This window comes from Capricornis sumatraensis, chromosome 6 (genome assembly GCF_032405125.1).
Source record: "Capricornis sumatraensis isolate serow.1 chromosome 6, serow.2, whole genome shotgun sequence".
Classification (NCBI taxonomy): domain Eukaryota; kingdom Metazoa; phylum Chordata; class Mammalia; order Artiodactyla; family Bovidae; genus Capricornis; species Capricornis sumatraensis.
The window spans coordinates 99,278,772-99,422,950 of NC_091074.1; the positions used below are offsets into that span (position 1 = coordinate 99,278,772).

At 40.7% G+C, this 144,179-nt stretch overlaps 2 protein-coding genes across 2 annotated transcripts; both read left to right on the forward strand.

The window, feature by feature from the left end:
• Positions 1-1,228: 1,228 nt before the first annotated feature.
• On the forward strand, positions 1,229-99,532 carry TMEFF1 (transmembrane protein with EGF like and two follistatin like domains 1). The gene is made up of 10 exons (XM_068974269.1): positions 1,229-1,427; positions 28,979-29,088; positions 42,194-42,323; positions 47,192-47,218; positions 49,840-49,936; positions 69,346-69,494; positions 71,244-71,309; positions 85,175-85,298; positions 95,396-95,554; positions 99,448-99,532. Exons 1-10 carry the CDS (start codon positions 1,229-1,231, stop codon positions 99,530-99,532), a joined length of 1,146 nt encoding a protein of 381 aa, XP_068830370.1.
• Positions 99,533-101,076: 1,544 nt separating this feature from the next.
• CAVIN4 (caveolae associated protein 4) lies at positions 101,077-111,851 on the forward strand. The gene is made up of 2 exons (XM_068974716.1): positions 101,077-101,484; positions 111,174-111,851. The coding sequence occupies exons 1-2, from the start codon at positions 101,077-101,079 to the stop codon at positions 111,849-111,851; spliced, it is 1,086 nt and encodes a 361-aa protein (XP_068830817.1).
• The last annotated feature ends 32,328 nt before the right edge of the window (positions 111,852-144,179 follow it).

Consider the following 144,179-nt stretch of genomic DNA (forward strand, 5'->3'; position numbering starts at 1 on the left):
GAGGCAGCATAATAAAATGAAAAAAGTAGAGGAATTTCAAACAGTTCAGTCCATCGTCTTATTGCTGTGGCTGGGTCTCACTCATTTCGCACAGTGTGGTAGGAAGAGCACTGGGTTGGGAGGCGGATTACTTTTCCTCTTTGACTCTCAACTTCCTCCTCTGTAGAAGAGGGATGAGAGTGAAAACTCCTGTGTAGGGCCGTAAGAAAGAACTGGAGGGAATTTGTCCAGGTCTTGTATGTAGCAAATCCTATCTAAATATTAGCTATTCTTAGTGCGAGAGGGCAATACAGAATTTTAAAAACTATTTTAAATTCAGTTGGTGTTTGTGGGAACTGGGTAAGGGGTGAGGATCCCGGTAATTCAGCCATTTACCCCCATCTCTAAGAAGGACAAAGCTGGAGTCAGAACGTGAGTTCTAATTTTGGGGTCCTGGCCGTTTTCCTCGTAGGTGACCTTGGACAAGTCACCTTCACTTCTCCGCGGCTCAGTTTCTTCACCTAGGGAATAGCTGTATAATAGCCCACCTGCCCTTTTCCCGGCCAAACTGCTGGGTCAAGGAAACGCTTCAGAAACGCTCACAAAAGGGCGGCAAAAACGTCTGTCAGGGTCACGTCTTCGGAGCCTGCTCGGTGCCCGCCGGCCCCAGGTGGCTGGACCGAAGGGCGGCCGCGCCCCCCAGCCCCCGCCAGTGCTCCCGCCCCGCCGCAGGAACAATAGCTCCCCCGGAGGCGGCGCCGGCCGCGGGCGGGGGCGGGGCTGCGGGCGCGGGCGCCAGGGGTGTGCGCGGGGCGGGGTCGCAGCCACCCCTCCCGCCGGCGGCTCTGTCACGCGCCCCGCACCGGGCGGGCCGGGGTCTTTGTGACGCGGCGGCGAAGGCCGCGGACACAAAGGGAAGGCGAGGAGTCGAGCGCGGGGCTGGGCCTGCCCCTGCCCCGCGACCCCCGCCCGCCGCGCGCGCGCGCGCCCGCTCGTTCCCCGGCATCGGTCTCCCCGCGCGGGCTCGCCCGCTCGCGCGCACTCGCCCCGACCCTCCGACTCCGTCCCGAGCGCGGCCGGCCCGGGCCTGGCGGGCGCTGCGGGTGGGGCGGGGATGCTGAGGGGCCGCTCCCCGGCGCAGCGGCGCGGCTGCTAGGAGGCGCCGAGGCAGCGGCGGGGCTCCCGGCGCGCGGCTGGATGCCCCGGGCCTGCGGCTCCCTGCGCTTCCCGCCGTCCAGGGGCGCCAGCCATGGGCGCCGTGGCCGCTGAGGCGCCGCTCCGGCTGCCGGCCGCGCCTCCGCTCGCCTACTGCTGCTACACGTCGGTGCTTCTGCTCTTCGCCTTCTCTCTGCCCGGGAGCCGCGCGTCCAACCAGCCCCCGGGTGGCGGCGGCGGCGGCGGCGGCGGAGACTGTCCCGGCGGCAAAGGCAAGAGCATCAACTGCTCAGGTAGGACCGGCCGGAGCGCGCCTCTGCGGCCCCTCCTTCCTTCCGCCCCCGCGCCTCCTCCCGCCCGGTCCCCGCGACGCGACCCCGCAAGGCCGGGGCGTGCGGGTCCGGGAGCCGGGCCGTGCGGGTCCGGGAGCCGGGCCGAGGGTGAGCGAGGGCACCGGGCGGGGCGCGAGCGCGCGATGCGGGCTTGGGGACCCGCGTGGGGCCGGGGAGTGGCCGTGCGTGCGTCCGTGTGTGCCAAGTGGCTGGGCGCGGGCGGCCGGGCGTGTGGGGAAGGGATGAGGCCGGGTCGGCAAGTGGGAGGCAGCCGGCTGGGGCTCCCGGTGTGGTCGTGGGTGTGCACGCGGGAGCGCATGTTTGTGTTGTGAAGGCTCAGGGGAGGGAGGGGGGCGGCCCCAGGCAGGGCTTTTCTGTGTGCTTGTGTGACGATGAGGGGCCAGGGGAGTGACCGTGCGCTGGGGAGGTTCCTTCTTCGGGGGCACTGGGGTCTCTAAGGGGTCCTGTGGGAAAGAGGAGCGGCTGGCCCAGAGGTCGCAGATCGGCCATGGAGCGTGACTGTGTGTGTCTTTTGGGTTGAGAGGTGGGCGCTCCGGGCTCAGAGTGACCCCGGGTCTGTGGATAGGAGCAGGGAAAGCTCTGGGGCCATGGAAGTGACCCTCTGTTGTATGCGTTGTGCTGGGTGAAGCCAGGGGCTCAGGGATGTGCCGGGGTATACATTGAGGAGGAAGGAAGCGGGTCCTGGAGTAAACCCCGTGTGTGTGGATTCAGAGGGAGGTTAGCTAGGGAATCATCATGCTGTGTAGGATGTGGGTAACAGAAAGAGGTAACTGGGTCCCCGGGAGTACCTCTGTGTAGAAAGGTGTGCCCCGGGTTAAGGTGGTGTGTGAAGAGGGAACCGGTTCCGAGGGAATGGTCCTGTGCGTGCGTTGGGCTGTTGTGCAGGAGGGCTTGGAGATTGGCAGCCGCGGGAGCAAGGGAGTGACCTCTCCCCTCTCTCCAAGGCCGTCTGCCCCCCCACAGCTGTTGCAAACAAAGAGCTTGCTGGGGCTGTAATGGAAGAGACTGGGGAGGAGGGGATCCTGGCAGTAAAGTTCCCTCTTCCTTTCACGACGGGTCCCAGAGGAGCCCTGGGGCAAGGAGAGGCTTCCAGGTCTCATTTAGGGGTGCGTAGGTCCTCCTGAAACTGGCCTGGCAGATGCTGGTGATCATAAGCCACAGCCTGGCTAACTTGCCCTTCTATTAGTTCTCATTTTCCACTTGTTCTTTAAATCAAGGGTGGGAGAAGAGGCATGGAGGTCGGGGGTGGGGCTGAGGAGAGATTGGACATCAGGTCACAGAGAATCCTTTGGTTAGCCTGCCAGACAACCTTTGTACCCAAAGGTCTCTTGAAAGGGGCATTGTTCCTGGGGGAGTGAGGGAGCAACTGGGCCTCAGCACAGATGTTTATGCTACCCTAAATCAAAAAAACCTTTGGCTTGCTGTTTAGGTTTGAAGGTCTGAAGTCTTTTAGTAATTTTCATAATGGCATATTTTATGATGGGGGAGGGGTTATGAGCACAGTAAACAATAGCATGTCCATTAAAAGCTTTTCCATCCATGTAATAACTTTTTCTTTATTTTTCTAATGTTAAGTGGAATATGGGATAATGCTTTAATACATAAGCACACTTTAATGGTTAAGAATAAAAGTCATTAGTATGTTAGCATGCCCTTTTGTAACAAATATTGGCTATCAAACTTGTAAGTGATCACACCATGTCAGAATATTTTATGGGATAATGTGCTGTGGTTATTTGTTCTTGCTGAGCTAATTTGTCCTTAGCAAAATAAAGTGTGTATTGATGGATGTTTTCTGGGTATGCTTGCTAACTCTGGTGGATAGTACCAGTTTTAAAAAAAAGACATAGAGGGCTGAAAACCCACATGGTGTGGAAAAAAGGAACGATTTGGGGATTGTGGCCCTTGCTAGGCAACTATATGATTTGGAGCAAGTTACTTAATTTTCTTAATTTACTCTTGTTAAAGGGATTTGGATTTAATAGTATCTGAGCCTTATTTAAAGGGTATATTGATATTTTGATATGTATACCAGTAAATTAAGCTTATTAAATAAAATGTTTCTAATGCTAAGATATACTTGAATAACTCTGGGTCTAAAACTGAGAGTTCTAACTAAATGGTATTTGTAGATTCTTGTCCTAATTGTTCCTAGGATGAAGATCTGGGAGTAATTCATATGGAAAATAAATTTTTTAGAGTTGATTAATTAGAGAGCTGTAGTACTGCAGTTTGGACATTTGTTGTTGCCATTTAGTTGCTCAGTCTTGTCTCTTTTGCGACCCCATGGACTGTAGCCTGCCAGGCTCCTCAGTCCATGGGATTTCCCAGGCAAGAATACTGGAGTGGGTTGCTATTTCCTTCTCTACGGGATCTTCCTGACCCAGGGATCAAACCCGTGTCTCCTTCATTGGCAGGCGGATTTTTTTCCCACTGAACCACCAGGGAAGTCAAGTTTAGACATACAGTTCAGTTCAGTTGCTCAGTCGTGTTTGACTCTTTGCAGCTCTGGACTGCAGCACGCCGGACATCCCTGTCCATCACTAACTCCCAGAGTTTACTCAAACTCATGTCCCTTGAGTTGGTGATGCTATACAACCATCTCATCCTCTGTTGTCCCCTTGTCCTCCAGTCTTCAATCTTTTCCAGCATCAGGGTCTTTTCAAATGAGTCCCTTCTTCACATCAGGTGTCCAGAGTATTGGAGTTTCAGCTTCAGCATCAGTCCTTCCAATATTCAGGACCGATTTTCTTTAGGATGGACTGGTTGGATCTCCTTGCAGTTCAAGGGACTGTTAAGAGTCTTCTCCAACACCACAATTCAAAAGCATCAATTCTTTGGCACTCAACTTTCTTTATAATCCAACTCTCACATCCATACATGATTACTGAAAAAACCATAGCTTTGAAAAGATAGACCTTTGTTGGAAAAGTAATGTGTCTGTTTTTTAGCATTCTGTCTAGATTGGTCATAACTTTTCTTCCAAGGAGCAAGTATCTTTTAATTTCATGGCTGCAGTCACCTCTGCAGTGATTTTGGAGCCCCCCAAAATAAAGTCTGTCACTGTTATCACTCAAACTACTGCACAATTGCACTCATATCACACGCTAGCAAAGTAATGCTCAAAATTCTCCAAGCCAGGCTTCAATAGTATGTGAACCCTGAACTTCCAGATGTTCAAGCTGGATTTAGAAAAGGCAGAGGAATCAGAGACCAAATTTCCAGTATCCGTTGGATCATCGAAAAAGCAAGAGAGTTCCAGAAAAACATCTACGTCTGCTTTATTGTCTATGCCAAAGCCTTTGACTGTGTGGATCACAACAAACTGTGGAAAATTCTAAAAGAAGTGGGAATACCAGACCACCTGACCTGCCTCCCGAGAAATCTGTATGCAGGTCAAGAAGCAACAGTTAGAACTGGACATGGGAAAACAGACTGGTTCCAAATGGGAAAAGGAATACGTCAACGCTGTATATTGTCACTCTGCTTATTTAACTTCTGTGCAGAGTATATCATGAGAAATGCTGGACTGGATGAAGCACAAGCTGGAATCAAGATTACCAAGAGAAATATCAATAACCTCAGATAACAGATGACACCACCCTTATGGCAGAAAGTGAAAAAGAACTAAAGAGCCTCTTGATGAAAGTGAAAGAGGAAAGTGAAAAAGTTGGCTTAAAACTCAACATTCAGAAAACTAAGATCGTGGCATCTGGTCCCATCACTTCATGGCAAATAGATGGGGAAACAGTGGAAACAGAGACTTTATTTTTTTGGGCTCCAAAATCACTGCAGATGGTGACTGCAGCCATGAAATTAACAGGCACTTGCTCCTTGGAGGAAAAGTTATGACCAACCTAGACAACATGCTAAAAATTGGAAACATTACTTTACCTTTGTTGGTAAAGCTATGGCTTTTCCAGCAGTCATGTATGATGTGAGAGTTGGACTATAAAGAAAGCTGAGTGCTGAAGGGTTGATGCTTTTGAACTGTGGTGTTGGAGAAGATTCTTAAGAGCCCCTTGGATAGCAAGGAGATCCAACCAGTCCATTCTAAAGAAAATCAGTCCTGAATATTCATTGAAGGCCTGATGCTGAAGCTGAAACTCCAATACTTTGGCCACCTGATGTGAAGAAGGGACTAATTTGAAAAGACCCTGATGCTGGGAAAGATTGAAGGTGGGAGAAGAAGGGGACAACAGAGGATGAGATGGTTTTATGGCATCACTGACTCAGTGGACATGAGTTTGAGTAAACTCTGGGAGTTGATGATGGACAGGGAGGCCTCTCATGCTGCAGTCCATGGGGTTGCAAAGAGTTGGACACGACTAAGCGACTGAACTGAAGTGATGGGACCAGGTTCCATGATCTTAGTTTTCTGAATGTTGCGTTTTAAGCCAACATTTTCACTCTGGTTTTTCACTTTATCAAGGGGCTGTTTAGTTCTTCTTTGCTTTCTGCCATAAGGGTGGTGTCATCTGCATATCTGAGGTTATTGATATTTCTCCCAGCAATCTTGATTCCAGCTTGTGCTTCATCCAGTGCAGCATTTCTCATGATGTATGCATCTATTAATGCAGCTTGAGATTGTGTATTGATTTTTTTTTTTAGTAGCTTTATTACCCAGGCATTTCCCACATAAACTGGTTTACTCCTCTACATGTTTGAGTTTTAAAATCTAAATACTGGCCTTGACTATCTGTTAATTTTCATTTTGGGTTTTTGACCATTGTTTTAACCTATTCTGACCTTTCTGAAAACTGATTCTGTCAGGCTATGTGAGTTGGCTCACTCACAGCCCTGTGGCCCTTGTAAATGTGAGGAGAAAGTCTGCGGGTTCATTAAATTAATAGAAGTTGTTTAGATCATGGAAAAGTATGGAACTCTGTGATATTTTACTGTAGACTTCTTTCCAAATTGGTTGATGTTGATACATTAATCAGCCGGATGTTCAACCAGCTATGTATCTTCCTAGTTGTATATAACAGATTTTTGAGCTTCTGCTGTTAACATTTTCCCAATTTGTTCACCAGTCTATCATTTAAAAGATTCTGTCAGATTGTCTTGTTAGAATCAGTATATATATATATGTCTGTATCATCCCTTTTCCATTCTTAGTAGTCATATCAAAAAGCAAATGTCCTATAGTCTGCCTTAATCGAGAGCCCATGGTGGCTTTTTCTTTTCATTGTGTTAAAAAACTTATTGACCCATTCTAGAGTTTTTCGGTGGATATGTGGCAGCTTTACCTATGGATGTTTTTTCTGGGTTTGTTTTTTCTTTTTTGAAAATTGAGAATGCATTCTTTCCTTTCTGGTCTTCTGGCATCTTGTCAAGATAGCTTAGATAATCAGTAGTCAGATCTTAAAGTTTTTTTTAGCATTATGGAATGTGATTTGTTTGGATCAGAAGCAGATTCCTTTGAACTAGCTCTCTATTCCATTAATGTCTGCTTTCCATGTTGCTTCCCTTAGATGTTAGCTCCATTTTATCAGGGTCTGCCTTCCCAGTTTTTGGAGGTCCTGTTCTTTGGTGAAGATTACTAAAGCAGAGAAGAAACTGAAAGGGTCTGGATGTCCCTGTCGCCTCTTGATGTTACAACATCTTTGCTAAGCAATGAGCCCTTTGTTTATCTCTTGTTCAAAACAAGCCCTTTTTTTTTTTTAAAAAAAAAAGTTGTTCTCTTGTCTAAGTTTTCTACTTGTTCTAGACTTTATTCTTATTGATTGTTATCTTGTTGTTTGTGCTTGCTATTTTTTAATAATTTTATTTATTGTTTTTATTTTTGGCCGCACTGGGTCTTGGCTGCCGCGCAGGCTTGTCTCTAGCTGCGGTGAGCTGTGGTTGCTCGCTGTGGTACACGGGCTTCTTACTGTAGTGACTTCTCTTGTTGCAGAGCGTAGGCTCTAAGCTGTGCAGGCTTCAGTAGTTGCAGCCCCCTGGGTCTAGCACAAATGCAGTAGTTGTGCTGCACGGCTTACTTGCTCCACAGCGTGTGGGATCTTCCTGGATCAGGGATTGAACCTGAGTTTCCTGTGTTAGCAGGCAGATTCTTTACCACTGAGCCACCAGGGAAGCCCTGTACTTATTATTTTTAAAAATCTACCTTACCAGAGAGGTTTCATGTTCATCCAAAGATGAAAATGTTTGGAAATACATGATTTATGTGAAGAAAAATTAACCTTGAGCCCAGGAGACCAGGTGGCCTTAGCCATGCTGCTTTTTTTTTTCATTTGTAATGTGAAGATAATGATAACAGTGCTTTTTGGCTCTAAGGTGTTAGAGAAGAACAAATGAGGCTAAACATGTGAGACATTGCTATTTTAGGGAATGGGGTTAAAGAGAAAGCAAAACGTTTAAAGAGACCAGCAAGCTGCACTGGTGAGAGATGTAAGGTGGAGAATTTGAAATAGGTTTTTAAAATGTCACAGAAATCCAGATCCTCTGGATTGTGGTGTGGTTAAGAATGATATAAATGGATGATATAAACTTCATATTAAGAGAAATTTCTCATTGAGAAATTAAGGAAACAATCCCATTTACCATCACATCAAAAAGAATAAAAATATCTTGGAATAAATCTACCTAAGGAGATGAAAGACCTGTATTCCAAAAACTCTAAGATGCTAATGAAAGAAATTGAAGATGGCACAAAGGGAAAGATAGATGGTGTTCTTGGGTTGGAAGAATCAATATTGTTAAAATGACCATACTACCCAAGGCAATTTGCTGTCAAATTACCAATGGTATTTTTCACAGAAATGGAACAAAAATTAAAAAAATCTATATGCAAGGACTTCCCTCGTGGTCCAGTGGTTGGGACTCTGCCTGCCAATGCATGGGACACATGTTTGATCCCTGGTCTGGGAACTAAAATCTCACATGCCTCAGGGCAGCTGAGCCCCTTGCACCTTAGACCCTGTGCACCACAACAGGAGAACCACTGCGGTGAGTAGCTTGTGCTCGCCCCAGCTAGAGCAAGCCCGCACACAGCAGTGAAGAGCAGTGTTACAAGGACAACCCAGCATGGCCAAAAATAAATAAATAAATACGTAAATAAGTAGATGTTTAAACAAATCTGTATAGAAACATAAAAAGCTCCCAATAGCCAAAACAATGTTTAGAAAAAACGGGGGTGGGGGTGGGGCTGGGGCTGGGGCTGGGGCTGGGGCTGGGGCGGGGTGGGGAGAAAACCAGCTCCCTGACTTCAGACTGTACTACAAAGCTACAGTAATCAAAACTGTATGTTACTGGCACAAAAACAGACATACAGATCCATGGGATAGGATAGAAAGCCCAGAAATAAACCCATACACTTACGGTCAAATAATCTAGGACAAAGGAGGTGAGAATATACAGTGGAGAAAAGACAGTCATCCAGTAAGTGGTGCTGGGAAAACTGGACAGCTACATCTAAAAGAATGAAACTAGAGGGAATTTCCTGGTTTGTCCAGTGGTTAGGACTCAGCGCTTTAACTGCCAGGTCCTAGGTTTAATCCCAAGTCAGGGAACTAAGATCCTGCAAGCTACACAGTGCTGCAAAAAAAAAAAAATAATAATAAAAGAATGAAATTAGAACATTCTCTAATAACCATATACAAAAATAAACATGGATTAAAGACCTAAATATAAGAGCAGATACTTTGATACTTATAGAGGAAAACATTGGCAGAACACTCTTTGAGATAAATTGCAGCAGTATTTTTTTTGATTCATCCCCTAGAGTAATGGAAATAAAGCAAAAATAAACAAATAAGAAGTAAGTGCCTTGTTAGAGGCAATTCAGGATTTTGGGGAATAAAAGGTGAATTTTTTGTAATTGGTATAATATTTTGATCAGGACACTTCTAATTCCCTGGTATGTAATATGTGAGTGTTGAATCTTGATTGAGTACCTGCTTCAGTTCAGTTCAGTTCAGTCGCTCACTCGTGTCTGACTCTTTGCGACCCCATGAATTGCAGCACGCCAGGCCTCCCTGTCCATCACCAAATCCCGGAGTTTACCCAGACTCACATGCATCGAGTCGGTGATGCCATCCAGCCATCTCATCCTCTGTCGTCCCCTTCTCCTGCTGCCCCCAATCCCTCCCAGCATCAGGGTCTTCTCCAGTGAGTCAACACTTCGCGTGAGGTGGCCAAAATATTGGAGTTTCAGTTTCAGGATCAGTCCTTCCAATGAACACCCGGGACTGATCTCCTTTAGGATAGACTGGTTGGATCTCCTTGCAGTCCAAGATACTCTCAAGAGTCTTCTCCAACAGTTCAAAAGCATCAATTCTTCGGTGCTCAGCTTTCTTCACAGTCCAACTCTCACATCCATACATGACCACTGGAAAAACCATAGCCTTGACTAGACGGACCTTTGTTGGCAAAGTAACATCTCTGCTTTTTACTGTGCTGTCTAGGTTGGTTATAACTTTTCTTCCAAGGAGTAAGTGTCTTTTAATTTCATGGCTGCAGTCACCATCTGCAGTGATTTTGGAGCCCAGAAAAATAAAGTCAGCCGTTGTTTCCACTGTTTCCCCATCTATTTGCCATGAAGTGATGGGACCGGATGCCATGATCTTCGTTTTATGAATGTTGAGCTTTAAGCCAACTTTTTCAGTCTCCTCTTTCACTTTCATCAAGAGGCTTTTTTAGTTCCTCTTCACTTTCTGCCATAAGGGTGGTGTTATCTGCATATCTGAGATTATTGATATTTCTCCTGGCAATCTTGATTCCAGCTTGTGTTTCTTCCAGCCCAGCATTTCTCTTGATGTACTCTGCATATAAGTTAAATAAGCAGGAGCCTTGATGTACTCCTTTTCCTATTTGGAACCAGTCTGTTGTTCCATGTCCAGTTCTAACTGTTGCTTCCTGACCTGCATATAGGTTTCTCAAGATGCAGGTCAGGTGCTCTGGTATTCCCATCTCTTTCAGAATTTTCCACAGTTTATTGTGATCCACACAGTCAAAGGCTTTGGCATAGTCAGTAAAGCAGAAATAGACGTTTTTCTGGAACTCTCTTGCTTTTTCCATGATCCAGCAGATGTTGGCAATTTGATCTCTGGTTCCTCTGCCAGAGGAACCAGCTTGAACATTCTAAAACCAGCTTGAACATCTGGAAGTTCACGGTTCACGTATTGCTGAAGTCTTGGCTTGGAGAATTTTGAGCATTACTTTACTAGTGTGTGAGATGAGTGCAATTGTGTGTAGTTTGAGCATTCTCTGGCATTGCCTTTCTATGTTCTAATATACTAGCTATTAAGGGAAATATATTAGAGGTCATCCCTGCCTTCAAAGGCCTTATGTTCCAAAAGAAGTGGTTGGTTAACCTCTTAAAAATATATGCAGGAAATTTGTTTAGTACATCTGGGCTTTCTTCCCCTTTCCCCCACTCCCTCAATAATAAGCATTTATTGAATGCTGACAGCAGCAGCAGCAGCAGCAATGGAGTTTTTAAAAGGTGTACAGTTAAAGTGATTTTTAGTATAATTACAAAGTCATACAACCATCACCACTATCTAATTCCAGAACATTTCACTCCCCCCAAATCCTGTACTTATTAACAGTGATTCCATATTCCTCTTCACCCCGCCCCCTTCCCCCTTCCCCCCAGCCCTTAACAACTACTAATCTTTTTCTTGACGTTATGGATCTGCCTATTTCGAACATTGCATATAAAGGGCATCATATAGTATGTGGCCTTTTGTGATTGACTTCTTTCACTTAGCATGATTTTTTCAGGGGTCATCCATGTTATAGCATGTATCAGAACTTTATTCTGATACATGCTGAGTAATACTCTGTAGTATGGATATATGTGGCACCTTTTTGCTTTTCCATCAGCTAATGGACAGTGGGCTGTTGCCACATTTTGGCTGTTACGAATAATGCTGCTATGAACATACATGTACAAGTTTTTTTGTGGACCTGTGTTTTCAATTCTCGTTTAACGTTTTGAGAAACTGGCAAACTGGTTCCCAAAGCAGCTGCAACCAGTTTAGATTTTCGTCAGCAATGTACAAGGACACCAATTTCTCCACATCCTCTCCAGCACTTACTACTATCTTTCTTATTACAGTTGTTCTAGTTGGAGTCCTAACTGAAGTTGGGGATCAGTGAGGTTTTGATTTGTTTCCCTAATGGCATTGAGTACATTTTTGTGTGCTTAACGGCTATTTATATATTTTGTTTGGAGGAATTTCTCTTCAGATCCTTTGCTGGGCTTGATTTTATCCAAATCCTGCAGCATGCAGATGCTCCAGGGGTAAGTTTGCTCTGGTTTGTCTGTGTATTGTTTGATTTCTCTGCTTACCAAGAATCAGTTGTGTTTGTTCTCAAGTTTATTTATACCAGTGGTATAATAAATATTAATTAACAGGCACAGATGATACAGCAGTGAACAAAACAGACAAATAAATATTAATAAATATTACTCAAATAGATGAAATGTGAATGCAAAAAGCAGCTGTTTTTATGAATTGCTTTGGAAAGACTTGATAAAGGCATGAAGCTGAAAGAATTGCCTTTCAATGAATTAAATTGTGGTCAGTTCAGCCAAAACAGATTGGGGAAACCTTACAAATCTGGGAGGATTCTACTCCTAGAGAACTTTGCAGATATTTTAAAAGTCTTGTTCTACTGTGAAAGGGAGGAAAATGGACATTGTAGATAATGGATTATGATTGTGGTTTATCCAAGGAAGTGGAGAGCTGCATTTGGCAGACCCATACTCAAAGAAAAGGTCTTGATGCTATAATATATGGGGAAATGAATGTCCATTTATACATTTGAAGTTTAAAATGGTTGTAATATGTATGTGTCATTTAGAAAATGATTCCTTGCTCTACCTGACTTTTATGATTAATTGATCAGTGAAGGTTTCTGCTATATGAGGTGTGCCCTAAGGAAGATACTGATACAGTGTTAAGAGAATGAATAATTCCTATTTCTGGGAATCAAAAAATAATTCCTATTTTCCTGAATTAGTGGCTCTCGAACTGGGCTTTACGGGCAGAGTAGAATGTCACCCCAAAACTTTTGCCTGAGGCCTTTGTTGTTGACCTTCCTTTTGCCTGGAACCTTCTTGTCCCATTTATTTATCCCCTAGCTCCTTCTCATCTTCAACTTCACTTTCAAAATGATGCCTTAAAATTGCAACCTTTTCTGCCTCCCACCCCTTCTCCCCTACTCATACTCGAATCCTCATTTGTGTTTTTTTTTCTGTCTCCAAAGCACCTTTTTCTCTGTGACCTAATATGAAAAGTTGTGTTAGTCGCTCAATTGTGTCCCACTCATTGTGCGACCCCGTGGATTGTAGCCTACCAGGCTCCTCTCTTCATGGAATTCTCCAGGCAAGAATACTGGAATGGGTAGCCATTCCCTTCTGTAGGGGATCTTCCCAACCCAGGGATAGAACCCAGGTCTCCTGCATTGCAGGCAGATTCTGTCTGAGCCATGAGGGAAGTCTGTGACCTATTACACATGTTATTCTCTGACGACTCTGTGTAGATCCATGAGGGCAGGGAATTTTGTCTTTTTTTTTGTCCACTGCTGTATCATCTGTGCCTAGAACTATATCTGACACAAAATTAGGTGCCCATCCTATATTTATTTGTGGAGTTAATGACTGAAAGAATGTAGAAACTGAGGAGAGTTGGAAAGAGTGTTCTCTAGGCTGTTGGAATGGCGCTGGAATCCAGCTACAAAGATGGGGAGGCAAGGGGACTATTTGGGGATACTGGGCTGTGGGGATGAAGGCAAGAGATGAGTCTAATACAATTGCCACTGTATTAGAGGAAGGCCTGGAAGGCTGCACCGAAGGTTTGACACTTGCTCTGAAGAGAAAGGAAAGCTTTTAAAGTATTTGAGTCACATCGTGGTTTTAGAAAACAAAGTCTGGAATTGAAAGGGAGATGAGTCGAGACTGGGGGTGTGGTGAAAGATGGCAGTGGAAATGAGAACTCAGAGGATTTGTTTGGCTGCACTTTATGTTTAGAAATTGAATTGGTTGTTAACCATTTGAAAATCTTGCGGTGTCACTTAAAAATCTGGATTTTGGTCTGCCTTTTCTAAACTTATCAGGGCTTCCCTAGTGGCTCAGTTGGTAAAGAATCAACCTGGAATGCAGGAGATCCTGGTTTGATTCCTGGGTCGGGAAGCTCTGCTGGAGAAGGGACAGGCTACCCATTCCAGTATTCTTGGGCTAACCTTGTGGCTCAACTGGTAAAGAATCTGTGTGCAATGCAGGAGACCTGGGTTCGATCCCTGGATTGGGAAGATCCCCTGGAGAAGGGAAAGGCTACCCACTCCAGTGTTCTGGCCTGGAGAGTTCCATGAACTGTGTAGTCCATGGGGTTGCAAAGAGTCCCTACACAACTGAGCGGCTTTCACTTTCACTTTTTGAACTTGGAGGTATTGATAACATTAGGCTCTTTACACATGGCAAAAATTCTCCAGAGCTGTCTAATGGGGCATCAGCTCTTCAGCTAGTTAGGCCCTACCCAGCCATCCTTTTACTGACCTTTTTCTCCCTTAGCTTCTGGATCACCTCCTATAGGCGGCAGGATGAATTGTGATGCTCTTGATATGGGGTGGAGAACCTGTTTGGAGGAGGGTCAAATTGGTGTGTAATCCTTCCTTCATTGCTGTTGCTCACAACCAAGTTGAATGTAAATCCTTTTTTCTGCAGTTTCTGGCCCTTCCCATCTGAGCACCTCTCCTGCCCATAACTCCTTGCAACTTCTGCTTTATTCTGTCCTTTCCCTACTCAAATCTTGCCTTGAATCTGCCTCCTACTTCTTCCTATTTGAAAGCTACCCTGCTGTCATCTCTGACTGTATACCAATTTCCTTGAAATGTTCTCTAATGATATTTTTTAATCATATTTAGTTTTCCTTTATCAATTTTATATCTTAGTTTTGGTACTTCCCCTTTTTTAGCCTTCCTTTTTTTTCTCTTTCTAAATTCTTGAAGAAGAAACAGAACTTTGTTTCTATTTCCTTAAGACCACAGGAATTTATGATAAATTTCCTCTCGTTGTTGTTGTATAGCTTAGGAATTTAGATGTTACTGATAGATTGTTTTGTGGTTTTGCATTATGGCCTAAGAATGTGTTATATAATTCTAGGTTTTCATATAAGAACTAGGTGGGGAATTCCCTGGTGGTCCAGTGGTTAGGAGTCCATGCTTTCAGTGCTGAGAGCATGGTGTCAGTCCCTGAGAGCAAGGTCTGAGAGCAGGGTCTGAGAGCAAGGTCTTGCAAGCAGCACAGCGAGGCCAAAAAAACCAGCCAACCAAACTAGAAATTAGGTGTGTCTCTGCATTCTAGTATGAGAACACGTTTTGTGAAAGATGCTTATACCTCAGAAAAGAAAGTGTTATTTCCTTAGCTTCTTAGTCCCCTATTATGTGACTATTAATTTTATTTAAAGTTTAAAACATTTTCTGAATTTCAAACTTAGAAATAAATTGTAGTAGTATACCCAGATTTTCCAATTAAGGTTTCACCACATTTGCGGTATCATAGTCTCTTTATATATATAAATCTGTCTATATCTATATATTTCTATCTACTTACAGCTGTATCTATATTTCATCTGTGCTGTGTGTGCTGTGCTTAATCTCTCCGTCATGTCCGACTCTTTGCACCCCATGGACTGTGGCTTGCCAGGCTCCTCTGTCCAAGGGGGTTCTCCAGACAAGAATGAAGTAGGTTGTCATGCCTTCCTCCAGGGGATCTTCTCAACCCAGGGATCAAACCCAAGTCTCCCTCAATGTAAGCGGATTCTTTACCGTCTGAGCCACGAGGGAAGCCTGATATTTTATCTATATCTATCTAAATCTTTCTTTTCTGAACCTGACTCTGCCAAGTTGGCCCCTACTAAAGGAAATGGTTTAATTTATGCTTTATATCAGTTTTATTCTTTTAATACTTTGTGTTGTCATCTATTGTGAATGAAACATTGAAGCCTTCAATTATAATAAAAGTTTATTTTTGTATCATTTTTGTATATTTTTGTTATTCTATTTGGGACACATACATTGAATAGTTTTTGTTTCATTTTTCTGTTGTAATTTTTATTTTTGTGTAAGATAGATTTAAAGAATATCCTGAAGTAATAATATTGCCTATTCGGTTTTGGATTTGTGTGTGTCTTTTAAATGTTGGGATTCGTTTCACAGTGTAGATACAGACCATTCTGCTTTCATAGCCCATTTACATTAAGTGAAGTAATTATGATATTTGTGATAACCCTCTATTATTGTGATTAGCTATTAAGATGTAAAATCCAGTTGTTTTTAGTATAGCTGCAAAGTTGTGCAACTGTCACCATGATCAGTTTTGGAACATGTTTGTCCTTTCCAAAGAAACCTCATATTCCTTAGCAATCACTCCCCAAACCCCACTCCCGCAGCCCTAGGTAACCACTAATCTATCTTTTGCTGTAGATGTAACAGCTGTGGACATTGCATGTTAGTGGAATCACACAGTATGTGGCGCTTTGTGATTGGCCTCTTTCACTTAGCGGACTGTTTGCAAGATTCATGCGTGTTGTAGCATGGATCAGAATGTCATTGGTTTTTATGACCAAATACTATTCCATTGTATGGAGAAGACCATGTTTTGTTTATCCATTCATCAGCTGATGGACATTTGACTTGTTTCCACTTTCTAGCTATTACGAATAATGCTGCTGTAAACATTCATGTACAGGTTTTCCTGTGGACATATGTTTTCAGTTTTCTTGGGTATATACCTAGGAGTATTAATAGCATTACTGGGTCACATGGTAAGTCTGTGTTTAATATTTTGAGGAACTGCCAAGCTGTTTGGTAAAGTGCTGCATCATTTTACATTTTCAGCAGCAGTGTCTGAGGATTCAAATTTCTCCACATTCTGGCCAACACTTGTTTTTGTCTTTATTATAACCAACCATCTTTTAAGTTCATATGTATTATCCCTCATTTCCTTATGCATGTGATTTCTTTCAGTTCAGTTCAGTCTCTCAGTTGTATCTAACTCTTTATGACCCCATGGACTGCAGCAAGGCCTCCCTATCCATCGCCAATTTTGGAGTTTACTCAAACTCATGTCCGTTGAGTCGGTGATGCCATCCAACCATTTTGTCCTCTGTCGTCCCCTTCTCCTCCTGCCTGAAGTCTTTCCCAGCATCAGGGTCTTTTCAAATGAGTCAGTTCTTTGCATCAGGTGGCCAAAGTATTGGAGTTTCAGCCTCAGCATCAGTCCTTCCAATGAATATTCAGGACTTATTTCCTTCAGGATGGACTGATTGGATCTCCTTGCAGTCCAGGGGACTCTTAAGAGTCTTCTCCAACACCATAGTTCAAAAGCATCAATTCTTCAGCGATCAGCTTTCTTTATAGTCCAACTCTCACATCCATACATGACCACTGGAAAAACCATAGCTTTGACTGCTGCTGCTGCTGCTGCTAAGTCGCTTCAGTCGTGTCCGACTCTGTGTGACCCCATAGACGGCGGCCCACTAGGCTGCTCTTTCCCTGGGATTCTCCAGGCAAGAGTACTGGAGTGGGTTGCCATTGCCTTTTCCAGTGCATGGAAGTGAAAAGTGAAAGGGAAGTCACTCAGTCGTGCCCGACTCTTAGCGACCCGATGGACTGCAGCCAACCAGGCTCCTCCATCCATGGGATTTTCCAGGCAAGAGTATTGGAGTGGGTTGCCATTGCCTTCTCCATAGCTTTGACTAGACGGACCTTTGTTGGCAAAGTAATGTCTCTGCTTTTTACCATGCTGTCTAGGTTGCTCATAACTTTTCTTCCAAGGAGCAAGTATCTTTTAATTTCATGGCTGCAGTCACCTCTGCAGTGATTTTGGAGCCTCCCCACAAAATAAAGTCTCACTGTTTTCCCATCTATTTCCATGAAGTGATGGGACTTAGTTTTCTGAATGTTGAGCCTTAAGTGAACTTTTGCACTCTCCTCTTTCACTTTCATCAAGAGGCGCTTTAGTTCCTCTTCACTTTCTGCCATAATGGTGGTGTCATCTGCATATCTGAGGTTATTGATATTTCTCTTGGCAATCTTGATTCCAGCTTGTGCTTCTTCCAGCCCAGCGTTTCTCATGATGTACTCTGCATAAGTTAAATAAGCAGGGTGACAATATACAGCCTTGACGGACTCCTTTTCCTATTTGGAACCAGTTTGTTGTTCCATGTCCAGTTCTAACTGTTGCTTCCTGACCTGCATACAGATTTCTCAAGAGGCAGGTCAGGTGGTCTGGTATTCCCATCTCTCTCAGAATTGTCCACAGTTTATTGTGATCCACACAGTCAAAGGCTTTGGCATAGTCAATAAGGCAGAAGTAGATATTTTTTGGAATTCTCTTGCTTTTTTGATGATCCAACGGATGTTGGCAATTTGATCTCTGGTTCTTCTGCCTTTTGTAAAACCAGCTTGAACATCTGGAAGTTCATGGTTCCTGTACTGTTGAAGCCTGGTTTGGAGAATTTTGAGCGTTACTTTGCTAGCGTGTGAGATGAATGCAATTGTGCAGTAGTTTGAACATTATTTGGCATTGCCTTTCTTTGGGATTGGAATGAAAACTAACCTTTTCCAGTCCTGTGGCTACTGCTGAGTTTTCCAAATTTGCTGGCATACTGAGTGCAGCACTTTCACCATCAGCATCATCTTTAAGATTTGAAATAGCTCTACTGGAATTCCATCACCTCCACTAGCTTTGTTCGTAGTGATGCTTCCCTAGGCCCACTTGACTTCACATTCCAGGATATCTGGCTCTAGGTGAGTGATCACACCATCGTGATTATCTGAGTTGTGAAGATATTTTTTGTACAGTTCGTCTGTGTATTCTTGCCACCTCTTCTTAATATCTTCTGCTTCTGTTAGGTCCATACCATTTCTGTCCTTTATTGAGCCCATCTTTGCATGCAATGTTCCCTTGGTATCTCTAATTTTCTTGAAGAGATCTCTAGAGTTTCTTTCAGTTCAGTTCATTTCAGCTCAGTCGCTCAGTCGTGTCCGACTCTTTGCGACCCCATGAATCGCAGCACGCCAGGCCTCCCTGTCCATCACCAACTCCCGGAGTTCACTCAAGCTCACATCCATCGAGTCAGTGATGCCATCCAGCCATCTCATCCTCTGTCGTCCCCTTCTCCTCCTGCACCCAATCCCTCCCAGCATCAGAGTCTTTTCCAATGAGTCAGCTCTTTGCATGAGGTGGCCAAAGTACTGGAGTTTCAGCTTTAGCATCATTCCTTCCAAAGAAATCCCAGGGCTGATTTCCTTCAGAATGGTCTGGTTGGATCTCCTTGCAGTCCAAGGGACTCTCAAGAGTCTTCTCCAACACCACAGTTCAAAAGCATCAATTCTTCGTCACTCAGCTTTCTTCATAGTCCAACTCTCACATCCATACATGACCACAGGATAAGACTTTCTTTAGTAGTAGCATGTAAATTTCAGTTTTTTATAAAAGCCGGTTTGGGAGATAATGTCAACCCATTTACCTTCTCCTGCTCAGCCTCCCCTTTTTTTTGCATTGTTAGAAACATTGTTTTAACAGAACTGTTTTCATTATTCCTACTATTAGTTCCTTTATTAGCTTCTCTCATGGGAGAACTGAAACATTTAGCAGTTGGCATACTATTCTTCTTGTACGCTGTGAAATTCTATTTAAATTTAATCTTAAAGCTCTATTTACTTTTACTGTATTAGATGATTTACTGTTCACCTTTTGCTACTGTTTGCATCTATTCCTTGTTTACAAGTGTCATGTATTTTTCATGGCTCAGTAGTTTAATCATTTTTTGAAAAGTCATTTTCGGTTCTAAAGTTCTTCTGCCTTCAGAAACTTTGGCAGGTATTACATTTTCAACCATGCCTCCATTCCTCCTATTTTTTGTGCAGATATTCTCCGAGTCTTTTCCATGGTTAAAAAAAGGAAAAGGGAAAAACCCCACACCTTTTTTCTTTATTATAAAAGTAGTATTTGTTTGATGGAAGAAATTTGAGGAATATGAAAAATTGTACAGAGACATCTGTGATGATTGCCATTCTCCTCTTAATGTATCTTATAATGTTCGTGCTGAAATTATTTCATTTATACCAGAAAGTTTGAACTCTTTTATTTTTAAAATATTTATTTTTATTTCACTGCATAGGGTCCTGGTTGTGGCACTTGGGGTCTAGTTCCCTGACCAGGGATCGAACTCAAGCCCCCTGTATTGGAAGTGCAGTCTTAGCCACTGGACCACCAGGGAATTCCTTGAACTTTTTTCTTGATGTTAATGTTTGCTTTGGCATATTCTGTTTAACCTGGAGCCACTACTGTTCACAGATCAGATCTTCTGGAATTTTAAGTTCAGCTTATTTTTTGGTCAGCTTTTATATAATATTATTTTACAAGTGAACCTAAACTGCTGATATTTCTGTTTCAGTTCTGTTGTTCATAGCCTTGTCTTATATTTAGATACTCTGTTCACATGTCAGCTCAGTCTTTGTTTATTAATTTTTTTCATAGATGTTTTTTCCTCTATAAAGTGATTTGAGATGTTTCTTAGGTTGTGCAATTATATTTACTATTGTTTCCTTCAAGTTCAGACCATAAGTGCTTCCTGAGGGAGTGGAAGTCGTGTCCGGCTTCACTCAGTCATGTCCGACTCTTTGTGACTCTTTTCTCTAGGCCTGAATACTGGAGTGAGTAGCCTTTCCCTTCTCCTGGGGATCTTCCCAACCCAGGGATGGAACCCAGGTCTCCCACATAGCAGGTGGATTCTTTTACCAGCTGAGCCACAAGGGAAGTCCAAGAATACTGGAGTGGGTAGCCTATCCATTCTCTAGTGGATCTTCCTAACCCAGGAATTGAACCGGGGTCTCCTGCATTGCAGGCGGATTCTTTACCAACTGAGCTATGAGGGAAACAAGTGCTTCCTAATTACCATTTAATTAAACTTAGTTTTTTAAAAAAGATTATTCCCTGTTTTATAAAATGGGGTTTAAGGTTGGGGTTGTGTCATAGTTTTGGTTTTGATGGTTTTATCCAATGGGGAGAAGTATCCTTGATAGCTTCCGGTGGTCTTTTGTAAAGATGTCTTTTAATCTTTTTTATCCCTTGAGGGATTATTATACCCATTTTTACTCTAGGGAACTGGGGTTTCTCAGATTTAGTGCTTGACCAGTTTCCTGTAGTTACTTAATCAAATAGTTAAAACTCCAAATCTGGGACTCTTTCTATGAATAATAATGCCCCAGAGTTTGTGAAGTCCTTTTAAAATAGTTAACATCGGGCTCTTTAGTGATAACTTTCAAGTTCTTTTGTAGATTTTTGTCTCTGTGGGTGACATCTGGGTTCTGGCTACCTCCCATTCCATTTGGTATTGCAGACACTAAGCAATAGTGGTTAGAATTAGAACTAGAAATGGGAATTACTTGGTGGTCCTGTAGTTAAGACTCAGTGCTTTCACTGCTTTGGGCCCTCGTTTGATCTCTTGTAATGAAACTAAAATCCCGCAAGTTAGGTGGAGTAACAGAAAAAAAGAAATAGAAATAGAAGGGTGTTTTCTTGTGTATAGATTTATTTGTTGATATTTCAAAATTTTTAATATAGGAACTATACTGAATGTACTTTGAAAAGTTAAGAATACTTACATAAACATGTATATTTGCAAAATATAAATTGTGTTATAACTCTATGGTTTGTTTTTTAATTTTAGTTATTTTAAATTATGAAAGCATGATAACACATTTACAGGAGACTTGGAAAACACAGAACAAGGTTACATGTAGTTCTACTATTAATTATGTAGTTTTATAACCTGCTTTTTGCACTACACAGTGGATCTCAGTCCTTCCATATCAGTAGATGTATTTCTGTCACATACTTTCATGGCTGCATAGTATTTCATCAGTAATTTATGTAATTAATTGCCAACAGGTGGACCCTTAGGTTGTTTTCCACTTTGCTATTATATGAAAAAGCTGATGTTACCAGTCTTGCAGGTACACTTTTGTATGTTTTGTCTTCTATCCCTATCATAATTTCCTAGTAATAGAGTTGTGGGGTTAAGACATAGAGACAGTTTAAATTTCCATATATACTGCCACATTTTCCTCTCAGAGGTTCTGCCAGTTTATGCTCTTAAAGTTGGTTTGAATGCTCAATTTCCCCATCTTCTCCAGAGCTGGTATTTAAAAAAAAAACAGCAGCAAACACTTAACATAGCACTTCTGATGTGTCATGCACTGCTGAGTGCTTTCCCTATCTTTATTTAATCCTTCATCAGCATTATGAGATGGGTGCTGTTGTTTTCCCTATTTTGCAGATGAAGGAATGGAGGCTCAAAGTGGTAAATTACTAAGGTGTTATGTACTTGATAAGTGACAGAGGCAGCAGAGGCAGGATGCTGATCTGGGAGGTCTGATTCTAGAGTCTGCCTGTTAAACAGCAAATTATATTCCTTGTTCATCTTTTTCAAAATTTAGATGACATGATTATTTTCTCCTGTTTTTGAAGTTTTTTATTCTTTATTGAGATATAATCCACATAACATAAAGGTTACCATTTTAAAGTATACAACTCAGTGGTTTTTAATATATTTAGTGTGTTATGCAACCATCACTGCTACTTAAAATATAATTGCAAAGTGTTTCCGTCGCTCCCAAAATAATTTCCATACCTGTTAACAGCCCCAATACTCCTCTGTCCTTGTCCCCTGGCAGCTGTATAGAGGCTTCAGTTTGTGGATCTGTGAGAGGGAAGCACCCAGGTTTGCCAAGCTAGCCAAAAATAGGAGTAAGGGAGAGAGTGTCCAAATTTGAGATCTTTGGTAGGGCTAGAAAGACCCTGGGTACCATTAATACCCAGCTTGAGATCTAGGTATTTCTTTTTTATCCTGGAATAGATTGTCCTCCCCATCACCTTGCCTGAAGCATCCTGACATACAGGCGTTTAGAACTGAAATAGGCAGCAGGGAATGACTGTAGGTGTTTGATTGGAGGACTGACATGACCAGAATGGTGTTTAACAAAGGGTGGTTTTGGCAGTAGTGTGCAGAATCGGATGAAAAACATTGGAGTCAGATTAACTGTATAGCACATGTGAATTTCTTTTGTTTTATATAGCTTAGAGATCTTTTAGTCATCTCTTCTGTGAATGCTGTTTAATATTAATGTAAACTGCTTTTGGTTTTATATCGTGAACTATTGAGCAGTTTATTTTCCCCCAATATCTTTATAGCAGAAGATAACTCATGTAATATCGTTAATTTAGTAAACAAGTCGAAGAGAACTTAATTCCTAGTTCATCTCACTTGCTGAGACTGAAGTCAACATTAACTGGACAGGTCTGCTGTTTCAGTTTCCAATGACTTGTGTCATTACAGGTATCTCTAAGATCGGTCTGGGAAAGGAGAGGAAGTGAATCTTTGTTGTATACCTCTTGTTCTAGGCGCTGTTGCTTTTTAATGCATTATCTCATCTAACCATTACAGCATCTAGGGGAGGTGATGTTCCTCTAAAATACGAAGAACTAGCCTGTGCACCTGGCCTGTATTGGCCCTCAAACTCATGCTCTGTCCATTGTATGGCAGACTGTGTCTGGGCTTGTTTGAAATCACATCGACTCTTTTTCTCCTGTGCTCAATTGTGTCCAGCTCTTTGCAACCACATGGACTGTAGCCAGCCAGGCTCCTGTGTGCATGGAACTTTCCAGGCAAGAATATTGGAGTGGGTTGCCATTTCCTTTTCCAGGGAATCTTCCTGACCCAGGGATTGAACCTACATCTCTTGTGTCTCCTGCATTGGCAGGTGGATTCTTTACTAGCTGAGCCACCAGGGAAGCTCCCCCTTTAAATATAACTGGTATAAAAACTTGAAAAGAGAGAGAAAAAAAAAAATCCATGTTCCACTGGTGCAAACACAGTTGGATTTTCCTATATATGTTTTTTTATACATTATATTGGTATATGTATAGCTTTGTCTTCTACCTTACTTAACATTCATCAGCATATTTCCATATTGTTATATAATATACACAACCTTTTAAACAGCTGTGTAATATTCCATGGCTGTGTCACACTATTTCCTGGTGTGGGATATTTTAAATGTTTAAATATTCTTAATATTTCCACTGTTTTCAGTGTAGAGATTGTGGAACTGTCATGTAGGCAGTTGGACACAGTGTCAAGAACAAACAGGGCATCTTTTGGGAGTGAAACCGTCCAGCAGGGGTCATGTCAGGTTGGATTGGTGTGTAGGTTTTCCCAAATACTATTTTTTTTCTTTTCATTTTTTTCCAAATACTATTAACATCTAGGCAATGAGAATAAACCCTCTGAAATTTTCTTAAGAACATGGTACAAAGTTTGAACATGTCCTGAAAGAGAGTCAATAAGAAATCACCTAGAGATAAACTGAGTATTTCCACATGTTGTAAAGTACTTAAAGAATACTTATCATTAAATCCTATTTAAGTATTAATTTTTAGGACTTTGCTCAGCAGTGCTCTGAAGACTGGAAATAGCACTGGCAAAAGCAGATGAGAATGGCTTTAATAAGGTTGGGGAAAACCAGCTCTGAAGACTTGAGTCGTGGGAGTGGAAGAGTGCTGAAAGAAGTAAGATGAGATATTACAGTGGGATGGCCAAGGACAGAATATTTTTATACATAGTAGGAGCCCTCTTGTCTCAGTGCTGTAAGATTCTGGTAGTTGGTTAATCAAGAAAGTTTTTAAAGTCAGGAGTCACAAAATGATTTGTAAATGTATTTTAACTTAAAAATATATATTTATTAAACAATATTTTGAAAGAGAGCTCAGAGTTTTTCTTTGAGAATAACTAGAGTTTCCCCATTCTTGAATAAACCACATTCATAATGCATTGAGTACACATTCCAGTTTTAATGTCTTTAAAAAGGAATTTAAAGACTTGCAGATGCAAAAACCTAGATTTTTATCTTGCCTCCATCTAAGGCAACAGTTATTTTTAAAAAGGGACTCTTCCTAAGTCTTTCTGTAGCATCCAGTTTTATTTTCATAGAAAATTTATTTTCTTTCTTATGAAGAGTTGAAACCACATAATTACAGTAATGAATACAGTTGGTAATCAGACTGTGTAACATACATAACCAACTCTTGCAGCACAAGAGAAGCTCTCCTGATTGGAGCTCAGGTACTCATGAATGTTCTAGAGAGTGACCTAGTAGCTTTGAGGATTCACTGAGCCATGGGCATTGGTTGGCATGTTTTACAGACAAAAGCACACTTGGGTTAATCTGGAGTGTTGATTAAGTCGGGAATAAATTCTAAGAGTGACGTGGATTGAGCAGCAGCAGAAGGAAAAAGGAGTGACTGAGAAGTGGTCAGAGAGTTAGTTGGGGGAATAATTAAGATTACCAGGTTGGAGTGGGGGAGGCCAGGTGTGTCAGCTCCAGTAGACAGGTCAAGAAAAGAGCTGGAAGACTTAAGAAGAAAGGTGTGGGATCTTTAGAATAGAATGATTTTGACCTTTGATAGAATTTTGATATGAAAGGGGAAAGAAGCCAGGCTGATGAGATGTTAAAACATTCTTAAAGGAGGACACCCACTCTGAGCCTCCTGTTGCAATAAAAAATAACGGTAGTAATGTGCAGAGATTTTGCAGATTGCTGCTGTTTGACTCATTTTCTTTATAATGACTGTGTTGGAGAATTAAACATAAAGCCTTTTATTTCATCTTTTACAGTGGGTCTCGCCTGGTGGTGAGTTTGTTCCCTGGGGGATGTTTTGTAGTGTTGAGACATTTTTGGTTACAGCTGGTCCTACTGGCTTCTAGTGGGTGGAGGCCAGGGATGTTGCCGAGCATCCTGCAGTGAACAGGGTGGCCCCCTCCAACAAAGAACTATCTTACCCAAAATGTCAGTAGTGCTGAGATGGAGAAACCCACAATTCTGTCATAACATCTTGCAAAGTTAATTCACTTTTTGGCTCCCATAATTACTAGCTAACTCATAAGATCCCCCAGTTACCTTCTGTTTAATTGGAATGGTGGTAGGAAAGTCGCATCATTCTGGAATGCTAATGGATCTCATTTTGAGCTGCAGCCTGAACCTAGTTAGTGGTGCCAAAAGTTGGGGGTTCTGGCAGTTCACATTCATAGTAAATAGGATTTCTTCCCTTCTGGTATATTGTTCCCCAGCCTTGGAAAGTTGATGAAAATTGAGACAAGTTTTACATTTAGAGAATTATATGATGGGCACATTTACAACTAGAACTAAATATTTCTGTTTTGAATCCACTCTTCTGAGTGATTCTGTGTGTAAAATATTTCTGTTTGGAGAACTGATTTTTGGCCTTAGAAATGACTAATCCTTCTGAATTCCCACTTGGGGCTCAGGAAGGCAGGTGTGTTATCATCGTTATTATTGATAGGTAGTAGAGTGCCCTCCTGATGCCTGGTACTGAACAGAAGATGACCCCAATTCAGAATTCTTTCTGTACTGATTTTGCACTAAGGCCATAGGTTCTCAAATTTGTGAGGAGTCAGGGCACTGGAAAGTCATGATACTCTTGATAAACTAATTTTTATCAAACTATGATGTAGCACCCAATTATTTAAGACTTTGCCTGGACTTCTCCTGTCCAACCAAGACTTTGTTTATCAGGCTGAGCTTTTCTGTTTTACCTTGTGGTTTAGTTGCTAAGTCCTGTCCGACTCTTGTAACCCCATGGACTGTAGCCTGCCAGGCTGCTCTGTCAATGGGATTCTCCACTGACAATTCTCCATTGGCTAGAGTACTGGAGTGGGTTGCCATTTCCTTCTCCAGGGGATCTTCCCGACCCAGGAATCGAACCCAGGTCTCCTGCACTGTAGGTAGATTCTTTACCAACTGAGATACCAGGGAAGCTTCACCTTAGTATGAATGATTATTCTCCCAAGGTGTTGTTTGGTCTGTCATGCAAACAGGTGCGTGTGAACATCTTCATGGCAGGGAGGGTTTAGGCTCTTGATTGCGGTTCCATTGTGCTTTTAAAATACAACAGATGAAGTATTACAACTCAAAAGAATCTGAAGCCAAGATAGCAAGTCTTAAAGCGTGATCTTGACCCATGGACAAAATAAAAATTTTATTTATTGTTGTTTGATATGTTTGATTTCATTGGAACCCACTGTGAATCTTGAAGCTACAAAGAAGTAAGAGAAATACACTAAAATTTATTTCTCAAATCTTGCAATTCTTTTCATTTCTATGGTCCCTAAAATTGATTAAGCCTGTGGTTGAGCAGAGATGTCATGCTTTCTTATCTTCTTTTCTAGAGCAGTTCTTAATGAATATTTAGTTATGTTCCTTGGGTTTTAATGTGTACCTAAGACAGTAACTGGAACCTGGAGACCTTGTGCGAGTTCCCTGCAGGAATATAAGTAGACAGAAAAAAACAAACCCTCCACTTAGTATCGAGCCTCAGGAGGTAGTGTGAATGTTTAAGGGGGGAAAGAGAAGTGAATGTTTAAGGGGGGAAAGAGAAGAATGAGTGAAAATTGAAAGATGAGGAAAACCAAGAACATAAAGCCTCCAGAGCCAAGGTGAAAGGAATCGAAGGATGGTCACCTCTGCCTTGAATGCTATGTGAAACATTGAGAGCGGCAAAACAATGGCATTAGTTTCCTATAGTTTTTGTTTCTGCTGATCTTCTAAAAAAATTTTTTTTACACATATGCTTGAACTTTAGAGCAATCCAATTCTATGCACCTGAGATCCATTTAAGGAAAAGAAAAAAAAAATTTTTGTAACCTATAGTTACATAGACATGCTTGCTTTAGTGTAATGCTTGGTTCAGGGTGGTTACTCAAATAAGTACCCTGACTGTCCGCTCCTTGGGTGTTTAGGTACTAGACTATCCGTTCCTCAGAGGGTCAGCTGGGAGTGGGAGCCGTGAGACAAATGGCAGAGACATACTGCAGAGCCCTGAGGACAAATGGGGCCGAGAGCGGCAATGGTCAACCAGGGGCGCCTGTCCCTAGATAGAGAAATAGAACCTCCTCACGTCAGTCCACTGAGGCCTGCTTTGCCATCTAGAAGTAGAAAACAACCAGGGATGAGGGACTGCAGGAGAAATGCTCACTGAGATATGCTTGCCAAGACCTCATGTCCATCTAGAGCTGCAGGAAGGAGGTCTTGTGTTCTTCGCAGTGTCTCAGCTGTTGAGCCACAGAGTCAGGAGCTAACCTGGGCTTCTCTGCTTCCAGACTCATGAATTCGCCTCCTCATTGGGATGAGTTGTCTTTTTTTTTTTTTTTTTTAATAATGTTGCTTGTTTATTTTTTGGCTTTGTTGGATCTTTGTTGCTGCGTGGGCGTTTCTCTAGTGGTGGTGAACCAGGGCTGCTGTCTAGTGGTGGTGTGTAGGCTTCTCATTGCAGGGCTTCTCCTGTTGGGGAGCACAGGCTCTAGGGGGTGCAAGCTTCAGCAGCTGCAGCGCGCAGACTCAGTAGTTGTGGTTCTTGGGCTCTGGAGCACAGGCTCAGTAGTTGTGGCACGTGGGCTTAGTTGCTCTGCCGCACATGGGATCTTCCTAGATCAGGGATCGAACCTGCGTCTCCTGCATTGGCAGGGAGATTCTTCACCACTGAGCCACCAGGGAGGCCCTGGGATGAGTTTTTAAACAACCATTTGTTGATTGTTTATATAAGTGCATTTGTTGTTGTAGCTCTCATTCCCACTAGGGAGGATATGAAAATTGGCTTTGTAGTGGTTTTCACCCAGTTCCATGTGATTGGCAGCTTTTCTGTAACCTGGAAGCAATTTATTAGGTTTCCTAGAGAGATTATTTTGATCGTTCCAGAATAAGACTGACAGTCTTGGAATAAGCACAGAATGACTGCAGAATACTTGTATTGTTGATAGGCTCTGCTTCCTGTGGTAGTAAAATTATATCAATCATTTAAAAATTTTGAATCTATGAAGATTTTGAACCTCTTTCTTTGCATATAAATGCCCCATATATACTTACGGTGTGAACTACTGTATATATCTATTATGTGAAATTCAAGCTTACTTACTTTATCATTCTTTTGTAATTGAAACTGTTGATCTGTCTAGAGTGAATAATGATCACCCAAAACTTTTTCTGGGTGCCAAAAAAGTCAAGATTTTTTTTCAGTTATTCTTATTGGCTGCCCTTAAAAGTAACTCAGTCACTAGAAAAGTAAATTATTAAGATAGTAAGAAGACTGTCTTAAGCTCTTGGCAGGCAAAATAAAAAAATTCTATGGATTTCCCTTTTGAGAATTATGTGAAATCCTGACATTTTGAGCTTTATTTTGCTTTGCTTTATGTGATTTTAGGCACATTACTATGCACAACTTTTTTTGGGGAATCTTGAACATTTCGTGTCCCGTGGAACTTAATTTTTGTATGTTGTGACTTATTATACTTGTCGATGAGATATAAGGATTTTTTTTCTTTTATTTATATATGTACATTTGGATAAAAGGGACACACACACACACACACATATATGAAACAGTTTTTCCTCTTTTACAGAATTAAATGTGAGGGAATCTGATCTAAGAGTTTGTGATGAATCGTCATGTAAATATGGAGGAGTCTGTAAAGAAGATGGAGATGGTTTGAAATGTGCATGTCAGTTTCAGGTAAGAAAATCAAACCTTTTCTCAAAAGTTTTAACATTTGTCATATTTTGTAATTCTACATTTTTTAAAATTAAAAAGCTTATTAAAACACCTTGAACCCTTCAATAAATTTGGGTTCACAGCCCACCGATTCTTGTCAAATGAAACGCTACTGTTTGTACCTTCCATTCTTTTCTTGAATGATAAGGACAGACTGGATCTCATAGAATGTGAAAATGCCTTGAAAAAAATACTAAAAGTTTTGTTCAAATGTAAGGTATAATCGTCACTGAAAGGAAGTAAGGTACAGATTGCAGTAGAGTCACTTATTTAAAATGTTGGTCTTTTTATCCTCTTTCCTTCTCTTTCTTGTCTTTCGCTTTCCCTTATTTGCTGCTGTCTCACCCTAACCCTGGAGAAGGAAATGGCAACCCACTCCAGTATTCTTGCCTGGAGAATCCCATGGACAGAGGAGCTTGGTGGGCTACAGTCTACTGGTCGCAAAAAGTCGGACACGGCTGAGTGACTTCACTTTCACTTTCACTTTCATCTATTTTTGGCCAAAGAACATGACTGCCTCAGGGTAGATCCGAGTTAGAGATGGACTAGAAAGGGGGAATCTCAAACTAAGAGTGCGAATATCTTTATTTTTCAGATGCTGTTTTAGTTGTGAGTTTGTTGTCTAAAAACAACAAAAAGAATGGAAGTGAAAATGTGCTACATTTTTTTTTTTCTTTTGATTGTGTCACATGGCTTGTGGGATGTTAGTTCCCCTGACCAGGGACCATTGTTCACAAAGTGGTCACTTATTCAGAATTTGTGATGAAACAAAAAAGGGACTGGAATTTTAAAATTCATTATCTTATTCTAATTGTACCTACTATTTTGGATTTTAAAGGGAAGAAAGGGAAGAGAGATTAGGAATAAAAGCAAAGGATAGTCAGTATTTCTAGAAACCCTATACAGCTTCAGGCATAATTCTGTATGATCCATCTGAAAATAGATAGCATATTTCCCACCCTTTCTTAGGATATTGTAATGAGAATCAGAATCAGAAAGAGACCTTGATTATGAAGCCTTTTTGAAAACTGTTAACTATCAAGTTTATTTTCATTAAAAGAAGTAGGAAGTTTAAGTAAAGGAGGAAGCGGTGGGGAGTATACTGATGACCAGCAAAAAATGTTCCTTTTGGTCAAAAGGGACTTTATAATCCACTGTTTATTGACAGTAGCCACCTTTGAAGTGGCTTAGCTAACCTTGTGCCCACCCCTCCATGGTTCCTCATGTAACAGTAGTCAGGCCAGTGTAACTGCTGTATATAAAATAAGTAATCAGCATGGGCCCACTGTATAACACGGAACCCTACTCAATATTCTGTAATAACTTACATGGGAAAAGAGTCTTAAAAAGAATGGATATATGCATATATAACTGAATCACTTTGTTGTACACCTGAATTAACACAGCATTGTAAATCAACTATAATATAAAATAAAAATTAAATTTAAAAAATAGGCAGTGTTATGTCTGCCTGCCCTCTTGCTCCCTAAACCTTCTTAAGAAGGACAGTAACTAAAGTGGGCTTCTTTCCTTAAAAGAAGGTGTTGATGTACATGATATATACCAAGCCCTCATGTACTTTTATTTCTTCTTGTTCTTCATGTTAGATAAATTTTACTTACCTACATCAAGGTTCACTGATCCTTTTTTCTGTCATCACCATTCTGCCATTCAGTGAGTCTTTACTTTCAGATACTTTATTTTTAGAATTTATAGTTTCTGTTTGAGATTTCTTGTCTTTTCATTCCTTACAAGCTTATTTTCCTTGAGCATAGATATTGATGCTTAAAAAATCTTTGCCGGTTTCGACATCTGGGACATCTCAGGCATCATTTCTATTGATTGCGTTTTCATTTGAGAATGGATTGTGTTTTCTTTTTTTCCCTATTTATTCTGACTGTATCCTACACATTGTGAATGATGTGTTTTCTAATGTTTGAATTACATTCCTCTGAGTATTGTCATTTTTGAAACAGTTGAATTGACTGAAAAACAGCAGACTTTGTCCTTCCTGTTTGAGCAGCAACACAAATATCGTTTATTTCAGGCTTAGCTGGTCTGCTTGGAGTGTGCCCCATGAGTGGTTGGTTCAAAAGTCAGCCACAGAATCTGGGGCTCCCTGCTTTCTCTCTCCTTTCTGGGCCTTTCTCGCTCACTTCCCAGTGGCTTTGGTTGCTCTGAATTCTATCCTCTGGGTCTTCATGCAACAAAGATTGCAGGTTTTCGCTGGATATTTTAGCTGTCCTGGGTGAGGAAAACTGGGGCTATTCCCCTCTTCCAACTGGTTTTTATTTCTTTAGGTTAAAGTCCTTGATGTGGAGTTGTTGGGCCAATGGAATGCTCATGTACAGATTAGCATTCTCACCAAGAGCAGTGTTACCAGCCTGCTTGTTTCGTTTCAGCCTCTTGGTAGTGAATTTTGTCAGTCCTTTTAAATTATATAAATCTGAAAGGCAAAGAAACTTTTTGCATTTGATTACTGGAGAAATTGGAAATGTGCCATACATTTATTTACCATTTTTTTGAATTAATAGTTCATATTCTTTCTATTTTGGGGAGTATTTCCTTTTTCCCTGTGTTGATCTGTAAAGATACATGTGTATACTGTATCAATAAAATATAATGTACTGTTTGTGTTGTTCTTATGATATTGCTTACTGTGCTGAATATTTTATATCCATTAACTCCTAAATATTTTATATATATTTATATATAAAAATTAACATAACTTAAACTCTTATGAGAACCTATGATGTAGGTATCATTTTGATACATTTTTTAAAAGTGTGGTATTTGCCATAGTAAACAACTTGAACATTATATAAGGAAAAAATGTCTTCCTTCCACTCCAGACTACAGTTACTCTTCTCAGAGGCAACATCTGTTAATTCTTTCATTTCCTTTTAAAAATATTCTGTGTTTTACTAATACATAATTGTTTCAATTTCTTTTAAGTACTAAGTCACTTATGCATGCATGGTAAGTCACTTCAGTCTTTTCCAACTCTTTGCAGTCCTATGGACTGTATCCCACCAGGCTTCTCTGTCTATGGGATTCTCCAGGCAAGAATACTGGAGTGGGCTGCCATGCCCTCCTCCAGGGGATCTTCCCAACCCAGGGCTCAAACCCACATCTCTTATGTCTCCTGCATTGGCAGGCGGGTTCTTTATCGCTAGAGCCACCTGGGATATATGTAATCCATATAAACTAAAGTACCTTAGAGATGGTTACTTTTTAGTTTATATGGATTACAAAGAAAGCTTTATATATTTTAAAGAAGTTATCCTAGTGTTGTTTTCATTTCATGTTTTTTTATATAAGTTTTACATTTTCATATTTATCTTTGTCTTCATGATTCTGCTTTTCATTCTCAAAGTCTTTCTTTGCAACTCTAAGGTTATAAAGCCTTTTGATTTTTTTTAACTTACTTGAACAGCTAGAGAACCTTCTCATGATCTGTCTGAATCCCTTGCATTCTTATCTTGTGGCAAAGCAAGAAAGGAAAAGAAAAGTTAGGGGTTTAGATCACTAGACATTTACCCGGAGCTTACTTAGTGGTAGGTGCTGGGGATATAAAGATGTTTAAAGACAAATTACTTGCCTTGCAGGAGCAAACTGCCTAAGGGCTAACAGCGTGACTTGATCCTGCTGCTGAGTGAAACTTTGACTCGTCTTCTTTATAAGCTTTTACGTCTCTTCAACTTAGACTTCCGTTCTTGCTGGTTTAAGAACAATGACCTCATGTGCCCATTAAACACTTTTCTGTGGATGCTTTAGCAGTATCTTTCAATTCATTTAAAAACCTTGCTTATGATTCATCATGCTTTCAGTGTCATGCTTTTGGGGGGGCATAATTGAAACACATTTTAACAGATAATAATAGGATTTTAAATTCTACAATTGTTTTGTTTAGCCTGTTAATAGGAGCTATTACATCTTGCCACATACATAAACAAAATTGCTTTTATTAATTTTGAACAAAGAAAAATGATCAGTGTTGCATCTTTTCATTAAAACCTGAATAATATGTAAAGAGGAATGCCTGTGGCTTTTCCTGCTTTCTTTCTTCCCCTTTGTTCTTCTGACTGGAGTTCTCAGGCTGATATCTTTTTTTTCCTGAGTTTCATAGTATTTGTTCTAGCTAAGTACTCTGTCCTCTTATTAGACTTTTGTATTAGTCAGGATTCTCCTGAGAAACAGAGCCAACAAGGTATATAGAGAGAGAAGAGAGAAAGAAATTACAAGGAATGGGCTCACTCATTTATGGACACGAAGTGCCATGATCTGCAGCCTGCAGGTTGGGGGCCCAAAAAGGCTGGTAATGTGGTTCCAGTGTTGGTCTGACGGCCGGAGGATCAGAGGAACTGATATGTAAGTCTCAGTCTGAGTCCATAGGCCTGAGAACCAGGAGAAAACCAAGGTCCCAACTCAACCAAGGTCAGGAGCTCATTCTCCCTTCATTTGCCTTTTTCTGTTTAGGACCTCAATGGGTTGGATGATCCCACTCACATTGGAGAGGGTATTTATTCAGTTCACCAGTTTAAATGCCAATGCCATCGAGAAATACCCTCGACAGATACATCCAGAAATGTTTAATCTAGGCACCCTGGAGCCCAGTCAAGTTGATACTTAAAATTAACCATCACAACCTTGTTAATCTCATTGTATTCAGCACAGTTCCTGACACACAGTAGGTACATAATAAATGCTGGAATGGATGTGGCTGCAGAGTTGTACACCGCTGCATCTTTGTAAACTGCTTCAGATCCCTCTCCAGGTAAAGAGTAGGTATGGGGGAGAGTTCTTCCCCCTAGCAAGAGTGACAGCAAAGAGGAGGCAAACCTTAAGATAGACTCATGCCTGAGTCAGAAGTTGCGTGTTGTTAAAATTGCCCAAATCATTTAATTTTTCTATAGCATAATAATAAGCTCCTAAAAGTAACTTCTGGAAACCGACCGAGGACCTGCAGTCTGCTTTTCTATCATGCTCACTCCTTGGTATGTGCTTGTTAGGTTGCATTTCAAGGACGTTGCCTGTTTTAAGCTCCTTGCTCACTACCACCAAGTGACATAATAGTGAGATCCTGCTGAAAAACTGGAGCATGTAGTGGTTAGTGTTAGGAATTAGCTGTGACCCTAGACAATTACTTAAAATTCAGACATGATCGTATCTATAGCAGAACCAGTGAATGTATGTTGAAAATTTAGTATGGCCAAATATAAATGCTAAAGATGGATTTCTCTTATTTAATCCTCATAACAGTTTTGTTAGGTAGATACTATTATAATTACCATTTTACAGATGGGAAAAAAAAATGGCATTGGTGTAACCCATAGTTACATGAATAGTTGACCCAAGATTTGAACTCAGCATTTGACTTCAGAGCTCTGGCCCTAAGCACTAAGTAGAGTACTGGAGTGGGTTGCCATTTCCTTCTCCACATGTGCTTTGCAGAACTGTTACATTTAAGTTCGTTTAGGACATTTAAAGTTGCAGCCAATATTTACTAGATAGAAACTCTTCATTAAATGTTAGCTATTACCATATAGATTCTCAGCCCTATCAGATTTAATAACCCTTTTTTATAACCAATAATTTGTATTCCATTTCTTTTCTAAAATGAAATTTGTAGATAATGTAGTTTCCATAAACATGTAATTAAAGAAACCAATATAATGTATAATTGAAATGTAAAGGAGAAATAAAAGTAATTTATAATAAAATAAGTATTTCAAAATGTAAATGCTAGGACATGATTATATTAGAAGACAATGTAGGGGTCCATTGCTTATATCTACTTAAATGAATATTTGGATTTTTAAAAAGATCATCATCAGCACTTTCATACCAATAGTACTTGAAAATGAAAAGTAGAAGTATGGTGAATGCTAGAATAAAAACTATTAGGAGAAACTAGAACAGTCTTACGATCTTATGATCTTACCGTAGTTCCTACATGAATGGCTAGAGATGCACTCAGAAATTGTATGGTGTATATAAAAAAGAAATTGTATGGTATATGTAAAAAAAGAAATTGTATGGTATATAAACAAAAAGAAATTGTATGATATGTATGGAACCGCCCTTTCCTTTGTGGTACTTTGAGCACCCTTAGAATCCATCTGCTAAATGACAGTAATGTCCTCTTGTCATCAGTTCAGTTCAGTCCAGTCAGTCGGGTCCAGTTCTTTGTGACCCCATGGACTGCAGCACGCCAGGCCTCCCTGTCCAATGCCAACTCCTGGCGCTTACCCAAACTTACGTTCATTGAGTCGGTGATACCATCCAACTATCTCATTCTCTGTCATCCCCTTCTCCTCTGCCTTCAGTCTTCCCCAGCATCAGAGTCTTTTTGAAATGAGTCAGTTCTTCTTATCAGGTGGCCAAAGTATTGGAGTTTCAGCTTCAGTATCAGTCCTTCCAGTGAATATGCAGGACTGATTCCCTTTAGGATGGACTGGTTGGAGCTCCTTGCAGTCCAAGAGACTCTCAAGAGTCTTCTCCAACACCACAGTTCAAAAGCATCAATTCTTCAGTGCTAAGCTTTCTTCACAGTCAAACTCTCACATCCATACATGACTACTGGAAAAACCATAGCCTTGACTAGATGGACTTTTCTTGGCAAAGTAATATCTCTGCTTTTGAATATGCTGTCTAGGTTGGTCATAACTTTTCTTATAAGGAGCAAGCACCTTTTAATTTCATGGCTGCAGTCATTGATTTTGGAGCCCCCAAAATAAAGTCTCTCATTGTTTCCATTATTTCCCCATCTATTTGCCATGAACCAATGGGACCAGATGCCATGATCTTAGTTTTCTGAATGTTGAGTTTTAAGCCAACTTTTTCACTCTCCTCTTTCACTTTCATTTGTCATGGTGACAACCAAAAATGCCTCCATGGGGCACCCACCCCTAAGGGGCATGAGCACCTTTGTGAGCACTGTATTAGAAAGTTGTTAAGCATTGCTGAGTGAAGAGTTAGTTGGCTTGAAAAATCCATAGACTTGTATTTGACATCCTGGAGCTTATGGTCTTTTTTGTTGTGTTGTTGCTAATTATACATTGTATAATTATAGAGTAACATTGACTCCTGCAGACATCATGTAAGTTTTATTGTGTATATGTTGCTGCTGCTGCTAAGTCGCTTCAGTTCAGTTCAGTTCAGTTCAGTTGCTCAGTCGTATCCGAGTCTTTGCGACCCCATGAATCGCAGCACGCCAGGCCTCCCTGTCCATCACCAACTCCCGGAGTTCACTCAGACTCACGTCCATCGAGTCCGTGATGCCATCCAGCCATCTCATCCTCAGTCGTCCCCTTCTCCTCCAGCCCCCAATCCCTCCCAGCATCAGAGTCTTTTCCAATGAGTCAACTCTTCACATGAGGTGGCCAAAGTACTGGAGTTTCAGCTTTAGCATCATTCCTTCCTAAGAAATCCCAGGGCTGATCTCCTTCAGAATGGACTGGTTGGATCTCCTTGCAGTCCAAGGGACTCTCAAGAGTCTTCTCCAACACCACAGTTCAAAAGCATCAATTCTTTGATGCTCAGCCTTCTTCATAGTCCAACTCTCACATCCATACATGACCACTAGAAAAACCAAAGCCTTGACTAGACGGACCTTAGTTGGCAAAGTAACGTCTCTGCTTTTGAATATGCTATCTAGGTTGATCATAACTTTTCTTCCAAGGAGTAAGTGTCTTTTAATTTCGTGGCTGCAGTCACCATCTGCAGTGATTTTGGAGCCCCCCAAAATAAAGTCTGCTACTGTTTACACTGTTTCCCCATCTATTTTCCATGAAGTGATGGAACCGGATGCCATGATCTTCATTTTCTGAATGTTGAGCTTTAAGCCAACTTTTTCACTCTCCTCTTTCACTTTCATCAAGAGGCTTTTTAGTTCCTCTTCACTTTCTGCCATAACGGTGGTGTCATCTGCATATCTGAGGTTATTGATATTTCTCCCGGCAGTCTTGATTCCTGCTTGTGTTTCTTCCAGTCCAGCGTTTCTCATGATGTACTCTGCATCTAAGTTAAATAAGCAGAGTGACAGTATACAGCCTTGACTTACTCCTTTTACTATTTGGAACCAGTCTGTTCCATGTCCAGTTCTAACTATTGCTTCTTGATCTGTATACAGATTTCTCAAAGACAGGTCAGGTGGTCTGGTATTCCCATCTCTCTCAGAATTTTCCATAGTTTTTTGTGATCCACACAGTCAAAGGATTTGGCATAGTCAATAAAGCAGAAATAGATGTTTTTCTGGAACTTTCTTGCTTTTTCCATGATCCAGCGGATGTTAGCAATTTGATCTCTGGTTCCTCTGCCTTTTCTAAAACCGGCTTGAACATCAATCAGGAAGTTCACGGTTCAGGTATTGCTGAAGCCTGGCTTGGAGAATTTTAAGCATTACTTTACTAGCATGTAAGATGAGTGCAATTGTTCAGTAGTTTGAACATTCTTTGGCATTGCCTTTCTTTGGGATTGGAATGAAAACTGACCTTTTCCAGTCCTGTGGCCACTGCTGAGTTTTCCAAATTTGCTGGCATATTGAGTGCAGTACTTTCACAGCGTCATCTTTCAGGATTTGAAATAGCTCAACTGGAATTCCATCACCTCCCCTAGCTTTGTTCATATCGATGCTTTCTAAGGCCAACTTGACTTCACATTCCAGGATGTCTGGCTCTAGATGAGTGATCACACCATCGTGATTATCTGGGTCGTGAAGATGTTTTTTGTACAGTTCGTCTGTGTATTCTTGCCACCTCTTCTTAATATCTTCTGCTTCTGTTAGGTCCAGACCATTTCTGTCCTTTATCGAGGCCATCTTTGCATGAAATGTTCCCTTGGTATCTCTAATTTTCTTGAAGAGATCTTTAGTCTTTCCCATTCTATTGTTTTCCTCTATTTCTTTGCATTGATTGCTGAGGAAGGCTTTCTTATCTCTCCTTGCTATTCTTTGGAACTCTGCATTCAGATGCTTATATCTTTCCTTTTCTCCTTTGCTTTTCAGGTCTCTTCTTTTCACAGCTATTTGTAAGCCCTCCCCAGACAGCCGTTTTGCTTTTTTGCATTTCTTTTCCATGGGGATGGTCTTGATCCCTGTCTCCTGGACAATGTCACGAACCTCCGTCCATAGTTCATCAGGCACTCTATCTATCAGATCTAGACCCTTAAATCTATTTCTAACTTCCACTGTATAATCATAAGGGATTTGATTTAGGTCATACCTGAATGGTCTAGCGGTTTTCCCTACTTTCTTCAATTTAAGTCTGAACTTGGCAATAAGAAGTTCATGATCTGAGCCACAGTCAGCTCCCGGTCTTGTTTTTGTTGACTGTATTGAGCTTCTCTGTCTTTGGCTGCAAAGAATATAATCAATCTGATTTCGGTGTTGACCATCTGGTGATGTCCATGTGTAGAGTCTTCTCTTGTGTTGTTGCAAGAGGGTGTTTGCTATGACCAGTGCATTTTCTTGGCAAAACTCTATTAGTCTTTGCCCTGCTTCATTCTGCATTCCAAGGCCAAAGTTGCCTGTTACTCCAGGTGTTTCTTGGCTTTCTACTTTTGCATTCCAGTCCCCTACAATGAAAAGGACATCTTTTTTGGGTATTAGTTCTAAAAGGTTTTGTAGGTCTTCGTAGAACCGTTCAACTTCAGCTTCTTCAGTGTTACTGGTTGGGGCATAGACTTGTATTACCGTGATATTGAATAACTATACGAACAGAGATCATTCTGTCATTTTTGAGATTGCATCCAAGTACTGCATTTTGGACTCTCTTTTTGACCATGATGACTACTCCATTTCTACTGAGGGATTCCTGCCTGCAGTAGTGGATATAATTTAGGTCATCTGAGTTAAATTCACCCATTCCAGTCCATTTTAGTTCGCTGATTCCTAGAATGTCAGCATTCACTCTTGCCATCTCTTGTTTGACCACTTCTAATTTGCCTTGATTCATGGACCTAACATTCCCGGTTCCTATGCAATATTGCTCTTTATAGCATTGGACCTTGCTTCTATCACCAGTCACATCCGCAGCTGGGTATTGTTTTTGCTTTGGCTCCATCCCTTCATTCTTTCTGGAGTTATTTCTCCACTGATCTCCAGTAGCATATTGGGCACCTACTGACCTGGGGAGTTCCTCTTTCAGTATCCTATCATTTTGCCTTTTCATACTGTTCATGGGGTTCTCAAGGCAAGAATACTGAAGTGGTTTGCCATTCCCTTCTCCAGTGGACCACATTCTATCAGATCTCTCCACCATGACCCACCCGTCTTGAGTTACACCACAGGCATGGCTTAGTTTCATTGAGTTAGACAAGGCTGTGGTCCTAGTGCGATTCGATTGACTAGTTTTCTGTGAGTATGGTTTCAGTGTGTCTGCCCTCTGATGCCCTCTTGCAACACCTACCATCTTACTTGGGTTTTTCTTACCTTGGCCGTGGGGTATCTCTTCACGGCTGCTCCAGCAAAGTGCAGCCGCTGCTCCTTACCTGGATGAGGGTTATCTCCTCATCGCTGCCCTTCCTGACCTTCAACGTGGGATGGCTCCTCTAGGCCTTCCTGCGCCATCGCAGCCACCGCTCCTTGGACGTGGGGTTGCTCCTCCCGGCTGCTGCCGCTGGCCTCGAGTGTGGGTTTGCTCCTCCTGGTTGCTGCCCTGGCCTCGGGCGTGGGCTTGCTCCTCTTGGCCGGTGCCCCTGACCTCGCCGCGGGGTAGCCCCTCTCGGCTGCCGTCCCTGGCCTCGGACACGGGGTAGCTCCTCTCGGCCGTTCCTGCACCGTCGCAGCCTGGCACTCTAGGCTGCTGCCCCTGACCGTCCAACTCTGTGCGACCCCATAGCCGGCAGCCCACCAGGCTCCGCTGTCCCTGGGATTCTCCAGGCAAGAACACTAGAGTGGGTTGCCATTTCCTTCTCCTATGTATGAAAGTGAAAAGTGAAAGTGAAGTCGCTCAGTCGTGTCCAACTCTTCACGACCCCATGGACTGCAGCCTACCAGGCTCCTCTGTACATGGGATTTTCCAGGCAAGAGTACTGGAGAATGTTAAGGGAAGAGAATAAAGGAATGTGATCCTTGGAAGAACTGGAGGAATATAGGAAGGCATCCTAAAGTAAAATTTGAGTTTTAACTAAAGTTGATGTAGGAGTCTGGTGATAGTGTATAGCAAGTCAACTTGGTTATAAAATATTTTATTAAAAATGGTTTTTACCAGTGCTTTACCTGAGGTAGTGTGCCAAATTCATGGTTCATAAAATAAGTTGACCACTTTTTAAAAAGTAGATGAATGATGAAAGTAAGCCTTGCTCATTGCAGAAAGATTGAGAAAAACAAAATCATTAACATGGAAATAAAAAAATATGGTGATGAGTAATGTGAAAAATTTATTGATATTTTCCTCTAGGATTTATTCTCTGAATATTTATTTTTATAAATAATTCAGATATATGTATAATTTATCTTCTTGCTGCATTTTTGTTTTTTTTTTCTTTTTTTTTTATTAAATTTTAAAATCTTTAATTCTTACATGTGTTCCCAAACATGAAACCCCCTCCCACCTCCCCATTTTTGTTTTATATTATCATATTATTTAAGAAATTTGCATTCAGTTTTGTGGACTAGATAATGCATTTAAAAATGGCACAAAATTCTCGGAAGTTATATACATGGTATTATCACCTGCTTTTCATCTAACATCATGTTTTTATGTCACACAATATTCTTATAAAGGGTAATGCTCAATGACTCTTTGAATATATATAGCGTGCTTCAAAATGAACATTACCTTATTGGATACTTAGATGTTTTTCCTGTATGTTTTTCTTATGAATACATTTCTATTTGAAATGACTGTAATAACTTTTCATCTATCGTAGTTTTCTTCAGATAGATCCTTAAATGTGTAATTCTAGATCAAAAGCCTCAGTGCTTTTTTAGAACTCTTAAAATGTGTTATTAAATTGCATTCTTAAAAGATTGAGCCAGTTTAAATTACAGCAGCGCTATTGGTATGCAACTAAATTGAATTTTTTGTTTGTCTAATAGCCAGTTTTATAAGGCTAAAGTAGCATCTTATTTTTGTGTACAACTCTGATTATTAGTAAAGGCCAGCAATTTTAATATATTAATTGACCATTTATCTTTCTCTAAATTTGTCTTTTGTCCATTTTGTATTAATTAGTACTGTCTCTGTTTTAATGATGATAACTTGTATCATGTTATACTATTTTCTACTACTAGTTTCTTTAAAACTTTAGTCCTGTATATTTTTGAAATATAGAAGTTTTAAAGTTTTTTAAACATACCAATTCAGTGTCATTTCTCAAACCTGTATCATCTTTTTTCTTTTCATCTACCAATTCTTCAAGGTCCAGTTCACGTTTCACTTTCTCTGAGGAGGCTTTCTTAAATACCTTATGTCTTACAGTAATAGGTGTTAGATATTATACTTATTATCTGTACTTTTGATTTAGTTCAGTTCAGTTGCTCAGTCGTGTCCGACTCTTTGCGACCCCGTGAATCGCAGCACGCCAGGACTCCCTGTCCATCACCAACTCCCGGAGTTCACCCAAACTCATTGAGTTGGTGATTACATGATCGTATATATACACACACATATATATTTCCTCTTTATATGGCTCTCCAATAAGATTGTAAAGTCTCAGAGAACAGAGCTCATGTGTCTTCTATAGCATTTACCTTGAAGCCTTTTACACTAGAGGTGTTGAATAAGTGAATTTTGATAGTTTACATCATTAGTGCTTATTCCAAACATTGGAAAGAATCTCCCCTTGTATTATCTCCTTGGATCGCTAGCAAATGATGTAGATAGGATAGAGATTTTCGTTCTCATTTTTATGGATAGTTGATAGTTAAAATATTTTCATTATAAATGTGAAAAAAGGTATGAGAAAGTAGCACAGCTCTTCTTTTTAAAAACCAAATAAAAGAACAAACTTCTGTAGTAGAAGTGTGTTGCAATACTATAGCATTGCTTTCGTGAATATGAAACAAACTGTTAAATAATTCATGTGTCGTTCTGAGAATTTATTTTTGTTTCTTTTGCAGTGCCATACGAATTACATTCCTGTCTGTGGATCAAATGGGGACACATATCAAAATGAATGCTTTCTCAGAAGGGCTGCTTGTAAGCACCAGAAAGAGATAACAGTAGTAGCAAGAGGACCGTGCTACTCTGGTATGGGTGATACTCTTCTGAAGAAACGTTAGAAGTGGTTCTGCGTACTAAGATGAAGTTTCCAGTCAGACGTTTATTCCCAAGAGTGCTGTGTGGATTGGGATGATAATGTGGGAAGTGGGCGGGGGGTTCTTTTTGCCCCCATTTCATGTTGCTTTTTAACTCCGGGTGGTTTCCCTTATTACCTCTTCTGTGGTACTTCTCAGGACGTTTTTAATGTTTAATACTGTTTTTGGTGGAGACTTTGCATATCAGTTTTGCCTTATGGTTTGAACATTAGGCAGAATAAGATTTGGGAGGGTAAATGCTATGAGATCCATTTTGTTAATTTTTATTTTGGTGCGAGGTGGAGTGGGGAATATTGTGGAAATTCAGTGGCATCCCAGAAAGTGTTTGTCCAAGCTCTTCTCTTTGTATCTTTTCTGTTTGCCAGCCTTTGTTACCAACTTCCTCCCAGTTTTTGTGTTTACTTCTCTTTTCCTTCCTGAATTAGTTGTTGTTGTTGTTACTTAGTTGTGTCTGACTTTTGTGACACCAAGAACTGCTGCATGCCAGGCTTCCTTGTGCTTCACTGTCTCCCGGAGTTTGCTCAAATTCATGTCCATTGAGTCAGTAATGCTATCTAACCATCTCATCCTCTGTTATCCCCTTCTCCTTCTGCCTTCAATCTTTCCAGCATCAGGGTCTTTTCTAGCGAGTCAGCTCTTTGCATCAGGTGGCCAAAGTATTGGAGCTTCAGCTTCAGCATCAGTCCTTCCTATAAATATTTAGGGTTGATTTTGTTTAGGATTGACTGATTAGATCTCCTTTCTGTCAAGGGATTCTTAAGAGTCTTCTACAGCATCACAGTTCAAAAGCATCAATTCTCCAATGCTCAGCCTTCTTTATGTCTTCCTAAATTGGTAGTGGTTAATTTTGGGAGGCATTACTGTAAGAAACCAGCAGTAATGCCTTGGTTTCTTACTTGTGTTTGTATTTGGGAGCAGGGATGCTGGTGAGATATTATACTAGAATTATTGTATGAAGGTTAGCAGTAAATATGAAGGCTGTTCTTTATATGACTACTACATTTCCTTTCTTTTCCTGTATACTACAGTGCCTGTGTTGAGAGTTTTTATTGGGGCTCCATTACATAAGCGTGACTGATTAGTTGTCCATGTGGTTGATCTCAAACTTGGTCTATTAACACCACATGACTCAAAGCCTCTACTCTGAACTATGTGGTTGATCTTTCTGGTGTGAGCCAGCCCCTACCCTAATAATATTGAGTGTGGCCAGCCCCACCCTAAGATCTGATGTGGTCAGCTTCCTTGCTAAACATCAGTTGCCTTCTAGAAGCTGCGGGCCAAGGCCAGATCTCTCTTTGGGAAAGGCCAAATTCTTTTCCATACACTAAATAATTAGGTTCCTTTAGGCCAGTAGACTGTCATTTGGTATGGTTCTCACATACTTTTCTAGGTACATTATATTTCAGACTTGATTTAGAAACTAAAAAGGAATATGGAGTTCTTTATAATCCCAAATTAATTATGCATCATTTATGAGGAGTTTAAGATGCCAACTGCTTTGATAAACAATGAATGTTAAACATGGGGAGGCAGAGTGTTAGGCTGGAAAGAGCACTGCACTAGGCTTAGAAAGTCTAACTTAAATTAACTCCATCTCTGGTTTGCTGAATGACCTTGCACAAGTCACTTAGCTGCTCTGAGCCCCAGTTACATACCTGTATGGTTAGATAGTTATCGTTTCCTGCAGTTAAGTGAGGGTTGAATGAGCTAAGCTATAAGGTGCTACTTTGATCTTGTTATCTGCTAGGTGGCATCTGTGTTCTGTCATTTAGTCTGGTATAGGTCGTGTTTGCTGTGTTAGAAATAACATTCTCCTTTGCTTATTTGAGAACTCCTTTTTTTAATGCTTTAATATTGAGCTTAAATCTTTTCTCCTCTCTGAAATCTTTCTTCTTTGGCATCTCCTGGCAGTTTGTTCATGCTTTGTGCATATGTCTGTGTATATCTCATACTTCATTTATCCAACACAGATGAATGTGTTTATCCTTTAGCCAAATCCTGTTTCTGAACAGGAAAGTACTATGTCTTCCCTAGAGAGGATGTCATAATTCCAGGGTTGGAGTCGGGGAAAGTGTGTGTCTAGTGAAAATCTAATCTACAGAAAGAGCTCAACCTCATTATCAGAGTAGTCACAATATATTTATTTCAAAATTTTAAATGACCCTTATGGGAGGCAGTAAGATATTATATTTATTAAAATTGGACATTGGTTGAAAAAAAGGTTGGTAGTGAGTATCTCCTGCACTGTGTCTATCTTATTTATCAATTTGTACCTATTCCTTTTACTACGTTGTCTAACACATAATATGTACCTGCTGCTGCTAAGTCGCTTCAGTTCTGTCCGACTCTGTGCGACCCCATAGATGGCAGCCCACCAGGCTCCCCCATCCCTGGGATTCTCTAGGCAAGAATACTGGAGTGGGTTGCCATTTCCTTCTCCAGTGCATGAAAGTGAAAAGTCAAAGTGAAGTCGCTCAGTCGTATCCAACTCTTCATGACCCCATGGGCTGCAGCCTACCAGGCTCCTCCGTCTGTGGGATTTTCCAGGCAAGAGTACTGGAGTGGGGTGCCATACCTAGTCAATGTATATGGAATAGAAGGGAAAAAGAGAGTTTTCCTAAGAAAAATTTGGTAATAAAAATAAGTTCCCGTCTTGTCTTTATTCCTGCTCTTTCATCCTTTCTTTTTCTCTGCATAGAGAAGATATTTTTCATGGTTGATCAGTCAGTGAATACACTATAAGACTTTGTATAAAATCCCATGAAGTGTTGAAGTTCAGTTCAGTTCAGCCGCTCAGTTGTGTCCAACTCTTTGTGACCCCATGAACTGCAGCACGCCAGTCCTCCCTGTCCGTCACCAACTCCTGGAGTTTACCCAGACTTAATGTCCATTGAGTCAGTGGTCCCATCCAACCTTCTCATCCTCTGTCATCCCCTTCTCCTCCTGCCCTCAATTTTTCCCAGCATCAGGGTCTTTTCAAATGAGTCAGCTCTTTGCATCAGGTGGCCATAGTATTGGAGTTTCAGCTTCAACATCAGTCCTTCCAGTGAACACTCAGGACTGATCTCCCTTAGGATGGACTTTTTTGGATTTCCTTGAAGTCCAAGGGACTCTCAAGAGTCTTCTCCAACATCACAGTTCAAAAGCATCAATTCTTCGGCCCCCAGCCTTCTTTATAACTCTCACATCCATACATGACCACTGGAAGAACCATAGCCTTGACTAGACAGACCTTTGTTGGGAAAGTAACATCTCTGCTTTTTAATATGCTGTCTAGGTTGGTCATAACTTTCCTTCCAAGGAGTAAGCATCTTGTAATTTCATGGCTGCAATCACCATCTGTAGTGATTTTGGAGCCCCCAAAAATAAAGTCTGCCACTGTTTCCCCATCTATTTCCCATGAAGTGATGGGACCAGATGCCATGATCTTCGTTTTCTGAATGTTGAGTTTTAAGCCAACTTTTTCACTCTCCTCTTTTACTTTCATCAAGAGGCTCTTTAGTTCCTCTTCACTTACTGCCACAAGGGTGGTGTCATCTGCATATCTGAGGTTATTGATATTTCTCCCGGCAATCTTGATTCCAGCTTGTGTTTCTTCCAGCCCAGCATTTCTCATGACGTACTCTGCTTATAAGTTAAATAAGCAGGGTGACAATATACAGCCTTGACGCACTCCTTTTCCTATTTGGAACCAGTCTGTTGTTCTATGTCCAGTTCTAACTGTTGCTTCCTGACCTGCATACAGATTTCTCAAGAGGCAAGTCAGGTGGTCTGGTATTCCCATCTCTTTCAGACTTTTCCACAGTTTTTTGTGATCCACACAGTCAAAGGCTTTGGCATAGTTAATAAAGCAGAAATAGTGTTGAAATGGCTGATAACTAAAAGGTGTATTTTTTCCAATCCCTCTTGTTTCTACCATGATTGGGACTTTGATTATTGTCTTCGAGAGATTGAGGGTGAGGGGGCAAGGGAGAGATATTGTGAAGGATGCCCCCTGTTCTCGAGAGCTATCTGACAGACTGGAATGCATTTTCATGTAAATTCTCCCTAGAAAGGGCTGGATAGAGTGTCAAGTTCATCACTTGCTATCTAGGCTCCAGGCTGATGATGCTACAGTCTTGCCCTCTTTTCAACATGCTCTGTGCCATATATTGGTTCTTTCAGGATTTTAAAATACATATTTTAAATTAATTGCATTTTACACTGGTTTCTTGCTGGTAACTTTGAGGGAGGCTCTTTAATTTCATTAGTAACAAGTCTGGTAAGGTTTCCTGGAGGAAGTTAATTTCATCAGTATTAAGAAAGCCTCAACCCTGAGGTTCTTTCCTTCTAAACCTTAGGTTTATTCATATCTTTTGGCCTTTATCCACAGATTTAATTAAGATTTTTGGCGCAAAGCTTTTCCTCCCTTTGTATTAAAAGCAGTTTACTTATTATTCCTTTAAAGCTTTAGCAAAGTTAAACATTTCTTCTACATTTTAAGTGAGTTCATTAAAATTATTTTTATTTAGCCATTTACTTTATAATATTTATTGATTTTTACTCTGTACAAAGCACCTGGGTATTTTCTGAATGAGCTGCAAAGATTATGAGGTATAGATTATGTATCCAAGGAATTTACATTTGGAGAAAGGTACAAAATAAGTATATAAGAATAAATTGTTGGATATCGACAAAAATGAGAAAAGGGACTATCTGAGAATGGATATCACAGTTTGATTTTTGATAAGAAATTTTACTATTTGGTAAGATGAGATTCTGGGAAAAGTGTTGATACACATTCTTTATTTTTCTTCTTAGATAATGGCTCTGGATCTGGAGAAGGAGGTAAGTTTCAAATACCCCTTCAAAGGCCTTTTCTTCTTTTGCATTTTAAAAATGGCTTTACTGAGATAAAATTCACATACCATACAATTTGCCCCTCAAACATGTATAATTCAGTGGCTTTTAGTGTATTCACAGAGTTGTACATTAATCACCACAGCCAACTTTAGAACATTTTCATTACCCCAGAAAGAAACCCAGTACCACTCAGTCATCATCCCAACCCCTCAAGTTCCCCTTAGCCCTAAGCATTCCTTTTTCTCCTGCATTTATTTTTCATTTTAGATTTGTTGTCAGACAAAGGGGAAACGTTGCTTCAGTTAAATTGAAGTTACACCAAAGGGCCCTCTCTGTAGGATCATCCCCAGGTGATTTTAGCTCGGATCAGGGTATTTGTGACTCTCTTCCGTTGCTTGCTTACACGTTTTTTGCTCATAAGGAATTTTCAAGGCACGAAATTAAAAAAAAACTAATACTTGGTAATAGAATATAACAGAGTTTACTCTGAATTATTAGAATTGATTAGAACAGATAGCATACTTGGTCTCAGCCATAAAGCCGAGAAATGATGAATTATTAGAATTGAGAATGACTAAACTATCTCATAACCTAATGAGACTGTAATTCTTAATGAGTATCCACTGAATGCAAAATAATGTTTCAGGTGCTCTGTGGATCCACTAAAAGAAAAAACATCTCTGGTAAAATTCACATGTATGCAAATGAAAACCACGGTTATGATCCTTCTAGCACTATCTGAAACCTTACTCCATTCCCCTATGTTTCATAGAACCCTAAAACTGTAGAGTTGGAAGGGACTTTAAAGGTCACCTAGAGAGTAGAAGTTCAGAATGGACTGGTTGGATCTCCTTGCAGTCCAAGGGTCTTGAGTCCCTTGGACTGGAAGGAGATCCAGCCAGTCCATTCTGAAGATCAGCCCTGGGATTTCTTTGGAAGGAATGATGCTAAAGCTGAAGCTCCAGTACTTTGACCACCTCATGCGAAGAATTGACTCATTGGAAGAGACCCTGATGCTGGGAGGGATTGGGGGCAGGAGGAGAAGGGGACGACAGAGGATGAGATGGCTGGATGGCATCATGGACTCGATGAACGTGAGTCTGAGTGAACTCTGGGAGATGGTGATGGACAGGGAGGCCTGGAGTGCTGCGATCCATGGGGTCGCAGAGTCAGACGCGACTGAGCGACTGAACTGAACTGAGAGAGTAGAAGAACTGTCCTGAGGAAGAAGTTCAGGGATGATGGTTTTAGCTTTAAAAAAAAAAAGATTAGAAGCTGTCTAAAAATAGATTTTAAGTGGACATAGTCAAGCAGAAATTTTGTGATCATGTGTGAAGGATGAGTTCATAAATTGTAGATCTTAGAACTGGAAAGGACTTTAAAGGACCATGTAGTCTAGCCCCTGTGGTCAGATATTCAGTTAGGAAATTGTCATTGTTACTATATGAAAGAAATGGAAGTTGGTCTACATATTTGCTTTTATGGTACAAATATTGGATGTCTTGTCCTGAAAATGTTGGTTGTTGGTAATTTTTTTTTTTTAGGGAGTATGAGTTAGAAAGGCTAAGTGGTTTGCTCAGATTAATACACAAATTCTAGTGAGCTCATGGTGGCTGTGTGAATTTTAGATCTCATGGTATTTCTGAGGCTTAGAAATAGTTAAGATTATGCTCCCTGGAATTGTTTGGGAGTATGCATGAGAGTTTGGGTAAAGTGTATGTAGGTATCCAAAATGGCAAGTTTAGAAATAGTACCAAACAGGCACTTAGGTCTGTGTGCTTTCCTTATAACACCTTCTCTGCTGATAGGCACCCCCTCAATAAGGTATGCTCTCCCAAACCACTCTGGGACATCCTCTAAGTAAACCATAATCTGTAAATTGGCTTCAGAACTCATCTCCCTGACCAGTTTGAGATGATCATAATAGGATCCACTGTAGCTGAGACCCACAGAAATGAGGTTCCCTAACTGTGAAATATGAGCTGATTTGGGGGCTGGTGGTATGCACTAATCTTGTGCTGGATCATAGGAGACCCGTACACTTCAACATTCTTGTTATTATTGACAGGGCTAGGTGGCAAAGTAGGAAAGGGTAAGTACTTTGTAAATAGACTCCTTTCCTTTTTAAAATTTGGAGACAGTTTTTAAGGCAGGTGTGAAACTGCTGTGAGGACAAGGCATTGGTTAGACTCTGCTGTGTTGAGTAACTTGTTTGTTGAATCACTTACTGCTAATAGGATTGCACAGGCTGTTTCAGTAGGGTAATCACTGGACTGAATTTGTTGCTCATGTTTATTTCCCCTCTCTTATTTCATGTTATGGTAATTCTTTTTAAGAATTAATGAGACCTAGCTTATTGTTCCATGGTACTTAGGCTAAGGGATTATTTTTCTGGCCCCAATACTTGTTTTTTTCCACAGTATATGTTATACTCTGTATTGACAGCATTTTTGGACTCAAGCATCAATAGCTTTTTGGAACTGATTGTTTTCAAGTGCCTTGCATACATTTTCCCCAGAAATAGGATAATGGCTGCTGAATACATGAAGCGGGTCTGGAAAGGATCCCAGCTTTTGGTTGAAAATTTAATTTTTCTTTTTAAACAGAAGAGGAAGGGTCAGGGGCAGAAATTCACAGAAAACACTCCAAGTGTGGACCCTGCAAATATAAAGCTGAGTGTGATGAAGATGCAGAAAATGTTGGGTGAGTTGATTGAGGGAAAGGGATAAACTTATTTGCAGGTTAATTGTCAGCATTATTGTGTTATAGAAAGCTTATCTTTTAACCTGCTTTGGTGTATATTGTGTGTGCCTTCTTTATTTTTTGTTCACTGTTAATGACTTTTAAGTTGATATGATACTATAGTTAATTAAGTCAGTTTAAGTGTTGTAGAGTGGAAATCCACTTGTAACTATTTTCATCTTACCACTCCCTTTCTTTACTGATAGTTTTATGCTATTATAAAACTGATATATTTTATACCAAGTGCTCATTTTATTCATCAGAATTACTCTTACTTGAATTACCTTCTATATCTTCAACTAGAATCATGATAAACAGTTTTTCTTGCATTTTTATGCACAAACTTTTAATGCATTAAGAAAACTCCAAAACTTTCAAAATTTTAAAGACAGTAAGTAAATATAATAAGTAAAAATGATTTCTGGAAATCTCACCTGGACAGACTGACATTTTGTTTTGTTTTCTCACTCATGTTCAGCTTTCACCAAGGTAGGCTTTGTAAGCTGACCTGTATTGTCCATCCAGTTTCCCGTGCACTTCCCCTGAAAAGGTGCAGAGTAGTAACGATACAGACCTCACCAACTCAGCCATGTTTGTTCCTTTCATCAGGTTCCTGTTTGTTTATCCCCAGGCTCAACCTTCCTTCATTTCCCTGTGGTGCTTGCTTTCTGCATAGTTGGTTCTAAAAGCTTTAATACTGTCTTTAGGGCCTTAGGTAGCACAAATGGACCCTCTTCACTTCCTCAATTTCCCCTTAGTGCGTATTTTGAAACACTTATAGAGATTTGCACTTTCTTTCTTACTCATATGTATTTTCAATGTGCATTTCTATGTTTTATTCAGTCCATAAATGCATATTTGAGCCTTTTACTGATCAATGGTAATATGGTTTAATTAGCATTTATGCCTGGAGTGACTTTTACAAATCAGGGTCACTGTGTTTTCAGTTTTTTGATACAGAATCAGCTATTTGTCTGGCACTTGGTAAAATTAAATGTCTGATAATTTACTTGATATGTATTTCAAAGTAGGTGAGAATTGGCAAAAGACGAATTCAATAAAAAGTTGAACAGTTCAGCAAACCCTGTGTTTGCTCTGTTTCTGCATGTGAGTCACTTGTTGACATGTCCATCTGTTTCAATCAGAGTGGATTGATTTGTGAGAAGATGTTTCCCAAAGTAGATTTTGGCCTGTAGAACATGAGAGAAATGATAGCAATGTGGACTTGCAGAGAGGACAGGTAATAGATACTATGTTCTTTTTTTCTCTTTTTGTACCAAAGATATGGTATGATGAAACACCTGTGTGTATATGCGTGCCTGTGTGTGTATTTTTGCAAATATTTAGTTCTTTTCTGTGTTTTTCCTCAGAACTGTTCTAAAATTGTGTTCAGAGTCAAAATAGCTGTCAGTGATCGATCGACGTGGCCTGTGGATCTTTTTTACCCCATTTCAGTGCCTCTCTTCAGTCCTCTTTTACGCATTTCTCTGCTATCATTTTTCATCCCTTAATTGAAAGAGAGAGAGATCTTTTGCTTGGAAGTAGAACTGATTCTGTGTAATCTCAGAGGTAGCCTTTTAAGTATGACATCTGTATAAAATACGCATCATTCTATGTGCACCTCCTCTTGATATGATATGTAGTCTATCCTCAGTCAGAGCATGTCTGTTGTACAGAAACACACTAAATTCATTTTGTGTGTGTCTATTTGAGAACTTGTAACTGCTGTCCTTGCCGGTACATGCTCTAAGGAAAAGAAAGTGAGTATAGACAAGGGGAGGGCTTACCAATAAAAGGAGCAGGCAGGCTGAGGAGCCTCCTCAGGAGCCCATGGATAGATTGGGACAGGCAGCCAAGACCAGGCCAGGAAATTGATGCAATAATAGAAGAACATTAAGGAAGTAGTTTGTGCCTCTACCTAGAAAGCAAGTTACATACATACATAGTAATAACAGATATTAAGTGAAACAAAATCCTATAATACTTAACCTTTACTAAAAATAATGTACTCCTCTATTTCCTATAGTGATTATGACTTAGAGTTTAAAAAATATTGCTCTATAATGTAACTATAATAGATACTTTATTTCATGTTACATTTTTAGGTATGGGTATTCACTGAAAAAATATTTTGAGGGCTTCCCGGGTGACTCAGTTGTAAGGAGTCTGCCTGCCAATGCAGAAGACATGGGTTTGATCCCTGATCTGGGAAGATCCCACATGCTTAGGAGAAACTAAGCTTGTTCACCCCAACCATTGGGCCTGTACTCTAGAGCCTGGGAGCCAAAACGGCTGAGCTTGTGCGCCACAACTCCGGAAGCCCTCGAGCCCATGCTCCGCAACAAGAGAAGCCCCTGCAGTGAGACGCCTGCATGCCACAACTGGAGAGCACCCCCTGCTCTCCGCAACTGGAGGAAAGCCCACGCAGCAGTGAAGACCCAGCACAGCCAAAAATAAAAAATAGATCAAAAATTATTTTTAAAATAAATAAAAAAAATTTTTTAATCTTCTGTCATTGTGAAATATCTTTCCTGTCAAATGAAATGCTACATATCAATATAATCTTATCTGGTTTTCAAAGGGCAGCTAATCTTTTTTTTTTCGCTTTTGTACGTGGCTAATTTATTCTTGTTTTTAAAATTTCTTTTTTTATTGAAGTATGGTTGATTTACAGTGTTGTGTTAGTTTCAGGTGTACAGCAGAGTGATTCAGTTATACATATAGATATTCTTTTTCAGATGCTAAAACCTTTCTCTCGCTTTAAAAGCTCTTTTTTCGTTTGCGAAAAGGGAAAGAAACGACCATTTGTGGGAGAGGATAAATGGTACCATGTTAAGTTAATTTTCTTCTGTTAAGAGAGGTGCTAGTGTTTTATTCAGCCATTTAAATGAAAATTGATTTAAATAGATTGTCTTCTTAAACAGACTATACAGAACATAGTCTAACTATTCTTAAAGTCATATATTGTATAATGTGTTACAGTTTTCAAACATGGTTACCTAAATAATTTTTTCAGCTCTTTATGGCAGTATGTCTGGTTGGTAGGGCGAGGATTTATTACTCTGATTTTACAGGTGGAGGTGAGTGCGGAGGAGCGTGAGTGGCTTGTGATTAAGAACAGAACCAGAACACAGGTCTCATGACAAGGGATTTATCTACCATGTTGTGATGCATGTGTAATACCATGGTGTTCTCAGAGGCCCTTGATGTTCTTAATGCTACTTGTTCCACCCCTACTTAAGGGTCTGTTCTGCCTTGTTTTTTGGGTTCTACATCTGTTTATAAAAATGATTTTTCTTCTCCCAGGTCAGGTTGTTCCCTTGCTTCTGGGTGCTGTCAGTATGCCTAGTCAGTGATTCTGATTGTAGATGGCTCCAACTTATTAATTGCTTCTCTGCTTCCCCGAAATAGGAAACCATGTGCTTATAGGAACGGTATCTAATGTAGGAATAAATTCTAAATGTAAAATCAGAGTAAATAGGTTCTTAGTGAGGTGCATGAACTTCATATATTGTATGACTGTTTTCTCTCTTATCTGCTCAGTGGCTATTTTAATTATAATTGAAATGAGTTTTGCTTGTGGGAGGCTTTTTTCTTCTTTCTTCCTGAAGCACAGTGTGACTCTCTAATGGCATTGGAGCTTTTGCATGGGTTTGTGATATTTGTCTTCATTGCTGTTTGCCCTTTGAATTTATACCTAGACCTAGATAGTTGAGGTTCCAATAAATTTGATGCCCACATGGAGAGGTTTCAGTATTTCATTGTGACTGTTTTGAAATATAGTGGCTAGATTTTCTCAGTCTTAAAACTTGGGAACAGTATCTGCTTTACAGAAAATTAGATTTCTCCATATTCTTAGCAACTGCACTCCCTCTTCATCTAAACAGTATCTCTTAAAAAAAAAAAAAAACAACCCAGTATCTCTCATCTGTCCAAGGCTGAGGTTATTGCTCTAAGATAGTCCTCAACTATTTGTCTGTATAGTGGGACCAGATAATCATAGAACTCCTTCAGCCAGGTAGACCTCTTATGTACCTGACTTAAATCCCTGCCATGAACGATTTGAGGAGTTTGTAGAATCATCTGGCATAATGTCAGTACAGGTGAGCCATGAGAATCCTGCAATTACTCCTTTGAACTTTGTCTGCCATGTGCTTTATGGAAATGGTCCCTGCTCTTCTGCCTTTTTGATGTCAGTCACTTTGGAGATGGTGTTTTCCTTTTCCCCTGAGGGACATAAGCTCTCAGAGTTGCTCAGAGAAAGAATCGTGTAGGTGTGCAGTGTGACAGACAATTTGAGAAGCAGGTATTAGTAATTCACCTGATAGACGTCTTTTTGTTATACCATCATTTTCTGTTTGGAGAGTTGGTGGCCATAGTCACAGGCTGATGAGTCTCTCCCTCAGAATGTGCAATGAAATTTTCCCCCTCATTTAAACAGAAAGAATAATGTTCTATATCTGTGTTCTCCATCAGTCCTGCTTTCTAGAAACAGCACATAATTTTTTTTTTTTAAAACAACCAAAGAAGTATTTTCCTACTGTTATCTTTTCCTCACCTCTGATTTCCTCCTAATCAGAGATGACAGTAATTTTTGTCATTTCACATGGCCTGACTATGGATATTTAGAATAGTAGACTTTTAAAGCTATTTAGGTTTAGTAAATTTCTACCATAGCCCCTTAGACTTTAATGGAAAAATAATTGTATGTTGTCTGTTTTCCTCTGGTAATGGGAAATAAACACTATTAAACATTATTCTGTGCTGAGTATAACCCAGATGTTAGCAATGACAAACTCCTTTATCCAAAAATATCTTCCTGTATTTCTGCACAGCTGCCAGTAATGGTTTCTTCTGAGAGGTTAGATTTTAAAATGTAGAACACGGTATTCTCCGTGGCCGCCTGCAGTTTTCTGAACGCTCTGTTGCTCTTTGATAATTTGCCTCTGTTATTCTCTCTGCCTAAAGTCCCACCCCTGTATGTCTATTTGTTTAATTCCTGCTCTTCCTTTCAGCTTGGATATAAGCATGACTTCAGCACCTCTTCCTAGCAGCATGCCTTGCTCTTTCTGCAGTCCCTATGAGATAGATGACTAATGCTTGTGTTCAGACAGCCTCCGCATAACACTTAAATTGTTGGGACTGCTAACAGATTGTGGATTCCCTGAGGACAGGGACTTTGTCTTGCTGGTTTCTACAATGGATGAACTTGCCATGAGGTTGGGTATCTTAGGTTCCCTCTGTAGGTCTTTGAACTGGCAGTTCACACAGGGCTTTCTTATTCACTTGGAGCTGCATAAGGGGTCATAGTGATGGTTTAACATGTGTGAGAAGGATTAGTAATATTGTGAGGAACTTGGAGCAGGTGAATTTGTTGTAGGCTTTGTTAGGTGTTTGTGAAATCTACATAACATCACGTAATTTACTTTAAAATGCCAGTGATCATAAAACTTAACCATATCTCGAAGGAATGACACTTTCTATGTACAGTAAGTAGAAAGAAAGAGACAGGATAGATATTTTTCAATAATACCTTTCAGATGTACATAGTATTTGATGATTTCAAAGGGCTTTTTACAGAAGCTTATTTGATTCTGTCACCAGTGTTTGAGGTATTATCCCCATTATTAAAGACTCAGAGTTGTGATTTGCCAAAATCCTCAAGCTAAATCAGAGAAGTCATTGAATGTATTCATTTATTTATGTATGTATGTCTGCATTCATGCCTTTGAAATTCAGTGTTAGAAATTCAAAAGCTTTGCAAGGCTTTACAGGTACAGGTCTGTTTTCCATCCCAGTCCTCAGCTACCCAGTTGTCTTCACTAGAGGCAGTCACTGTGATCAGTTTCTTAATCTCCCAGAGGTATTTTTCCCATGTACAAACAAGTAAGCACACGTATTCTTTCTTTACTTTTTATAAAGTAATGGCAGCCACTACACATTCTGCTCTTCAGTTCAGCCGCTCAGTCACGTCTGACTTTGCGAGCCCATGAACTGCACCACGCCAGGCCTCCCTGGAGTTGGTCCATCACCAACTCGCGGAGTTTACCCAGACTCATGTCCATTGAGTTGGTGATGCCATCCAACGATCTCATCCTCTGTTGTTCCCTCCTCCTGCCCTCAATTTTCCCAGCATCAGGGTCTTTTCAAATGAATCAGTTCTTCGCATCAGGTGGCCAAAGTATTGGAGTTTCAGCTTTAGCAACTGTTCTTCCAATGAACACCCAGGATGATCTCCTTTAGAATGGACTAGTTGGATCTCCTTGTAGTCCAAGGGACTCCCAAGAGTCTTTTCCAACACCACAGTTCAAAAACGTCAATTCTTCGTCACTCAGCTTTCTTTACAGTCCAACTATCACATCCATACAAGACTACTGGAAAAACCAAAGGTTTGACTAGATGGACCATTGTTGGCAAAGTAATGTCTCTACTTTTCAATATGCTGTCTAGGTTGGTCATAACTTTTCTTCCAAGGAGCAAGTGTCTTTTAATTTCATGGCTGCAATCACCATCTGTAGTGATTTTGAGCCCCCCAAAATAAAGTCTCCCACTCTTTCCACTGATTCTCCATCTATTTGCCATGAAGCAGTGGGACCAGATGCCATGATCTTTGTTTTCTGAATGTTGAGCTTTAAGCCCACTTTTTCACTCTCCTCTTTCATTTTCATCAAGAGTGTCTTTAGTTCTTCTTCACTTTCTGCCATAAGGGTGGTGTCATCTGCATATCTGAGGTTATTGATATTTCTCCCGGGATCTTGACTCAAGCTTGTGCTTCCCACAGCCCAGCGTTTCTCATGATGTACTCTGCATATAAGTGAAATAAGCGGGGTGACAATATACAACGTTGACGTACTCCTTTTCCTGTTTGGAACCAGTATGTTGTTCCATATCCAGTTCTAACTGTTGCTTCTTGACCTGAATACAGACTTCTCAGGAGGCAAATCAGGTGGTCTGCTATTCCCATCTCTTTCAGAATTTTCCAGAGTTTGTTGTGGTCCACACAGTCAAAGGCTTTGGTATAGGCAATAAAGCAGATATAGATGTTTTTCTGGAACTCTCTTGCTCTTTAGATGATCCAGTGGATGTTGGCAATTCAGTCTCTGGTTCCTCTGCCTTTTCTAAAACCAGCTTGAACATCTGGAATTTCATGGTTCACGTACTGTTGAAGCCTGGCTTGGAGAATTTTGAGCATTACTCTACTGGTGTGTGAGAAGAGTGCAGTTGTGCAGTGGTTTGAGCATTCTTTGGCATTGCCTTTCTTTGGGATTGGAATGAAAACTGACCTTTTCCAGTCCTGTGGCCACTGCTGAGTTTTCCAAATTCGCTGGCATATTGAGTGCAGCACTTGCACAGCATCTTCTTTTAGAATTTGAAATAGCTCCACTGGAATTCCATCACTTCCACTAGCTTTGTTGGTAGTGATGCTTCGTAAGGCTCACTTGACTTCACATTCCAGGATGTCTGGCTCTAGGTAAGTGATCACATCATCATGATTATCTGGGTCATGAAGATCATTTTTGTACAGTTCTTCTGTGCATTCTTGCCACCTCTTCTTAACATCTTCTGCTTCTGTTAGGATCATACCATTTCTGTCCTTTATTGAGCCCATCTTTACATGAAATGTTCCCTTGGTATCTAGAATTTTCTTGAAGAGATCTCTAGTCTTTCCCATTCTATTGTTTTCCTCTATTTCTTTGCACTGATCACTGAGGAAGGCTTTCTTATCTCTCATTGCTATTCTTCGGAACTCTGCATTCAAATGGGTGTATCTTTCCTTTTCTCCTTTGCTTTTCGCTTCTCTTCTTTTCTCAGGAGGTAAGGCCTCCTCAGACAACCATTTTGGTTTTTTGTATTTCTTTTTCTTGGGGATGGTCTTGATTCCTGTCTCCTATACAGTGTCACATACCTCCATCCATAGTTCATCAGGCACTCTATCTATCAGATCTAGTACCTTAAATCTATCTCTCACTTCCACTGTATAATCATAAGGGATTTTATTTAGGTCATACCTGCATGGTCTAGTGGTTTTCCCTACTTTCTTCAATTTCAGTCTGAATTTGCCAATAAGAAGTTCATGATCTGAGCCACAGTCAGCTCCCCGTCTTGTTTTGCTGACTGTATAGAGCTTCTCCATCTTTGGCTGCAAAGAATACAATCTGTCTGATTTCGGTGTTGACCATCTGGTGATGTCCTTGTGTAGAGTCTTTTTTTGTATTGTTGGAAGAGGATGTTTGCTACGATCAGTGCGTTCTCTTGGCAAAACTCTATTAGCCTTTGCCCTGCTTCATTCTGTACTCCAAGGCCAAATTTGCCTGTTCCTCCAGGTGTTTCTTGACTTCCTACTTTTGCCTTCTAGTCCCCTATAATGAAGCATACTGTTCTACTCTTTATTTAAAACTTTTTTTTTTTTTGGTGAAAAGTACATTTTGCATACAGATGTGTTTAAAATATAAACATGCAGTTTAGAGAATACTTCACATAAGTACCTAACACCTCGGGTCCAAAATAGAGTATTGCCAAATTCGTAGTACCGTGCATTGACTTAGCTGGCACTGTTAGATGAAGGCTTACCGAAAAAGACACGTTGAACAGTCTCTGTCAGAGTCTGGCTTTTGGCTTCCTGGTTTATAAGATTCCCTTCTGGGGAAGTCGGTGGGCAAGACCCTGAGAAAGTCATCAGGAATGTCACAGGACTCGTGGTTGAGACGTCTGGCAGGATTCTAGCGTCACCAAGTGTGGATGATTGGCAGCAATGTCGTCTCAGTGGGCTGCTCTGTGTTTTCTGCTTCCTCACTGTAGCTGACCCACATTCTCAGGAGCATGTCAGTTAGATGAGTGTGCTTGTGTGGTTCAGGCAGTTGCAGGAACTTCATCACGGCAAGTACAGATAAGAATCTGAGCCAGGCCTACTGGGCATTCTGTCCTCTGGCCAAAAAGAGGGCAGTAGGCATCCTGGTAATGGCAGCCAGCAACATGACTGTGCACAGAGTGAAACTGTTTCAGTGTGAACTGGTTGCCCTCTTAATATAGCTGTCATCTTGCAATCTCCCTTCAGTGTTGTGTCTTTTCCCACCACAGTCGATTCTCCAGTTTTCCTGCACTAGCTGAGTGTCTTACAGTTCAGTTCTCTTATTCTTTACTTGGAGTCAGCACAGACCCCACAGGTCTTAGACCTGCAAATTGCCCCCTTTTTAGGACACCAGCTGCAAATGAGGTAGGTCCCTTGCACTTCTGCCCAGGATACTAGTAATCTGGATGTTCCTACGACCTTCTTTAAGGTTCCATAGTTTGCTAAAATGACTTTGAATTAAGGAAGGAGCTGAGTCATCTCATTAGCACACAAAAGATGGTTGTCTCTCAAAGTTACAAGGGTTTTAGGAGCTCTGCCAGAAACAGATCTAATAATATTTTTTGTTAAACTAGATGCATCATCCTAGAAATTCCTTTACCTCCTCTGCAGCGTGTTGTTTTTTTTCTTTTTTTTAATTTTGCCTTCTCCCATTTTAGTATATCTTTTAGTAGCTTCTTGAGAAAGGGTACAAAGTGAGACCGTACTTTTTATTTTTGATAATTTATTTTATTTCCTTTTGGTTGCACTGGGTCTTCGTTGCTGTGTGCGGACTCTCTAGTCGTGGTGACGGTGGTCTCCTCTGCTTGCGGTGCGTGGGCTTCTCACTGCGGTGGCTTCTCTTGTTGTGGAGCACAGTCTCAGGGCATAGGCTCAGTAGTTGCACACGCAGTCTCAGTAGTTACGGTGTACTGGCTGAGTCTCACTGCGGCATGTGGAATCTTCCCGGATCAGGAATCAACCCATGTCCCCTGCATTAGCAGGCAGATTCATATCCACTGGACCACCAGCGAAGTCTGAGACCTTACGTTTAAGGTCTATTTATCCTACACCGAATACTTGACTTAAAACTTGGTGAGTGCATACTTCTAAGTGTGAGATAATTTTCCCTCAGAATTGTGAAATCATTGCTATATTGTCTTCTAGCTTCCAGTTGAAGTCAGAAGCCACTCTGATTTCTGGTCCCTTGTATACTGTTTTCTCTCTCTCGAAGCCTGTAGAATCTCCTATTGGTACTCAGTATAATGAAATTTCACAGTTCCCAGAAACTTACTGACTTCTGATTTGAGAAATTTTCTTCAGTTATTTCCTTGATGACTTCTTTTCCTCTCTCTTCTAATTTTGCTAGTTCTGTCCTTTGGATGTTGGGCATTCTGCACTAGTCCTTTAATTTTCTTGTCTCTCTTAGGTTCTGTTAATTTTTTTTTTTTTTGCTGTCCTTTCTGAGATTTCTTGAACTTTTATTTTCCAGTCCTTTTTTGAGTTCTTCGTTTCTCGTATACTTTTTATGTTGCTCTTTTTAACAAAAATTATAACATTCTGTTTTTGTTTATGACTATAATACTTTTTTCTGCCGGTTTATTACTGGGATTCTGTCTGCTGTAAGGATGAGATTTTTCTCTTATTCATTTTTATTCATTGAGTTTTAATCTTTTATTTTTTGCAGTTATATGGCCTTATAAAATGAATTAGAGAATGTTCTTTCTGTTCTCTGGATGATTTTGTGTAAGAATAGAATTACCTGTTTATTCAATGATAGAATGTGGTCCACTGGAAAAGGGAATGGCAGACCACTTCAGTATTGCCTTGAGAACCCCATGAACAGTATGAAAAAGGAAAAAGATAAGACACTGAAACATGAACTCCCCCAGGTCGGTATGTGCCCAATATGCTACTGGAGATCAGTGGAGAAATAACTCCAGAAAGAATGAAGGGATGGAGCCAAAGCAAAAACAACACCCATTTGTGAGTGGGACTGGTGATGGAAGCAGGGTCCAATGCTGTAAAGAGCAATATTGCATAGGAACCTGGAATGTTAGGTCCATGAATCAAGGCAAATTGGAAGTGGTCAAACAGGAGGTGACGAGTGAACATCAACATTCTAGGAATCAGTGAACTAAGATGGACTGGAATGGGTGAATTTAACTCAGATGACCTTTATATCTACTACTGTGGGCAGGAATCCCTTAGAAGAAATGGAGTAGCTATCATAGTCAATAAAAGAGTCTGAAATGCAGTACTTGGATGCAATCTCAAAAATGACAGAATGATCTCTGTTCGTTTCCAAGGCAAACCATTCAATATCACATTAACCAAGTCTATGCCCCAACTAGTAACGCTGAAGAAGCTGAAGTTGAACGGTTCTATGAAGACCCACAAGACCTTCTAGAATTAACACCCCCAAAAGATGTCCTTTTCATTATAGATGACTGGAATGAAAAAGTAGGAAGTAAACACCTGGAGTAACAGGCATCTTTGGCCTTGGAGTACAGAATGAAGCAGGGCAAAGGCTAATAGAGTTCTGTCAAGAGAACACACTGGTCACAGCAACAACACAAGAGAAGACTCTACACATCGACATCACCACATGGTAGACACCAAAATCAGATTGATTATATTCTTTGCAGCCAAAGATGGAGAAGCTCTATACAGTCAGCAAAACAAGACGGGGAGCTGACTGTGGCTCAGATCACGAACTCCTTATTGGCAAATTCAGACTGAAATTAAAGAAAGTAGGGAAAACCACTAGACCATTCAGGTATGACCTAAATCAAATCCCTTATGACTATACAGTGGAAGTGAGAGATAGATTTAAGGTACTAGATCTGATAGATAGAGTGCCTGATGAACTATGGAGGTTTGTGACATTGTATAGGAGACAGGAATCAAGACCATCCCCAAGAAAAAGAAATACAAAAAACCAAAATGGCTTTCTGAGGAAGCCTTACAAATACCTGTGAAAAGAAGAGAAGCAGAAAGCAAAGGAGAAAAGGAAAGGTATACCCATTTGAATGCAGAGTTCCAAAGAATAGCAATGAGAGATAAGAAAGCCTTCCTCAGTGATCAATGCAAAGAAATAGAGGAAAACAATAGAATGGGAAAGACAAGAGATCTCTTCAAGAAAATTCTAGATACCAAGGGAACATTTCATGCAAAGATGGGCTCCATAAAGGACAGAAATGGTATGAACCTAACAGAAGCAGAAGATGTTAAGAAGAGGTGGCAAGAATGCACAGAAGAACTGTACAAAAATGATCTTCATGACCCAGATAACCACGATGATGTGATCACTTACCTAGAGCCAGACATCCTGGAATGTGAAGTCAAGTGGGCCTTCAGTTCAGTTCAGTCGCTCAGTCGTGTCCGACTCTTTGTGACCTCATGAATCGCAGCACGCCAGGCCTCCCTGTCCATCACCAACTCCTGGAGTTCACTCAGACTCACGTCCATCAAGTCAGTGATGCCATCCAGCCATCTCATCCTCTGTCATCCCCTTCTCCCCCTCCCCCAATCCCTCCCAACATCAAATTCTTTTCCAATGAGTCAACCTCTTAGGAAGCATCATACGGACAAAGCTAGTGAAGGTGATGGAATTCCAGTTGCGCTGTTTCAAATCCTGAAAGATGATGCTGTGCAAGTGCTGCACTCAATATGCCAGCAAATTTGGAAAACTCAGCAGTGGCCACAGGACTGGAAAAAGTCAGTTTTCATTCCAATTCCAAAGAAAGGCAATGCCAAAGAATGCTCAAAGTACTGCACAGTTGCACTCATGTCACACACTAGTAAAGTATTGTTCACACGCTAGTAAAGTATTGCTTAAAATTCTTGAAGCCAGACTTTAGCAATACATGAACCGTGAACTTCTAGGTGTTCAAGCTGGTTTTAGAAAAGGCAGAGGAACCAGAGATTAAATTGCCAACATCCGCTGGATCATCTAAAGAACAAGAGAGTTCCAGAAAAACATCTATTTCTGCTTCATTGACTATGCCAAAGCCTTTGACTGTGTGGATCACAATAAACTGTTGAAAATTCTGAAAAAGATGGGAATACCAGACCACTTGACCTGCCTCTTGAGAAACGTATATGCAGGTCAGGAAGCAACAGTTAGAACTGGACATGGAACAACAAACTGGTTCCAAATAGGAAAAGGAGTACGTCAACATTGTATATTGTCACCCTGCTTATTTAACTTATATGCAGAGTACATCATGAGAAACGCTGGACTGGAAGAAACACAAGCTGGAATCAAGATTGCTGAGAGAAATATCAGTAACCTCAGATATGCAGATGACACCACCCTTATGGCAGAAAGTGAAGAGAAACTAAAGACCCTCTTGATGAAAGTGAAAGAGCAGAGTGAAAAAGTTGCCTTAAAGCTCAACTTTCAGAAAACTAAGATCATGGCATCTGGTCCCATCACTTCATGGGAAATAGATGGGGAAACAGTGTTAGACTTTATATTTTTGGGCTCCAAATCACTGCAGATGGTGATTGCAGGCATGAAATTAAAAGACGCTTACTACTTGGTAGTAAAGTTATGATCCAACCTAGATAGCATATTCAGAAGCAGAAACATTAGTTTGCCAACAAAGGTCTGTCTAGTCAAGGCTATGGTTTTTCTACTAGTCATGTATGGATGTGAGAGTTGGACTCTAAAGAAAGCTGAACGCCGAAGAATTGATGCTTTTGAACTGTGGTGTTGGAGAAGACTCTTGAGAGTCCCTTGGACTGCAAGGAGATCCAACCAGTCCATTCTAAAGGAGATCATCCTGGGTGTTCATTGGAAGGACTGATGTTAAAGCTGAAACTCCCATACTTTGGCCATTGATGTGAAGAGCTGACTCATTTGAAAAGACCCTGATGCTGGGAAAGATTGTGGACAGGAGGAGGAGGGGACAACAGAGGATGAGATGGTTGGATGGCATCACCGACTTGCTGGACATGGTTTGGGTAGACTCAGGAAGTTGGTGATGGACAGGGAGGCCTCGCGTTCTGCGGTTTATGGGGCTCAAAGAGTCGGATATGACTGAGCAACTGAACTGAATGATTGGAATGAATGTGTTCATGCATCCTTTTTAAAAAGATCACATGGATCTGATAATGTCTTGGAGGACATTTTCAAAATTGATTTTATTTCTTTAATGAATGTATCAGCATTCAGCTTCTATTTCTTTTTTGATCAAATTTTAATAGTTAATTTGTTTTTATTCATTTCAATTAAGTTTTCAGATTTGCTGACATAAAGTTGTTCACAATAGAATTCTCTTATTTTTTAAATCACAATCTGTAGTCTGTTCTGGTTTAGATACTTTTTTTTCACTTTTTCTCATCCTGCTGTTTATTTGAAAGTTAATTGTTGTTTCTTTTTTTTTCCTTCTTTTTAGTCTTTGTATTTTTGGTCACACCAGATAGCTTGTGGAATTAGAGATCAAACTCAGGCCCTCAGCAGTGGAGGCACGGAGTTCCAGCCTCTGGACAAGCAAGGAATTCCCTGAAGGTCTTTTCAGAGGACCAACTTTTAGCTTTATTGATCTTCTCTGTTGTAATTTTATTTTCTATTTCTGCTGAAATGTGTCTATAAATCTAATATTAATATCCATGTCCTCCATATTTTCCCCTTCTTCTTTTTTTGTTTTCACTGGGTTTATTCATTTCTCTTTTTGTAATTTCTTAAATGGATGTTTAGTGATTTAACTTTCTACTGTTCCTTCAAGATTTGAGACAAAACTTGAAAACGGTGAGGGATTAAACTAAGTGGTTGTTTGAGGGAAAAGTGTTTCAGGAAGAGGGGAAGCCCTGAGGCAGGAGTGTCCCTGGTGAGTTTGAGAGAAAAGCAGGGCCAATTTAGTGAAAAGATTTTTCATGATATAAATGTGGAAAATAACTACTTAACTCCTTTCATCTGTCGCTTTGCCTGCTGAGATGTCTGTTTCATGTGACAGCTGTGATGAGTGGAGAGAACATCCTCTCAGTCACTCATTCGGTTTGTGATCTTAGGCTTTTTAACTTCTTTCATATTCAACTTCCCTGTTCATAATTTGCTGTCATGATTAAATAGACGAATACGACTATCCCCGCACAGTAGGTAGGGAATAAATGGTTGTTAAGTGTCTTGAGTTTGGCATGTTTACTGAAGCAATTTCTTTCCATGGTAGTGCACTCCTGTGCTTGGGCATTCTGCCCTCTGCCGCAGTCGCCAGCCTGCATTCCCCAGGAACCACTCCAGTCAGTGGTGTTAGTGGCCGCTAGGGTCTAATGCTGTTCTCCTTGCTCATTGCTTCCCTGAGCTGGACAGTCCTTAAGATGGGGGTTTCACTTTCTTTCCTCACGTGCTACTGGAAATAGTAGCGGTGGTGGTTCTCACAGCTCTTGGTCTTGTGTGCAGTGTTTCCGTCCCACTGTGGAGTGGACCTTTCCTGCACGTGATCAGGGCGCTTCCTGCTGGGCTTCCCTGGCGGCTCTGTGGTAAAGAGCCCACTTGCAGTGCAGACATGTGTGTTCGATCCCTGGGTTGGGAAGATCCCCTGGAGAAGGAAGTGGCAACCCACTCCAGTGTTCTTGCCTGGGAAATCCCATGGACAGACGATCCTGAACGGGCTCCAGTCCATGGGGTTGCAGAGTCAGATACAACTTAGTGATTGAACACAAGCCTCGGCTGACTCCCTTGTTTCTCCTCACTCGATTGATATGGTATTCTGCCTTTGTTGCTGAGCCTTTTCTCATCCCTGAAACTGTTCTATAATTCTTTCTTTTGTTGGCCACTCTTTCTATTTAATTGCCATCCCAATTTTGCCTACTTTGATCTCTTAAACCTGGAGTTGGCAGTGTTTTTCTGTAAAGGACTAAATGGTAAATATTTTATATTTTGAGGGCCACATACTGTCTCTGTCATGTATTCTCTGTCCCCATCCCTTTAAAAATTATAAGAGCCATTTTTGACTTGTTAGTAAATATTCAAAGTTTTTTTTTAAATTGTGAAACAGAGCATGTATTGAAAAGCTTTTGAAAACTTATACATTTAGTTTAACATACAAAAATGAAACAAACTGTGACACCTACATCCCAAGCCGGGAAATACAGGATATTGGCAGCACTTTAGAGCTGCTTCCGGTGATCCTCCCCCATTGTGTGTTTTTTTGTTCTGCCTGCTCTGCTGCATTTTGTGGAAATCATTCCTTTTATTTTTCTCTGTAGTTCTATCACATGATAACCCTCCTTGCAATAACTTGGATTGGCCAAAAAGTTTCTGTAAGATGTTACAGAAAAACTCGAATGAACTTTTTGGTCAACCCAATATTATATGGCTTTTGTTTGAATTTGAATTTTGTATAAGTGGAATCATACTATGTGTACCTTCTTTTGGAGATGGCTGTGGCACCCCTCTCCAGTGCTCTTGCCTCTTGAATCCCAGGGACGGGGGAGCCTAGTGGGCTGCTGTCTGTGGGGTCGCACAGAGTTGGACACGACTTAAGCGACTCAGCAGCAGCAGCAGCAGTACCTTCTTTTGCTCAGAATTATGTTTTTGAGATTTGTTTGTGTTGATGCTCGTAGCTGCTTAATTGAATCCAGTTGCTTGACTGTTCCGCATCTTTTTATAGTCCATTTTAATGTTAATGGACTTTTGGATTGTTTCCAGTCTTCTGTTCTGATGAATAATGCTCTGTGACCACCCTTATGCATATCTTCTGGTGCACATATGTAAGAGACTTTCAAGGGCCTCACTCAGTAGTGGGATTATTGGACATATGCAAGTCTAGCTTTGCTGGTAATGCTTGTTTTCCAAAGTGGTTGTACCAGTAAGTTCTCCTTGCAGCAGAATGTAAGAATTTCCTTTGGTTCTCATCCTTGTCAACACTTTGTATTCTCTTAGTTTTTGCTGTTTAGTGAATGTGATGGTATCTTGTGGTTTTCATTTACATTTTCTTGATTATTGAACAATTTGAACACTTTCTTACATATATTCTTATATGCTTCCAAGTCCTATATCTTTTTTCAAGTTAATTTATATATATATTTTGCATATAAGTTTAACATGTATATTCAATTTATCACAGGCTGAAGTTCATCAATATTTCTGTTCTTAAAACACTGTAATTTCAGTCCCTCCCAATTTGTATGCCATTGTTAATTTACTGTTTTTTTTTTAATTAGCACAGAGCTTTGATGTCATTGTTTTATATTGTCAGTATTTTGTTAATATTGCTTTTGTATGTTTACTTTTGTTCTTCATTTCTGTTTCCGTATCAGGTCTTTCTTGTAGGATCATTTTTCTACTGACTTTATAATTCCTTTACTGACAGTCAGCAAGTGACAAACTCTAAATTTTTACTTCTTCCACATTACTTTTATTTTACATTTAATCATGAAAGATAGTTCTTTTTATATAAACTCTATTTTATCTCAGCACATTGCAGATATTTCACTGTCTTTTGGCTATAAATAAATATTTTGGCTTTAGTATTACCTTTGAAGACACCTGTCTCTCTTCTTGATTCTTTGAAGGTAATCTTTTCTTTTTGGCTGCTTTTAAAATATTATTTTGTTGCTATGTTACAAAAATTCCAAAGTGATATTTCACTGTCTAGATTATTTTTTAATAATCCTGTTTAGAATTTATTAGGCTTCTTGGATATTTAGATTAGTATATTTCTTTAGTTTTAGAAAGTTTGAGAAACTGAGAATATTATTCCTGCCTTATTCTTGTAACTCATCTGAAACTCCAGTCAGATTTTTATTAGATCTTGTAACTGTCTTCCACATCTCTTAATCTTTTTTTTTTTTAAATATATTCTGTCTCTTCGACTCAGCCGTGGTTTGGGTATTTTCTTCTGACCTGTCTTCCAGTTCATGGATTCACCTTTAGTGTATCTACTCTCCTTTTAAATCTGCCCAGTGAGTTTCTTATTTCTAATAATACATTCTTTATTTATTAGAAGCTTTTGTTGGTTCATTTCCACATCAGCTTGCTCTGTCCATGTGTGTTATTTCTTGTCTGTTGTGGGTGTGGGAGTGAATGAGCGTGTGTGTGATCTACTTGTTCTTCTCAGAACTGTATCTTGGAAAATATTTGAGGTCTAGGATAATAAAGTTGGGTTTCTCCAGAGAGGATTGCTTTTACTTTTGTTAGTTGCTTAGGGCCCATTCCAGTCATTGACTCTTAAAATAAATTCTGGGCTTGATTTTTTTCAGAACATCCAAGTCGTAGTTTAAGTTGTAATTACTCATGTGAAGACTGGCTTGTAGTTCTCAGGGAGATGGTTTTTTTCCCTCTCTTCAGTACTGTGGCTCAGGGAAAGATTTTTTTTCCCCTTTAAACAGTCCATTTGGAATATGGCAACTCATTTCTCCTCTGCCCTCATGCCTTTTTTCCAGGGTCTACAGATTTAGGTAGGTCAGTATTCTTTCTCTTTCTGTTCTCAGAGGCCTGCAAAGTCAAAAAGTTGATAACTGAATTTACCTAGTTCGGCACATGCCTTCAAGGTGAAAATCAGCTTTGGCAAAGTTAATTGATCTTTTTCTATTCTTGTCTTCATTTAACTTTTCTTGAATATTGCTTGTTTCTTGACATCTTGCAGGTGCATTTGAGAATGTTTTAAAATATTTGTTATTTTCATTAGAAGGATTAGTACAGGTTCCGAGTCCACCATACTGCTGGAAAACAGAGAGTCTCTATGGTTTTCAGTTTTGTATTCCCAGTTAGATTTTACTGTCCTTGAGAGGAGTGACCGTGCCTTGTACTTTCTTGGCCTTCTCTAGAAGGCAGTGAGTGTTCAGTGGATATAACTCAGTTATACAGGTGGATGTGTAAGTCAGAAACATTTTTGAAGGACTTCTGTTTTACATGTTTTATATCTGTTTTTTTAAATCTTCCCCATTATTTGGGAAGGTTAGGTGTATTATTACTACTTCTGTTTTATGGATCAGTAAACTGAGTCTTAGAGGGAGAATATGGACACAAATCTGGTTATTTGTTGGACTAAGATTTAGATTCATGACTTTTGACTCATAATTCTGTATCCATTCTGCTATACCATGTTGCTTTTTAACTAATATTATTGATATTTGACATATCTTGATTATTATCTCTAGATATGAAAGTTCTAAAGAAGTGACTCCATTAGTAATAATGTGGATGAAATTATCTCTTGATTCTCACCTGAAAGAAATTGTTGGCTGAGCATTCACTTTGCTTAAACTGTTATCAGTGACTTAAAATAATGTATTGACTTCTGTTATAGAAAGTAGAAAAAAAGAATTGCTTACAAACTACTATATAAGATAAATAAGCTGCAAGGATATATTGTACAGCACAGAGAATATAGCCAATATTATATAATAACTTGAAGTGTAATAAAAGTATTAAATCACTGCATTGTACACCTGAAACTAATATAATCTTGTAAATCAACTGTACTTCAATAAAAATGTTAAAAAGTTTTAAAAAATTGCTCAGTTTTGCTGTTGCAGCATTGTGAAAATACCTTTGTTGTAAAACATAAATAGTTTTTGTTTTTTCCAACAGGTGTGTATGTAATATAGACTGCAGTGGATACAGTTTTAATCCTGTGTGTGCTTCTGATGGGAGTTCCTATAACAATCCCTGTTTTGTTCGAGAAGCATCTTGTATAAAACAAGAACAAATTGATATAAGGCATCTTGGTCATTGCACAGGTAAAATTAATTCTAGGGATCTGTCTTTAAATATGTCTACAGTCTTATTTGTATATTTTGGTAGTGTTCTGAATTTGTAAAATGAAAAATCTTTGATGCTTTATTTTTTATTACTGTGTATTTTAGAACTTCTTTGTTTTGTTATTTTAAAAATTTGCTTTCACTATCTTAAGACACAAACAATGCTTCTTGATTGCTTAGTTAGTTACTAAGCTGATCCTAACATGAACGTATAGCTATATTTATACTTCTTAAGAATTGTCTCAAATTTGTAACGATTATAGTTGTTTAGAAATGAGTTTATTTTAATTATAGTAAAACTAAATATTAACATTTTTTCAGCTTTTCTTTCTAGAGCATAATAGTTTATTTTGTTTTCATGTTTTCTCTAGTTTTTACCCCTACATATTTTATACTGTTAAAGATTTTGGTGTGAAGTTATAGAATATAAGGAAAAAGTATTACTTTCAGTTTAAAATTCTTTCCCCCTTCTTGCTTTTTGCCGTAGTTTAAGAACCATGATACCAACTAAGAATAAGTTTTTGTCTTCTATTCCTGCTAGAAATACCTGGTCACAGAGGCAGAGGTTTTCAATCTTTTTTCCTAGTAAGACACATAGAGGCAAGCATAAGGTACGATTTCCCAGTAGCAAACAAGTCCAGATGCTTCCTGATGGCCTAGGCTTATGCATCTTTCCTGCTACTAGGTCTAAGTGCCCTCCCTTCTGACCACTTCCCCACCTTTTTGCGTTTATTAAAGGGCTATGTTTTCATGAGCTTACGGAAAACATAGCTAAGAGGAAGAGGTTGCAAGCCAGAGTTTGCTGCTTTATACTGATAACAAGCTATTTGTGAAATACTGAACAACTGATTGAAATGTCTGTGGTCTAAGCTACTGAAGAATGCCCAAGAAACTATTCAGAGGATATCTAGGTGAGAGTCAGGTGTGTACATGGCAGCGGAAACTGTTTACTGACAGAGCCCCTTGTAGGTGGAAGCAGTAGTGTGGTTTGCTTTTCTTTCTTGGGGTGGCATTTGTAGCGTAGGTTAAAGTGTATTCTTGAGGAAAGCATGTGTTTTCTGAGGAACTGGTTTGTGGTTGAATGGTACTACCTGGAATTTCAAATTCAGAAGAGTTGGTCAAGCTTGAGGATTTTGTTAATTGAAATTCATGCTTTTAGAATCCTGTGGAGTGGTTTATCTTGGTCCCCATTTACACCTGACTGTACCTTCCCTTGCCCTCACTGTGCACTGGGAAAACCGAAGCTTATGCTTCCCAGCAGGTGTTTATGGTTCGTGTAGTCTTCCTGTCCTAACATAATTCACCAGTAAGGGGTCATGTTTATAATAAATTTTGTCTGATAACACAGTTGATATTCCACATTTATACTAACTTGATATATTTCCAAGGAAACAGTGGTGCGAGAAGGTAAATCTTGAAACCATTGTCCCTTGGAGAACCGGCTAATCCTTTCTCTTCAAGGTCTATGTGATTTCAGTCTCACAGGGAAGACTTTTTAAGGAGATAATATTTTAGCTGAAGTTTCAGTGAAGTTAGACTGTTCATCATGCAGAACGCATTTATATCTGAGTGCTGAGACAGAAGTGTTACAATAGATCAAGTGAGTGGTAGATCAGGAAAAGTGGACAGAGAATTGGAAGGACCTGGAGCGTTTGGAATATTTAGGAGTTTCATGGTATGACTTAAACATCATATGTATCTTAATTTTCAAATCATTTTCTCTTACAGACACAGATGACACTAGTTTGTTGGGAAAGAAGGATGATGGACTACAGTATCGACCAGATGTGAAAGGTACTGAATCACAATTTCCTGAATTTTGGCCAAGTGTTGAAATATGGTCACTAGCTGTCCTTAGTGGTTCTCGATCCATTATAATGACCTTTCCAGCTTTGCTCTATGGCAATATACATTATGCAGTTAAATTTTAGTAATAATATTGACTGAGTGCTTCTCAGTTTACAGAGTACTCTCACATCTGTGTTTTTTTAATTGAAATTTTTACTGTGAGAATTGTAGATTCACATGCGTTTGTAAGAAATTATACAGAAAGATCTCTCATCTTTGCTTTTAAAATCCTCTTTGCCTTTCTAGAATCTACTGTTAACACTTAACCTCTGTGCATGGGTCTTTGAACCTAGTTCCCTTTGCCTGGAACTCTTCTTTGCCTAGGAGTCATCCTTTCGGTCACCTTAGAGGTTATTTCTGTTTGGGAACTATCCCTTGACTCTTAAACCTAGATTGCGTGCTTCTCTTCATACTCTGATGACCAAGCCCTTAACCTGCTTTAAGTATAATTGTCTGTTCTACTCATCTGCATCCCTCTCTGGACTGTGAGCTCTGCCATGTTCACTTTGGGATTCCTAACACTTAGCAGAACGTCTGGCACTTACCTAGGGGCTCCATGCCTGTCAGAAGAATGGATATAGCTTAAAGAAACTGTAGGATTTATTCGTACAGAGTCTTTTATTTTAAGGTCAGATCAGAGATTGGATTCTAGTTCCCTTGACTGCAAGTCCAGTGTGCTTTAATTTCTCATTTTCATATTCATTATTTCATTTGGTTTTTGCAACCACTATGATGGCTATGGACCAGTGAAAATATTGAGTCGCATTGAGGTTATAGCTAGTGAACCGAAGCAGGTCCTGATCTTAGGATCCTAGACCAGGGTTTCTGTATATTTGCTTTTACATGTATCTTCTATGCCATCTGTTTGGTTATACTAATGGGCAGTTTTTAAAAAAAAAGTGTGATCTACCTTTTATGCCTAATTTCTAAAAAATACATAAAATGAGAATAACAGGCCCTATCTCATAGAGTGTCATAAAGGTCAAATGAGATAATGCATGTCAATTGCTTTGAATAGTATCTGACATACTCATAAGTGTGTAAGAAGTGGTAGCTGTTATTATCATTGAATAATTTGTATTTCTGTCACTTGAATCATATTAAACCTGAATCAGTTATATCCCATGAGCCCCTGAAATATCAGTTTCCTATGTTGATACTATGTGCTGTGTTTAAAATAGGAAATCTTTGTATTCCCATAGGAGATATAATAGATCAATGCTAGTTTTATTCTTTATACTGATAGTACATAACCAGAATAGGAAAGTTCTTTTTCAGTAGGTAGAAGCTCCTGCTTAAGGCAATTTGGGGAATTGTGTATACCCAAAATACTTGTCTGTCTTCGATAATTTTCCAGGGATAATTTAGTGCCTAAGCCATTTTTGAGATACTGAACATTCTTTACATATAAGAATTTGTCTATAATGCAAATGAAATGATCATAATCAGTAGATGTAACTTATTAAGTGCCTTTTTTTACTGGTTGTTTTATCAGAAACTGTTGGTGGATAGAAAGATATGTAATACATGACATCCATCTTTAAAGAACTTGTGACACAAGAAATGAACATAACCTTCTTCTAACAAAGTGAAAGTTGGTTATTGTTATGAATGTAGTGCTTTGAAAAAGTTAGGATAAGAACTCAGAAAAAAAGAAATTACTATTTGGTGGGGACTGGTGACACAGGTGGAGGTGCAGGTTTGATCCCTGGGTCAAGAAGATCCCCTTGAGTAGGAAATAGCAACCCACTCCAGTATTCTTGCCTGGAAAATTCCGTAAACAGAGGAGCCTGACAGGCTACAGTCCATGGAGTTGCAAAGAGTCGGACATGACTGAGCATGCATGCATGAGAGTGGGGAGAATGGTGTAGGTCTAAGAAACACATAGAAGAGGTCTTATTTGTGCTGAACCTTGAAGGATGGTTAGGATTTGAAGAGGTCGAAGGGTATTTAAGGAGGATGGAAGAGCATCAGCAGAAGTATGAATGCAAACATTGGGGTAGAATGTATTGGAGAACAATGAGGAACCCTTTTTGGCTGGAGAGAAGGGATGTAAAAGGCAGAAATGGAAGGCAAGTATGGAAAGGTAGCTTGGGGCCAGATTGTGTACAGTCCTTTTTTTTTTTTTTCGTCTGAGTCTTCACCACTGCACTGCCAGAGAATTCCCAGTGTACAATCTTGAATGCTCTGTTATCCTAGAGCATTTAAACTTCATTTGTAGGCAGTGGGGAAATCATAATATATTTGAAAAGGAAAGGCTACAGTATTAACCAGCTGAATACATTATACCAGGCAGGACTTGTGCTTATTATGTACTTTGGGCTAGAGACAGAGAGATCAGTTAATTAGGCTCAAAAGGAATAGATTCCTACTTAAGATATGGAGGATAAAAGAGTTAAAACTAGGATGACTTAGATGATGGATTCTGTTTATTGAACTAAGAATATTGGGAGAGGAAAGGTGTTTGGGGTAAGTAAGAAAGGAGTTGATGGTGGAGATGATTACTTTTACTTTGGGGTTTGAGTTGCTTGTGGAACTCACCTGGACGACTTTGTATTTTAGCATAAATTTACGAGTTAGTCCTTGGATATCTAGGTGGTAACTGAAGTGATGAGAATGAGTGAAAGAGATTATAGAGCTGCATTGTCTAGTCGAGTAGCCACTGGCTACATGTGGCTATTTAAATTTAAATTGGATAAAATGAAATAAAATTAAAGGTTTTTGTTTCTCAGTTATACTAGCCGTATTTTAAATCCTCAGTAGTCCCATGTGACCCATGGTTACTATATTGGACAGCACAGATACAGAACATATCAAGAGCTGCAGAAAATTCTGTTGGACAGCACTCTTATTTTTAAAGGAGAGGAGGCTAGGATGAAGCAGAAAGAAGATCCAGAGGTAAAACATCATGAAGAGACTAGTGGCACAGAAGTTGAAATAGAAAGACTGACTGCTAGTTTAAAATGCTGCATAAAGGAATTAGAGGACAAGCGTCAAATTTGAAGATGTCAGAAATGTAAAGTTGAACTCTTGGAAAAGTGTGCTTTCAAGATGGAGCATTTAAATGTCCAGCATGGTGGTGAGTTAGTGCTTTTCTCAGGCTATTGGAAAACCTGTGGTAAATGTTGAAATTGCAGTGTTAGAAGATTTGTTGTAGATATGTCATAAAGGATATAGTGGCTGAGCATGAGGTGTATGGACTTCCCTAGTAGCTTAGCTGGTAAAGCGTCCACCTGCAATGCTGGAGATCCCGGTTCAATTCCTGGATCGGGAAGATCCCCTGGAGAAGGGATAAGGCTACCCACTCCAGTCTTCAGCTTCTCTGGTGGCTCAGATGGTATAGAGTCCACCTGCAATGCAGGAGACCTGGGTTTGATTCCTGGGTTAGCAAGATCCCCCAGGGGAGGGCATGGCAACCCACTGCAGTATTCTTGTCTGGAGAATCCCCATGGACAGGGGAGCCTGGTGGGCTGCAAAGAGTCAGACATGACTGAGTGACTAAATGTGCACATGTGTGCACGCACGTGCACACACACACACACCAGGTGTTTGGGAGCTGGGTATGTGACATTTTAAAAACTTGGTTGCAGAAAATTTCAAACACGAATGAACAGGATAGTATAATGAACCCTTATATACTCAACCACTATCAACAGTGAACAGCATTCTGTCATCCTTGTTTTGTCTGTATACCTTTACCCGGTGGATTATCATTATTCTTACTTTACAGATTTTTTTGAACTGTAATTTATATACATGGAAATGCACAAATGTTAGCCACTGACAAATGGATAGACCTCATCTGTACTACACCTTATCACAGTCTTTGCAAGGTTTCCATCTACCCAGAAAGTTCCTTTGTGGCAAATGACATTTTAATAAGTGGCCATTTTTATCCAGGGATATTTTCATACAGCCTGAAATCCACTGTAACACCTTTTAATTGCCAACACATTCTCACTCCATTCCTGAGCATCACCTCACCCCAATCCTCACCTCAACTTCAATTTCATCCTCTCAGCCTCTCCTCCTGCTGATCAAGGATACCAGACACACCAAGATATCGATATTGTTGGTTCCATTATTTGGTGATTAATGTTTATATATTTTAATACAGCTCATTTGATATGCCCTTTTAAAAACGGTCTTGATAAATTTGCCTTATCAAAAGGTAAGCCTGAGCTAGTTGCTGCAGTCACTGAAGGAGGGGGAGAGCCTATGTTGTGGAGTGTGGAGGAGGATCACAGTGAAGATGGTGAGAAGGCTGTGTAGGTGGGTGGCACAGAACCCTACGGGGAGGAAGGTCGTTGAGAGATGAGAGTGGGATGCTGATCTGGAGGTGACAGGTGGTGAGCACAGCAGGGGAAGGGAGGGGCCGAAGGGGTGTAGGAGTAATGTGATTTTGTTCCATCAGGGAGTTGAAAGGAGTGCTTCCTAAGGGAACCCCTGAGGAGGTGGATGAGTTTATATGCATTAGAAAAGGTGTTTCACTGGGCAGAGTGGAAAGACTAGGAAAGAAAGAAGCAGGGTTAGGGTTGGTCATATCTACTCCCTGGACATGAAAGGGTAGGGGGTGTTGGGGAGTAGACGGGAGTTTCTGCCTAGGTAAATGATTCTCTGTTGGGGTCTGAGGAGACTTGGGTTAAAGAAGGATGTGTTAGTGATGAAGCTTGGAGTGAAGGTTGGTATAGGGGAAGCAGGAAAGAGTATATTGAATTTTTGGATTCAGTATATTGGCTCTGTGGAAATAGAGAGCCCTCGAGTTACTAATGCAGTATTGATGTTGTTGTGCCCTCAGTAGCCTCTTCTAGGTGCATGTCCTGGTTGTTAACAGCAATTCCTGGTGCTTTGTTTGGGTGGAACATGGATGGACCAAGACAGAGTCAGTGACACTTGCCTTTGCAGATAAGCCATCTGGAGTCTTACCACATCGTCACTTAGAACCATACTCTCCTTTGTATTTGAAAACACTGCCACTGGTGGCAAATTGGTTTCTGAATGCCTCTGTAGGGTGGAAGGCACTGCTGGGTGTCTGAGCTTTTTATATTGTGTGTGTGCTCATGCACACACACGCACACATTGTTCAGAGACTCGCAGTTGCAGCTGTTATTCATGGAGCCTGTCACCACTTGCCTGAAGGCATTGTTTGTACAGGACCGTGCCCAGTTCTTGCTGTGCAAGGCTACATCTCTGCTGTGGTTTCTGAAACTGTGCTTCATTACGTCTGTAAAGCCTTTTAATCTTTCCTTTTTGAAGTTATCTAATTAACATGGCCTGGAGAGCAAGTGCTTGAACATTCCACTTTTGTCTGTTCCCCACCTACCTTGGTGAAGTCTTGTGATGGTTAAGAGCTTGTGCTCTGAAGTCAGACTTGGTCCATGCTGTGGACCATAACGCAGTGTGGCCTGATTTCTCTGAGCCTCAGCGATCATATCTGTGAAGCAGGGGCAGTAATACCTACTGCCTAGGATTACTTTGAGCATTAAATGATGTCACTGAATTCCTTATTGATGTTATTATGGTGTTTTTTTTCCTAATTTCATTGTTAGTAGCCTGGCTGTGCTAAAGGTTCTTACCATGGGTAAGTCTGCCTTGTCACTATGTTTAATGTGGCTCATGAGTGACAGTAGGCTATCCTTTTAACTGTTTTTAATCAAGTACGCTACTATGTGCCAGTTGCTTTCACATATTTAATCCTTGCCACAATCATGTTACCACCATTTTGCAGATGAAGAAGCTGAAACTGTGGCTCATGTAGAATGGCAGAGCAGCGACCAGAATTCAGACTTTCTGACCCTAAGCCCTGGTGATCTTTCTTGTTCATGACAACTATTCCAGTGCATGTTCTCTTCAATTTTCTTCAGAATCTTTAATCTGCTCTCAGCTGCCACCTTGGTGAACACTTATACTCTGGCTTTACTCTTTCTCTAAGAACTAGTTCATATACTCAGCTACCTGTGGGTCTTTACACCTACGTTTAGCTTGTACTGCTTTGCCTGAACTTCCAGGAACTGCTGTCTTGCCTGGGACATGATGGATGCTTAATAAATACCTTTTGGAGGACTGGAGATCTCAATTTGAACTCAGTTTACTACATTCTTTCTACTGAGCCTCCTGTCATTAGGCTTATACAGAGTTTTTCTTTCCGTTTTTAAAGTTGTGAAATATATATAACAACACCACATGCTATCTTAACCATTTTTTAAGTGTACGGGTCTGGTGGTATTTGATAAATTCATGTTGTGCTGCCATCACAGCATCCATCTCTCGAAATCATTTCATCCTATGAGACTGGAAGTATAGCCATTAAGCAATAACTCTTCATTTCCCCCTCCCTTCTGCCCTTATAACCACCATTCTGCTGATTGTTGCTATAGTTTTGACTATTCTACATAACTCATATAAGTAGAAATTATGCAGTATTTGTCTTTTTGTCACTGGCTTCAGTTAACATAATGTCCTCAAGGTCTGTTTGTGTCATAGCATATGTTGGAATTAATTTCCTTTTGAAGGCTGAATATTTCCTAGTGTGTAGAATATTCCCTACAACTCATCCATTTTGTTTATCCATTAATGGACACCTGGGTTGCTTCCATGTTTTAACTATTGTGAGTAATGTTACCATGAATATAGGTATATTGCTGTCTCTTGGAGACCTTGCTTTCCATTTTTTTTGGGGCGGGGTGGTATCCAGATGGATCATATGGTATATCTACTTTTAATTTTTTGAGGAAGCACCCTACAGTTTTCCCTAGTGGCTGTACTGTTACATTTTCTCACCACCACGCCCAAGGATTACCATTTCTTCTTACCATTGCCAATACTTGTTATTTCCTGGTTTGGGAATAGTAGTCATCCTTTTGGGTGTAAGGCACTGTCTTGTTTTGATTCGTATTTCCCTAGTGATTAATGGCTTCCCAGGTGGTGCAGTGGAAAAGAGTCCGCCTACCAATGAGGAGACACAAGAGATGTGGGTTCTATTGCTGGGTTGGGAAGATCCCCTGGAGAAGGAAATAGCAACCCACTCCAGTATTCTTGGCTGCAAAGTCCCATAGACAGAGGGTCCTGGCAGGCAACAGCCCATGGGGTTGCAAAGAGTCCGACACAACTGAGTACAGATGAATGATGCAATGATTAATGATGGTGGACATATTTTCATGTGTTTATTGACATTTTGTTGATTCTTTTTGAAGTAAAATTGTTTTACACAATTCTGCATTGAGCCATCTTTAGCAAAGAGGACAATTCTGTTGTATTAAAAACTTAAATGTTAGTGGGTTGGTGGTTGCAAAGTAAATAAAGGGTAAAACTAGGGAAGTTTGACATTAAGAAAAAAATCGGTGGGCAGTGAGGTAGGTGGTGAACAGACATGGGGAAATCCACACAAAGATAATGAAAGAGAGATTTCATTCAACATGAGGAAAACTTGATAATATTGGAATTAACTATATTATATTGAAGAATATAAAGAATATCAAAGAGAGAGAAGAAAGCCTTCCTCAGTGATCAATGCAAAGAAATAGAGGAAAACAATAGAATGGGAAAGTCTAGAGATCTCTTCGAGAAATTAGAGGTACTAAGGGAACATTTCATGCAAAGATGGACACAATAAAGGACAGAAAAGGTATGGACCTAACAGAAGCAGAAGATATTAAGAAGAGGTGGCAAGAATACACAGAAGAACTGTACAAAAAAGATCTTCATGACCCAGATAATTACAGTGGTGTGATCACCAAACTAGAGCCAGATATCCTGGAATGTGAAGTCAAGTGGGCCTTAGGAAGCATTACTACGAACAAAGCTAGTGGAAGTGATGGAATTCCAGTTGAGCTATTTCAAATCCTGAAAGATGATGCTGTGAAAGTGCTGCACTCAATATGCCAGCAAATTTGGAAAACTCAGCAATGGCCACAGGACTGGAAAAGGTCAGTTTTCATTCCAGTCCCAAAGAAAGGCAATGCCAAAGAATGTTCAAACTACTGCACAATGGCGTTCATCTCACACGCTAGTAAAGTAATGCTCAAAATTTTCCAAGCCAGGCTTCAACAGTACGTAAACCGTGAACTTCCTGATGTTCAAGGTGGATTTAGAAAAGACAGAGGAACAAGAGATCAAATTGCCAACATCCATTGGATCATTGAAAAAGCAAGAGAGTTCCAGAGAAACATCTACTTCTGCTTTGCTAACTGTGCCAAAGCCTTTGACTGTGTGGATCACAATATACTGTGGAAAATTCTTCAAGAAGTGGGAATACCAGACCACCTGACCTGTTTGCTGAGAAATCTGTATGCAGGTCAGGAAGCAACAGTTAGAACTGGACATGGAACAACAGACTGGTTCCAAATAGGAAAAGGAGTACGTCAAGGCTGTATATTGTCACCCTGCTTATTTAACTTCTGTGCAGAGTACATCATGAGAAACACTGGGCTGGAAGAAGCACAGGCTGGAATTAAGGTTGCCGGGAGAAATATCAAAAACCTCAGATATGCAGATGACACCACCCTTATGGCAGAACGTGAAGAGGAGCTAAAAGCCCTCTTAATGAAAGTGAAAGAGGAGAGTGAAAAAGTTGGCTTACAGCTCAACATTCAGAAAACGAAGATCATGGTATCTGGTCCCATCCCTTCATGGCAAATAGATGGGGAAACAGTGAAAATAGTATCAGACTTTATTTTGGAGGGCTCCAAAATCACTGCAGATGGTGATTGGAGCCATGAAATTAAAAGACGCTTACTCCTTGGAAGGAAAGTTATGACCAACCTAGATAGCATATTCAAAAGCAGAGACATTACTTTGCTAACAAAGGTCCATCTAGTTAAGGCTATGGTTTTTCCAGTAGTCATGTATGGATGTGAGAGTTGGACTGTGAAGAAAGTTGAGCATCGAAGAATTGATGCTTTTGAACTGTGGTGTTGGAGAAGACTCTTGAGAGTCCCTTGGACTGCAAGGAGATCCAACCAGTCCGTTCTAAAGGAGATGAGTCCTGGGATTTCTTTGGAAGGACTGATGTTAAGCTGAAACTCCAGTACTTTGTCCACCTCATGCGAAGAGTTGACTCATTGGAAAAGACTCTTGCTGGGAGGGATTGGGGGCAGGAGGAGAAGGGGACGACAGAGGATGAGATGGCTGGATGGCATCACCGACTCGATGGACATGAGTTTGAGTAATCTCCGGGAGTTGGTGATGGACAGGGAGGCCTGGTGTGCTGCAATTCATGGGGTTGCAAAGAGTTGGACATGACTGAGCGACTGAATTGGACTGAACTGATATTATGAGTTCCTTATCTCTGAACATGTTTAAGTAGAAACAGGATCATGAGGTTATAACTAAAGAAATTCCTTCATTAGACCAAATGACCTCCAAAGACCCTTACACATCTGAGTTTCTGGTTTCATTTACTTTCCAAAGCATCTGGACACTGTCTTTTTTTTCTGTGTTTCTATTATCTGTTCCTACTGCTGAGCTCAAACTTTTCAGTGCCAGAGTTTGGATTGTGTAGTAACCTCGAAATTGGTCATTCTGTCTTCCTTTTTTCTTCCAATTAATTTTAATAGCTTTTTGAGATATAATTTACATACCATTAAGTTCACCTGTTTAAATAGTGTAATTCAGTGTTTTTTTTTTCTTTTAGTATATTTACAGGATTGTACTAATATCACATGTACTAGCATTATAATCTAATCTTAAATCATTTTCATTACCCTCAAAATAAACCTCACACCCATGTCACTTCCCATTCCCCCCTAACCATCAGCCCTAGCCCTAGGTACCCGCTCTCAGTTAACTTCTTATGTAAACCATGGCTTTGCTTGTATTGCCCTCCAACTTGGTCCTCCTTGTCCATATGATTAAGAAAATGTTTCTCATCTGAGGCTTAAATTTTTCCATGCTCTGACTTCAACTTATTTTCACAACTTTGACTTAAACTCTTGTACAGTCTGAATGTACAGTTCTTGCTAGGTCCACTTACCTCTTGTTCTCGAGAGTGAGAACAGGTACCTTATGCCTGCTTTTTGGTTCCCACCGTTCAACTATCTGAATCTGTCCATGCTTTGAGACCTAACTTGAGTCCTACCTTCTCTATGAGTCCTTCCCTGGGTTATTCTGCCTAAGATGAAGTTCTCCTTTCAAGTGAACTTCCATGGTTCACCTGGTACTATAAAGCCTTCTTTTGGTGTTTCATTGTCTGCTATCGTGTGGGACCTCTTCTCTCGTGTTGTTCAGCGTTTTGTGTGTGTATGTTGAAGATAAACTTCTTGTGGGCAGGGACTGTGATCACATTTCCCTTACCCCCTCTGTAGCTTAGCTGAGCATATGGATGTGTACAGAAATAGTATGTAAGCATAATAGAATGAATAGTGTTGGCATTGAGCAGAATGCTGAATTTGGACTCTGTGACAGACAGAGATTTCAAAGTCTTAATAGACACATCCACTTTTATATGGCTTTGCTTTGTCTAGAGCTTGAAACCACATTCTTTCATTAATTATTCAGTGAATGCTATTGGTGGTGTACTCTTTATTCATTTCTCATAACCCATTCTTAATTTTCTTATCACTATCATGCATCTAAATTCTCTGATCACTTTCAGCTCTGCATTACTTTGCTGTTTTTAGGACTTTCTTATGGTAGGTTAGTACATTGCCACAGCTTTTGTAGACCAATGTGGTCTTTTTGTTATATACTTTATGCAACTTTATTTCTATAGGCTGGTACCTAACCTCAGTCTGTATAGTCCATTATTATATACTTCATGGTATACCACAGCCTGAAAATATCATGTTTTGAGAAGTTGCAGGATGATAAGCACTGTGGGAGACAGTTGCATTCCTCAAGTCACTTCATGGCTTGATTGCAAAGGTCAAATACTACTCTTGGTTTGAAACCATAGCAAGAACATTACTATGTTCTAAGTGTCAGGAGTTATACAGAAGTGGATAATACAGGCATCTAGATCCTCAGGGAGTTCATGGTCTCATGGTAGAGACCAGTTTATTTTTTTTTTTTTTTTTTTTTTTTTTTTTTTTTTTTTAGATTTATTTATTTAATTTTTTTTTTTTAATTTTAAAATCTTTAATTCTTACATGTGTTCATACCTAAATAGTTATGACAGTGTTGTGAGTATTGTAGCACAGAAGTGGGTTAGGATTGTAGGATTGCTCAGGATTGTAGCAGCCCAGCAGAAGGCTTGATTTCTTTGCCACAGCGTAATTATGGTTTGGGAGCTGGAGGAGCCCCTGTAAGCCCTTTGAGGACAGGATATATCTTAACTGCTTTTTTATCCCAGCACCTAGCAGAGTCCCTGGCATATGGAAGGTGATGAATAAATGATAAATGAATAAGCCACCTATTCTGTGCTGTCTAGCATGGTGGCTATTAGCCACATGTGACTGTTGAGTATTTGGAATGTGACCAGTTGGAATTGAGGTGTCCTGTAAGTGTGAAGTGCTCTCCAGATTTTGTAGATCTATTTAAGAAAAAGGAATATAAACTATCATAATTTATCTGAATATATGTTGAAATGCTATTTATTTGATATATTAGGTTAAATAAAATACATGATTTAAATTACCTTGTCTACTTTAAAAAATGTGAAATAAAATAAGTAAAAAATAAAAATTTTCTTTTTAAAAATAGACAAAAAATTTCTATTACTAGAAGATAAGATTATGTATGTGTCTTATGTTATACATCTTTTTTATTATCAGCATTTTGTTTGGTTTATTTTAAAAATTATTTTATGTATTTATTTTTGGCTGTGCTGGTTTTCATTGCTTCTCATGGGCTTTCTCTAGTTGTGGGGGGCTGGCTTCTCACTGCAGTGGCTTCTCTTGTTTTGGAGCTCTGGCTCTAGGGTGCTCAGGCATCAGAGTTGTGGTACGTGGGTCAGTTGCCCCACAGCATGTGGAGTGTTTCTGGACCAGGGATCGAATACATGCACCGGCAAGCGGATTCTTAACACTGGACCACCGGGGAAGTCCACTGTGTTATACTACTGATGGACTTTGCTGATCTCATTCAGCTCTCTTAGAAGAAATTATTTGATTAAAGTTACACAAAATAGCAGAGATACCCTTAAAATGGAGATCTTCTGTGTTGAATTTCCCCTTAGTTTAATTATCTTTCTATGCATAAATTTGCACAATGTTGTAAATACATAAAATTTGAGGTAAAATGGCATGAATTTGGTCTTGGGAAGGTCTTATCTTTGAACTTAATAATCATTGAGATTAATAGTCAAAGAGATTCTCCTTTCATATGTAAATGTTGATCTCCAGAAAAACCTGCATTTTCAGTTCTCAGTTTTTTCACACTTGGTACACCTATTCCCAGGTCTCCCTTGCTTTTTGATATCTATATATACATGTCGTCTCTTATTTCATTCCTTCTTAATATGTTTCTATTAATAATTCTTCAGATTATATTAACACTTTGTGTGTATTTGAGGGAGATAAGTCTTGGCTGGTGCATGATGTGTTACATAGAGAACTGGTGGGTTTAGTGGCCTGTACATGCATTAATTATCTCAGATAATACAGTTGTGAGATCTCAGGCTTCGAGAGGGTGGTATGCTCAAGGTCACACGAGATTATTATTGTGAGATTATTATTAGTAAGAATCTGTAATTCACAGAATAATACACAGGATCTGTAAGCTGGAATTTTATAAAATGGCAGGAAGCTTGGGAGTTTTTCCTACACATGGACAGGCCTGTAAACATTGGGGAACTCTGGGTTCATAGAGCTGAGGACTAACGTATTAGGTAAACACCAGAAAAAAAGTAAAACATTCATTCTAGGCTGTGTGAATATGTAAATAAGTATGCATATGTAAGTATGTGGAGGTAATGAAGGACACGGAAGCCTGGCATGCTTCAGTTCATGGGGTCACAAAGAGTCTAACATGACTTAACGACTAAACAAGTATATGGGGAAAAGAGACATAGAAATAGAGAATGAATTAAGGAAAGAATATCGTTGGTTTTGAAGACTGGATCCCCATGCCTTCTTCTTTCCTGCTCTTTTCTAGCTCTGCTTCCTGAGTCTTCCCATTTTTGGTAGTGAAATTACTTACCACCCTCCCGTTTTCTTCAGTCCAACCCAATTCAGTTCAAGTCAGTATACTTAAGTCCAAACACATATTCATTAACATGTTTACAATGGTTTTCTTTGGATAGAGAGATTTGGGGCGGTTTAAAATTTCTTTTTTATTTGTTCTCTGTATCATTTGAATTTTTTTTTTTTACAGAAACGTACACTAAGAAAAACAATTTAAAAAGAACAGAGAACTATTTTCACTTGGGAAAAACTCAATATGCTCGATAGTTTTCATTCCAAAGTAAACCTTTCACCCTAAAATTTCAGAATCTCATACTTGTTCTCTGCCTTACCAGTGTCCTTTGGCCTCAATTTCATAGCCTCAAGGTGAATGGCTAGAGTAAGTCAATTCCCCAAAAGCCAGTGCTACGTACCCCATCTCTGACACAGAGGTGAGATTTCTTCTGGAAGTAATATTTTTTTTAATAGCAAAGATGTTGAGTGTTTTTATTTTTTCTGATTATTTTTAAACAGCAGTTGCTCATAGTGGTCGCATCCTGCAAATATTTTTAAATGCTTTGAATCTAAACAGTCTACCTGCTGTGTTTGTGGCTTAATGAGACCTTGGTTCTTGTCCAGCCTCCTATCTGATAAATTTCCTTCCCAAATTACCCAGCAAGGGGTGGATTTATTTGTTGTCTTAGAACCTTTGAAAAGTCCATGTTTTTCAATTTGCTTTTCATTATTTATTGACCTGGTTTATGTTCTTTTAAGATGCTAGTGATCAAAGGGAAGATGTTTATATTGGAAACCACATGCCTTGCCCTGAAAACCTCAATGGTTACTGCATCCATGGAAAATGTGAATTCATTTATTCTACTCAGAAGGCTTCTTGTAGGTAAGTCAGAGTACCTCCAGATCAGAGGTGAGACCTTTTTTCCATCTTTGGTCACTGCTCTGTAGCAGGTAATGAAATGTGGACTAAAAATATCACTAAAATGTAGTATTTATTTGCAGTTGAGTTAAAAAAAAAAACATTAGCAGCATCATTTGGAAAAAGCTGGCAAGTAATATGCAAAAAAAAAAAAAAACAACCCAACAAAAAGCAACCCAGATGTTTATTAGGGTTTTGAGATAGGCTTAACCTTTTTAATATTATGCTATGTATTTTTTAATATAGAACTATACCCATAGACCAACCTTATTTTGATTTTTAGGCAGTCTGTCACAGAGTGAGTGTGTTAAGAACTGAGAATGTTCTTAAACTTTATGGTCAAGTTTCAAATAAAGTTTATAATGTATTTCTCAAAATAAGGGGAATGGGGATTAGAATCAGGTGTAATATGAGGGATGGAGACAGAAAGGGTGTGAATCTTCAACTGTGTGATTTCAGAGAGGTTGTGTAAATAGAGCTGAGATAAAACTAGATCTCGAATTTCCTGATACTCACCCTTATGGCCTTAGTGTTTTTGCTGTTCCGTGTCTGTACTGATAGCACTTCTTGCTGCTGCTTCTGGGAGCTTGTCTTTCACCTCTGGTTGGTCTAGTTGTCAAGGCAGTGTTTGCAAACACAGGGCGATTGGTCTTATTCTTCTTACTCCTTCCCCCTGCAGTTTGACCAGTGAATCTTTTTTTTCAAGAAGTAAAAGAAAGCTTGTGAAATCAAGTCTCCTGGTTTCTGTTTCTTTAACTTAATTCCCCTGACTTCTCCCCAACCCTGCTCCGTCCCATTATCCTCCTACTTAAAAAATAAAACAAAACACTGTAAATTGTTTTAATGGTTATTAAGAGTTCTTTGTTAAACTTTCAGCTTCCTTCTAATTGAATGGTTTCCTGTCTTTGAAGGAGCTAATACCAGCCTCACTCCCCACCCTACCTCTTTGCCTGTACATTAAAAAAAAAAAAAAAAATACAGCCATGCAAGGGAGAACAAAATAAAATCATACGGTGGATTCCTTACGCTTGTCTCATAGTGACAGACATATCTCAATGGAAGTTCCGATCATGTTGTCCTCTGAGCCTGGGGTGTCTTTTAAGATACCTAAAAGGGAGGGAAGGAGAGGTTGATGTCTAAGCCTCATGAGCCTATTTTCAGGGCAGTGGAGATGTGGACATAGAGAACAGGCCTGTGGACTCAGTGGGGGAGGTGAGGACGGGATGAACTGAGAGATCAGCTTGGAAACGCATACATTACCATATGTAAAACAGATAACAAGTGGAAATTTGCTGGGTGACACGGGAAGCTCAACCCAGTGCTCTGTGACAACCTAGAGGGGTGGGATGGAACGGGAGATGGGAGGAGGGGTAGAGGGGTTCAGGAAGGAGGGGACATATGTATACCTGTGGCTGATTCATGTTGATGTATGGCAGAGGCCAACACAATACTGTAACGCAATTATCCTCCAATTAAAAGAAATGATAATGGTAGTTATTTCCCAGTGTTGTTAATATATGCAAAGTACTTATCACAATGCCTGTTACATAATCTGTATTTAATAAATAGCAATGGATATTGATATTGACAATATTGATATTCCTAGGCTTATACGCATTGTTAGGTTGGGGGCTCTGTTTTGCTAACCATTGTCTCCCCAGTGCCTGGCATATGGCCTCTCCCAGTAGCTACTCAGTGAATATTTTTTGAATAACATGTGATGGTGGCCAACTTTTCACTCTTCTTCAGACCAGAGATGTTTCTTAAATGCTAAAGAATCTCTTTTCTGCATATTGTAACTCCAAAAAGCAGTTGATTTTTGCCTTTTGTCTAAGCATCTACAGTGTCCACAAGAACCAGGGCCTGGCATCACATGGATTTCTACTGATAGGTGTATTTGTTTAGTAGCAGTAAACAGGCAGGGATGAACATCCTTTAGCCACAGTCCTGTTATTAGGTTAAAATCTTTTAGCATTATGTCACCATTAATTTGTTTATTTATTGCCTTTGTTGTTCAGCCACTACTCTGTGTCTGACTCTTTACCTACTTTGTACCAAATCCTACATGGCCCTGGGGTCTCGAGTTCAAATATGATAGAGATCCAGCCTTCAGAAAAACTTAGTCTGGTGGCAGCAACTAACAAATAATAATTTAAAAGTGATACTATATGGAAAATGCTATCATACATAGATACACATGAGATGATTTGAGACTTCAAGAAAGCTCTTCAACCCTTAAGTGGGAGGAGGGGCAGGTCTTATGAGGACATTTGTGCCATACCAGGAGATTGCCCTTTAATTAATTAATTAATTTGACCACACTGCATGGCTTGTGAGATCTTAGTTCCCCAACCAGAGATGGAACCCAGGCCCATACAGAAAGCACAGAGACCTAACCACTGGACCTCCAGGGAATTCCCATGTCCTTTATTTTAAAGACAGAAACCATTTAAGGATTTACATAAGAAAGATAGGGGCAGATCTGAAAGCCATCCTGGTAGCTAGGTGAAAAACGGATCCGAAGACTGAAGGTTAGGAGCCTGTCTGTTAGTGAGGACTGGGAGCCTGAGCCAAGTAAAGGCCTTACAGTGGGACTGAGATGCGGACATGAGTTGTAGAGGGAAAATAGGTGGTGACTCCAGAGGCTTTGGTGGCTGGTTGGGTATGAGGATGGGAATGTGGGAGTTGGGGGAGGGTCATGGGAGGGAAGAGTCAAGAGAGTCTCCTGGGTTTCTAGCTGATGTAAAATTGAGGAGGGAAAGGAAATAGGGGGAGGAGAATGGAGGTTTGGGGGGGTCATGATGTGCTGAGCTTAATAATGCTTGATCTCAAGTGTCTGTGGGGCATCCACTTACCTAGTAGGCTCCTGGGTATCTGTGGTTTTGGAACTCATGAGGCAGGTGCACGTTGAAGATGTGTTTGGGAATCATTCCGTCTTTAGCGTTGTTCAGTCACTTAGTTGTGTCCAACTCTTTGCGACCCTATGGACTGCAGCACGCCAGGCTTCGCTGTCCTTCACCATCTCCCAGAGCTTGCTCAAACTCTCGTGTCCATTGAGTTGGTGGTGCCATCCAACCATCTCATCCTCTATCATCCCCTTCTCCTCCTGCCTTCAATCCTTCCCAGCATCAGGGTCTTTTCTAGTGAGTCAGCTCTTCTCATCAGGTGGCCAAAATATTGGAGCGTCAGCTTCACCATCAGTCCCTCCGATGAATATTCAGGATTGATTTCCTTTAGGACTGACTGGTTTGATCTCCTTGCAGGCCGAGGAAATCTTGAGTCTTCTCCAACACCACAGTTCAGAAGCATCGATTCTTCGGCGCTCAACCTTCTTTATGGTGCGACTCTTATTCGTATATGACTACTGGAGGAAACCGTAGCTTTGACTATATGGGCCTTTGTTGGCAGAGGGCTTTAGCGTATCCCATCTAATTCCTACAGCATTCCTTCCACACACAGGGCCTCCAGTTGATTAATCTCTCACCTTCTCAGTGCATATCCTCATTGCCTCCTTAAGAGTGAAGTCGCTCAGTCGTGTCCAACCCTTTGCGACCCTGTGGGCTGTAGCCTACCAGGCTTCTCCGTCCATGGGATTCTCCAGGCAGGAATACTGGAGTGGCTTACCATTTCCTTCTCCAGGGGATCTTCCCGACCCAGGGATTGAACCCGGGTCTCCCACATTGGAGGCAGACGCTTTAACCTCTGAGCCACCATTGCCTCCTTACTCAGCTTAATTCCATGGTCAATCCTTGCAGTCCTTCCCTTGCTTCATCATATGCTCACTTGACAAAACGATCATCCTGGTTCGTTCCAGCTTCCCGCCTGCTGCATACCTACACCCACCAGGCTTTAACTGGTCTTACGCACCTGTATACTCAGCAGGCCCTGCATGCCGCCGGCAGTCACTCTATAACTGCCGTCCTTCATCCTCCTCTCCTAGATAAAATGACTGCTTTTACCATCCACCCTCTCTTCAGACTGTCAGTCCCTCCTCTCATCCTCGCTCTCAGTTAATGATCTAGTTTCCAAGTTCAGTGAGAAAACTGAAGGAGTATGATGAGCACACTCAGGCTTTTTGCTATCACCACCAGCAGTGCTCCCCATTTTTCTTCTTACCGTATATTGTTTTATTCATATATTTTTACACATGTATAACTTACTTTTTATTTCCTTTATCTTGAAAGGTATCTCTCACTGTCCCTTCTATCAGCTACAGTCCCATTTCTGTCCTTTCCTTTGTAGAAGAACTAGAAATAGTTGTCTGTGGTCTGTCTCCAGTTTCTCACTTCCTATCTCATGAATTCACCCCAATGAGCTTTTGCTCCCCAGCACTTCACTGAGACTGTTCTTGTTGCTAAATTCCTCAGTCAGTTTCTCAGTCTCAAATGACTTTTGAACGATCAGTGGCATCCAGCCTCCTGTGTGATAGACATTCTTCCCTTGGTTAAGGGATTACACTCTCTTGGTTTTCTCCTTCCTCACAGGCTGCTTTTCTTTCAGCCTCCTTGCCTGAGTCCTCTTTTGCGTCCTGGTCTCTCAGTGTTGGCGTGTGGCCAGGGTCCAGCTCTGGTCCTCTTCCTTAGTGAGTCCATCCAGCATCAGGGCTTTACATGATATATGCTGATGACCCCCAGGCCACTCTCTCAACTTGGGACTCTCCCTCACTGCCGTTTTTCACATGAGCGTCTGACACCTTAGCTCAGTAGAACCTAAGCTGATCTCCGGATCTGCCCTCCCTCTCCTAAACCTGTTCTGCCTCTAACTTCTCCATCTCAGTTGATGCTGACTTCATCTTTTCTTTGGTTTAGCCAAACACCTCTAATATGACTTTGACTTGTCTGTCTGTCATACTCCACATTTAGTCATTTCAGGCGTCCTGTTAGCTCCATTTCAGAATATGTCCAGCATTTGATGACTTCTCATTATCACTGCTACTCCTAGTCCAGGCACCATTTTTCCCTTCTGGCATTATGCATTAGCCTTCCTGATTGTATTCTAAATAGTCCATATTCAACACAGCAGCCAGAGTGAGACTTTAAAATAAAAGTCAGCTCTTGTCTTTCCTTTGCTAATGCCCTTCCAGCGGCTCCTTCATCTCCTGAGTGAGGAGCCCTTCGCATGCGGGCCCCTTCACCTCTCTGTGTTGGTTCTCTCCTTCCCTTTCGCTGGCCCATTCCAGCCACACTTGCTTGGACATACCATGCACTCATGTGCCCACCTCAGGGCCTTTGCACTGATTCTTCTTTTGCCTGTTATGCTCTCCTCGCACTTGTCCACACAGCAAACTCCCTGACCCCCTTCCCATCTTTACTCACATGTCTTCCTGAAGCTTGCCTTGACCATCTTCCTTAAAGTTGCAGGGCTCCCTTCCTGGCCCATACCTGGCACTCATGATACCCCTTAATTCTTTGTCTTTGTTCTCTTTTAATTCTACCTTCTAACATAACCATTTAATTTGCTAATCGTGTTTATTGACCCTCCCTCCCCTACTGGAGGATAAACAAGCCAGGGATCTTTGTTCCCTGATGGATCCCCAATGCCCACCTCAGTACTTGGCACATGTTGGGTGCTTAGTAAGTAGGTTAAATATATGAGCAAATGAGTCAGCCCATGAGGCTGTGGGCATGATGAGATTACCATGGAGGGTGTGGACATGAAAGAACAGGCAAGAGAGAACCAGATCCCTGGATCTGCCTTTAATTAGCAACAGAGGAAGTAGTGCTAACATGAAATTTAATACTCCAGTTCTTTGGAGAGTATAACCCAATAGTCAGTTACAGGAATGATATCCAGGGGGAACTGCACGAGTGAAACATGGTCTACACATTGTTTTTGATACTCTGACCTTTAATTTTTGAATTAAGCTTAATTGTCAACTGCGTATCTAGGACATTGTTATAGCTCCCTGTGGAACTATTTTTCTTTCACTGAGCTTTGACTTTGGGCTGTTAGCCTGCCATGAAATATATATTCTTTTAAAAAATCCTATGAGACTTCATTATATTGTTGAATTTATTATAGCTGTATTGTTGAGGATGATGCTTTCTGGATGAGAAAGTACCCTTTCTGGGGCTAGTGGACCAGGCTGTGTCTCTAGTGGGGACCTTAGTTTCCCGACCAGGGGTTGAACTCACGCCACCGAAAACCCTGAGTCTTAACTACTGAATTGCAAGGAAATTCCCGGAAAGTACCCTCTTTATATGAGGACTTATGCGATCAAGTTCCCTTAAATTTAATAAAAATAGCAACTGATTTGTTTTTTAAAAATGAAATAAAGTTGGTTTGCAATATTAGTTTCAAGTATACAGCATAGTGATTCAGTATTTTTATAGATTATACTCCATTAAAAGTTGTTATAAAATAATGGCTGTAATTCTCTGTGCTGTACAGACACTTGTGGCATATCTTTTTTATATATAGTAGTTTGTCTCTCTTAATCCTATACCCCATTTGCTCTTCTTCCCTTCTTCCTCCCCACTGGTAACCACTACTTGTTTCCTATATCTGTGAGTTTGTTTCTTTTTTGCTATATACATTCTTTGTTTTAATTTTTAGATTTCACAAAAACAGTGGTATTAGACAGTATTTGTCTGACATTTCGCTAAGTGTAATATTCTCTAGGTGCATCTGTGTTGCTACAGATGGCAGAACTTCATTATTTTTTATTGCTGAGGAATATTCCTTGGTGTGTATGTATGTTTATCCGTTTGTCTGCTAGTGGACACTTGGGTTTCTTCAGTATCTCAGCAATTATAAGTAATGCTGCCCTGAACATTGGGATGTATGTATCTTTTCAAGTTCGTGTTTTTGTTTTTTCTGGATAATGCCCATGAGTGGAATCTCTGGGTCACTGGGTAGATCTGTTTTCAGTTTTTTGAGGAATCTTATAGGTTTCCGTAGTGACTGCACCAGTTTACATTCCAGCAATAGTAGTATACAAGGGTTCCCTTTTGTCCACATTCTTGCCAACATTTGTGATTTGTGGACTTTTTGATGATAACCATTCTGACAGTTGAGGTGATATCTTAGTAAAATGTTGAGCATCTTTTCATTAGCCATCTCTGCTTTGAAAAAAAAAGTCTGTTCAGGTCTTCTGCCTATATTCTGATTGGGTGGTTTTTTTGATATTGAGTTATATGAGCTATTTGTATGTTTTGGATATTGACTGCTTATTGGTAATATCATTTGCAAATATTTTCTTCCATTCAGCAGGTTGTCTTTCTTTTGTCTGGTTTCCTTTGCTGTGCAAAAGATTTTAAGTTTAATTAGATCCTATTTGTTTAGTTCTGCTTTTATTTTTTTGCCTTGGGAGACAGATAAAAAAAATATTGCTATTATTTATGTCAAAGTGTGTTCTACCTGTGTTCTCTTCTAGGTGTTTCATGATTTTCAAGTCTTATATTTAGTTTTGATCCATTTTAAGTTAATTTTTGTGTATGGCATGAAGAAATACTCTAGTCTCATTCTGTTACATGTATTTGTCCAGATACTGTTATTCTTTTGAGCAACTGACTTGATTTCATTTTGTGGAGATTGTATTTTATATCAATGATTTTATCTCTTTTCTTTTTCTCCTCACCTCTCATCTCCTGTCCCACTTCTTTCCTTTATCCAATGGTTTTTAGTATATTCATGGAATTGTGCAGTCACTACAGTCAGTTTTACATTTCATCATCCTGAGGAAACTATACCCTTACCCCCAAATCTCCCCATTCTCCTGAGCCTTAGACAGCCACTAATACTCTTTGTAGATTTATCTATTCTGGACATTTTATTTCAGTAGATTATATTCATATAGTATGTGGCCTGTGTCTGTCTGTCTTTGACTTAGCATACTGTTACATGATTTATTCATGTAGTGTGTATCAATATTTTGTTCCTTTTGTGGCTGAACAATATTTCATTAGATGGGTAATACCACATCTTTTAATCCACTTACCAGTTGAAAAATAATTAGATTATTTCCACTTTTGGCTGTTATGGATCATGTTCCCTTTAATAATTGTTTGCAAGTTTTTGTGTGGACATGTGTTTTCATTTCCACTGGGTAAATGCCTAGGAGTTGCTGGGCCAAATGCTAACTCTGTGTTTAACTTTTTGAGAAACTGCCAGAATGGTTTTTAAAAGTGGCTGCATCATTTTTACGTTCCTTACAGAATCCTTGCCAACACTTGTCATTTTCTGACTTTTTGATTCCTAGTTGGTATGCAAGACATCTTCTTGTGGTTTTGATTTGCATTTCCATGACGACTAATGATATTAGTGCTTGTTTGTCATGCATCTATCTTTTTTTGAGAAATGTCTATTCAGATCTTTTGTCTATTTTGTACTTTTCCCCTCTTTTTTGTTAATGAGTTGTAATAGTTTTTTATATACTTTAGATACAGATCTCTTATCAGATACATACTTTGCAGAAATTTTCTCCTGTGGGTTATCTTTTCAATTTCTTTCTGGATAGTGTCCTTATATGTACAAAAGACTTAATTTTGATTTAGCCTAGTTTAACTTTGTTATTGTTTGTGCTTTTGATGGTGTATGAAGAAATCATACCTCATCTAAGGTCCTGAATATTAACTTTCTTCCCCCCCCCGCCACCAAGAGTTTTATAGTTTTAGTTCTTGCATTTAGATCTGTGATCCATTTGAGTTAATTTTTGTGTATGCTGTGAGGAAGAGGTCCAACTCTTATTCTTTTGTATGTGGATGTCCAGATGTCCCAGCACTATTTGTTGAAAAGACTGTTCTCCTTCCAGATATTAGTTGACCATAGATGTAAAGGTGTATTTCTGGGCTCTCAGTTATGTTTGTGATCTCTGTATCTGCCAAACTGCTATTTTTGTCTGCTAGGAGGCTTAGAACCAGTATGGAACCTCTGGCAGGTGTCTGGGACCCCCAAGGGTAGGATTTGTGGACTCATGTCCCTCTGGCTTCCCATTTCTGTGCTTTCGGGTTTCTTTCTTGCTATGCGTATGTGCATGCGTGTTGCTCAGTTGTGTCCGACTGTTTGCGGTCCTATGGACTATATAGCCCACTAGGTTCTTCTGTCCATGGGATTCTCCAGGCAAGAATACTGGAGTGGGTTGCTGTTTCCTTTTCCAGGGGATCTTCCCAACCCAGGGCTGAACACGGGTCTCCTGCATAGCAGGCGGATTCTTTTTTTTTTCACTCTCTGAGCCACCAGGAAAGCCCCTTGATATGTGTTTTTTTATTAAAAATTATTTTTCTGTAATGAAATGTGGGAAATTAATAAATATCCTTAGACTTCTAATGTTTTATTAATCAGTTGTAACCAAAGGCTGGTGAATTTACACATTTCATTTCTGTCCTTCTGTCAACTAAAAAATGTGAGTTTTCTTTTAAGTATCTTAAATGTTTCTCCCTATCAAATTATCGTCAGCTGATGTTGTTGCCTTTTTATTTACTCTTAATTGGAATTCAGATAATTTCTAAGATTTGCACCTATTTGATTGCTTAGCTTTATTTCTGTCATTAACAACTTATTTTCATCTCTTCCTCTTGTTCTTTAAATGATTATATTATATACACTGAGAAGTGTCTTGAATATAATTTGGTGTTATGTTCAGAGAACTGTAAATGCCTATAAAACTATTTATTCAGTAATCCCACTTCAAGTATCTAGCCTAAGGGATAACCCTAAATATAGAATGCACAGTCATCATAATATCTACCACACCTAACTCATAATTCCAAAAAAAAAGGAAAATAGCTGATATGTCTAAAAGCAACGAATAGGTAAGTTTGCTGTATTTTAGCCACTGAATTGGATATTGTGAATCCACTTTTAAATGGCAATAACAAAGACTGCTTAGCAACTTTTAAATTAAAGTGATATAATGATAAGTGCAAGAAGCACTTTGAAAAATATTCGTATGCAAAAGAGTATAAGGAAATACAATAAGGGCAGTGTTTTTCAGATGGTGGGAGAGTGCCTGATTTGCTGTTTCTGTTTATCATTCTTTTGTATGTTTTCATTTTAAAACCTGGAATTATGAAATTTATAAATCTCATAGGAGTCCTTTTTTTCTTTTTCCCCCTTTTCAGATGTGAATCTGGTTACACTGGACAGCACTGTGAAAAGACAGACTTTAGTATTCTCTATGTAGTGCCAAGTAGGCAAAAGCTCACTCATGTTCTTATTGCAGCAATTATTGGAGCTGTACAGATTGCCATTATAGTAGCAATTGTCATGTGCATAACCAGGTATGTAATGGCCTACAAAATACCAACTTTCAATTAGAGGTGGGTGGCTATTCAAGAATCCTGAAGCACTCAAAATAATGGGGACTTGACATCTATCAGTCTATTAGGAAGAAATCTAGAATTAGTTCTCTAAGGTTTCCATGTTCATCGTGCTGCTTTAGAATTTGGTCAAGAACTCATTCCCAGGGTTACAGGCAGTTCTAGGCTCAGGCAGAGGAAGCCTGAGGGTACTCAGTGGCATAAAGGAATTTTGAGATCTTAGAACTGTGTGTCTGCTTTAAGCGTCACCTTCAGGGACAGTGATGGTAGCAGGATGGTCTGCACATGCATTGAAGAGCCAGGCAGGAACTTTCTAAGTCCTGCAGAATTGATTGGGTCTTGTGCCCTAAGAATATACTTTATGCTATGTAAATACAAGAAGGGAAGAAATCAGAGGTTCAAGAAAACTGCTTTTTAAATATGTTGTCTTAGCATTACTTCATTTTCTGGAATACAGTTATAAGTAGTAAGCTTTAAAATACTCTATCATATCTAAAACCATGGGGAGTTTATCATAACTGAACCCCAAAGTAAAGGACATACTTGGAGAGCAGTTGGCCTAAAAAGAGGTGTTTTCCAGGCTGAGTGGAAATATGTAAGTCAGTACTGAACTGGACCTTCGAGAACTCTAAGAAATTAAGTTTTCATCTGGTTCATCTTTATGCTTCCAAGTCTCAGGTCTTTTCTTCTTGCTTACCTCTTCCTATCTCCTTTCAGTTTGGTTTAGACTCCCATAAACATCATCTGTATACATTTCTGCATTATTCTGGGCTGAGGGTTGGGCTATATCAAGTGCAGATATTGGCAGGCCATAATGGATTTATGGCTCTTCTATCTGAAGTCTGGGGAGAAGCCAGACCTTCTGTGGTCTCAGCCATCTGGAGCTAAAATGATGAATCTAGCAATGATGACAAACTCTTTTCTGAATAACATATTTTTCAAAAAATACAAGTGCTAGAAGCCAGTGGACTTTATTCGATAGAACAGATGATCTGCCCTTAGGCAAGACTACTGAATATGAAATTGGGCAGTAGATTAAAGTAGGGACATAATGTTATAAAAAATAATGAGAGCAGAAAGAGAATATAGAAAAAATAAACCCACTATGTAACAGCAGGGCTGCCTGTGGCTGTTTAACATGGGCTTAGAGGTGAAGCAGTTTGCCTGTTGTCCTCCAGCTAGTAAGTGAAAGGGTCTGGATTTGGATTTGGTGCTGCCTGATTGCTAAACCATTCCTCTTGCCATGGAACCACCAAGAAGAGGGGGGGATCCATGTTAAGTCATCTTGGAAAATAAATTTGCTAAGTATGATCCTCCTGTGGGAGTGCGATTCAGACTTGATTTTGTAGCAGTTCAGGGTTTTGCAACAGAGGAGGGACTTGGTGCGAATCATTTTCCCAGGGCATTAGTCCTCTGTGTCATCTGAAAAATTTATTGGAGAGAAAATGTGAGGTTTTGGAAGACCATTTAGGATGTTATTAGAGTAAAGCAGAAGTGGAATAACAGATGATTTGGAAGGTGAATAAGGTAAAGGTAAGGGAAGATTTTGAGGCCCAGTGATTTTTAGTTCCTTAAAGATCTTAAAGATTGAAGGACGTTAGAGTCAGCAAGAAGTTACTTTGTATTCAACCCCTTCATTCTAGAGAAGTGAGGAAACTGGTGCCCTAGGTTGGGAAAACTTCACCCAAGAGCAGAGAGATAGTTAAGCTCTTTGTCAATCCTATCCAGCCTTTTGTCCAGCTCTTTGCCTCAATTCCCACTGTGCCATAAGCCTTAGCTACTAAATTAAAATTAAATTGCAGGTAGTTTTTAAATTAGTGGTGGTTGTGGTTTAGTCGCTAAGTCATGTCTGTTTCTTGCGACCCCATGAACTGTAGCCCGCCAGGCTCCTCTGTCCATGGGATTCCCCAGGCAAGAATACTGGAGTGTGGCATTTCCTTCTCCAGGGGATCTTCGTGACCCAGGGGTTAAACTTGGTCTCCTGCCTTGCAGGCAGATTCTTTACTAACTAAGCTACCAGGGAGTTCCAGTTAGTAACCTCTAGTTTATATCCCAACACTCCAGTACTCTTGCCTGGAAAATCCCATGGACGGAGGAGCCTGGTAGGCTGCATGTAGCCCATGGGTCGCTAAGAGTTGGACATGACTGGGCGACTTCACTTTCACGCATTGGAGAAGGAAATGGCAACCCACTCCAGTGTTCTTTCCTGGAGAATCCCAGTGACAGGGGAGCCTGGTGGGCTGCCGTCTATGGGGTCACACAGAGTTGGACATGACTGAAGCGACTTAGCAGCAGCAGCAGCAGTTTATATCCCAAGTCCACTTGCTGCCTTCACAGACACATAGGCATTGCCTTATATTTATTTTTAACTGTTACAGTGTCTTTACTACCCTCTGACTCTATGTCTGAAGGGTCATCTCATTGAATTTATCATAGATCTCTTCCTGAGGCCTTTTTATGATGGCATTTTCACCCCTAGAAGGTCTTGCTCCCTTGAATTGAGGATATTATAATTATGCACATGGACTGACCTGCACTGCATTTTTAAGGAGTATCTCTCCCACACAGTCCATTGCGACAGCTGTTCACTTATCCTGTGGTGACTGTTACATGTGAGGAATCTTCCTTTAAAGGGATGTTCCCACTGACACATTTATCAAGACTGCAGGAGTGAAATTTTCTTCTTAGGCTTGGCGTCTTAAACCCCCTTATTGTGTAGATGGAAAAAACCATGGTCTCAGGAACTTGGCCCGTGTCACGGTGAGTTTGTGACAGTTGAGGAAGATTGCCGTCCCTCTCAATCAGTGTTCCCATGTGTGAAATGGAGTTGATTCCAGCCCTGTCTACCTCCAAGTGTTTTTATGAGGATAAGTAAGGTAAAATTTGTGAAAAACAGTATGTAAACTGGAAGTGTTACCATCAAGGCTTTTACATCAAGAGAAAGTAGTGCTCTTGGAAAATGAGTAAAAATCTGGAACTTCAGGGTGGAAGTTCTCATTGTCTCAAGACTTTCTTACCAGTAGATTATAAAGTTCTTGCTGGAAGAGATTTTAGAGGTTAGTCCAACTCTTAATATTTTGCTTATAGAAAAAGGGGGTTGCACAGCTAGTTTCTAGCAGAGCCTAAACTCCAAATTACTGGAGCTCATCCAGCTTCCTTTATTCCATGTTGTGTAGTGTATAGCGCTTTGTGCACAGTGAGAGCTGATTGTGTTTACATTCTAGTGGGTGGGCACATGGCATGACAGGCTTTAAACCACTGCAGAGAAACATGCACAGAACCGTGAGAGCTGACTGAGAAGTATCTCTTATCCCCCGGTTCTGTCCTGGGTTTTGTGGTTTGTCCCAGCAGGGTGTCGAATGACTTCTTCTGAGTTACCGTCTAAAATAACTAGGCATTTCCTGTATTTTCTGATTTGAGGTTAATAAGCACATTTCTTCCTGATTTCTCCTTCATCTAAGCTGTCCTTGTCATTTTGAGGGTGTTGTCATGCTCAGAGAAAGTACATAAGCAAGGATGCTTTCTGCTGTCACAAGTTTCCATGTTACCAGTCACTGTGGTTTGGCAATTGCCAGGCCAGAAGAAGGGTGGCGATTCCTCTTGGGGTTGCACATGCAGTGGGAGGCCCTGGGAGTGAGCTTCATTTGTGTTTACACCTGCATTGCATGTCTAACCCTCTTACCTCCCAGCTTTGTAGGAAAGGCGGCAGTCTGACATGATGGTCTGTCATCAAATTGCACCTGTTTCCCTTTCATGTGATCATTTGCAATATGGCTTTATGTGTGGAATGTGTATTAACCTAGAAACATTTGAAATATCCTAAACAAAATGACATTTTCCTTTTTTCTTAACAGAAAATGCCCTAAAAATAATAGAGGACGACGACAGAAGCAAAACCTAGGTCATTTTACTTCAGATACATCATCCAGAATGGTCTGAACTGGTGACTTTTATATGTACACTGACCATGTGATGTACATTTATTATGTCTTTTTTTAAAGAATGGAAATATTTATTTCAGAGGCCTTATTTTTGGACATTTTTAGTGTAGTACTGTTGGGTCGTATTTAGAATATTCAGCTACAACAGTTTTGGACTGTTTAGTAGTCTTTGTTTTATGTTTTTAAATACAGAAATTGATTTCACAAATTTGTACCACATGGTAATTCTAAGACTTGTTCTTCACCCATGGAATGTAATATTTTTGCAAAGATGGACCACTTCACAAAAGGTTACAAAGTCATACCCACTTCTTCCACAATGACCGCAGCAAATGACCAAGCATGAACTAAAGGTAAAGATGTTTACAGATTACTTTTCTTACAAAAAAAAAAAAAAAAATCTAGAAGACACTGTGTTTAGACATTTCAATGTTTTTGAGATTTATTAACTGATTTTTTAGACACTGCCTATTGCATGAAATATAAAGTTGTGTGTGTTAGATGTAAAATATTTATAAGATGTATGGACTGGAATTTGATCATTCCTCTTTGAAAAAATAATTCTGAATTAATTTTTGAAAGTATATGGTAGCAATGATGAAACGGATCACGGAAAAGTAGACTTAGATGTTGTGAAAATAGTCTGTTTAACAAGCAGATTGGAATAAAGCCGACTGTCATTTAAACTACTTTAAGATACATTCATTTTTAAAGAGAGTATTTGTTTTAACATAAATAAACCAATGGTATCAGTGTTTGTGAATAAAATGCAAAAATGATTGTTAACAATTGGTGCTCTTTGTGTGAGCTTAAAAATCATCCCAGACCTCTATCCAAATTTGTTCTGTAGTAATAGCTATACTAATAGATTGTTGATGTTTAAAGATCTGAAGTGTGAGTATGTGTTCAGCTGTTTAACATGTAGTTTAGGTATTCAGAAGTATGCATGTAGAATTTAAGAATATGTTCAAAATATTAATTTTAATATTTTGTTTGGAAAAGCATGTTATAATATAATGTTTTCACTATATGGCCTCTGTTTTGGTGTGTTTATTTACTGCATTCTTTGATACTGATATATCAGTACATTTAATATGTGAGATTAATGGAAAAAACAGATTTCTGTTCAAAATTCCCAGTTGCTTTTTATAAATAATGTTTGAAATTGTCTAAAGGCAAAAGGCTTCACCCATCACTTAAAGTTTGCTTGTTTAGTTATTTGGCTTCTAGGCTTAATATTAGTAACACAGTGGCTTTAGGGAACTTTTCTTTTTAAAAAGCTTCCCTCTTCTACCCACACAGTCTTATTTGAGCCCCTTAGTCAGTCAGTAAGCATGTTTGGAACAGCACCCAGTGCTTTGCGAGGGTTCATATTGCAGAACAGTCATCTATGGGTATTTGTAGTTACAAATACTTGACCAGCCTCCAGGGGTGGGGCTTCCAACCCTTTAAGCAACCCTGTTGCCCGTTATCAAGCTAACTTTTTGCTCTCGGTGCCAGAATTGATTGTGGTAAGACATCTTTCACTGAGAACTAATTAAAATGGAGCATAATGGGTCAGCTTCAAATGCTGATAAAATCCACCAGAATCGCCTGTCGAATGTGACAGAAGATGAAGACCAAGATGCCGCTCTCACCATTGTGACTGTGCTGGACAAAGTCGCTGCCATCGTGGACAGTGTGCAGGCCAGCCAGAAGAGGATAGAGGAGAGACACAGGGTGATGGAGAACGCCATCAAGTCCGTCCAGATCGACCTGCTCAAGTTTTCACAGTCACACAGCAACATGGGCTATGTCATTAACAAGTTGTTTGAGAAAACCCGAAAGGTCAGTGCTCACATTAAAGACGTGAAGGCCCGGGTGGAGAAGCAACAAACTCACGTTAAAAAAGTTGAAGCTAAGCAAGAAGAAATAATGAAGAAAAACAAATTCCGTGTGGTCATATTCCAGGTAAGCTGTGTGTTTAACTCAGTGACTGCAATCTTTTGCATGCTTTAATGGCCAGCGTGTCCTATCCGAGTTTCCAGTGTCACATGGTGACTGTTGTATACATGTGTGCGGTGGAGTTCTGTATCAGCAGGGATCTCAGGATAAAGCCATTTCTCTGTTAACTGGTGTACTATCATGTCCGTGTTTTGAGCTTCTCAACCATTCCATGTAATATGAACTGTGGATCATAGCTGAGTCTATTTCTTGCCTTTGAAACTTAATATTGGTAATCCGCTTTTGGGATATTAGCCATATTAGCATGGTGCCCTCTCATAGCCTTTGAGAAGGTTAGAACTAGAAGATAGTGAAGAAGCCTCCAGTTTAAAACACCTCTTTGTTGTATGGAAAAAAAAAAAAAAAAAGAAACTGAGGACCTGTAGCCCCACAATGTGGTTCTTTCCCTTGCTATGGAGAGCCTGGAAAGCCCTAAACAATAAAAATGTAAACTTTGCAGAAATTAATTTGTCTATTGAATTTTTTGCATATAATAATGTGTAAGTCACAGTTATAAGCAAAACAGTATTTCTTGATGAACAATCAGGCAGTTCTTTTTTTTTCTTATAGTTATACAAGCATAGGAGTCACTTAAATAATTCCTTATATTTGGTTATAATGCCTCTTAGCTGATTTTATATGGTAGTTTTCATGTGGCATTGTGTATTGGCCTAGTAAGTTCCTATCTTCCTGTCTTATCTGCACTTGACCCTCATGTTTTTTGAGATAGGAATGCATCCATGGCAAATGCCTAAAACCTATTATATGTTTTAAAACTATTATAAATCAAAAGGGAAAAGCTTGAACTCTCATGGTAGAAAAATTGGAAAGTCATTATCAGTCAGTTCACAGAACACCAAATAAATGAGCAAAATTCCACTTTCACCTATTTAAATATTTACAGTTACTGAAACATATTCTGAGTTTAAGAATAGGAAATAACAAGCACTTTCATTTTCTGCTAGTAGAATATTAATTGGTACATTTCTGGAGGGTGGTTTTGGTAGTATGTGTTAAGAACCTTAAAAATTCACAAACCTTTTGGCTTCAAAATTTCACATCAAAGAACTTGTTATATGTGTAAAATCCGGAATATGTGCAGGGATGTTCACTAGTGCATATATGTAATGTTATCATGCTGTATTTTTTAAATGGATGGATGCCCATATGCATACGGGAAAAGCCTAGAAGAATAAAAACAAATTGAAATAGGAACACAGTTGGATTATGTAGGCGGGTATTTGTAAGATACCAGGGATGTGGGCCATTAATGCCCCAGGGGATTCTTTACACTTTAGTCAGTTCTTTGTAGCCCACTGTTGACTGATAAGGTTACGCTGGCATAGTAAGTGGTATTTTGGATTTGTTGTGAAGAGCCTGTTAGTTATTTAGGAGAAAGAATGAGAAGAGAAGGTTGCTGATTTCAGAGGTAGGCAGGTTGGACTATGCCATCTGAAGGGCTTTGCCATTTCTTCCCCCTTGCCACACCCCCCAAGTCCCTGAAAGTCCTTCTCCAGACTTTTTGGGAAAACACACACACACACACGCATCTGTCATCTTACTATCAGAAGCCTTTGGCAGTGTATGTAATGGGTCTAGATTTAGTACGAGAATATAGTCTTCATTCTTGAATTCACTTTTCCAAGGGCATTAACAGTCATCGGTATATCTCACGCTCCACTTGCATGAGGCATGCCAGGAAACATTCTTAGTATCCAGCATTTCTTCTGAGAACCTTTCTGTGAAGAGTAGACCAGGTAACAATCAAGATTTCAGTTCACTTCAGTTCAGTTGCTGAGTCGTGTCTGACTCTTTGCAACCCCATGAACTGCAGCACACCAGGCCTCCCTGTCCATCACCAACTCAGGAGTTCACCCAGACTCACGTCTATCGAGTTGGTGATGCCATCAAGTGATCTCATACTGTGTCATCCCCTTCTCCTCCAGCCCCCAATCCCTCCGAGCATCAGAATCTTTTCCAATGAGTCAGCTCTTCTCATGAGGTAGCCAGAGTATTGGAGTTTCAGCTTCAGCATCAGTCCTTCCAATGAACACCCAGGACTGATATCCTTTAGAATGGACTGGTTGGATCTCCTTGCAGTTCAAGGGACTCTCAAGAGTCTTCTCCAACACCACAGTTCAAAAGCATCAATTCTTCGGCATTCAACTTTCTTCACAGTCCAACTCTCACATCCATACATGACCACAGGAAAAACCATAGCCTTGACTAGATGGACCTTTGTTGGCAAAGTAATGTCTCTGCTTTTGAATATGCTGTCTAGGTTGGTCATAACTTTCCTTCCAAGGAGTAGGCATCTTTTAATTTCATGGCTGCAATCACCATCTGCAGTGATTTTGGAGCCCCCAGAAATAAAGTCTGCCACTGTTTCCCCATCTATTTGCCATGAAGTGATGGGACCAGATGCCATGATCTTAGTTTTCTGAATATTGAGCTTTAAGCCAACTTTTTCACTGTCTTTCGCTTTCATCAAGAGGCTTTTTATTTCCTCTTCACTTTCTGCCATAAGGGTGGTGTCATCTGCATATCTGAGGTTATTGATATTTTTCCTGGCAATCTAGATTCCAGCTTGTGCTTCTTCCAGACCATCGTTTCTCATGATGTACTCTGCATATAAGTTAAATAAGCATGGTGACAATATACAGCTTTGACGTACTCCTTTTCCTATTTGGAACCAGTCTGTTGTCCCATGTCCAGTTCTAACTGTTGCTTCCTGACCTGTATATAGGTTTCTCAAGAGGCAGATCAGGTGGTCTGGTATTCCCATCTCTTTCAGAATTTTCCATAGTTTTTCATGATCCACACAGTCAAAGGCTTTGGCATAGTCAGTAAAGCAGAAATACATGTTTTTCTGGAACTCTCTTGCTTTTTCCATGATCCAGCAGATGTTGGCAGTTTTATCTCTGGTTCCTCTGCCTTTTCTAAAACCAGCTTGAACATCTGGAAGTTCACGGTTCACGTATTGCTACAACCTGACTTGGAGAATTTTGAACATTACTTTACTACCGTGTGAGATGAGTGCAGTCGTGCGGTAGTTTGAGCATTCTTTGGCATTGCTTTTGGGATTGGAATGAAAACTGACCTTTTCCAGTCCTGCTGGAAAACACTGCTGAGTTTTCCAAATTTGCTGGCATATTGAGTGCAGCACTTTCACAGCATCATCTTTCAGGATTTGAAATAGCTCAACTGGAATTCCATCACCTCCACTAGCTTTGTTCGTAGTGATGCTTCCTAAGGCCCACTTGACTTCACATTCCAGGATGTCTGGCTCTAGGTGAGTGAGCACACCATTGTGATTATCTTGGTCATGAAGATCTTTTTTGTATAGTTCTTCTGTGTATTCTTGCCACCTCTTCTTAATATCTTCTGCTTCTATTAAGTCCATACCATTTCTGTCCTTTATCGAGCCCATCTTTGCATGAAATGTTCCCTTGGTATCTCTAATTTTCTTGAAGAGATCTCTAGTCTTTCCCATTCTATTGTTTTCCTCTATTTCTTTGCACTGGTCGCTGAGGAAGGCTTTCTTATCTCTCCTTGCTATTCTTTGGAACTCTGCCTTCAGATGCTTATATCTTTCTTTTTCTCCGTTGCTTTTGGCTTCTTTTCTTTTCACAGCTATTTGTAAGGCCTCCCCAGACAGTCATTTTGCTTTTTTGCATTTCTTTTCCATGGGGATGGTCTTGATCCCTGTCTCCTGTACAATGTCATGAACCTCCGTCCATAGTTCATCAGGCAGTCTATCTATTAGATCTAGTCCCTTGAATCTATTTCTCACTTCCACTGTATAATCATAAGGAATTTGACTTAGGCCATGCCTGAATGGTCTAGTGGTTTTTCTTACTTTCTTCAATGTAAGTCTGAATTTGGCAATAAGGACTTCAGTGGCTTAATAAAACAGGAGTTTTTGAAAAGTCTTAATTGTCTCGTGTGTGTCTGTTGACATACAATTCTTTTGAAAAGTTGTTTCTATAACCTGTTTATTCCCTGAAACTTGCTATTTTTTTCTTTTTTTTGAGCCCCAGCAGTTATTAGAATGAATAAAAGATGGTATGAAAAAGCAGCTAAGAGGCATAATGCTGTGAAGAGTCTGTAAAATCAAGTTGTGCAGAGTAAGCAGCCCCTTGTCAATAAGCAGTAGCTATCTCATGTGGTTGGGAGTGCTTGTGAAGAAAAGATACTGCAGCTACCAGTGGATTTGGGGATTCTTAGATGTTGGAACACAGAATACAGCATTCATATGGTTCTTTGTAGCAGTTATAATTCTTATAATGTTTTTTGGCTGCTCCACTTGTGGGATCTCAGTTCCCTGACCAGGCACTGAGTCTGTGCCACTGCAGTGAAGGAGCCAAGTCTTAACCACTAGATCACCAGAGAATTCCCAAAATTCTTCAAATTTATTCTTATAGTTAATATATGTATATATATGTGTATACACACACACACACAGCTTTATTGAGACTGTGCCTTCTACTAAAATTAACTTGAAGATGAGTAATTTAGCTGTAACATGCTTACCTTTCCATTTGGGTTTTTCCTCAAAAAGATTTCCCTGGATATATCTCTCGGTGGCAGACTTTATTGGTACTTTATCTCCCCCAGTTGTGTACAGCGGAGCTTTTACCTAATCCTGGACATTGGCTTTGGAAAAAAGTATCTGCTCTGTATCATACAATTATGATTTCTCTTTGAACATGCTTTCACCTTGGTGACCTTCTCACCATGAAAGCCAGGAAGGAGGATTATCATACCTTCTAACAATTTTGCTTACTAACCACATGCCTTTGCTTCCCAAATGAGGTATTAGGCCTTTCCTTAATGATAAGCTCCAGACTTAGAAATATTCAGACTTCTCCTAGCTGTACTACTTTGATAATCATGGCCACTATACTCTGATTCATAGTACTTGTTTTGTTACAAAACTCATCTTCTTACCTAGAATTTTACATGAAAAAATGCATATTAATTATACTTGGAAATCAACTATAATTCAACCCTAATTGTTTTCAATTATTGTTATAGTGTATTCACCACTAACTCATGATATCTCTGAAGCATAGGCATTACAATAAATAGATTCACTTAACAAGTTCTTTCTCTGACTTCACCTCTGTTTTGTTTTGTTGTTAAGCCTGATTTTGTAGAGTTTGTTGTGCACTTGAAGGAGGGTTTGTGATTTCTGAGTTGAGCCAGATCTGATTTCTCTACAGCAGGATTGTGAAGGTTTTTCTCACTGAACAGTAATGATTCTTCAGCCTTGTTTCTAATACCTCCTCAGTCTACACCCACACAGGCAGGGCTGCTGAAGCTGCTCCCTGTAGCAGGTGGTCAGGAAAAGAGAGGAATAAAGTTGCAGCTTCTAACTGATTCATCAGAGAGCTATCAGTTACCCACCCTGACTTTTTTTTTTAAGCTACTAGACTGTCCAGTCCTATAGCCTAATAATTAAATTTTAAGTAAATATCCAAAGAAATAAAGTTCCGGGGATACCTTCTTGACTATCGGGCTGATAGGTTTTGGAATGTATATGAATATATTTCTTACATAGTAAATTTTTTTGGTTGAACAGATTTAATCTGGATCTCAAGGGCACATTTTTTTGTTAGTTTGTTTTGCTTTAGATGTATTCATTTTTTGTCTGTGGTAGGTCTTCGTTGCTACACAGGGCTTTCTTTAGTTGCGGCAAGTGGGGGCTAATCTGTAGTTGTAGTACGCTACAAGGTGGCTTCTCTTGTTGCGGAGCATAGGCTCTAGAGTTTGTGGGCTTTGTCAGTTGTCACACACGGGCTTGGTATTCACAACTTGTGGGCTCTAGAGCGTGGGCTGAGTAGTTGTGATGCATGGACTTAGTTGTGGACCAGGGGTTGAACCAATGTGTCCCCTGCATTGCACAGTGGATTCTTAACCACTGGACCCCCAGGGAAGCCTGGGAGCGTAGTTTCTTTTTAAAAAATTCATCGGTTCAGTTAGAAATCTCATGATCTTTAAAGTTTTTTTGGTTTAGTTTTAAAAGTAACCTGTAAATAGTGAATTGAGGGCCTTTAGCAGCTGTGTTTTTGGGCTCATTCTCAAGGTTACTAGTGTCTGCCAGTTCAGTCCAATTCTCATCCTTACCCTTTGACACATTGACATAGTTATTCCCTCCCTCTCTTCTCTTTTGCACATTTGTAGTCTCCCTTTCTTTTTATTTATTTATTTATTTTAAATTCTTAAATTTTTTTTTTAAATTTTAAAATCTTTAATTCTTACATGTCCCTTTCTTCTTAAAACTTCTTTCCCCTGGGCTTCTGGGGGTGTCCTCTCTTGGGTTTCCTCCTGCCTCACTGGCTGATATTTTTCCATTTTGATTCTTTCTCATCTCTTCCTTCTTATCTTTAGGTTCCAAATCCATTTATCTGTCTATAACACCAAAAATTTCTAAAAATAAATTTTTTGTAACTTATTTGGCAGCAAGACCTAACTTGACTTGAACTCATTTGAAGGCAAAACCCAACCTCAAGTAGCATGAGGCTCTTTGTCCTCTTTATGCCACCCTGGAATGAATGTTCGTATTTTTTTTTCTTCCCAAGATCTCACTGGGAATGTTAGATATTATTTTCCCAAATCTGAAATATTCTGATTTTTAAAAGGTACTTTGCTTCCAGGGAGTTTTGAGTAATGGAGTGTAGACCCACTCACTTAATCTCTTGGTGGTCTCTTTCAACTGGTCATGATTTTTAGTTTCATCTTTATGTTAATGACTCCTAGAGATATAAATCTCTAGTCCAGACCTCTCCTGAATTCTAGACTTATATATTCAACTGCTTACTTGTCATCTCTGCGTGGATGTACAGTGGGCATCTTAAAGTTGGCATGCTCAGCATCTTAGTCAGTATCCTTCCCCTCCAGTCTCTGCCTCCCACTGTCTTCCCAATCTTCAGTTCAGTTCAGTCGCTCAATTGTGTCCAACTCCTTGTGACCCCATGAATCACAGCACACCAGGCCTCCCTGTCCATCACCAATTCTCGGAATTCACTCAGACTCACGTCCATCGAGTCCATGATGCCATCCAGCCATCTCATCCTCGGTCTTCCCCTTCTCCTCCTGCCCCCAATCCCTCCCAGCATCAGAGTCTTTTCCAATGAGTCAACTCTTTGCATGAGGTGGCCAAAGTACTGGCATTTCAGCTTTAGCATCATTCCTTCCAAAGAACACCCAGAACTGATCTCCTTCAGAATGGACTGGTTGGAACTCCTTGCAGTCCAAGGGACTCTCAAGAGTCTTCTCCAACACCACAGTTCAAAAGCATCAATTCTTCGGCACTCAGCTTTCTTCACAATCCAACTCTCACATCCATACATGACCACTGGAAAAACCATAGCCTTGACTAGACGGACCTTTGTTGGCAAAGTAATGTCTCTGCTTTTGAATATGCCATCTAGGTTGGTCATAACTTTCCTTCCAAGGAGTAAGCGTCTTTTAATTTCATGGCTGCAGTCACCATCTGCAGTGATTTTGGAGCCCCCCAAAATAGTCTGCCACTGTTTCCACTGTTTCCCCATCTATTTGCCATGAAGTGATGGGACCAGATGCCATGATCTTAGTTTTCTGAATGTTGAGCTTTAAGCCAACTTTTTCCCAGTCTTAGTGAAATGCAAATCTGTCCTTCATTTGCTCAGGCCCTGGACTTGAGAATCATCACCCTCGATGTCTCCACATGTCAGTCTAGCAGTGGACCCCATTGACTGCTGCCTTCACAGTGGAACTGGAATCAGACCGCTTCTCACCACCACCTCTGCCAACACCCTGACCACCTCTCACCTGAGTGAGCTCAGTGGTCTCTACCTGCTCTCCCTGCTTCTCATCACCCTCGGCTGCCTCATTTCAACAGGGTGACCCTTTTACAGCATGAGTCAAATCATGTCACCCAGAACATTTTAGAAGGCTTCCTATCACACTCCTGGAATAAGAGCTACAATCATTATTGGCTACAGAGCCTTACGTGCGCTGGCCCTCTTGCTCCCTCTCTTACCTTCTCTCCTTCTGTTGACCCTTGATCATTCTGCTTCAGTCACGATGCCTTCTTTGCTTTCTCCTTTCCTCCCTGGGATATGCGTTACCTTCAGGTCTAGGCTTGGATGTCACCTTCTTAGTGAGACCTTTCCGAGCATCCTCCCCAGTCACTGTGTATCCCCACTCCCCATTTTATTTTTCACCTTAACATTTATTACCATCCAACATACTATATAGATAACTTGTTTATTTCTCTTTCTGAGAATACAGGTTCTTTTACTGTTTTACTCACAGGAGGTTCTCAGTGCCCAGAATATTGACTAGTACATTGTGGGTGCTTAGTAACAATTTGTTGAATGAAGGCATGTGTTTCTTTGTTCCAGCAGTCATTTGTTGAGCATACCTACTATGTGCAAGGCACTGTGATAGATGCTGGGCATAAATCATAAATAAGATACACCTTGGCTTTCATGGAACCTATTAATTTAGTGAAGGCCCCAGGGAGACATACATAAATGAATAGAGCTCCAGTTCAATTCAGACTGTGAAAAATATTGTCAAGTCGATGGTTGGATGGCATCACTGACTTAATGCACATGAATCCTAGCAAACTCTGAGAGATAATGAAGTACAGGGAAGCCTGGTGTGCTGCAGTCCATGGGGTCACAAAGAGTCGGACATGACTTATTAAGTGAACAGCAAGTACTTTTGTGTCATTTGGGTATAAATTGGAGACAGAATTGGTCTCTTGGGGAGGTTGGGCATGTTTGACTCAAAGATTTTGTTCACAAAGTTGAGCATTTAAAGGTATTTAATTAAGGTAGCAAAAACCACGTATATGAAGATGTGGAGGGATGAGAACAGCATGTGTTGGAGGGGCTCAGAGTGTTTGTGTGGCTGGACGGGAGGACTGGGAAAGCAGGTGTAGTTCAAACCAAAGAGCTATCTAATTATACTAAAGAATTTGAACTCTTTGTCCTTTGAGTATTGATGAGCTCCCAAATGTTTTAAAGTAGAGGATGGATGTGATCAGATGTATGTTTTAGGAACATTTCACAGGAAATACTTAGGTGATATGGTGGTGAAGGTATTTCATAAGTTCAGGGCTAAGATTACGGAGCCTGAATTAAGACATTGGTAGAGGCAAGGAGGAAGGAAGAGGGAACAGAGTAATTACTAGATGGTAAGCAGTGTTACCGACAGTGCTTGGTGATCAGTTGGATGTTGGATGAGAGCAGGGAATATTTGGGACGGTGATTCTGAGGTTTCTCTCTGGGTGACAACTGGAGGTATTAGTGCTGAGAGGTCCGGGAAAGGGTGACGGCTGGGCCTTGATTTTTGGATAAGTTAGAGGTGCCTGCGTTACATCTAGGTGAAGTCTGCCTGCCAGTTAGAAATGAGTCTTCACCTTAGGGGAAGGGGAGAGGTGAAGGGAAGATTTGTTGAGTCTGCTTGCCATTGGATTTGAAGGTAGAGCAGTGGATAACGTTGCTCAGGGTGAGCTTGGGAGATGAAGAAAAAGAAACCTTGAGAAACACCAGCATTTAAGGAGCGGGTGGAGGATAAGCAACCTGTGGAGGAGATTGAAAAGGTGTGGCTGGAAGGTCCAAGAATCCATAGCTAACAAGCTTGCTTTCTCTCTCCTTCAGGAGGAGGTTCAGTGTCCGACGTCCCTGTCTGTCGTGAAAGACAGAAGCTTGATTGAGAGTCCAGAGGAGGAGGACGAAGTCTTTGATACCCCAGTTGATCTGTCTTCAGATGAAGAATATTTCGTTGAAGAGAGCAGGTCTGCCAGGCTTAGAAAGTCAGGCAAGGAGCGCATAGATAACATCAAAAAGGCCTTTTCCAAAGAAAACATGCAGAAGACGCGGCAGAATTTTGACAAGAAAGTGAACAGAATTAGGACTAGAATAGTGACCCCAGAGAGGAGAGAGCGGCTGAGGCAGTCTGGGGAGAGACTGAGACAGTCGGGGGAGAGACTGAAGCAGTCAGGGGAGAGGTTTAAGAAATCCATTTCCACTGCAGCTCCCTCAAGGGAAGCTTTTAAGATGCGTAGCCTTCGGAAAACCAAAGATCGAGCTGTGGCTGAGGGTCCAGAAGAGGTCCGGGAGGTGGGGGTGGACATCATTGCCAGGGGCGAGGCTCTAGGCCCCATCAGTGAGCGCTACCCCGAGGTGCTCAGTGAAACAGACCCTGAGGAGGCCAGTGCCCCACGTCCTCCCCAAGAAGGTGGGGAGATCTCGACCCCCGAGCCTCTGAAAGTTACTTTTAAACCCCATGTGAAAGTAGAGGATGATGAATCTCTTTTGCTAGATTTAAAGCAGTAATTATAAAGAGGAATTAAATATAATTGTAAGTCTCCTTAATCACACAATCTTAGTTTAATTAATATAGTCATTTACATGTATATGCCATATAGGAAAACATAAATGATATGCTTGTTTCATTTCTTAGATTTTAAATCTTCAAGATAATAAGTTATTAATATACATTTCGTTGTAACCTCCTGGGGAATTCTTTTTTTTTTTTTCCCCTCCCCTGGAGAACATTTTTTTTCCCCTCTCCTCCCCCAGGGCTTATTTGATTCTATCAGCTTCTTCTCTTAGGTCACTCTCATGGCAGCTGTGGATTTTTAAGTTCATTTCTCTTGCCCATCAAAAAAAATAGTTTCCTAGTGAGGGCTAGTTAGGTATTTGCTGCTGCTGCTGCTGCTAAGTCGCTTCAGTCGTGTCCAACTCTGTGCGACCCCATAGACGGCAGCCCACCAGGCTCCGCTGTCCCTGGGATTCTCTAGGCAAGAACACTGGAGTGGGTTGCCATTTCCTTCTCCAGTGCATGAAAGTGAAAAGTGAAAGTGAAGTTGCTCAGTCATGTCCGACTCCTAGCGACCCCGTGGACTGCAGCCTACCATGCTCCTCCATCCGTGGGATTTTCTAGCCAAGAGTACTGGAGTCGGGTGCCATTGCCTTCTCCAAGGTGTTTGCTAGTCTGCAACAAATGAAGGGCAAATTTGTGGCCATGATTTATTTGCAAGTCAACTCTTGATTTTGGTCTAGATTAATACAAGGTGAATAACTCATGTGTGGATTTTATCTATCTGTTCAAATCAATAGATTTGTTAGTAAATTGGCAGTCACACCCCTTTTTGATGCCTTTGCATAAAAACATGGAAGTGCTGGACTCGAGCACTCGGTTCTGGCATCAGAGCCTTGCTTATAGCAAGCCACTTGGCAAGTCGTCTGCTAATCGTCTGGTCAGTGAAATGAAGAGAGTTCACCTGTACTGCCCACCCCAGAGGACTGCTGTGAAGATTAATGAAATGTTACACATTCTGGGGGCAGCAAGAACCATTTCCAGAGAAAAGAAACCCCACTGGTTCCTCAAAAATAGAATAGAAATAATTACATCTTCTGAAAAAGCCATGAGCTCCAAGCAGTAAGGACCTAGGTGGGACAGACACTAAAGTTGGTTTTCCTTTTCACAGAATCAGGAATGAAAAATAAAGGTTTGGGTGACATCTTTTTCATCAGAGACTAAACCCAGATCTTGGGTTTGAGTTGGGTCTTAAAACATTTCCTGGAAAATTCTCCTCTGATTTTCTTCTGCACAGATCTCTGGTGGACTAGAGCAGCATGCTTGAGCATCATGAACTCTGCAGCTGTGCTGTGTCTTCAAGAGGCCTCTCTAAAGCCAGGCCTTGTGCAGTCTTCGGAAATGACCTCAGATGTTCTGATTTCTGGAGTGAACCCCTCAAGGCCCACCTGTCTAAAACAGTGTTCAGGGAGTTCATCACAGCTGCTTTGGGAGGAAGCCAGCTTCTACCTGTCAATTAGCTGTAAATCTTAACTGATCAGCTAAGTAGCTGATTCAGAAGTAGATATTATTGTTAAAGAGAAAAATGATCATACTGGTTCTTCAATTATGTATGTTTAAACCTTTTGATTTGAGAAAGGGAAGAAATGGAATTATGGAATTAGAAGAATCTGGAGTTTTGGACAACAGTTAGCTTTCAGATCAGTTTTAGATGCTCTGGTAGTAACTAAAAATTGTACACGCACACACACAAATCAGCTTTAAAATATTTAACTGAGTTACCCAGCTATTGGGTTTGGGAGTTTGATTCAGTATCATTTCCTCTTCACTGTGCATGAATACATAAAATTGTGAATTATTCATCTCATTATCTTTTTATAAAGTGTATACAGCTTTGAACAATACTTCAAAAGGAATAATTTTTAAAATGTTATGGTTTAGCAAAAGCTTGGATGCCTAATCAAATATTTCCTTAAAGCCATAATAAATTTGAATTAAAAAAGATATTAATACAAAGTTTGATGTCATTGTCCTATTTGTAAATATTTTTGCTGATAATAAAAGCAAACAATATGGCATGAATCTGATACAGTAACCCTGCTTATGATAGATATGTTTCTAGGTTAAGGAGGATGTAAAGAAGTTATAGGCTGTGTTTTTTCTGGCACCATGCAGAGTAATGGAGAAGGAAATGGCAACCCACTCCAGGATTCATGCCTGGAAAATTTCATGGACAGAGAAGCCTGGTGGGCTGCAGTCCATGGGGTTGCAGAGAGTAGGCCATGACTGAGCGCATCAGTACAGTATGCAGAGTAAATAGCAATTGAACTAACTTTTTTTTTTTTGCAGATACCACTGTCAAGTAATTTTTGTCAAGTCCTTTTGTTTACTGACTCATTATATAACCAGGCTTTACATGTTAATGAAATGTTTCCCACATAGGTACATGAATTTTGATATAGAAGACATTGTAGCCTGGTCAACTCTTCATCATGGTGGACTTTGAACAATTTCCATATTCCCAGAGGTTCATTGTAACTTTTAAAATTTCCTTTAGGCTGTGCTAGGTCTTCCGTGATCTACCGGCTTTCTCTAGTTGTGGGAAGTGGGGGCTGCTACTCTCTAGCTGTGGTGTGCCTTCTTCTCGCCCTGGGGGCTCCTCCTGCTGCAGAGAGAACATGGGCGCAGTAGTTGTGTTGCACAGGCTTAGTTGCTCCATGGCCTGTGGGATCTTCCCAGACCAGGAATCAAACCCATGGCCCCTGCATCAGCAGGCAGATTCCTGACCACTGGACCACCAGGGAAATTGATTCATCGTACTTTACACTGCTTGTTTGGCACTAGGATTTTCCCCTCTGTGTTCCTTCTGTCTCTGAACATCTCCTCCCATGTTTAAAGCATTCTTCAATTCCGTATTCATCATTTTTTCTTTTACCCTGTTGTCTTGACACAAAGAATGTCTCTTTATTATATAGACTGCAAAATCAAATATCTTCATTTAATGCAAGGAATAATCATCAGCATTTTCTCTTCTTAAAGTTTCAGACAACACAGAACAGATTTTGTGCTTATTGTACTCTTTGTGGTTTTGAAATTTTTGTTAGATTTTAAACCGTTTATTGTGATTGCAGCCATGAAATTAAAAGACGCTTACTCCTTGGAAGGAAAGTTATGACCAACCTAAACAGCATACTAAGAAGTAGAGACATTACTTTGCCAACAAAGGTCCGTCTAGTCAAGACTATGGTTTTTCCATTGGTCATGTATGGATGTGAGAATTGGACTGTGAAGAAAGCTGAGCACTGAAGAATTGATGCTTTTGAACTGTGGTGTTGGAGAAGACTCTTGAGAGTCCCTTGGACTGCAAGGAGATCCAACCAGTCCATTCTAAAGGAAATCAGTCCTGGGTGTTCATTGGAAGGTCTAATGTTGAAGCTGAAACTCTAATACTTTGGCCACCTGATGAGAATAATGGACTCATTTGAAAAGACCCTGATGCTGGGAAAGATTTATGGCGGGAGGAGAAGGGGACGACAGAGGATGAGATGGTTGGATGGGATCACCGACTCGATGGACATGATTTTGGGTAGACTCCAGGAGTTGGTGATGGACAGGGAGGCTTGGTGTGCTGCAATTCATGGGGTCGCAAAGAGTCGGACACGACTGAGCAACTGAACTGAACTGAACTGACTGAAATAAAATCATTGGCAGGATATATCCCCTTTTCTTTCTGTGGGGGAGAACAATGCATCATCCATAGACACTCGGGGCCTGGAGCTCTCTCTTAGGGACTTCTACAGAACAGACAGAAGAGAGGAGGGGAGTGCACCTCTGTCTCCTGCATGAGATGGACCCAGAGGCTTTTGTCTCAGGGTCTGCATGGCCTGGGTCTAGCTCAGAGTTTAGTAGAAAAGGCCCAGTGAGAAAAAGTGGTAAGAGGAGCATGATAATTCAGCATAATACATGCTGAGCATGTATTTTTTGTGGTGTGTGTAAGCTCCCTTGAGCAAGTTTTCATAAATTTAAAATACAAACTAAACTACAGTATTTTCATTTTGACTTTATTCTTTGCCTTCCATGTACATAAAAGGGTTTGGTTCAGAGCAGTCAAATTCATTGTGATTGAGCTGGAGAGTAGGCCATGTTATGTAAAATATTTCACAGAATTTTGTAATTTGTAAACTTTGTAATTCCCCTTGCATGAAATTACTGGAGCTGCTTTTCTTATGAGACATGTTTTCTACAGCTTTTATTGAACCCTACTAAAAATATTTTAAGTTCCAATCCCCAGATAATTGCTCTGCCCTATCTGAGTCAAGACCAGGGGGAGTGACCACTGTGGTCTCATCTTGAGTTCTGTTGGAATTGGGGGCATGCTAGTTAATCTGGTCTGTAGTGGATGAAAAATGAAGAAGCCTGAGAGCTGAGTTTTGTGTGTCATTCTTGTGACCATTTCTGAGTGTTGTGATTTCTGAGGATTTGCAGCTGTCCTTAGCAAGTCCGAGTCCTTCAGTGAATTTCATGGGTGGATAGGAGATGGAGGCTAGCTAGCTCTTTGGGTGCATGTCTTAGGATGGCCAAGGATCCCCAAGAGGACAGAAGAGTGGCAGAATATCCTCAGGCTTTGAGTTTGCTTTGGGTATCTTCTCTAAGTTAACTGTGCTAGTCAAGGGCTCTCCCAGACTGCCCTGCCACTTGATGCCTTTGCTCATGCTGTTCATTTCCCTTTCGGCCTGGGAGATGAGTTTCAAGTTCAGTAATAATGTCCATCCATGAAGAAGTCTGAGCGCCGAAGAATTGATGCTTTTGAACTGTGGTGTTGGAGAAGACTCTTGAGAGTCCCTTGGACTGCAAGGAGATCCAACCAGTCCATTCTGAAGGGAATCAGCCCTGGGATTTCTTTGGAAGGAATGATGCTAAAGCTGAAACTCCAGGACTTTGGCCACCTCATGTGAAGAGTTGACTCACTGGAAAAGACTCTGATGCTGGGAGCGATTGGGGGCAGGAGGAGAAGGGGACGACAGAGGATGAGATGGCTGGATGGCATCACTGACTCGATGGACGTGAGTCTGAGTGAACTCCGGGAGTTGGTGATGATCAGGGAGGCCTGGTGTGCTGCAATTCATGGGGTCGCAAAGAGTCGGACACGACTGAGCGACTGAACTGATGTCCTACTTTTAGCTTTTCATGGTTACCTCCCACCCCTTAGGGAGGGCATGATTATTTACTCCATATATCCAATATACATAACACCTTTGATCTGCCAGATTCTGTGTGAGGCACAGAGGATTCAAACGTGAATAGAACACAGTCCTTAACCCCTCTGCTCCCCCGCCCCTCCCCTTTCTCAGCCCTCATCTCAGCCTCACTGCTTCTAGGAAACTGTCAAAAATTTTGCAGCGTGACGAGGACTGTGTGTAAAATGATGAAACTATAGAGTTGGAAGCTGTCGATATAGAATTTTAATGATAATGTCTGTCATACAACTTATCATTGTATTTTAGCTCATTTGTGTGACTGTCTCCCAGACCAGGCTGTACTTCTCAGGGGCAGGAGCTCTGTTCTGCTCTTCTTTGGGTCTGCAGCATATATCCTGTCTGCAGCCTCCCAAGTGCTAGCCATCATTGTTGTTCTGTTGCTAAGTTGTGTTCTATTCTTTGCAACCCCAAGGACTACAGCACACCAGTCTCCCCCATCTTTCACCGTTTCCTTGAGTTTGGTCAGACTCATGTCCATTGCGGAGAAGGAAACGGCAACCCACTCCACTATTCTTGCCTAGAGAATCCTATGGACAGGGGAGCCTAGTGGGCTGCCATCTATGGGGTCACACAGAGTCGGACACAACTGAAGTGACTGATGCGACTTAGCACGCATGCATGCATTGGAGAGGGAAATGGCAACCCACTCCAGTATTCCTGCCTGGAGAATCCCAGGGACGGAGGAGCCTGGTGGGCTGCTGTCCACGGGTTCACACAGAGTCGGACACGACTGAAGTGACTTAGCAGCAGCAGCAGCATGTCCGTTGAGTCAGTGATGCCATCCAACCATCTCATCCTGTCATCCCTTTCTTCTGCCTTCAGTCTTTCCCAGCATGGGGGTCTTTTCCAGTGAGTCAGCTCTTCACATCAGGTGGCCAAAGTGTTGGAGCTTCAGCTTCACCATCAGTCCTTCCAGTGAATATTCAGCGTTGATTTCCTTTAGGATTGCCTGGTTTGTTCTCCTTGCTGTCCAAGGGACTCTTTAAGAATCTTCTCCAACACCACAGTTTGAAAGCATCAGTTTTTCAGTGCTCAGCCTTCTTTATGGTCCTACTTCTTCATCTGTACATGATTGCTGGAAAAACCATAGCTTTGACTCTATGAACTTTTGTTGGCAAAGTGACGTCTCTGCTTTTTCATACACTGTCTAGGTTTGTCATAGCTTTTTTTCCAAGGAACAAGCGTCTTTTTAATTTCATGGCTGCAGTCATTTGGTATCATGAATCCAGAGATGGACTCCCTGTACCTCAGGAGCTTTTTCCTGGTGAAGAAGATAGGCATGGAATCCAGCATCATTGCTGTGTGATTGCATTCTCAGATTTAAGAAAGGGTGATGGGAGCATAGAGGAAGCTCACAAGCTGGGGAGGGCATGTCAGGGAAAGCTGGAGAAAATGGTGCATCACTTGGCATTTGAAGACCATCGAGATTCAGCCAAAAACAGAATTCAAGGCAAGATGCTGCTAGAGAGGTGGTATGAAGGTGTTTTGGGTTTTATGTCAGAGGCCATGGAAAGCCATTGAGATTTTAAGCCACGGTAGTGCCATGACTGATGCTTGTGGAAGGATATTCTGTTAACAAACCAGGGGCAAGGAGACCAGTTACTGGGGCCCTTGCATTTTTTTCAGGTGAGAGAGTAGCATCTGCTCTCAAGCATTAACAGAGCTCTGAATGGGATACACTTAGATGTGGGTTGTGATGGAGTGCAAATTTAGCCAGGTTTTTGACTTGGGTGGGTGGTCCTGCCATTCCCTGAGGTGGGAAATACTGACTCTATCTGGGGAGCTCTGAGATAGGCACTCTCCTCATGCCCCTGTTACTCTCTGCTCTGACAGCCTTTGTTGCTCATCCCTGGCATAGCCTGTGAAAGAGGAGCCGTGTGTATAATCCAGAAGCTCCCACCCTGGAGGTCTGCCTGGCTTAGCCATTGTGTGTCTCACCCATGCTTGAGGAAGGCCTGATTTGGAATGATCCTTTCTTGTTCTTGCAACTGCTTGCCCTCTCTATCAGGACTGAAAAGTCTTTGGGAAGCAACATTGCCTTTCAGATCTAAGGCCATCATGAGAGCTTCTCTGTCATCAACATCTTTGATCCGGGCCAGATTTTTGTCTGCTCATGTGTGGTCCAAAGAAAAGCTACCCTTGATCTTAAAATGGTTGTCTTTGGTTTGTTTCTCTTTTTTCTAATTTCTTTGTTGTTTGGCACCCAAGAATTCTAGCTAAAGCTGTGCTTGATATTCAGTAAAAGCTGCTAGGACCTGGTACCTTGGTTGAGGCCAGTTGCTTGAATTCATGTAGCTACTTGGCTGCCATGGTTTGCAGTAAGAGCCTCAATCTCACCATGTGTACTTTGGTTTCATATCTCATCCCTTGGTGTCTGACACATTTCATCTGAGGCATGGCATCACAAATGTATTAGGGGTTCAACATGGGCTTTGATGCAACCCATTTTTCTTCTCTTCCAGGGTTCTGACTGATGGAAAAGTTCATATAAGGATCACCAGCAAAATGGAGCAAGGTGTCACCCTGTTGCTGGGTGGGTGGATTTCAATACATCTCCTGAATGTAGAGCATCTGGAAAACTCTGTTGGAGAATGTGGCTTAGACTTGACACAGGAGAGAGATCCTTCTGTGTCCCCGAGGACCTGCATACTCTGTGTGGCAGTAAGGAGAGCAAAGTTTGTGGTGCAGAAGCAGGGTCTGTTTTATCAGCTAGCAGTGAAGTCCACAGGCCAGCCTCACATACTCAGCCAAGGGGAGTAGGGGCTTTTGGCCCCCACCTTGAGTCACCAGGCTCAGGTGGGAGGTTGTTAGGAGATGGGAGGCAGAGAGACTTTTGGCCCAGAAAATCCACCACACCAGCACAAAGGGTCCACTTTGAAGCTGTAGCCTGGTTTGTGCTATTGAGGCCCAATGCGCAGAGTTAAACCTAGCCCAGGGGAGGTAGCTACTGCTTCTGAAGTGCTGATGCTCGGTGAAGACCACATGGAGGCCAGGCAAGTAGGAGATTACAGATCCCAGCCCAGAGGAGAGGGCTAGAGAAACACACTTAGACGAAGCACAGGTAAATGAAATTGTGGGTTTTCATGAGAAAACTCTGGCAGTTTGACTTTGACAGAAACAATGGATAAAGATCATTCAAGAAAGGAAGGGGTGCAGAAGTTACCTAACTTGTAAGTTAAGCCATTCTTCTAAACCATTCTTCGTGTGTTCTCATTTAAAGAATAAGTTTCTCCTGATCACTCTATTATTAATATCTTTGTCAGTTCAGTTCAGTTCATTCACTCAGTTGTGTCTGACTCTTTGAGGCCCCATGGACTGCAGCACACCAGGCCTCCCTGTCCATTACCAACTCCTGGGGTTTACTCAAACTCATGTCCATTGAGTTGGTGATGCTATCCAACCATCTCATCCTCTGTTGTCCCCTTCTCCCCGCACCTTCAGTCTTTCCCAGCATCAGGGTGTTTTTCAAATGAGTCAGCTCTTCGCATCAGGTGGCCAAAGTGTTGGCGTTTCAGCTTCAGCATCAGTCCTTCCAATGAATATTCAGGACTGATTTCCTTTAGGAAGGACTGGTTGGATCTCCTTGCAGTCCAAGGGACTCTCAAGAGTCTTCTCCAACACCACAGTTCAAAAATATCTATTCTTCGGTGCTCAGCTTCCTTTATAGTGCATCTCTCATATCCATACATGACTACTGGAAAAACCAAAGCTTTGGAATAGATGGACCTTTGTTGGCAAAGTAATGTCTGTGCTTTTTTAATATGCTGTCTAGGTTGGTCATAACTTTTCTCCCAAGGAGCAGGTGTCTTTTAATTTCATGGCTGCAATCACCATCTGCAGTGATTTTGGAGCCCCCCAAAATAAAGTCCCTTACTGTTTCTCCATCTATTTGCCATGAAGAGATGGGACCGGATACCATGATCGTGGTTTTCTGAATATTGAGTTTCAAGCCAACTTTTTCACTCTCCTTTTTCACTTTCATCAAGAGGCTCTTTAGTTCTTCACTTTCTGCCATAAGGGTGGTATCATCTGCATATCTGAGGTTATTGATATTTTTCCTGGCAACCTTGATTCCAGCTTGTGCTTTCTGCAGCCCAGCGTTTGTCATGATGTACTTTTCATATAAGTTAAATATCTTTGTAGGGGCAAGAATTCTCTTTTCAAACAGTGGTTTCCAAACCTCCCTGATACAATTCACTTTAAGAGAAGAGAAACACTAAATATTGTTCGTAGCTTAAGTTTAGAAGTATAATGGACACTGCAGTCTGGAGGGTTTGGTTCAGTTTGTTGCATTCTATTAAGGTTATTACTTAATGGCTAAAGTTTGCCTACAACAGAATATTGTAAAGCAGCCAAGTTATCCTTATAATCTCATGGGCTAATAGAAATTATCAAGGTCTCATTACATCTTTTATCTGAATAAACTTTAAATTCTTAAACTGGTTATGTAGGTATGTTTCAGGGTAAAATAAATTCTATTGAAATGAGTTTTGCACTTTAATTATATTAGTGCCTTTCAATTATATTAGTACATTTATTTGGAAAGTTCCTGTAAGGAGGAGAAATAAATTAGCAGAATTAGGCATGGAATGTGCTTGGCTGTAGTTCAAAGCAATGGAGGAGACTTCAGAGGGAAACATTCATATGCTTGTCAGTTGTTAAGAAATAGAACTAAATTTTCTTCAGGAAGAGAGAAAACATTCATTGAGACCATAGGTTGTAGATGCGCAGGGAGACTGCACCCAAATAGTCTCTGCCTGAAGCTCATGCATCTTTCTCACATAAAGACATCAGCAACATTACAGGCAGACCTGTGTTGGGAGAGTTAAGTCACTTAAGATTGACAAGTTACTCTCCTATATTCTTAAGTAATCATCTTCCAGTGATAATCTGCTTAAATCTCTCTCTCTTTTATCTTTCCTTTCCAGAGTAACAGCATCTGTGAGGGAAAAGGAGCTGGAAAGAGAGTAATTGGTTAGATACCAAAGGAGGCTGAATTTACTTCTGTGGTTTGATAGGGGCCCCATATGCTTATGGTGGGTTATTTTTCTTGACTCAAAATTTTGTGCAGAAGAGGCAATGATTATTGCATCCCCCCTCCCACTCCAGGGGCATATGATATAGGAATGGGGAGAATGGAGGTGGACATCATGAAATTAGTCATGAGTCTTCTGGGCAAAAAACCAACTCTCAGCTGTAAATTAAAGATCAAAGCCTGGAACACCTTGAAATAATGCACGTTGAGGAATAAGGGTAACTGGGTGGTCTCCATTTTCATTTGAGGACAAAGGAAAATAAATGCATTTGGAATGCAGGGGATTTCCACAAGGAAAGACTCCTACTATAAAGAAACATGTTCAGTAGGTTTAAGAATTGAACAGTCAGTCTTCTGTTTGGAGGCAGGGTAGTAAATGAAGTGCCTAGAGATGAATGCATGCATCATACTTTTGTTATTCCATAGTTTTTAACAGTGTACAGCCATGTGCAGCCATGATTGTCATATTCATACTCTTTTCGTAAAGCCTCTTAAAATATTGTGCATGCATTCTTACTGGGATTTTATGAGTTTTAAGGGCAAGAGACTGTATTTCTCAACAAGAAGATGTCTTATATTGCACCTCCTATAATTCAGTGCCTTCTTTGTATCAGGTGTTTAGTAAGTAATTATTGAATGAAAACAAACGAATCTTTGAAGTATGACATCTTTTCTGAATATTTTTGAGTTAAGGTCATTAGTATTTATTGAGCAGCCCTTAAAAGCCCGGTACCTTTTCCCTGGGGAAAAAAGCAGTGAACAAGACAAAAAGGTGCTGCTTTCAAAGAGAGCTAAACCAAAATTCCAGAGAGACTAACAGTAAGTACATATAATATGTTCAGTTCAGTTCAGTCCCTCAGTCATGTCTGACTCTTTGCGACCCCATGAATTGCAGCACGCCAGGCCTCCCTGTCCATCACCAAGTCCTGGAGTTCACTCAAACTCACATCCATCGAGTCGGTGATGCCGTCCAGCCATTTCATCCTCTGTCATCCCCTTTTCCTCCTGCCCCCAATCCCTCCCAGCATCAGAGTCTTTTCCAATGAGTCAACTCTTCGCATGAGGTGGCCAAAGTATTGGAGTTTCAGCTTTAGCATCATTCCTTCCAAAGAACACCCAGGACTGATCTCCTTTAGAATGGACTGGTTGGATCTCCTCGCAGTCCAAAGGACTCTCAAGAGTCTTCTCCAACACCGCAGTTCAAAAGCATCAATTCTTTGTTGCTCAGCTTTCTTTACATTCCAACTCTTACATCCATACATTACCACTGGGAAAACCGTAGCCTTGACTAGATGGACCCTTGTTGGCAAAGTAATGTCTCTGCTTTTCAATATGCTGTCTAGGTTGGTTATAACTTTTCTTCCAAGGAGTAAGCGTCTTTTAACTTCATGGCTGCGATCACCATCTGCAGTGATTTTGGAGCCTCCCAAAATAAAGTCTGCCACTGTTTCCACTGTTTCCCCATCTATTTCCCATGAAGTGATGGGACCAGATGCCATGACAGTTGTCTGAATGTTAAGCTTTAAGTCAACTTTTTCACTCTCCTCTCTCACTTTCATCAAGAGGCTCTTTAGTTCCTCTTCACTTTCTGCCCTAAGGGTGGTGTCTTCTGCATATCTGAGGTTATTGATATTTCTCCTGGCAGTCTTGATTCCAGCTTGTGCTTCTTCCAGCCCAGCGTTTCTCATGATGTACTCTGCATGTAAGTTAAATAAGCAGGGTGACAGTACACAGCCTTGACGTACTCCTTTTCCTATTTGGAACCAGTCTGTTGTTCCATGTTAGGCAGGGAAAAAGTGTTACGGAAAAAATTGGTCAAGGTAAGAGGGTGAGGTGGTGCCAGGTGGGTGCTGGGTCAAAGGGTGGCCAGGAAGGCCTCTCTGAGAAGGTGGCCACAGTCAGGGTCCTGAGTCTAATACAAGAATATCTGGGAAAAGAGTTTCAGGTGTGTTCAGGGGACTATGGCTAAAGTGGGTAAGGATGGAAGAGTGTTTATAGGCTGTGGTAAGGAGTTGGATTTTTACTTTGAACAAGGGGCCGCACGTTAGAACTTGTTGATCATGTGACATGATGTAATTTATTGATACGTTTATACTCATTGAAAAACCACTGTGTTCATAGAAAAAGCTAGCTAAAGTTCCTTAGTTCAGACTGCAAAGGAAACTCATTCTTCCAGCACTTTCAGTTCCATGCTCTCTCCTTAATAGTCCTTGACTGCATCCCAGGAAACCTGTTATAGCTCAAGGCTGACATCTAGTGGATATTTTCTCAAGTGTTTATAAACCTGCAAGTTGGAACATACCACTTTTGATTAGAGATAGAGGGCAAGCTTTAACCTAAAAATCACGAACAGGATGATAAACAATCATAAAATTTTAGAGGAGATTGTAATAGATTTGCTTTGTTTTTCACGTGCTTATATTCTGGTAAGCTTGCATTCCTCTAGCAAGTATTTGTTAAAACTGGTTGGTTTACCTGCCAGAAGATTGTGGCAGCAAAGTCATGGGCTGGTAGAGGGAGAATAAATGAGGATCGGGTGGGATCACTAGGAGAAAGTGCTCTGGTTCTAGGAGAGGCCCTCGAAAGGCAGCCTGTGGTTTGTTGTGTGGTATCTAAAGGTGTGTGTGTTCCAAACCTGACCTGGAGTCAAGTTAACCCTGATTTACAAAAGGGGTCTGAGCTCATGAGCAGGCATGATGGGAGGAAGTTTAGGGCAGTGGGGAAAGTACTCAAAGTCAGGTGCAGTTAGGTATTTCCCAAAGCTTAAGTGGGGTGTTTAGTGCAGCAGTCAAGAGCTTTAGCTTTGTAATTGGACATCTGGCTTCATGTCCTGCTCTGCCGTTTACTCTGCCATTTACATCCTGACTGTGAGAGCTTGGGTGTGCTGTATTCTCTGTATCTGACTTTCTAAATTGTCCCACTTTGTAAAAGTGTTTTAAGTGAGGTAATTTATGCAGAGCACTTGACATTAAGTAAGCAGTCAGTAACAACTAGGTGTTCTTTTTCAGAGGAACCACAAGTAGCCATTAGAGGTAAAGAAGTAGGCTATTGTAATGATAGTATCTGCATTAACAAACTTTTTCTTTTTTGCCCTCAGCACTTAAGATTAGCAGAATTTAGGTTTTAACTTACTTTATCTATATGATCCATTTTATCTGCACTGATTTGGAATAGTTGAATATGCTGCGTAAGGTATGCCATTTATACTACATGAAGATTATAATTGTTCAGTGGCTTTCATGACTTTGAAGGAAAAAGACGCACTTGGCTTTGTAGGACCTGGCTCCTGCCTGCCACTTCAGGTCATCTTTTACTGCTCTTCCCCCTCAGTTTCTGAATTCTAGACATGCCGAGATACGCTGGTCTTCGTTCAGGTCCTCCAACATCTTGTTCCACCTGTCTCAGGACCTTTGCATATGCAGTTTCCGTACTGGTCCTCCTCTCTCCCACCCTACCCATACCAACAACCAAGCACAAGCCTGGTAATGCCCATTCATCTTTCAGATTCTGGCTCAAATGATACTTCTTCAGAGAAGCTTTCCCTGCCTCCACCCCACTCCCAGGATGGGCAAGTCAAGCTCTCATAGCATTCTGTCCTTCTAGCTTTTCTTTAGAATACTTACAGTTTTAAAGTATATGAAGTGAAGTGAAGTGGCTCAGTCGTGTCCGACTCTGCGACCCCATGGACTGTAGCCTACCAGGCTCCTCTGTCCATGGGATTTTCCAGGCAATAGTACTAGAGTGGATTGCCATTTCCTTCTCCAGGGGATCTTCCCGACCCAGGGATCGAACCCAGGTCTCCCGCATTGTAGACAGACGCTTAACCGTCTGAGCCACCAGGGAAGTCAAGTATATATATGCATATTAAAAAGTAGAGACATTACTTTGCCAACAAAGGTCCATCTAGTCAAAGCTGTAGTTTTCCCAGTAGTCATGTGTGGATGTTAGAGTTGGATGATAAAGCTGAGCACCGAAGAATTGATGCTTTTGAACTGTAGTGTTGGAGAAGACTCTTGAGAGTCTCTTGGACTGCAAGAAGATCAAACCATTCCATCCTAAAGGAAATCAGTCCTGAATATTCATGGGAAGGACTGATGCTGAAGCTGAAACTCCAGTACTTTGGCCACCTGACTCACTTGAAAAGACCCTGATGCTGAGAAAGATTGAAGGTGGAAGGAGAAGGGGATGACAGATGGTTGGATGGCAAGAAGGGGATGACAGATGGTTAGATGGCATCTCTGATTCAATGGACATGAGTTTGAGCAAGCTCTGGGAGTTGGTCATGGACAGGGAAGCCTGGCATGCTACAGTCCATGGGGTCGCAAAGTCAGACATGACTGAGTGACTGAACTGAACTGATGTATGATTATTTACTTCCCAACTAGATTGTAAGCATCTTGAAAACTGGAGTGGTGTCTCCTTGACCCATCACTTTGTCCTTGCTATAGGGCCTGATGTGTTCAGACTCTCAGACACTTTTTTGAATAGTAAAGAGTCATGTGAGGGAGGTGGGATCTAGTTTGAAAATTAAAATGCAGAAATAGGTAAAACACTTGGTGACTAGCGAGTGTGAGATGTGTAGTGGGTCCTGTGGTGTGATGCCTCGGTTCTCTCTTTAGAATTAGGCACCTGCTCCTCTAGAGGCTGGGAGTTGTAGTGGCTGATGGCACTCAGCCTAGTCCCTCCACAGAAATTACCCTCAGCAAAGAGAGCCACCTCACCTAAGCTCACACCCTCTCCTGAGAGCAGTCCACCATATCCAGCTACAGGTTAATTGGGAGGTATGGGGCTTCCCGTTGCCTAAGTGTGGGACAGTTTTGAAGGTCGAGGGCTCATCAGGCCACCGTGAACTAATTCCCTCACCCCATCCTTCCTCACTCAGCCGTCACAGGTGCTGTTTCTGCAGGTACCCACATACCCCCAGACCGCTTGCACAGAAGTCTCAGAGTCTGTTTCCTAGGGAACTGGACTCACAACTGGGTGTGGATTAGAGGGAGGAATCTAAGGTATTGCCTGGATACCTGGCTTGAGGCAGCACTAGATGCCATCCAGTGACAGAAGAACACAAGAAAAGATGGGTAAAAGTTGAAGGAGGTTTTCTGGAAAAGGTAAATTATGGAGGTGGTAAGTCTGAAGTTCCCTTGGGATAGCCAAGAGTGTGAAGCCCAGAAGAAAGGCCTGGACTGGAGGTAAGGACTTGGGGGTCATTGGCACAACAAAACAATGATGTGGAAGAGCTCACCCATGGAAAGCTGTGGAAAGTGGAAGATAGAGAGGACTAGAGGGAGCCGGGAACCAGCAGAGGGCAAGGAAGACAAACCCTTCCTGGCAGTTCAAGAGGGATCAGAGAGGTGGGAAAACCTGTCAGGGGTGCGAGCCTTATGGATGGCAGAGGGCGCAGCAGAGGGGTTTACAGTGAACAGAGGCCAGTGTACCAGGTGCTATAGAGATCACAGCCCGGAAACGGCCATTGGATTTAATGACACCGCCACTGAAGACCCTGCTGGGGACGGTTTTAGTGGAGTGGGTAGAAGAAACCCGATTCCTGTGAAGTAGATAGGGTTGGAGGGATGAAGAAGAGACGACTATGGTGACTTTTTGTTTTCAATAGACCAGAGGGACAAGGGAGAGGTGGATATAGTAGTGAGGAGCTAAGACGACAGGATATTAATGTGTAAATGATGGGTTGACGGGCTGAAGGAGAAGGTCCAGTTTGAAGAGTATAAAGTGAAGGCCACGTGAGTGACAACTGGTTGAAGTTCTTGAGGTGAAAGATGGTTGAGAGCACAAGAGGAACCTTGGGAGGGGTGGAACCAGACAACTGTTGACGCCGGAAGGAAAATGAGCGGACATGGAGGCAGTCACAAGAGCTTCAGCTTGTTTATGCTCTTGAAGCATCAGGAACTTTCAGTACTTCTTTAGCCCTCACAAATCTCTGAGTAGACTACCACTCCACCTGTGCTGGGCAGGTGACACGAAGAGGGCGGGGCCTTGGTTCTGATAGGTTCCCTGCCCTCGGGGCCCCGCCCAGTGTCCCGGTAGGCAGGTGAAAGCAAGCTCTGCAGAGCGGGTTGTAGGCGGTGTACCCTCCAGGGCTGAACTGTTCCAGAAGCCGCCTCTAACCTCGAAGGAGCCTACAGGAACCGGAAAGATGGACATGAAAAAGCACCGCGTGGGTAAAGCGTGTGCGCTGCAGGTGGGACGGCGAGGGGCAGCTGGACCGGGGGCGTTTCTCTCTGGTGAGTTAGAATCCCGGCTCTGCGCCTGACTCGTACTGCACGTGACTCCGCAGTTTGTTTTCCCAGTATTGTGCTATTAACCAGTATTGCGGTATTAAAATAAGTCGGTAGCAGTCTATCTACCAATAGGGAATTTGTTAATTGAAATATAGGTATGTAATACGGTGGAATATTTTACAGCCCCACTTATGCAAACCAGAACTCTATATTGTGTGTGCGTTTTGGATCCTTGGCAGTTGAAGGACCAATTTTCTCTCCTTGTAATTATGTCTGGTGACCAACCTGTTAATACAAAGCTTTGCGCGTGGGACAAGTGCAGTTTTTTTTTCCTCTGGGTAAATTAGATTATGAACAAGTTATAATAAGAGAGGGGCAATAATGAGTGAGTTTTCTCTGTCCCAAGTGGGTCTGTGGTGGAGGGGTGGGGGGCGTCGTGGTCACTTGGAAATGGACTCTACTTAAGGGCCTTGCTCAGAGGTGAGGAGACCTCAGCAGACAACAAACGCCGCAGAGTTAGATGCGGAAGCTGGGAGCGGTGGGTAGTCAGGGGTTTGCTGGAGGAAAGGTGTTCCAGTAGGGGCCTCTGAAAGGTTGCAAGGAAAAGAACCAGCCACCTGTGGAACCCAGCACTGTTCTCCAGATTTCCCGGGTGGGGCAGGAGTCAGACAGCAGTTCACTGGGAATCCCAATCTGTAAACTCTTTGGGTGGTCTTGTAGAGGTTCCCTTAAGCTGGAAGTCAGAGATGTAGGCATCTGCTTAGAGGATCAGCAGGGCTCTCTAAAGAAATCCTCTATCCAGCCCCCTTCCAAACTTTGCTCTTATCCTTTTGTATCTTCTTTACGGGCACAATGATATATTCAGGACTTTTTAGCCAAATTCTTTGCAAATCCTCCAGGATGGTCTTGTTTCATGACTAATTCGTGCTTCCAAATATTTCGATATATTGATTGACACCTCCAAAACAAGAAGAATTTTGTCTGCAGCATTATAAAAATCGACCTGCAAGAAGCAAGCAAAACTTGGGGGGAGTAAAAGAGCTTGCTCAACTCTATCTCAGGAACCAAGGCCATCCTTAGATGCAGACTTGTCCAAATCCTAGTTCCACGGAGCAGACAGAGCTCTCTGAAGCCATCGCTCCCTCTGGGTGCCCTCGTATTGAGAGGGCTGGAATCAAAGGGATGCCAGGAGAGGAGACTGTTCTTTCCCACTTACTATCTCAGGCGTATCCTGTAACTTCTTTAGCCGCTCTCAGGTAAGAAGTTCTCCGGACACCTTCAGACTCAAGGGTCATCTTTTTTGAGTAATTAAAATTCCAGTCCAGTGTCATAATGATCTAACAACTTTCTCTTATCCGTTTGAAAGCTTCTCTCCGTTTTCCTTTCAGGCCTGGATTAAAAAATATATATATATATGATATATCACATATAAAATATATTACATATTATATATAATTATATTTATATATTTATTATTTTTATATTAATATTGTATATACAATATTTTATATAAATATATTAATATAGAAATGTATTTACATATGTTAAATATATAAAATATATAATATAGAAATATAACACAATACAATAATTTATATATTAAATATATTATATAATATATGATCTATAATATATTATAGAATATATTTATAATTAATACTATATAATTTATATATAAATATATACTTATATAATATATAAAGTATATATATAAACAATATATATGTGTGTATATAACTATATCTCGACCACATAGAAAGGTTTATTTAAAAATCACTGCCTCACTGCCCATCCTCAGTCTCACTGCCCAGAGGGTGCCATTATACACTGTTGCTTATTTTTATGTTTGGTGACTTTTTGTTGTTGACAAATTTACTTCTACCTTGGCTTCTCAGTTGGTGCTCAAGCTCTCCTACTTGGAATGTTAATGTTTTGGAAACACTAACAGACAAGCTGGCACTTTATTTCCCTCATCAGTAGGGGGACCTTGCCCCCGCTGATGATCCTGAGACAGGGGGTAAATTGAAGATGTGTGTGAAGGACCAGAAAGCCAGGCTTGCTGACTGTTAAAGGAAAAAAAGACCATTCATTTAAAAGCTTTTTTCCCTGGTGGTCAGTGGCTAAAACTCCACGCTCCCAGTGCAGGAGGCCTGGGTTTGATTCCTAGTCCGAGAACTAGACCCCACATGTTGCAACTGAGGATTCGAATGCTGCGACTAAAGATCCCGTGTGCCATACCTGCGATAAAGATAAAATATTCTGTGTGCCGCAACCAAGACCCAGTGTGGCCACATAAATGTTCTAAAAAAGAGTTTTTTAAAAATGGGAGTGATGGTTTGTCACAAGTTATATTGGCTTTTCTCTAATAACTTTTGAGACTCAAAGGCCTTGCAAGCCCAGCTGGGGTAGTATCTGCATGGAATGAGTGCAGCTTTGATTGTACCTGATGTGTTCGTTAAACTTTGCGCATCTGTCTCTGGGGAGCAGTGCTGCTCCTGTGCTTTTTGTATACTAAGAATTGCCTCAGTTCTGCTGGTGCTGCCAGCCCCTTGTCCTGTGACCCCTGCCAGCTCACCCTCCTCGCTCTCTCAGCCGTGCTCTCTGAGACAGCTCCTCTATAAGTCCAGTAGCACAGGGACATGAGCCGTGATATTTGGCGTCTTTCCTGGAGCCCATGGGGGACTTGCAAGTGTATTTTGTCTAGCACCATATAGGTTATTATCATTGTTTCTTCTCTTTATATATTGATTTATTCTCTCTTATTTATCTTCTCTATTTAAGTACTTCCTGACTGGTCTGCTTGTTCTTCTAGAAGGGTCACCATATGGAGACCAGAGTGTACTGTTTATCAATTTATGACCTCAGCTTCAAATCCATTGTAAATTGCCTGCTCTGCTGGGTCCTGTATTTTTCCTTTGCCAGCTGGCATAGTGCTAAACTTTGCCAGTAGAGGGCACTAGAAAGTCACTGGAGGAGGAGAGTGTTTACTTGCTTCTTAGGAATGTCTGGCATTCTGCAGGTTCCTGCTGTGTGCACTGCTTCTCCAGCCCCAGGATCCTGAGCCCGGCCTCTGTAGTGTACTTGTCACCAAGGGCACCCAGCAGCCAGAAACTCCTCCCTTTGAATGTTGCCCTCTGTGCGTGATTTCATAGTTCAAAGAATTCCTGCCCTTTGTGGCTTCCCCTGGCACCCTAGAGAGGGAGGTCAGCTGTTTGCAGTCCTGCAGCTTCTCTATCATCCAGGGAGCCACAGAAGTTCCTTATCCAACAAGGTCTTTACGTATGTTTGTGCAATTAAAAAAAATAATACCTATCTCCTTTCTTACAGATTGTAAGCTCCCTGAGGAAAAGGATTTTTGGCTCCTTGTAAAGCCACATATCTGGCACACATGGTAAAGTGGCTCTTATGAAGCAGGCATGTCACCTTGTTTCCCTTGTCTTTTTTGAAGTATTTGTTGTTGTTTAGTCACTAAGTCATATCCGACTCTTTGTGACCCATGGACTGTAGCACACCAGGCTCCTCTGTCCTCCACCATCTCCCAGAGTTTGCTCAAAATTCATCTCCATTGAGTTGGTGAGGCTGTCTAACCCAATTCATCCTCTGCCACCCCCTTCTCCTTTCGCCTTCAGTCTTTCCCAGCATTAGGGTCTTTCCCAATGAGTAGGCTCTTTGCATCAGGTGGCCAGAATATTAGAACTTCAGCTTCAACATCAGTCCTTTCAATGAATATTCAGAGTTGATTTCCTTTAGGATTGACTGGTTTGATCTCCTTGCTGTCCAACGGACTCTCAAGAGTCTTCTCCAGCACCACAATTTAAAAGCTTCATTTCTTTGGTGCTCAGCCTTCTCTATGGTCTGATTCTCACATCCTTATGTGACTGCTGGGAAAACCATCACTTTGACTATAGTTGATTTACAATGTTGTGTTAGTTTCCAGTGTACAGCACATCGATGGTTCAGCTATATGTATATACATATATTCTTTAAAAAAATATTTTCCAGAAACAGAGCTAAAGGAAACTATATCCAGTATCTTGCTGTGGGCTTCCCTGGTGGCTCAGTGGTAAAGAATCCGCCTGCTAATGCAGACGACATGGACTCAATCCCTGATCTGGGAGGATCCCACGTGAAATGGAGCAACTAACCCTGTGTGTGGTAGTCCCTTAGTCATGTCTCACCCCTTGTGACCCCATGGACTGTAGCCTGGTAGGCTCCTTGCCCGCTATGCTCCTCTGTCCATGGAATTCTCCAGGCAAGAATACTGGAGTGGGTTACCATTCCCTTCTCCAGAGGATCTTCCTGACTCAGGAATCGAACCCTGATCTCTTGCATTGGCAGGTGGATCTTTATCGTCTGAGCCATTGGGGAAGCCAAACTAAGCCCATAAGCTACAACTACTGAGCCTGTGCTCTAGAGCCTGGGAGCCGCACCTACTGAAGCTGGCTCACCCTAGAGCCTGTGTTCTGCAACAAGGGAAGCCAACACAGTGAGAAGCCTGCTCAACCGCAGCTAGAGCGCAGCCCCTGCTCACCGCAACTAGAGAAAGGCCTGCACGGCAACAAAGACCCAACACAGCCAAAAATAAACAAAATTATGTAAAAAATAAAGTGAACGCAAAATTCAAAAATATCTTGTTGCCCTCATCTTGGTCCCACGCTTCCCCTTTGGCAATACTTCAATTTACCACTAGAGGGCAGGCTAAGACTGATTTCCTTTGAGAAAGCCATATTTCAGGTTAAAAGGCTTTTCTCTGAGCCAGAAGAGGATGTCTTTGAAGTGAGGTTGAGTCATACATTGCAGAAGATTTCTCTGGAAATATCCTCTGCACTTTCATTTCTTCACTGACTCGGGGATTCTAACAAGCAAGACAGAGAGATTTCCTGTCTACTTGTTTGCGAGGCTGCTCTGCTATTTAGAGAACAGTTCTAGGGGGACAAATCTGGGGAAACGGGAGCCTGGGCCTGTGAGTGCGGGAGGTGGGAGCATTTATGCCCCTTCCCTCAGGCTTTGTTTTGCACTGACTGTGAGTTCTAGAGGAAGGTCAAGAGCAAGTGGCCAGCAAACTGTGGCCCTGGCATCGAGTCTGGTTCTCTGCCTGTTTTGGTAAACAAATGTGCTTGGAACCCAGCCATACCCATTTGGTGATGTATTGTCAGTATTTTGTTCAACTTTGAGTACTGTGACACAGATCATGTGGTCTGCAAAGCCAAAAATATTTACTATCTGGTCCTTTAAGAAAGTCGAGAGACATTTGGTCTAGAGGCATGTGAACTTTTTAGAAGCCTTGATATCTGGCTAGCATTTAGCTGACATTTCATAAAGAGTAGTGATTTGACCTTTTTGGGGAAAGACTTGTCTTTCTTTCCAAGAAGCTAACATTCTGGGTAGAAATGTCTTGAGGTTACTTATAGTTGTAGCCTTATAATTTGGAAATACATTTATTAATTCATTTCAAGAGTTACAGATTTAAGTGTGCTCCATTTTTTCTAAGTGCAAATATGGGCATCTATGATGTAATGCTTAGCATGCTTTCCACTAGCAGGATTAGTAAGTCACGGTTATATTAATTACTTCATTTTTCAAGGTACCAACCAAAGGTGTGTAGCTATTTACTTTTCATTCAAGAAATATTCTTGGCATGATTGGTGTGGGTTATTTATGAGTTTATAATTATTCAGACAATGCTGAGTCAGAATCACATTAACTAGTTTTAAAATTTTAAACAGTAAAATATATTTTCTGCAGATCCATAAATTTATATTTAATGGTTAATTTAATAAGTCATATTTGCTTAAATATGATTTAAAAAGTCATATTTTTATTTAAGGTATTTCAGTGTTAAATTTTACTTATTTGCCATTCTAGAGTGCTGAGTGTTGATTTATGCTTCAGTACACTGATTTCTTCAGGCAGTTTTGATAATAAAGATATGTGTCTTCTATATTTTATATATAGGTCTTTATCCTTGGGAGTGTATGAATATCTTTGTGTTGTGTTTTTAAAAAGTGGGCATAAACATTTTGACAGCAACGATTTTTTTTTTAACACTATAGTTGTAGTGTTGAAGGATTCTGTGTGTCCTGACCCACTCGTTCCAATCTGGATCCTCCTCCTACCAGTCCCATGAAATGGCTGTCATGAAGGTCAACAGTGATCACCGTGTTACAAAATCCAGCTCAAAGGAAGACTCCAGGACATCTCGAGAGGAAGTTGAAACTGATCACCATGTCATGATTGCTAGGGAAAAACCGTAAAATGTAGAAAATATAGAAACTAAAACTATGACCAAAATCTAACAAAAATTAGTCTCTACTCACATTTATAGAGACTAGAAAAAGTGGAATGATACTGCAAATATAAGGTTTGCAAATATAAGATGGAGTTGTATCCAGATTTTATTTAACTCCTTAGTTAATGAAAGAACTGTTAAGATATTACAGTTGGGGTATGGATATCTTTTCAAATTAGAATTGTCTCCAGACATACACCTAGGAGTTCTCCTTGGTATTTACTCAAATGAAAAGATATGTTGAGAACTTTCCTGGTGGTACAGGACTTTCCTGGTGGATAAGAATCTGCCTGCCAATGCAGGGGACACTGGTTCGATCCCTTGTCTGGAAGATTCCACACAGAGGGTTTTAAGGTAGGAAAACTGTTTGTACAACAATGGTGAATAGATGTTATTATGCGTTTGTCAAACCCATAGAATGTATAATACTATTACATGAAAACTAGTGTACTCTTTGGACTCTGGGTGATAATGATATGTCAGTGTAGGTTCATCAATTGTAATAGAAGTAGTAATACTGTCTTGGTGGGGGTGTTGATAGTGTAGGAGTCTACATGCATGGGGGTAAGGAGTTTATGATAAGTAATTTCTCCTTAATTTTGTTTGTAATTTTTTATATACACCAAAACAAAACAGAATACCAACATATTACCCAAACAACTACTAATCAAGCCAAACCCTTGTGTATTTGTGTGTTTGTTTGCCTGTGTTTTTGTGACTAGGAAAAGAACATGAAAGAATATTCCCTTGACGATTATTTCATTAATGGATCAGTGGATGGGGTGGAATACTAGGTATAGATGTTTGTTTTCCTTGTATACCTTTGTTTTGTTTTACTTGTTAAATAAGCATCCATTATTTTTGTCATGAGAAAATCGTTACGTAAAGAAAAAGATGAAAACAAGTACAATTCTCCCCTGTGGCTTACTTTGGCTAGCTTTTTGTGTTATGGAATTTAATCTGTTTTTAAAACTTTACTAAATTTGTGTTGATCTCTATAAATGTGATTGCAGACTCTTTTTTGCTAGATTTTTGTCATAGTTTTAGTTTCTATATTTTACAGTTTTGCCCTAGCAATCATGACAAAGTGGTCAATTTCAACTTCTTCTAAAGATGTCCTGGAGTCTTCCTTTTAGCTGGATTTTGTGACATAGTGATTATCATTGACCTTCATGACAGACATTTCAGGGGACTGGTAGGAGGAGAATCCAGATTGGAATGAGTGGGTCATGATGGACAGAAATAGTTAATGTTTGCACCTCTCAGGAGAGCTCTTTTTGAAGGGGAGAATAGAGAATAGGATGGATGGAGCTGAAGTGGAGATAGAGGATGACTTTTTTTTGATGGTAGAACAAGCCTTCTGTTCAGTCGCTCAATCATGTCTGATTCTTTGCAACCCCATGGACTGCAGCACACCAGGCTTCCCTGTCCATCACCAACTCCCAGAGCTTGCTGAAATTCATGTCCATCAAGTTAGTGATGCCATCCAACCTTCTCATCCTCTGGTGTCCCCTTCATCTCCTGCCTTCAGTCTTTCCCAGCATCAGGGACTTTTCCAGCGCGTCAGTTGTTCACAGCAGATGGCCTAAGCTTAGACTTGTTCACCCCTGAAGGAGTGAGCAGGGGAGGGAGAGATGGGAGATGAGGCTGGGGTGAGGGTGGGCTGTGAATTACCACCTAGGAGGCCCTAAGATGATGAGGCGGGGAAGTGGGATCCAGAAACAGGTGGGAGCTATCATGTTTAGATGGGAGAGAATCCTCCTAATCACAATAGGAGGGAAAAAAAGTTGAGGGAGTTCCCATGTCATGGTCTTTTCTCTGTGTGGTTGAAGGCTAGACAACCTGCAGGGAGTGAGGAGGTTAAGACGAGACTGCAGGTATGAAGAGGGTGGGAACCTGTTTCAGCAGGGACAGCTCACTGTGGGGGAGCAAGCTCCAGAGAATCCTTGTGGGGTTCTCAGCTTTGTTCAGAAGCTCAGGTCCAGGCCGAGGGAAGGTGGATGGTCGAATATGTCCAGAACTAGAATTTAGTCAGAGAAATGGGAGAAATTGGAGAAAGCATGGAAACAGTAGTTCTTAGAATGTGATTGCATGGCGTGAGCAGGAAGCTGGGAGTGGGCTGAGGAACTGGGAAGAGGGGGAGAGGCCCAAAGCCTGGAGGATCTGATGAGGTCAGAAGACTAGGGCCTTATGGTTGAAATTAATGACCATTGTTTCAAGAGATGACAAGGCCCACTGTGTGACCATATGGGAAATCAAGGAAGGAAAGGATTTAAAGAATGTAGCTCATAGGGCTATTTTGTTTTGACAGTACTGCATATATTTTCCATAATTTATTCTATTTGTTGGTATATCCTCCTAAAAAATCCTGTGTGCTTCCCCATATGTTACCGCTGCTGCTGCTAAGTCACTTCAGTCGTGTCCGACTCTTCGCGACCCCATGGACTGCAGCCTACCAGGCTCCTCCGCCCATGAGATTTTCTAGGCAAGAGTACTGGAGTGGGGTGCCATTGCCTTCTCCTCCCCATATGTTAAGCAAGTAATATTTAATAGTTGCGTAGTTTAGAAATATCCTCAGAGGAAATAACACTGAAGAAGAAATGAAATTGTTATCTTTATTTAGTGGTGATGCTCAGTTCCCTATTGGGTTATGAACAGAGGGAAAGTGCTACGAAGGTGAAACTGACTAGGGTGGCATTTGAACTTGAGGAAGCTTTATTGGCTATGAAAAAGGAGGATAACTGTCCCTGGTCAGTGGTCATTGGCTGTCACACTAGGAGCTTTGCAGCTCCCTGAATAATCAATGGTTCCCTAATTGTCTATTTCTCACAGCGGCTCTGCCCTCCTAACATGTACCTGGCTTGGTGCTGGTTCAGAGTAAAATGGAGATGTAACAAACGTTTTGGATGCCTTTCATTTGCCTGTTTGTGGTCCTTCCCTCCTGTTGAGGCTTCCCTGGAGGCTCAGATGGTAAGGAATCTGCCTGCAATATGGGAGACGTCGGTTCAATCCCTGGGCTGGGATGATCTTCTGGAGAAGGGAATGGCTACCCACTCCAATATTCTCTCTTGTTACCTGCTTGGCAGATGATCTTTGATCAGCTTCCGTAACTGCCCTGCATCAGAGGTAGGCAGGAAGTCTGGGCATCCTTAGAGCATCCTGTGTGAGTACTATATAGTTGGTTACCCACTATTGTTCTGGACCAGTGTCTCCTGAGAAGTGAGGCTGCATAATACCCCCTCCTTACTGTAAACACTCTCAATTTCCTGAATCCCAGTTAAGACAAGACTTAATATTTAATGAAAATGTGCTGAAGACTTTGAAATAGAGAAAACACAAGGAATTTCCTTGTCACTCCTCAGCCCACTATAATTTGGCTTATGGCTCTTTCATCTCAATTTTTAAGAACATGCCAAAGTTAAGGAAAAGTATAATGAATCCCTACATTCCATCACCTAGCCTCAGTAATGATTTATCTTTTGTTAGTCACATTTCATTGATTTATCCCTTTCCTGGAGTAATCGATTTATTTATGGCTGGACTGGGTCTTCATTGCTGCACTCAGGCTTTCTCTAGTGGCAGAGGGCAGGGACTACTCTTTGTTGTGGTGCACGGGCTTCTCATTGTGGTGGCTTCTCTTGTGGTGGAGCATGGGATCCAGGCCCACGGGCTTCAGTAGTTGCAGCTCAGTGGTTGCTGGGCATGTGGGATCTTCCTGGACCAGGGATTGAATCTGTGTCTGCTGCATTGGCAGGCGAATTTGGACCACCACTGGACCACCGGGAAAGTCCTTCTATAGTATTTTAAAGCAAATCCTAGACATGATGACATTTTACCCATAATTGTTTCAGTAGACATCTGTAATCGATAAGGACTTTTAGGTTGCGAAGAGTCAGACACAACTGAGTGACTATGCACCTGCTGCTGCTGCTGCTGCTAAGTCGCTTCTGTCGCGTCCGACTCTGTGTGACCCCACAGACGGCAGCCCACCAGGCTCCCCCGTCCCTGGGATTCTCCAGGCAAGAATGCTGGAGTGGTTTGCCATTTCCTTCTCCAATGCATGAAAGTGGAAAGTGAAAGTGAAGTCACTCAGTCATGTCCAACTGTTAGCGACCCCATGGACTGCAGCCTACCAGGCTCCTCCGTCCATGGGATTTTCCAGGCAAGGGTACCGGAGTGGGTTGTCATTGCCTTCTCCGATGCACCTGCACACACACCTGCCCACATGTGTATATATAGATAGTGTGTATGTAAATATACATTTACATATAATATATTTATGTGGTATATATTTACATGTATATATATATCCAGTATTCTTGCCTGGAAAATCCCATGGATGGAGGAGCCTGGTGGGCTGCAGTCCATGGGGTCGCTAAGAGTCAGACACGACTGAATGACTTCACTTTCACTTTTCACTTTCATGCATTGGAGAAGGAAATGGCAACCCACTCCAGTGTTCTTGCCTGGAAAATCCCAGGGACGGCGGAGCCTGGTGGGCTGCCGTCTATGGGGTCACATAGAGTTGGACACGACTGACATGACTTAGCAGCAGCATGGCATATCATAACCTAACAAAATGTTCCCATATCATCTAATAACAGTCCTCATTCAAATTTCCTTTCTTGTCTTTATAAAGTCTATTTATATCTTTAGTCAGATGAGGACCAGACAAACTCACATGGGTAGGAGACTCCTTCTCTTTTTCTTCCTCCTTCTGTTCCAGCTTCTCTTCCTCCTCCTTCCCCTCTTCTTCCTCACTTTCTATTTTGAAATACAGCTTTTACCATTTCATTAAAAGTCCGCATACAAGAAGGGAGGGGAGCAGCCACAGTCAGAAGATGGACCTCTTAAGTCATGAATTTTCTGAGTTACCTTTAACTTGTGATCTCTGCCACCTCCATCCTTTACAGACATTGTTTTGGGATCCACTGAGGAGGGAAGTCTTTGTACTCGTAAGAATACTTACAGTATACAGGCAACTTAAGCAGACTGTGAAAATGGAGGAATAATGACAAATAGAATGGAGTATATATTTGAATGGTATCTAAATATACCTTCTGAAGAATAAGGGAAGTCATAGTAAAAAGGATTAAGTATGCATCAAAGGCTATTCAGACATATATTGAAAAGCAAAGAAGTCACACTATTTCCATGGTTTATAATTTTCAGAATAAGAGATTTAAAACTCTTTTGATTAAGGCCATGCTGATTGTCTCATCATTTTTTTTCCTGTGTGTAATGTCCAGTCTGCACACTGATAGTTATATATTTGTTAGGCTATTATTATGCTGGAAGAGACAGTTCAGGGAAGTTATGATGATTTAACTGTTCTCCCACATTAAGCTTGACCACCCTCATCGGCCATCTCTGCACTGCAGCCAAAGTGATCTCTATAAGGTAAATAATCACCTCTCATTAGTGGTTTCCCATTGCACTCAGAATGAACCAACATTTTTTAGCTTGGCTTCTAAGGTCTTGGATGGTTCACCGCCCTGTCTCTCTAGCTTTATTTGGGCCATTTTTTCTTTTCTTTCTTTTGCTTCAGGCACAATGTTCTCAGTTTCTACAGAATGTCATGATCCTTCCTGTTAGCAGCCTTTGCCCAGGCATGTTTTCTAACTGGAATATTGTCTCCATCACCTTTCATCTAAGTTGGGTGTCATTTCTGTAAGAGATCCATTGTCTTATTGATCCAAGTTTGTGGCCATTAATTCATGAATGTGATTGTTGGTTACATCTGTATTCCCCAGTCAGGTTGTGTGTTATACAACAGATGTGAATGGTGGCCCTTCTCTCTAGAATACAAACTTCCAGAAAGTCAACACGAAGTCTTTATTTGTATACCACCTTATACACAGCACATAGAAGAACTCCGTATTTACTCACTGAGTGAATAAATGGCTGATTGAATAAATATTCATTCATGGATTGAATAAATAAATAAAAGTCACCAGAGATGATTCTTATTCAGGCTTGTTTCTCTAGCTTAAAAAAATTAAAGTGCCTCAAGTTTTTTTGACTCATTTATGTATATCATTTATTATTTTGTCTCCTATAAGATTTCTTCGAACACTGCATAATTGTTCCTAAGGGAAGAAGTACAGGGTTGGGTTCCTGAAAGCCTTTGGTCACAGCACTTTTGTCAACTGGTCTGTATACAGCCTTGTTTTATGTGTGTTTCTATTTAAAGATACTTTATTTAATATCACTGTTGGTTTATTATTAATACTGAATTCATAGCTAGCAGCATTATAACTCATGCCTGAATGAAGCTTTGTAACACGTATTTTTCCCCTCAGGTACATCGGAGCCTTTTTGCACCTAGAACAGTAAACAGCACTTCAGCACTGCACTTGGGGCTTGTGTAAAACCAGCAGCTAAAAGCATACAACTGTGAGAAACATGGCACTAAATAAACCATGAAAAGGACACTTGTTTACAGTAGGAGAGCTGAAACAAGAAGGTAGAGTGTTGCCTTGTTCCACTTCAGCTGAAAAAGAGGGCATTGGGCAACACAAAATTTTCCCTGCTTTTCAAATGTCAATGAATGAGACCGCAAGTGTGCTACAAGGATTGATTTTGGGGTTACAGATAAATTTTGGCTAATAGACAAAATTGTAATTATGAAATCCTAGAATAATGTAGATCAGATATATATATAATAACAAAAGATATACCGTGTAAATGCATTTTACATATATTTATATTTCATATGTAAATAAATATATAAAACATGTCATAACACAATTGTTACTATCTTACACATAGTGTCACACAACTTGGCAGTGTATTTTATGCATATCAATAATCATAATTACAAATATATTCCTAATTGTGTTTCCCTATGTTAAATGTCTCTTGGGTTGTAAAGATTCTATGAGAAGTCAGTTTGGGAAGTGCTGATATGAAGAAATCCTCTATGTCTGTGACATTTGAGAAAACCATGCCTTTCATTCTTATAGTTCTGCTTTGACAGGAACAGGGTCCTCTGTGCCAAAATAGAGGCTAGTCAGCCTCCCTTTTACAGCTGCCCACTTAGCCCGTCTTTTGTTACTTTGCTTTTCCAAGCTCTCATCGCCCATTATACTGTATCTCATTGGATGAGGTATCATTTGATCTTTTTTGACAAACATTGATAAGCATGATTAAGCAACATTAGAGATGTCTATGTTTCTCATATATTGCATCAATTTTACACACAGCTTTCACCCGAAAAGGTACAGTCTAAAACTTTAGGAAGCACCTTGGTTCAGGCAGTGCCTCAGTGTCCATTCAGGAAATATTGTATTCCTATAGGCCTTGTTCTGGGCTTCCTCATGCCCAATTTCTCCAGGCATCTAACAGGAGCTTAATTGGACAAGAAGCCATGGCCTGCCTTTCAATTAGAATAATTTCAAAGTCTCTCATCAGATGGCTCTTTTGGAAATGTCAACAATTTCTAAACTGTCAGTGCTTCAATATAAACAATGCTACATACTCTCTTAATCATGGAAGTAATTTCTGGTTTCAGTAAAACAGACCCCAGGGGAGTTTGCCATGGTGACATATTTTTTGCTTGAGATTGTAAAGACCCCACTCACTGCAGCTGGTGTCTGTCCACAGCCTGGCATTGGATTGTCTAATTTCCTGAGACCTAAGCATTACAGATTTCATCTGGTATGTTAAAACATTATTGGATAATGGGGCAATGTCATTCAGCTATGCACAACTTCTGCCAATGAATATGTATAATTTTTGCTTGGTGCTCTGGACCACCAGGCCTTTGTGATCTGCTGGTTTTCCTCCCTTTCCTCTGCTCTGGTGAAAGACAGGAAAAGGCAGTTTATGAAAGGACAATTACAGGTGCCAATAGATCTAATAAGTGTGTGATATGCATATTTAATAGTAAATAAAATGCAAAATAAGTATAATACTGATCTGCCACTTTGTCCTGCCAAACTGGCAAAACTATAAAAGGATAATATCCAGGTGGATGAGGGTGTAGGGAAATGAGCATTTTTATACTGTTTTTTGGAAATGTAAGCTGATTCAGGTTTTCTGGACAATGGGCCCTATGCATCATGAATCTTTTAGTCCATCAATTTCATTTTCGGGATTTTATCCTGAAGAAATTAGGAATATGTATAAAGAGAGATAAATAAGGATTTTCTTATAGAATTTATAAGAGGGGAAAATACGCTGCTATGCAGTCATCAAACATACTCATTGATATAACTGTCAACATTTCCAAGATCCACAGTATTGTACTAAGTCAATGAAGTATCCCACTGCTGGAGTCGTTTTTTTTTTTTTTTTATGGCATAAAAAGATTATAATTATTTATTAAAGGTCACATGGGTAAGAATTAATAAAGCTTAAATGAAACCCCAGTCTTAATAAATTGCTATAATTAATGTCTTCTATAATAGAACAAGTGACATAAGGAAATAGCATGAAGAATTACTTGTATAATATATTGCTATATGAAAAAAATCAGGCTCTATTCAGTTTCTCTAATGGATAAATGACAATGCAGATTTTCTGATGCTTTCGCTGTTATGTTTTTTCTAGGAATTATTTATCATTTCTAATTTATTGGCATAAAGTTGATAATATCCACTTATGTTTTAACGTCTGTAGATGCTATAGTTAATGTCCTTTCTAACTCCTGTTTTATGTCATTTTTCTTAGTCTTAATGGAGGGGGTTTTGCCTTACAGTAGTCAAAGTACACCACTCATTTATTGGTTAGTGTTTGCATAGCATATATAGTTTTTTCTGTCCTTTTACTTTCAACCTCATTTTCTTTGGGATTAAGTTGCTTTTTAAAAATCTGATAGTCTGACAACCTTTTCTTATGATCTATTCATGTTCAATGTATTATTGATATATTTGGGTTTAAACTTAAACAATCTTAATGCTTATTGTTCTTTTTTCCTCCTTTCTTGACTTCTTTTTTTGTATTTAATTATATAAACTTTGTTATTCAGTGTACATCATTTCTCACATGCTTCTTTTATTACAAAATAGATTTATATGTTTCAACCTTTAAAATACTACATAACATTCCAAAGTATACATGTGTCAGTTTAGCAATTACCTTCTTAATTTTTTTGTTTTTGTGTTATTTTAGATTCCATATGACATTAATTATTTTGTAGTTGGTTTTGCTTAGAATAACTGACATACTTACCCTTTTCATTGTTCTACATTCTATTCTGTATCTTGGTGCTTCTTTCTGGGATTTTTTTTTTTTTTCCTTCGCTTGAATTGTCTTTCCATGAGGGTATTTGTACTGATCAAAATCTTCTCAGTTTTTGTGTTAAGTGTATTTTGCCATAAACTTTGAAGGATATTTTTGATGGACATAGAATTGTTTGTTGGGAGGTATTTTTTCTTTTAGTATTTTAAGGTATCATTCCATTCTCTCCTTGCTTTTTTTCCCCCCATGTTGAGAAATCAGCCAATGGTTTGTGTTATCCTTTCAAAGGTAATATATCTCTTTAAGGTCTTCTTTTTGTCTTTGTTTTTCAGCAGCTTGGT

Bases quoted from the DNA above. Each gene is read 5' to 3' on its own strand.
- TMEFF1 (XM_068974269.1), top strand. From the start codon at position 1,229: ATGGGCGCCGTGGCCGCTGAGGCGCCGCTCCGGCTGCCGGCCGCGCCT. The intron at 42,324-47,191 runs GTATGGGTGATA...TTTTCTTCTTAG, and splicing joins AAGAGGACCGTGCTACTCTG to ATAATGGCTCTGGATCTGGA. The intron at 69,495-71,243 runs GTAAAATTAATT...TTTCTCTTACAG, and splicing joins GCATCTTGGTCATTGCACAG to ACACAGATGACACTAGTTTG.
- CAVIN4 (XM_068974716.1), top strand. From the start codon at position 101,077: ATGGAGCATAATGGGTCAGCTTCAAATGCTGATAAAATCCACCAGAAT. The intron at 101,485-111,173 runs GTAAGCTGTGTG...TCTCTCCTTCAG, and splicing joins TCCGTGTGGTCATATTCCAG to GAGGAGGTTCAGTGTCCGAC.